At 30.6% G+C, this 120041-nt stretch overlaps 14 protein-coding genes across 42 annotated transcripts; 10 read left to right on the plus strand and 4 right to left on the minus strand.

Annotated features, from left to right (window-relative positions):
* The first annotated feature begins 4141 nt into the window (after positions 1-4141).
* LOC114179354 (auxin-responsive protein IAA27-like) lies at positions 4142-6555 on the plus strand. Its single transcript, XM_028065677.2, has 5 exons — positions 4142-4744; positions 5311-5537; positions 5669-5813; positions 5892-5953; positions 6109-6555. Exons 1-5 carry the CDS (start codon positions 4341-4343, stop codon positions 6144-6146), a joined length of 876 nt encoding a protein of 291 aa, XP_027921478.2. The 5' UTR covers positions 4142-4340; the 3' UTR covers positions 6147-6555.
* Positions 6556-21260: 14705 nt separating this feature from the next.
* Positions 21261-23325, plus strand: LOC114177309 (protein SPEAR1-like). Its single transcript, XM_028062595.2, has 5 exons — positions 21261-21659; positions 21754-21837; positions 22504-22571; positions 22694-22775; positions 22876-23325. Exons 1-5 carry the CDS (start codon positions 21441-21443, stop codon positions 22990-22992), a joined length of 570 nt encoding a protein of 189 aa, XP_027918396.1. The 5' UTR covers positions 21261-21440; the 3' UTR covers positions 22993-23325.
* A 2648-nt stretch (positions 23326-25973) lies between these two features.
* LOC114177425 (aldehyde oxidase GLOX1-like) lies at positions 25974-28381 on the plus strand. Its single transcript, XM_028062758.2, has 4 exons — positions 25974-26642; positions 26724-26890; positions 26965-27408; positions 27509-28381. The coding sequence occupies exons 1-4, from the start codon at positions 26106-26108 to the stop codon at positions 28227-28229; spliced, it is 1869 nt and encodes a 622-aa protein (XP_027918559.1). The 5' UTR covers positions 25974-26105; the 3' UTR covers positions 28230-28381.
* A 1255-nt stretch (positions 28382-29636) lies between these two features.
* On the plus strand, positions 29637-31383 carry LOC114178675 (putative xyloglucan endotransglucosylase/hydrolase protein 26). Its single transcript, XM_028064718.2, has 4 exons — positions 29637-29817; positions 30174-30274; positions 30393-30586; positions 30680-31383. The coding sequence occupies exons 1-4, from the start codon at positions 29670-29672 to the stop codon at positions 31086-31088; spliced, it is 852 nt and encodes a 283-aa protein (XP_027920519.1). The 5' UTR covers positions 29637-29669; the 3' UTR covers positions 31089-31383.
* On the minus strand, positions 29976-31949 carry LOC114178673 (uncharacterized). 8 transcript variants are annotated; one of them, XR_014993858.1, is made up of 4 exons: positions 31532-31949; positions 30675-31337; positions 30522-30565; positions 29976-30399 (listed from the first exon to the last, which is right to left on the minus strand). XR_014993858.1 is itself a non-coding variant. In XM_028064717.2 (3 exons), the coding sequence occupies exons 1-2, from the start codon at positions 31938-31940 to the stop codon at positions 31072-31074; spliced, it is 444 nt and encodes a 147-aa protein (XP_027920518.1). In that variant the 5' UTR covers positions 31941-31948; the 3' UTR covers positions 29976-30962; positions 31060-31071. The 8 variants fall into 8 exon arrangements, 4 of the variants coding, with proteins under 4 accessions (XP_027920518.1, XP_027920515.1, XP_027920517.1 ...); XR_003603361.2 differs by having other exon boundaries at positions 29976-30962; positions 31060-31337; XR_003603362.2 differs by having other exon boundaries at positions 29976-30565.
* A 3032-nt stretch (positions 31950-34981) lies between these two features.
* LOC114178514 (casein kinase 1-like protein 3) lies at positions 34982-41548 on the plus strand. 18 transcript variants are annotated; one of them, XR_014993793.1, is made up of 20 exons: positions 34982-35218; positions 35324-35364; positions 35607-35676; positions 35792-35940; positions 36262-36357; positions 36473-36543; positions 36805-36866; positions 36954-37017; positions 37130-37214; positions 37304-37430; positions 37741-37823; positions 37946-38003; positions 38140-38252; positions 38377-38568; positions 38655-38805; positions 39355-39442; positions 40004-40271; positions 40419-40649; positions 41193-41234; positions 41318-41548. XR_014993793.1 is itself a non-coding variant. In XM_028064468.2 (15 exons), the coding sequence occupies exons 1-14, from the start codon at positions 35143-35145 to the stop codon at positions 38554-38556; spliced, it is 1275 nt and encodes a 424-aa protein (XP_027920269.1). In that variant the 5' UTR covers positions 34982-35142; the 3' UTR covers positions 38557-38568; positions 38655-39070. The 18 variants fall into 18 exon arrangements, 1 of the variants encoding a protein (XP_027920269.1); XR_014993801.1 differs by having other exon boundaries at positions 40004-40110; positions 40194-40271; positions 40419-41234; XR_014993798.1 differs by having other exon boundaries at positions 40004-40110; positions 40194-40271; positions 40422-41234.
* Positions 41549-43115: 1567 nt separating this feature from the next.
* Positions 43116-44597, minus strand: LOC114175697 (putative F-box protein At1g49610). The gene is made up of 2 exons (XM_028060483.2): positions 43555-44597; positions 43116-43461 (listed from the first exon to the last, which is right to left on the minus strand). Exons 1-2 carry the CDS (start codon positions 44551-44553, stop codon positions 43243-43245), a joined length of 1218 nt encoding a protein of 405 aa, XP_027916284.1. The 5' UTR covers positions 44554-44597; the 3' UTR covers positions 43116-43242.
* A 4782-nt stretch (positions 44598-49379) lies between these two features.
* Positions 49380-54069, plus strand: LOC114176161 (S-adenosyl-L-methionine-dependent methyltransferases superfamily protein). Its single transcript, XM_028061103.2, has 8 exons — positions 49380-49564; positions 49652-49766; positions 49912-49959; positions 50582-50855; positions 52455-52542; positions 52925-52990; positions 53389-53457; positions 53587-54069. Exons 1-8 carry the CDS (start codon positions 49466-49468, stop codon positions 53674-53676), a joined length of 849 nt encoding a protein of 282 aa, XP_027916904.1. The 5' UTR covers positions 49380-49465; the 3' UTR covers positions 53677-54069.
* Positions 54070-57599: 3530 nt separating this feature from the next.
* Positions 57600-62715, minus strand: LOC114179549 (putative lactoylglutathione lyase, chloroplastic). 2 transcript variants are annotated; one of them, XM_028065922.2, is made up of 9 exons: positions 62463-62715; positions 62133-62334; positions 61755-61879; positions 61535-61599; positions 61181-61393; positions 61037-61084; positions 60409-60516; positions 58848-58988; positions 57600-57956 (listed from the first exon to the last, which is right to left on the minus strand). In XM_028065922.2, exons 1-9 carry the CDS (start codon positions 62575-62577, stop codon positions 57915-57917), a joined length of 1059 nt encoding a protein of 352 aa, XP_027921723.2. In that variant the 5' UTR covers positions 62578-62715; the 3' UTR covers positions 57600-57914. The 2 variants fall into 2 exon arrangements, with proteins under 2 accessions (XP_027921723.2, XP_027921722.2); XM_028065921.2 differs by having other exon boundaries at positions 62133-62340.
* Positions 62716-72103: 9388 nt separating this feature from the next.
* On the plus strand, positions 72104-75686 carry LOC146887414 (sugar transport protein 14-like). Of its 2 annotated transcripts, none has more exons than XM_028065568.2 (4): positions 72104-72322; positions 73863-74185; positions 74365-74994; positions 75099-75686. In XM_028065568.2, the coding sequence occupies exons 1-4, from the start codon at positions 72181-72183 to the stop codon at positions 75555-75557; spliced, it is 1554 nt and encodes a 517-aa protein (XP_027921369.1). In that variant the 5' UTR covers positions 72104-72180; the 3' UTR covers positions 75558-75686. The 2 variants fall into 2 exon arrangements, with proteins under 2 accessions (XP_027921369.1, XP_085526758.1); XM_085670632.1 differs by lacking the exon at positions 72104-72322 and adding an exon at positions 73734-73757.
* Positions 75687-79359: 3673 nt separating this feature from the next.
* Positions 79360-82038, plus strand: LOC114179290 (sugar transport protein 14). The gene is made up of 4 exons (XM_028065570.2): positions 79360-79550; positions 80168-80490; positions 80668-81297; positions 81379-82038. The coding sequence occupies exons 1-4, from the start codon at positions 79409-79411 to the stop codon at positions 81826-81828; spliced, it is 1545 nt and encodes a 514-aa protein (XP_027921371.1). The 5' UTR covers positions 79360-79408; the 3' UTR covers positions 81829-82038.
* Positions 82039-82642: 604 nt separating this feature from the next.
* On the minus strand, positions 82643-85755 carry LOC114179448 (CRS2-associated factor 1, chloroplastic-like). Its single transcript, XM_028065792.2, has 5 exons — positions 85035-85755; positions 84816-84943; positions 84184-84409; positions 83921-84048; positions 82643-83746 (listed from the first exon to the last, which is right to left on the minus strand). Exons 1-5 carry the CDS (start codon positions 85711-85713, stop codon positions 82721-82723), a joined length of 2187 nt encoding a protein of 728 aa, XP_027921593.1. The 5' UTR covers positions 85714-85755; the 3' UTR covers positions 82643-82720.
* Positions 85756-86941: 1186 nt separating this feature from the next.
* Positions 86942-90198, plus strand: LOC114179449 (putative glycosyltransferase At3g07620). Of its 3 annotated transcripts, XM_028065795.2 has the most exons (6): positions 86942-87148; positions 87372-87821; positions 87912-88333; positions 88429-88559; positions 88864-89212; positions 89309-90198. In XM_028065795.2, exons 2-6 carry the CDS (start codon positions 87542-87544, stop codon positions 89975-89977), a joined length of 1851 nt encoding a protein of 616 aa, XP_027921596.1. In that variant the 5' UTR covers positions 86942-87148; positions 87372-87541; the 3' UTR covers positions 89978-90198. The 3 variants fall into 3 exon arrangements, with proteins under 3 accessions (XP_027921596.1, XP_027921595.1, XP_027921594.1); XM_028065794.2 differs by having other exon boundaries at positions 87372-88333; XM_028065793.2 differs by having other exon boundaries at positions 87375-88333.
* Positions 90199-99244: 9046 nt separating this feature from the next.
* LOC114177032 (uncharacterized) lies at positions 99245-100718 on the plus strand. The gene has a single exon (XM_028062259.2). It carries the CDS (start codon positions 99433-99435, stop codon positions 100306-100308), a length of 876 nt encoding a protein of 291 aa, XP_027918060.1. The 5' UTR covers positions 99245-99432; the 3' UTR covers positions 100309-100718.
* The last annotated feature ends 19323 nt before the right edge of the window (positions 100719-120041 follow it).

Here is a 120041-nt window from a genome sequence, read left to right on the forward strand (position 1 = left end):
TTTAAAACACTTAGTAAAGTCAATGTATTTCTATTACAAGTTTCACTACTTATATAAATACAAATAATAATTTACATCTCATCTCAAATTTGTGACTTTAATATATTTCATTAATATATATCACAAATATATAGATTTCAACTCAAAACATATTTCATCTTTCATTATACAAAATTTAGGTAGAACATTTCAAAATTTTCATTTCATCATGTTTATCATCAATGACATAAAATTATAATCTCTTTTTATCAACATATATATTACAATTCATTGAGAGTTACACACACAGTGTACAAATTATGGTATTCATTCCTTTCAACGATTCAACATTTTGTTCATACAATACACTGTTAACTAGTAATGTTTGTAAAACGATATATTAACTATATTTTAAATATAGAATCACAATCGAAAATCTCTAACAAAAATATCATCGCATATACTCTCCATTCCAAAACTCAACACTTTGCATATTCTCCAACAATACATATTTCTTGAACAAAAGTTAAAATGTCATGACAAAATTACATCTATCTAGATCATTTATTCTAAAGTAAACTATAACCAATTTTCCTTACTTAAAAAATTTAATAATTTAATATCAAATTTCAAAAAGTTCTGACTTTAATACAAAAAGCTAAAACTACTTTAATATAAAAAATTCCAAACCAACGGTTTGTTATGTCAATAGACTAACAAATATTCATCTTCTCACCCCTGCATGCAAATGTTAACGAAAAAAACAGTAAAAAATTACAATAAACACAAATTTGACTAAGATGATATTTTTTACTTTTTATTTTCATCATCAAAAAAACATAAATTTGGTATAATGTTAGATGAAAGAGAAATGAGAGAAAGGTTGTAGGATCGATAAAAAAAAACGCATCATCTTAAGAAAAAATAGAAAAAATGTGGTTTTAAAAAATAATATTTTTTTATGAAAAAGGTTTGGCCAGTTTAATTATTTTATTATAATTTTTTAATTAAATTAATATTAAATATTATTAAGAGATTCGAACTATATGCTATTAAGACTAATAATTTTGTGATTTCAAATTAATTTTGAATCAACAAAAAATTCTGAACATTAACCTTTTGGTGTCAAAGATATACACTATTTATTTAAAAAGTTGTCAGTGTAAGATTATTTGATTTACCAAGGATCCAGTGGCTGAACTTTGACTTTTAATTGTGTAACCGTTAAAATATTATTTTTAATGCTAAGTGCTTCATAAAAAAAAAAAATCACAAATGCATAATTCAAATAGATTAGATTTTGTTTGCTTTTTGTCTAACTATGATTTGTGAGAAAAATAGTACTTAAGTGGAAACTCAATGTCAGAGAGTTAGGAGACAGCATACAAGTTCCTCCATTATCTTGTGGCTAACTATGGTCTTCCATTAAAAATTTTCAGGAATATTTATATATATGTGAACAATGTTCAATTAAAAAATAAAAAATATTTTAATCATTCTACACCTTAAAAAAAAAAAAAAAAAACCTACGTTATGATGCGTAAAGAGAAAGATAACATGTGTATGAAGTCAAAATAGACAACTTTTTGTACATGATATTTAATATCTGAGATCATTAATATATGAAAACACAATAACTACTTTTGAAATCAACATTCTTATTTCATTTTATTAAAAACAGAAGAAATTGGTTACCGACTAATTAACAGTATGTAGCAATAGAACATAACTTTCTTTATATATTTCTCATTTTTATGCATTAGAAAACCTGTTTCAATGTTATTGATTGTTTATGACTCTTCTCACTTGCTTGTTTAAATTTAATTGAAATACATAAGTATTTAAGCAATCATATATTTATATTATTAATGAATAATTATATGTCAAAGGTTATAAGTTTTTCATTTGTTAAAATCATAATTATTATAAAGAAAAAGAGACACCGTTCCCTTCTCAAAGTAACGGCGTTTTGTCTCCCACCAACCCGTATTTCTCGTGAGGACTTCTTTTGGTGAGTATGTTATTCCATTCATTGGATATATTTTTCTATGTAAGTTTTTTATTTCAAAATTTTTGTTTTGTTTTTTTTTTTTAAATGGATAAAATGTTTGAAGATATATAAAAGAATGACATTGTTGTTGTTCAAAAATAATTTAAATACAACTTCTTTTAAAATTCAAGAACGTCCCTAATGTTCTTTATAGCTTCCATAACTTATTGTGCACTTGTGAACAAATAGATATAAATATATTACTTTATAAATCCTGCGATAATATGTCAGGTAAAATTATTTTAGATTTATTTCAATAATATGTTTAGCCTTTTTAAAAAACTTTGTTATGTAAATTTTGTTTTGGACTTTCTTTCTTTTAATTACTGCTATCGTCCTATATTTTGGCTTGTTTAATTATTTCAAAGAAAATTTTCTATGTATTTTTTATAGTATTATTTTGTATTAAAATATATGTTCAAAAAAGAGAAGGAAATTGGTTCTTGATATACAGATAAATATTATTGTATATTACACTTTTTTCTCTGGTATTTCAAATTAAAAATGCTTGTTCTCAGGAAGGATTTTAAGAGAAGCTGATACTTTATGTTATATATTTTTTATAACTTTAAATTAAATTATCAATGGTTAATCTATCCCAAATTTTGTACATATAAGTTTTCGTACCTTTTTATTTTTTGAACTCAAATAATGTCAATAAAAATATCCTATACATTTTGAAAAATTCTTTAATTAATATATCTGTCCTAAAAAAATGGTATGATAATTATTTAAACCTTACAAGATAGATTATAAAGTAAATTCTTAAAAATTAAGGCCATATTATTATAATCTTTTGTTGAAATTGATTATTTTTTCCTTGCATAAAAATAATATATATATATATATATATTTTAATTTTATTTGACTTTATTCAAGTTTTTTTATTCTTCTATAATTATATTTGCAACTTTTTTATAAAGTACAATCATTTAACCCTTTTTATGTATTGGGGTTTTTGTCCTTCCCATGTCTCTACGGGCTATGATTGTCTTTGAGCAATGCTTCAAGACAAAGTAGTAAAAATAATGTCACAACACCCACAATAGAAATTAGTTACGAGTGGATTTTATCTTTATCAATATTAATATTATTACTTTCTCTATTATTGTTTTTTCTTTATGAACATATGAATTTCTTCCTTTTTCATTAGTTGTCACTTTTGTTGTATATGGTATTGGTTTATTTTCTCTTTATCGTCCTCTCCGACTCCAATGCATGTTAAACAAACTTTTGTTTTTCTTTTGTTCACGAGAATCTAAGAAGCATAAGAGCCAAAAAAAACTCTGAAGGTGGCTACAGTGAGAGATTAATTTATCTTTGAGAGGCATGAAAATTTGGCTTTTCGAGAGAGACACTGTTCGTTCCATCATTTTCTTTGATTCCTCACTCCACCTTTCCACCCTCACTGTCTCACCTTTCTTCCATGCAAACCAACCTACCCAAACAGCATCTTAGCTTTTTCGTGCAAATTAGCACATTCTACAAAGCATAATAACAACACCTATAAACTATATACACAAACAAAATTTCAAATTTATATTACTTTTAGTTTTTTCTATTATCTCTCTATATCACCTTTATTTATCTTGAGATCCCCAATATATTTTCATAGACACTGTAGAACTTGTCAAAGGGAGTAACTATGGTTAACAAAATCTTATCTTCTGAATATTAAGTATATCTCTTACAGTGTTAATATATTCAAATTAAATTGAGTTTTAATTCTATTATTTAATTTAGCACTCTTATTGTTTTCCTTTTTAAGTTTGATTTATCAAGGATGATTGTGTGGGAAACTAGAATAAGTGTGAACATTATTGAACTGGTATGGTTAGATATCATTTTGTATGTAACACACATTCTTCTTTATTTTTAGAGAAGATATGTATAAAATAAGCAAAGTATGGCGGATACTTTGTGTGGATTGTCGGAGTAGTTGGTCACAAAAAGGTTCACACAAATTTATAAAAAAACTAAAAAGGAAACACAGCCTTCAAAGAATTTTTTTTAAAATTTGTAGAATAAAGCGGAAACAGTTCCGCGTTTTCTTTTGCAAACCGCATCCTCGTTTCTTTGTTTAATGTTGCCACTTCCCTGTCATTTTTTTTTTGACTCCCTTGAATGCAATTGGTTAACACTACTTAACAGAGCAGAGAGAAAAGCTTCCATCACTCCTTCACTCACATAACATCACAGCACAAATATATCTTTCTTTCTACTGTGGTGTTGTGATTATTTAATTCCATATATTCTCTCTTTCTCTCTCTCTTTCTTGATTTGTGTTGTGAAACAGTTAAAAGTGGAGTTGATGTGTGAGGCATTGGAAGAGGTTCCTTCAATGAAAGGAGGTTGCGAAGAAGGGTTGAACCTGAAGGCCACTGAGCTAAGGCTTGGGTTGCCAGGGCGTGAGTCGCAGGAGAGGGAGGGCGTGTTTAAGAGTGCGGTGGTGTCTGGGGCCAAGAGGGGCTTCTCCGATGCCATTCACGGAGGTTCTGGAAACTGGAATGGTGGATCTGAAGTGGGTTTGGGAAAAGATGCTGTCTTGTTCTCTGCAAGGGGAACTGTTAGTGCTGCTAAGTCTCTCACACTCACTGCAACAGACTGCACCAACCAGCCAACTGCTTTGGGTGCTTCTGCTCTCAAAGAAACTGTTCCACTCTCTCCAAAACCATTGCATGAGAACAAACCTCAGATTTCTGCTCCAGCTGCCAAGTATATATTTTTCTTTACCCTTGGTTCTTGCTATTAACTATTAGATAACTGTCTATGCTGCTTAATATTTTTTGTTGCATTGTTTCTTTTTCTGTTTTATTTTATCTTAATCTGTTGATGTTGGCTCGGACTTTATTAAATTGTTTTATGTGTTTGTCTTGTCTCTGTTCAGTGTTTATAGTTTTTCTTTGTGTTTTCAAGAGGTTGGATGCAAGATGTTTTTTTTTCTGGTGGTACAGTAAGTGGATAAGCTAATCTTTTTCTTTCTTTCTTAGTTTTATGTTGTAGTCAGTTGGAATTTATCCTCAAGCTTTGGTTTCTAAATCGTTTTTTGCCATGTTGGTTGGCGTTGCGTGATCCATGTAGTTTGAATTTATTCCTTCTACTAGGATTAAGAATCATGTTATAGCTATTTTGGTTGTTCCACAACTTTTCTTGGATGTCTTGGTTGGTTGTCTGTGATCTTTGGTTTTGGTATATGATTGAGATTTCAGTTGTCCAAATATCATCTACTTTTTGAAGAAAATTGACCCTATCATTGTGTAATTTGTTGTTGTTTGAATCAGAGCGCAAGTTGTGGGATGGCCACCAATCCGTTCCTTCAGGAAGAACTCAATGGCTTCTCAGCCTCAGAAGAATGAAGATGCTGAGGCAGAAGCCAAGTCTGAATGTCTTTATGTTAAAGTGAGCATGGAAGGTGCCCCATACTTGAGGAAAGTGGATCTTAATAGTTTTGGCACTTACAAGGAACTCTCTTTGGCACTCGAAAAGATGTTTAGTTGTTTTACAATCAGTGAGTTCCTTTCTACTTGAAGAAAATGGTTTTCATATAACTAATTTCAATTCAAAAAGATAATATGATGAAATCGAATTTTATGAAGTTTGTGTAACATATTCTGATGATGTTTTTACTGACAAGATCAGGTCAATGTGGCTCTTATGGGGTTTCTTCCAGTCGAGAAAAATTAAGTGAAAGTAGATTGATGGATCTTCTCCATGGTTCAGAATATGTTCTTACTTATGAAGACAAGGATGGAGATTGGATGCTAGTTGGTGATGTCCCCTGGGAGTAAGTGCAATTTCATTCCTTAATTTTTTTGTTCTGTTTAAGGAAGCAAATCTAAAGTGATTTGAACTGTTGTTTTAGGATGTTCACTGAATCTTGCAAGAGGCTGAGGATAATGAAGAGTTCTGAAGCAATTGGGCTAGGTACCTCCAAAATTAATCTCTTATACTCTGTTTTCCTTCATTTATATAGTTGTAGAATTGGGAAAAACTCGTCCATTCACCCAGAATTATGTATTATTATTTATGGTGTGTATGTTTATTGTTTTACCTATTGATCTGAGTTGTGATCACTGCAGCACCTAGGGCCGTGGAAAAGTGCAAAAGTCGTAACTAATACAATGGTGTATGGTTTCGAGGTGTGACCCTGAAGGATGAAAGATGAGATTTAAGCATATAATACCTTATTTCTTATGTATAATTCTATATAGGAGATTGGGGTGTCCTAAACTTTTTAGGGGACAAGTTATATTGATGACAACATGTTATTAGTTTTTGTTTTAGACGTCTATATCATTTTGATGTAGAGGTTTAAGGTTTTAGGTTGTTGTTCTCCCACACTTCAATTACAGTCATTAAGCCTTAGTATGTAAATTTTGTAGTAACCTCTTCCCCTTTCTCTGTAAGAGAGCTTTTGTTTGTCTTGCCAAACTAAGAAAAGAAAGTCACACTTTCTATATATGCATTTCACCACTCCTATATTGTAAAGTTAAATACTTATTTTTAATCGATAGTGTTTTTCAAAATTATTTCCATTCTCATCGACTTATATGTAATTTTTTTTATTCCCTTAAACGTTTTTTGATTTTTTTTTTAAGTTAAAATCTTTACATGCTATATCCAATTAAACATTTTTTCTTTCTCAAATGAGTTGAACATTAATACTATTCTAATCTTTATCGAAATTTAAGTTTAACTTCCAGAAATAAAATAAATCAAACCTCCACTTATTTCGTTTTATTTTTTGAGCTTTTGAAGTTGCTATACTATATTAATTTTATAGATTTTTCATGTCATACATTGTCGTATCAAAGTATACTATTTTTTCATTAGATTTCTAATTTTTTTTATTAATATTTTATCATTGTTTGGGATTAAAAAGAATATTAGGAACCTCACTTTACTGAACATCCCCTCTTCACTTTGTTATCGGTTGAGATTAAAACTATTAGTGTTTCCAACATCATCAATATGTGATTATTCAGTCATTTTTCATTAATGAAATTTGTTTCTGCATTCCTTTTATAAACATAAACATATGTAAATATACCTAACTTGTTATTATTAAGTTCAAAGAACTCAAATATATTAGTTTTATGAACCAAGGTAAAGTATACATATAATACGAATTTTTTCAAATCTAGAATTTTTTTTTTCTAAATTTTTAGTATTGGCTCTATGTTTGTCTTTAAAAAAATTTATTGTAATATATTGACAAAGTTTATAATATATTTTAAAATCTAAAAAAAGTATAAATCAATTTATTTTGAAAATGAAGCAAAGAAATAACATAAAAAAACTCCACATAAAATCCAAATTCAAATGTTTAAAATAATCAATATCATATATATTACAAGAAAATGTTTCATTAAAAATCAATTTTAGTGACTAAATATTATTACTCACCATAATGACCAATTTAAAATAAAAAATTATTGGTTATTAAAATAGTCACAAGAATAAAAAATTATAATTGTTCTCTAAATTGGTTTCTAAAATTTAGTTATCAAGTTTTTAGTTACAAAACAAAATTGGTCACTAAACATTAGTTACCTATCTTTTTGCTACCAAAGAGATTGATTTCTAAATTAATTTCTAATTAATTAGTAATAAATTTATCAATTATTTATTTATAATAACAACTATTTTATTAATCAATAATTTTTTATTTTATAAATTGGTATCTAAATTAATCCGTATAATACTAACAACTTTTAATCTCTAAAAATGTTGTTAATGAGACATTATAAAATTTAACATGTAACATTCAAACATAAATATAAATTCACGTTCTTACATAAATAGCTGATAACACTTTTTTTTCCCACAGAATCAGTTCTTAATGTTAGTTTTTGTTAATAAAAAATTCCAACCTACAATTTCTCCCTTTTCGTTCATTATTTTTACCACAATCAATTTAATATACTTTAATATGACAACATTTTACATAATGTAATCATAGGAACATATATTTAGAAAAGTTTCTATAAATATTTTAGAAAAGAAAAACTGTATAATTTTATTTTATTTTATAATAAAAAAATATTTTATTTTATTTATGAAGCATTTATTGAGAAGTTTCTTTAAGTATATTCAAATAATATTTATCATCCCAACTGACAAAACCAAAATCACAGCAAAATAGCTCGTCATGCGTGCTTTACAGCCCAATAATTTAATGAGTTGGGCTTTTCAATTAAAAGCCCAAAGTATAACCGAGCCGTATAATGAATTGTGTTCAAGTTTGAGCTTAACAAAAATTAAGAGGCCAATTTAACATTACTGAAAACTTATTTTACATCACAATAAAACACCAAAAAAGAAATTAAAGTTAATTTCTGAGCACCTTATTGTAGGTGTAATTTATTTTATATTATCAACTAATTATAAATCAAGTTACGTATGACTTTCAAACTAATTATCATATGAAATTAATTTGTTGTGTCTAGTTGAATTTCACAGAATACGTGATGTTATAAACATTTTTTTTTTCAAACCGGAAATACTTTGGTGATTCGAGGGCTATAATAAGTACAACCTAAGTTTCACAAAATTGGTCCGTGGAATGATTGATATTTTGAAACCTAACAAATATTTATACATATTTTACATCAATTATTTTCCTCTTTTTTTAACAAATACAAAAATTAACTTTTTTAATGACAAAAGTACTCTTAAAAATGGACTGTGAAGTGATACATACAATGTAAAAAAAAAAACATTTTCCTTGATTAAAATGCTTTAATAAGACATAGATACTCCATCAATCATGATCATTAATTTTGTACAATTGGATTATCAAATTATTTGGTAATTGGTGAAATTTTCATAGGCGAACAATTGGGAGCAGAGAGTTGAAAATAACGTAGAAGATTAAGAATAAAGTTCTTTAGTTTAAAGGAATTATTAAGGAGAAGAGTTAAGGAAAACTGGTGGGTCTTAGATTTAAAAAAATCCCATACTAAAATATACAGAAATTGAAGAAAAATGTTCATAGGACTAATTGGTTGTTTGTTAATTATGGTGTAGACAGATTTTTTTGGTGAAAGAATTCATCTTTGTTAATTATGGTAATTTAATTAAGATTTGTTAATTATAAATTTGATGTTTATATTCATGTGTATCATCTCACGTAAAGAGTATATTTTTGTGAATGGTTTAGAAATGCTTATTGTAATATTGTTGGTTTGTAGAAAAGGTTTCATATTAAAATAATTATTTGAGGAATGAAATTTGAAATTATTCTTTCGTTGAGTTACTAAATTTGAAGATGATTTTAATTTTAATTTGAGGAATTTCTTATATTAGATTGTGCTGAAATTCAATGAATTATTTGCATTATTAGTTGATGGACCTTTTACATATTGGAATTGAATTCAAGTGAATGGATTGAGAATAGTATAAAACTATGAAAGGTATTAAAGTGTAGACGAATTCTATATCATAGCGATGATGTAGATGCTACCCATTGAGCCAATCATCAAGATCTTCCTACATTATTGGTTTCGTTTTTCGTAGATTTTACCAAATCCACTTAACTAGATTTAAGAAGCAATTAACAGTTTACGATTGTATAGGATATGTCGCTAAGTACTTTTCTGTCATGTTCTTCATATTTTAGAGAAAAAAAAAGTTGTATTATTATTATTATTATTATTATTATTATTATTATTTTTAACTCGCACAAACACAATTGGAATGCAATAAAAGGACATAAAAAACTGCAAAACCAAGATATGGGAAGCTATAAAATTGAATAGTGTGATCACATGCATGCATGGAGGGAAATCTTTATGGGAAAGTATGCATTGGTTATGTTGGGTAAGGTAAAATCTAAGGATTAATTCAACAACCTCATAATCAATAAAATAATGGATGAGCATGTGTGGAATGACATCATGGATCGCTGTGCTAGAGATCATTGCGTTAAATTAATACTCTCTTCTTCAAACACAACTTTAAAAGCAGATACTTTCTTTTATTCAAAATCAGAACAAGTCTCAATGACACGTGAAAAGCAGAGGAATTATATGTCATCCATGACTCATTTTGGTTGACTCTTCATGCCTCAACAAATTCTAACTACTATTTTAAACCTCTTCTCTTTGTTTTTGATTAAAAAAGAAAACTACCAAATTAATACTATAGTCTAAAACACAGGTATGTTTTATTTTTGCTCAACACGTGTTTGATGAAATGCTGAAGCTAGAGATTTCTTATGATAAATCGATCATATGGTGCCATAAACTCTGAAAAGCTCGTGTGATGGATAACAGCAAAAGGAATACTATAATTCCCCTGAAAGATTATGCCAGTAACCAATATATACTCGTGCCATTGAATCTTCCCAGTATTTAGCAAACCAAAACTAAATTAAAGTAAAAAAAATGAAGAAAAAGAATCTTATTCTGATGCCCTCCACTACCTTAAAACGCTCCTTTATGGTGTGATTGATCCTTAGGAAGATAAAAGAAGACAGTAGTGTAATGAACATACAGTGCACATAGCAAAGAAATTAAGATCTCAGATACAATCATGTCTGATATGATCATACTCAACTGTATCAAACAATATCTAAGATAGATCATGTGAGCACTTGGGATGTTGGTTTTCTGAATCAATAAATTCTGCATTTATATGCGGTTAGGAGAAAAGGAGGACCACTCACATTAATATTGCCACATTTCCAAGTAATAAGTGGGACCTTACCAAACCAAAAATTTTATATAATCCAAGTCTTGAATTTCTGCAGTTTCTCTCACCATGTGACCCTTTCCTTGTAGTTTCCAAGGACGTGTTCCAGTTGTGCCAATACTTTTAGTTTATTCAAATTTTGAGACTTTTTCTGGTTTTTATATACATTGTGTGAAAATCTTACACCTAAGCAAAACATGTATTCCGTGGACATCGAACTATTGCTTAAGAATCTCAAGAAATAGAGATCTATAGCAGCAAGGTTTTAAGTGGAAGGTAGTTTTTTATTTGGAAATCCAAAACACTTGTTGTGACAGCAAACTCATCAGTTTTAGGTTTATAAAATATGTGCATTTGCCACTTGCTGAAGATGGACTATAGTTTATACCAAGATGCGTAAATTATTTAAGTTACTTTCCTTGTCAACAAAAAGAAAAGCATATTTGATGAATTGTAAAACATGCTTCACTTCAAAGTTTTTATATCTAAAAGCAACTGTTTGATTTATAATCATACAGCATTAAAGCAGAAGCATTTGAGATTTTCAAAAGAAAATCCTATAAGAGTGGAAAGATAGAGCTAGGATTGAAGGGTTAACTCAAGAAATGAAAAGGAGTCAACGTTGATTATGTAATTAGTGATGAGTGGATGATGTTAATAAAATAGATTAAAAAGTTAGTGACAGAAGGGAGATGCATGCATTAATTGTGTGTGTTAACTTAACCATGAGGAGAGGTAGGCTCAAGTTCCCGTGTGTGTGTTAATGAAATCAATAATAATAATACTAATAAAAAAAAAAAAAAAAGAAGATAAAGCAAGAATCTAATATAATATGGGATTGTGAGGGATTGTGTGTGGATATGGGACCCGTTGGTTGAGTTAGGAAGTTAGCGTTTTGGGTGTGGGAATGGAGTGGAATAATGGAAGGGAAGTTAAGTTTGCATGTGTCCACAAAATCACTAATAGATACCCAAACGTCCTTTTCCACTTTCCTTTGTCTTCCATACATAAGTCGGTTTACGTTATCATTACATATATAACATATGTTTTATCCAATTATTTTCACTTTATATCAAAATTTAACTATATTTATATATTTATATTATTATTAATAGTTTATAACACGTCTTAATATATATATATATATATATATATATATATATATATATATATATATATATATATAAGTCTAACATAAGACAATTTAAATATTTTTATCTCTTTTCACTTTTTATATATTTTTTAACGATAAAATAATGACGAACACAACACTACTAAAAAATAAATAATTTCTATCAATTTTGTTTTGAAATTTTTTTTATAAAAAATACTTACAAATTTTGTATGAAAAATAATTTACAAAAATTTGTTATCAATTTTTTTTACAAAATATTTTTTATAAAATACTTCACATAAAATTTTGTAAAACATAATTATTCACGAAGGTTATCTGTCAATTAAAATTTTTCTAAAAATGACAAAAATAAGTTTTTTCTTGTAAATTCTTTTAATAAATTTACAAGAAAAGTTCCATAAAATATAAAAAATTTTAGTAATGGAAACACTCACTCTAAAAGAGACAATACTTAGTATATATGATGATCGATAATAATTTTATATTAGACTTGGAATCAAAAATTGATGTACACAGTAAAACTGATAGCCCGATCCTCAGTACTTTAAACCCTCACTTGGTTATTCTCCATGAAGCTCAACTATGAACTTATGTTCTATCACTATTTAATGCAATTTAGTTTGGAGGATGAAAATATGGAATAGAGTTGGCTGTATGTTATCCATTAAAGAAAATTTTAAACAGATAAATAATAAGACAGTGTAGTGGCAGGAAAACAATAGAAAGTAGGCAAAGCGGAAAAGCAGTAGTAGGAGATAAAAGGCAAGAATCTACGGAATACACTATAGAGTAATACTTATAAAAGAATATAAATTGCATTTAGTTTGGAGGATGAAAATATGGAATAGAGTAATAACAAGCAATTAAACAAATCTGTTTCTAATTTAAAACCACTAATTTTTAATTATTTAGTTTTTATCACAGTTAATTTATTAACGATAATTGAAGACTGACTTACTTCAATCGCTCTAAACAGACCAACCCAAAAAATTATCAAAAGAGTTAAATATTTTTCGTAATAAAATGTTATACTAAAATAATTAAGTACAGCATATTATTGTTGATGTTGTTATTTTACATCTTCATCATCAATATAATATAATATTTACATCTTCATCTTCATATTGATTTTATGCATTTTTTTACTACTTTAATAGTGCAAACATATCTCAATTAAAATATACATTAGTAACAGTCAGTCGCAAACAAATAAAATTATCAACTAAAGAATATTTATATAAGACTAATTTGTTATCATGAATCCTCAGTTTAATATTTCTAGATTATCATTTAATTACAATTTTTACACGCGTGGACTCCCTATCGTTTTTTTTTTTACTTGTCTCGTGTTTTTCCTATTACAACACATATTAATCTCTTTCAATTTAGAAATAGTTAAATGGTGAGCTTACAATTTTATACTTCTGAAAGAAATAAAGGTACGTGTAAATTCAACAGAAATTAGTAGTTTTTGTTAGCTTTTGATACACGTTATCTAAGCAGCTGATTATTCAATGCCTTGCATCACAAGGAAGTAGGAGAACTAATTCACACAAGTAATTTCCTTCTACAACATTTTAGACCACACATTATTTTATTAAGAATTTATAAAAACGTCACGACCTTCTTCTCAATATATTTTTAAAGCTTCTAAGGTCAAACATTTGATGTTATAAAGGATTTTAAATAATTAATTAAACCCACTCTTTGCAATGATTTTTTTTATCATAATTTTATTATGAAATTATTAAAATTGTGTAAGTTTTTAAAAAATTGAGGTTAGATAAGTCGTACCATATAATAGCACGACTTCATAACGAAAAAGTTATGATATAAAACAATTTTTTTCCAATGTCAACTTTTGGATAATTTTTAAAAAAATAATAAAAATTGTTGTAGTTTAAAACAACTTTAATTAAAGATAATTATTTTCTTTATCAATCAAAAACAAAGCTGTGTTATATTAGTATGATTTCGGTTAAAATATGTCTTGTGTTCTTTTATTTTATGAATGGTTATCTCTATTTACTCTTGTAAATGAAAATATCATTTTTTTTTCTCTTTTCTCTTTCCTTCTTTAATTTATATTTATTATTGCTGATAAAAAAAAAACCCTACTTACAATCCCACACAACTAATCTAATTATAAACTAGTTATAGTTCTTTACAACTAATCTAATTATAAACTAGTTATAGTTATAGTTAAAACTAATCAACAACTCCAAAATCTACTAAACCTTGAAAATTTTCAATTCATCTTAATATTCAATTTCAACACAAGTTCAAATTAATCTAAAGTAATGCAAATTTATCAAAACTCCCCTTATTTATCATGTATTCCTTAGAAAATGATAAAAAAACATTACATAACATTAATGAATTTTTAACTTATTTTCATATATCTCCATCTCAATTTATACAGAAAGCATATTACTGTAATCCTACCTTATCACTTCTGCTATGCAAGTGATATATAAGAAAAGAAAAAAAAAAGGTAAGTAAAAGTATCCGAATATATTGAAATTAATATGTTTTACAAATAAAGTTTTGCTGTTGTAATTAACCACATGTATATGGTAACCAGAAATATAATGTTTAAAATTAAAGATGAAAAAACTGGTAAAATAGATAAAAGGAAGATGAAGAAAATAGTTCCAAAGTAAAGAAAATGTCTAAGACAAAAAAACATTAATTAATAATCTTTCGCATCAGTGACATGGTGACAGAAACAAAGATGATCGATGAGATGCTATGTTTTTTTTTTTTTTAATTATTTAATTATAAGTCACATCAATGTATCATTTGATCAACAGCAACAGTTCGTTACATGTTTTAATGTCTTAGCAATTATTAAAGTGATATGAAGTGTAATTAGGTATTTTAAAATAATATTATTACATATGAAAAATTTTACAACATACAACATTTTTACTCCAATATAACAAAATCGAATTATCATGTTGAACAAAGAGTGTATTAAATTCATCTAATTTTCTGGATTTTGTATAAAATTAAATTCATTTTTAATTATTTTTTAGTTATGTATTATTATATTTAAATTATAATAAAAATAAATAAAATAAAATTAGTTTAAATATATTTATAAAAAATATACTTTAATAAAATTTTTTTTGAGAAACAACTATTTTTAATAAAAAAAATTCTATAACTTTATTATTATATTTTTTAACTTCCATAAACAAATAAAAAATTACAAACGACCGATTCCTTGTTATACCATTGCAATGCAAACTTGCTAAGGATAATACCAATCATATTTAACTGTTATAAATTACGGAGATATTAAAAAAATATATTTTAAATTAATCAGAAACAAATTTTATAAGGGCACTAGAAAAACAAAAATTCTAAACCATTTAATTAAGTGGCGCGATTCTATTAGTGGTTTAATAAATTTATTTAACTTATGTACCATAAGGAAAGTAATTAAGGCCAAGTTTATGTACACGAGATTTTGGTTTGCTGAAACCATATTATCTGTGGCCACACATTTGAATTAATTTGGTTGTCAATCATTTTACTAATTGAGTTTAATTGTTATCGGTGTAATTCTTTTACATTGTTATAATAATAATAATAATAATAATAATAATATTTGGTTTTTAAAATATTTTTGAAACATTAGAAAAAATAATTTTCTATGTTATAATTAGTTATTAAGGAGCAACATAAAAAAACAATACCACACTCTTAATGCATTTTAATTAAAGACATACTTATTAAGCCAACATTCACTATATTGAGAATGAAAGACCACCTTTTTTAATTTACAATACTCGAATTTAAACTTACCACAGCGTCAATATAAATATTGCAGATCCAAATCGCGTACTAAATTTTGTACATAGGTCATTTGTAAAATACAATATTAGAAAGTACTACGACCTAAACTTATGGCGCACTCTAGCATTATAATTAATGTGGTGGGTTTTTAATTATCATCCTTAGTTTGATTCCAGGGGAAAAAAGTGGCCAATAATCTGTTTCAAGACTGGGTTTATTAATTAAGTATATGTTTTCATTAAAGTAATGATGAGTTAGTAGACTTAATTATCTTATCGCACTGCTTCGTGGACAATATAATTAATATTACTAGTAATTATCCCAATGAACAAGTCTTAGGGGACCAACATATCTTGAAGTAAATTTTCATATTAGGGAAATCAAATCACCGTTGTAATTTATTCTTTTCTTATTTTCTGAATTAAAAATCACATAGAGTTAATTATTTAATCTATAATTCATTAATTGCTTTCTCATTACATCAAAATAAATCATGCAAAGAGTATACAAGAAATAAACCTTTGTTTTAATAAGTGTAAATAAATAAATGATATAGACAATATTAGATAATGATATGTTTTTCTTTTATCAATATGAAATTTTATCATTTTTTTAATACTAACATTTAAGTGAGGCGTATTCAAATTTTGTGAAGATAAAAAATATAGTAAAAAAAGAGATTTTACTAAAACTAGTAGGTTAGATTCTTTAATAAAAATTGATCGCTAACTAATAATGTAAAATCTTTTTTTCTTTCTTCTGTGTCATGCAGTTCCTTTTTCTCTCAGTTGTTTTCTCTCATATAGTTATAAGATTCTCGTACCATTTTTAAGATTTTGTCATATTATTCAATATTAGTAAATCAAAAGATATTCCTATTCGATCATATTTCATTTTTGCTGCTATAAGAAGTATTTCAACTTTTAATTATTAATAAAAATGTAGTAAATCAAGATCTAAATGGTTTGATATGCATATATTTGTATATACCTAATGATAACTTACAGTTATATTTGTGACTAATTTAACGATCTGTTATAATTATACCGAATATATTAACAAATAGTGTACATATTCATAAACTAAGTCTAAAATTAAATTGCTCGAGTAATGTATATTAAGATTTCAATTGTTTATATATATATATATATATATGTATTTGTATGCTTATGTGAAATTTATTTATTTAAAAAAAACTATAAGAGTTGTAAATGATTATACCGAGTAGTGAATATTTATACATTTAGTTTCTCTTTATATAAGATGCTGCAAATTGTACATAAAATTAAAAACATAATTATTTGGTAATTTGTTAAAAAAAATAATAGCTTTTTATTCATAAATTTATATTTTCAATAGAGGAAATGTGCAGAACAGTGTCATACACTAATGTATGCTTGAATTTTGTTTTTTTTTTTATCGGTGAAGAAATATAAATGAAAGATTGAATCATAATTCTCGAGAGATGGTAAATAAGTTTTAGAGAAACTGTTTTAGAGAGATAGAGGTTTCTTTAATAATAAAATATTCAAGCATTTATTTTATAATTTTTTTTTTTGTAGTCTAAAATATTCTCTAATTCTCATTATAAGAGAATTTAAAATAATATAGAAAATATATATTTAACTCCTATTTAGAAACTTTCTCATACTTATTTATTTAAAATTTATTTAAATATAAAAACTCATCTCTTACACAGTTTAAAGAAATATGAAGTTACATGAAGTGTAAATTTTAAGCATTAAAAAAATGAGTTAAAATCTAAAGTTATGATATAAAATATTATTGTTTGAATTAGAATATTAATTTTGTTTAAGTGTAGTAGTTTTGGATGGTAGAGTGTGATTTATGGTGCTTAAGGAAGTAATGACATATTTGGTGGGGTTTGTTGTGATTTGAAGGGGTTCACATGTCTGGCTAACAAATTAGGGATTCTCACTTTCCACCACACAAACAACTCAATATGACCCCACAAATCATGCGTCAAACAGCTCACTTAGATTTGCTATTTCAACTCTTAACTATAACCACATTAATACATTCTTAATATTATTATCATTAATATTACTATTACTATTACTATAATACTATAATATATATCAATACTGTTTAAAAAGGGAACATTAGTTTTACACAACAAATTATATATCCTCTTATGTTTTCATAATATTTCTAAGTACAAAATTAGTTTAATATTTTTATATTTATATTCGTTGTTTCTGTTTAAATTGTATTTGTCATTAAATTTATTTTACTTTTCCTTTGTTAATTAGATGGTTATGGAATTTACAGCTGTGGCTTTTGAGTTTAGTGTGTTATCGATCAGCAGAGACAAATATTGACAGTGAACTAGGAAACCACATGCAAAGTAGAACCCACTTAAAGCTATGTCACATACACAATTAGGTGTAATTAAAATAGTCATATATAAAATTAGTATCTTAAAAAATACAATAGCCGATAAATAAGATACGATTAAAAGATAAATTCAAAATATTTTTTTTACCTTTGAAAAGGGTGTGAAACCAGATTGCAAAATAGAGACAAGAATACAATATAAATAAAATCTTAAATTACTCTTTTATTTTTTTATTTTTTTTTTCAACAGCATTCCTTAATTATTAAAATGTTGAATGCGATTCTTTAATTGTGAAAGTATATCTCATGTGGCCTTTTTCGTCTGTTTTCTCACTGATAACATTATGCCCATTTTTCAACGAATGATGTTAGTGAGAAAGTTAAAGAGAAAATGTCACAATGTATAATTACATAATAAGATTAAATATTTGCATGCATTATATACAATTACACTATTAACCTTTTTTTCTTATAAGAATCAAGAAAGAGACATTAGGTTCCTGTTTATTTCTATTGATAATATGTCTGAAAAATACAATAACTAAAAAAAATGTTACATTTTTTCACACAGAAATGAAAAAAAGTATGTATTAAAAATGATATAATAAACTATATATTTTATCATAAATATTTTAATATATATATATATATATATATATATATATATATAATACATTATTGATTATTATTCATATGTTATTAATATTTATGATTTTAACTATAATAATAGTGACGATGGACTGTTTTAGAAAAAAAAAAGTATATCACTTTCTCCTCAATTTTTTTTATTTAATCTAAATTTCATTCTCGATACTTTTTTTTTCATTTTCCCATTTTTTTTCACTTTTAATTGTCTAATCCAAATAAACAACTAAAGTTTTACCAATTTATTTCGAATCTCTTCATCATTAATTAATTACAATACATTAACATATTTTATATAATACACAATTTTTTAATTATTTAAAAATATCACATTGCGTATTGAGTATCCCCTGTAAAGATATATAAATGTTAAAAAAATAAAATAATCAATGTAATTTATTCTAAATATTTTAATAATAAACAAATTTTTAACAAATTAAATAATAAAATAAGTTTTTAAGTTTGGGCAATAACCATGTTATACTCCTTTTTGCACTATTAAATTAAGTTTTGTTGGACTATTTTATTCTAAAACCTATTATTAGAGTAAACGTTCTTATACATGGATCGTGTCTATAAATCTTTAACATTAATCTAAAATTGTTTAATATTCCATTTATGTGTATTAAAATTAAACTTAATGTATACTTCGATACGAAAGTAAAAACCACTTAATTATCTTTTTGGTCAATTTTCACAAAATTTGAAATGAAAGTTACATTACAGTGATATTATGTAAGTTATAGTAATTACACCAAAATCAATCATTTAAATTGCAAGTTTAATTATAAATCCAGCATGGTCTCTTGAGAATCCCATGTAATCTTTAATTTGAAAAAAAAAATGAAATGAGACGTATTCATCAATATAAATTTAAATTCTCCATTCCAACATAACGATATTTTAACTAAATAATCCCATTTTTTAAAGAAGGAAAAAATATGTTTTTAATCTCTCAAGTTTGACTTCAATTTAAAAATGGTCGAAACTTTGTTACTATTTGGTCCATGTACTTTCAAAAGCATTATTTTTAGTCCCTATTTTTGGACGGTATTAAAAATAAAAAACGGCGTGCTACGTATTATTTAATTTTTTATATATAAAAAAAAACTAGGATCGGCCAGGTCGGCCTGGCCGACGCTTTTCGCAAAAACTGAAAAAAAATAGGTTTTTGATACCTGAAGTTTGAACTTAATTTGAAAATAGTCCCTAGTTCAAATTTGGTCACAGTTTGATCCCTGCACATGCAAAATCATTGTTAAAACATAATAATACTACTACTATTAATAATAATAACATTTTATAATAATAATATTATTATTATATAATTGTTAATATTAACATTATCATATATATATATATATTAATAATATTAATATATCAATAATAATATTAATACTATTAATAATTATATATCAATACTATAATTATATTTTTAATAATATTAATATTATTAATTATTATTTATATTATTACTGATATATTATTATGATGTAATTATTATTAATATTAATAATAGTTATAATATTATTATTTATTTTAATATTATTAATAATTATATATAATAATAATTATTATTATTGTTATTATATATAATAATAATCCTATTAATAATTATATATTATTATTATTATTATAGTATTATTATTATATAATTATTATTCAATGTGCAGGGACTAAATAGTCATCAAGTTTCAACCAGGGACCATTTTCAAATTAAGTTCAAACTTCGGATAAAAACATATTTTTTTCTAGTTTTTGTGAAAAATACTAGTTTTTTTAAAATAAATAAATAAATAACACGTGGCACGCTATTTGTTATTTTTAACGCCGTCCAAAAATAGGGACTAAAAACCATGATTTTCAAAGTACAAGGACCAAACAGTAACCATATTTCGACCAAGGACCATTTCTAAAATTGTGTCAAACTTGAGGGACAAAAACATATTTTTTCCTTTAAAGAATAACAATTATTTTGTCTGACTAATATATTTTTAGCTAACTTTTCTATGTATATTTTTTTCTAATAGTTCCGAAGTTTATTTGACCATCAATATTAAATAAGTGTTTTTCAATATTAGCACTTTTTATTTACTTTAATTTAACTAAGATTTCAGCTCTTAATTTTTACCTTCTAATAACGTAAAATACAACACATTCGTTGACAGATACACATAATTGTTTTTATATTTGTTAAACAATAATGTGTAGGTGTATCTTGCTATTAACTTAATGATCACACATACACATAATTGTTACAAGGCTATTATGATATATATATTTTTAAAAATATTTAACAGCACTCTCTATCCATATATAATTGTATAATGAAGATTAATTTGTGTGGGTTGTTATTGTATCATATGTGGAGCGCGTGGGTGCACATTATGATACAATAGGGGTTATCTATTTGAGATATTAAATGGGAGACAATCGCTTTCAGAAACAGTGTCGAAAGTGTATATAATAGATGGTAGAAGAATTAATAATTAAATGGTTATGTAATGATTATTATAAATATATAAATGATAAAAAATATAAAGAAGATCTGGAGCGAAGAGAAAAGATTTAGGCGTATATATAACATTGAAATCTATACACAATCTCATCCAGCGATGCAATACGCATACTTCCTCCGCTGCAAGCAGTTTAAAAGCACCATTTCAGATCTCTCCTTTCCCATCATCACAACCCACAAAAACTTTTCTTCGACTCAGACCAAACCCACTTCATCATTCGACCACAACATCGTATACATCAAAACAAAAACCAGAGATGGATAGCAGCAGCTATTTCGGAGAACCAAACCTTGGAAATGAAAGATCAAGTGCCTCTTCTTCAAGAAAAGGGAAGAAGAACAACTCAGACAAGCCTAAGCAACCACAGAGAGGACTTGGTGTTGCTCAATTGGAGAAAATCAGATTACACAGTCAAATGGCCTCTGGCTATCATCACTCTTCTCTCCATGGCCCTTATCCTTCCACCTTCACCAACGTAAACCTCCATTTTCTTCTTCTTCTTCTTCTTCTCAAATAATACTCTTTTTTTAATTCCTTTAATTCAATAACGGAGTTTCATTATTTCTCAGGAAGATCCAAGAGTGCAAATACCATATTCATCGGTGGTGCCATCATCATATGCAGCTTCCTATGGATTCCAACCAAACATCATGGTAGGTGTAATTTTGGCTTTTCTTAAATACCAATTGGTTTTAAACTTTTACTTTAAAGGTTATAGTTTTACCTATTTTAACTCTCATTCTTTCGTTATGTGGGTGACATGTTCCGCACATATTTTTCACCTAGCATTTACTAAAAAGTCAATCTATGCAACTGCACAGTATATAAATGCATAGCACGCGAAGCAACAAGATGGTTGATTATATATATATATATATATATATATATATATATACCTTTTAAATTTTTTTTATATGATACACAAACTTGGCATTATAATAGTTTAATTCTGAACTGCTGTCCTCTTTATTTAGTTGAGTTTGAATTAAAGTACTACTTTATAAAGGGTATGTAGTACAACTTACAACAAGTACTAACCCTAGGCGACGAGGGACGAATCTTTGAGTTCTGGTACCTGAATCAGAACCAAAACCATTATATATATAACGAGTGGAGGAGAGTTACTCACTGTTACCTAATCTCACATCTATTTTTTTTTTTCAAGTTGCAATATATAAAGTACAAGTAGTTTCTTGTATTTTCTTTTTTTTTTCTTCATAAAATGTGCAAGTATGTGATAAATTTACCAATACATGAAAAAGAGTGAGTTGGATTGGAAGAAATCCTGCAATTTTGACAGAAATGGTTTGGTTGTGCAGATGGGCATATCCGAATATCAAAAAACAAATATCAGATATGGAGATTCTGAGCAAACTAATACAGCAAGGTACTTAATTCTTCTTCGGCTATGCATCGAGCGATTCTTGCCATTGATGAGAGCAAAAAGAGTGTGTTTATATAAAAGATGAATTGTTGCTGATATGTAATTTTTTGTTTTCTGAAACAAAGATGGGAAACCGCCAACGACATCTTTGAGAGCCAGTATTCTGCTCCATCCAACAACGTTACTCGACCCTTTATAAACCTAAATGTAAGGAAATTTTTAGAAGTGCCTCCATGCAGAAATTTGAATTTGATCAGTAAATTAATTTCTAAATGATCTTACGATGTTTCTTTCCCTCTATTACTAGGACCCGCTAGAGGTAGATAGAAGGAAGCTCAGGAATGGTTCTGTGGGGTCAAGCAGTCAGAACTCGGAATGTAGTGATTCTCAAAAACTAGATTTAGAGCTCAGATTATCTCTTTGAACTGCCATTGATGAAAGCAGTGATGTATTCTTATATGATCAATTGTAATGCTTTTGTTTGTTGACAAAATTAGAATGGAAAACCACAATATAGGTGAACAAGCCAATATATATATGTGTTACTCCACTTAACCTAAAAAGAAATATGAGTGAGTTGTATCAACCCATCAACCAAAACCCGTACAACCTAGTAGCCACGGAACGGGTAGAGACAGGTTCATCTTTTTTCTTTGAAAAGCTATAATGCTGGTAATTACTTATAGTTTGTTAGAAGTTAATTATAGTGTACTATTTTTTACCAGTATTATGTGGTGTTTAACATTTTTCTTGCTTTTTTATTTCCCAATTTCATTCTATAATTTGTTTTCATTTTATTTTATATTTTAAGTCTCTTGTTAACTTTTTCTTAAACGCGATCAATCCAATTCTGTTTAAGAATCACCTCTTCCCATCTGATTCAAGACAAGTTGAAAGTGGAAAGAGATGAATTGTTAAAGAATCACCTCTTACCATCTCATTTAAGACACGTTGAAAGTGGGAAGAGATGAATTGATGGCTTTGTAATTCATACTAAAGAAATATGAAAATGAAACAAATATTTTGTAGTACAGTGGACAATGAAAGGAAAGTTCCAAGAAATATCAAACAAACTTAAATAGATAATGATATTTTGATTAATTATTTTTAATTCACTTTTAATTTATTATTTCAATTATTTTTAAATTATCACATTACACCACTAAAAATTATTAAAATAAATAATTAAAAAATGATTGAAATAATTAATTAAAAATAAGTCAAAATATCATTAAATTAAATAAAAGGAAATAAGTTTGTATTTCTTCTGTCAACTCTAAATATAATTTTAATATTAGTTAGAAAATGCATTTTAAACTTAAATTCGTATTTACAAAATCAGTTTAGAAGATCATATTCACTTATTATAAATTAATTTTATTTTTAGTGGGATCGATTAATCCTCAGTTGAGAAGCTTGATCTGACTACAAATAGTTGCAGTATCGAACAGACACGATTTCAATCAGATTAGGGAATGTAAAGCAGAAAAGATTCAAGGGAGAGAAGAGAAGTCTTCACATGCCCCTTTGAAACTGAAATCACTTAGTGCAATGATTAGTCATTAACAAGGTTTGAGGTATACCTAGTGTCTCAGCTAAATATATTTGCTGATAAAGAAAAACTCTGAAACTGAAACGTGATTCAATGTCGAATTAAGGTTAGTGATTCTACTTATAGACATGGAAAATTTGGTCGGTTACTTTCTTTTATAGGAAGGAAGTGTTAGGTATATGTTTGTTAACGTGGTTCTGCAGAGTGTGGATGACTTTAATAAGTGCAGTTTTAGGTATGGAAAAGATGGATATAATTATTGAAGCTAAAAATTAAGACATAATTAATATAGATGTCTGAATGGTTAGGGGACAATTGTGATGTGAGTTGCAGAAATGCAACAGTGTTAATGCCTGGCTGTTTATGCAGATGGAGATTAGCATAAAGTTTTGCCACTTTTGCAAATTTTCCGTACTATATATGTTTATGTACGGTGTGAATGAATGAATGAAGATCCAGTGGTAAATGCTGGAAAAACAGCTGTATTTAGTGTGAAGCAAGTGAAAAGATAAGTGACAGTAATAGAAAGCACTACTAGTGGATGATGCTATTGTGTAGATAAAACAAAGTAATCATAATGGCTTGCTTCTTCCTATCTCCATGATTTGTTGGGTCATGCAAAAAATATTGCTCCTTTTAATCACATTACCACTCACTGCCTCCATCAATATATGTACGTTTAAATTTTGCTATTTAAAAAAATATATATATATTTGATTGTGTCGAGTGAGTATTATCATGGTGCATCATAATCCAGCGTATATACCTAATAAATTCTGTGGGACATGCATGACTTCAATCCAAAAAGTTGACTGTGACCATTTTAATTTTAGAAAGATTCTCAACTGTGTTTCGAATCATTTTTGTTTTTAATTCAAATGAAAATATCTGAAAAAGGAAAGAAAGTGAAAGGAAATATGGTAAAAATATTAAATTTTACTGTTTAACTGAGAGGAGACAAAGAAAAAAAAATATTTTTAAGGAGTCACGGAGAAAAATCACCAGCGTCAATATATATTCAATAAATTTTGAAACATAAATAAATAAATAAATTTGGATTAAGAACCGGTAAGCTTATCATTTTTTTTTAATATACATATTTTTTGGCAATTTATTACACGGATAAAGTCGTGTATGTAATTTATGTGCATATTTTATCCGGAGAATAAAAAGAAAAGTAAAACAACAATTGAAATCGTACGAGGAAAATTAAGAATTAGTATAATTTTTTGTTTTTAATACAAACTAAAGTAAATGTTGCTTTAATTTAGATTACTCTGTAGAGAAATAGCTAAAAGAAGAATATCTGATTAATTAGATAATTAGCTCTGCATTATGCTCTAATTAATCGGGCTCTTCTTATTTTAATAGCAAAACTTGACAATTTTATTCACAAATAATAATTATTTTACAAAACTTATCACATGTTCCCGGCAATGAAAAGTACCAATTATAGTAAATCTTTATAGCGGAAAGAAATAATAATTAATTATTTTTCATCATATATTATTTCTCCAATATGTTTGATATTCTTACTCAATTATTCATTTTTCCTATTTAATTTCGATAATTAATACTGTAAAACTGGAATCTATATACTAAATGGTTCAAATTATTTACTGTTTCATTATCTTTATGCCTTTATCATTGAGTAATGTATAATTGTATTTAGTTATTTTTGTTTGTTTCTCTTTATGTCATCTATAATAACTATCATGAAGTTTATGGTTATAAGTGCAAAACTTAAAAAAAAAAAAAAAAAAAAGGCAACTATATTTAAGGTGACTCCTTCAAATCATTTTCTATTTTGGAAAATGCGTTTTTTCCCAACAATATAAAAAGGCCATGGATGCAAAGGAAAAATTAGGAAGGATTTAACAAAGGAATCATCGGAAACCAGAAACCCACACACACCGGCTTTAACACGCCGTGTGCGGAGGTGTTTCTGGTGCTTCCTTTGTTAAACTTCCTCACGTATACCAATCATGATTAACCATCTCAAGGTTCTTTTTATTTTCTCTATCTTGTTCCTTGTTGTGGCTGAAGCCAAACACAAAAGAAAGCACAAACACAAAATTCGTGTTCACCATCTTCGCCATGAACCCCACCTTTCCGAGTACCAAGACCAAAAGTCATTATTTCCTCAAAATCCCTTGTATTCTGAATCACCACCTGCTCCAGATTTTCCATCTTTTTCTGAGCCCCCACCCATTCCCTTCTTCCCACCCTTTCCTTTCCCTCAACCTGCTCAAGAAATTAAGCCTCCTTTCCAGATAAATTCCATTGGAAATTGGGAGTTGATTTCGGAAAATGCAGGTGTTTCAGCCATGCACATCAACTTGTTACCCACAAACAAGATCATCGTCTATGATGCCAAAGTTTATCGCACCTCTAGGATTAGATTACCTGAAGGAACCCCATGCGTTCCATACAGAGATAGGGGCTCCACAGAAGACAAATACGATTGTTTTGCTCATGCAGTCGAATACGACATCGAGACAAACCAAGTTAGGCCAATACAGGTGTGTTTCTTCGGATAAGTTTGTTGTTGTTCTGTTATCATGATCAGAGTTTTCTTTCACAAATGGAGAACTTGGACGCAGGTAACACAGGGAGATCCATGGTGCTCCAGTGGAGGGGTTAGATCTGATGGTACCTTCATTAGTACCGGTGGTTTTTCCACCGGAGGGAAAAGCATTAGATACATGGGTCCTTACTGTGATGGTTGTGAATGGAGGGAATACGACAACGTTCTAGCAACAGATAGATGGTACCAACCTACCTTGTTCATATACATCACCATTTTCACAAAACAGAAATCATTTATCTGAAATTTATGACTAGGTATTCAACTCAACAAATGCTTCCAAACGGAGACTTCATTTTGATAGGAGGGCGCAAATCATATAGCTATGAGTTTGTTCCGGCAGAAGGCCAAAGGAGTGAGAAAACCTTCTACTTCCCCTTCTTATCCGAAACCGCAGACATTGACGAAAACAATCTCTACCCTTTCGTCCATCTTTCCACCGACGGTAACCTCTTCATCTTCTCCAACAACCGCTCCGTTCTTCTCAACCCCAACTCCCACAAAATCGTTCGCACCTTCCCCGTCTTACCCGGTGGCAGCCGCAACTACCCCGCCTCCGGCATGTCCGCCCTCCTCCCCATTAACCTCGACGACCCAAACCCCAAGGCTGAGGTCATGGTTTGTGGCGGCAATATTCCCGACGCCTTCCACATTGTCGAGACAACCAAAGTTTTCCTTCCAGCTCTTCATGACTGTAATAGGTAGTAATTACACATTAATTAAACATCACTTCTACATACATATATAATAATGTTTGATCCAAAAGTGACATAAAAAGTTGTTGATTACTATATACTATAGGTTGGTGATTACGGAGGAATTTCCTGAGTGGGAGAACGAGTTGATGCCTTCAGGGAGAACCATGGGAGACTTGCTGGTGCTCCCCAATGGGGAACTGTTGCTGATCAATGGTGCAACCAGAGGTACGTCTGCGTGGTGGGATGCTGACATGCCTAACTACACACCCGTGTTGTACAAACCGGAGGAGCCTAAAGGGTCAAGGTTTACGGTGCTTACGCCAAGCAGCATTGCGAGAATGTACCACTCTACTTCCACGGTGCTTCCCAGTGGCAAGATCTGGGTTTCTGGAAGCAACACCCACAATACGTACAAGGATGTGGACAAGTTCCCAACTGAGACTAGAGTCGAGGCTTTCTCTCCTCCTTACTTGGATCCCAATTTTGACATGTTTAGGCCACACATTTTCGAGGATGCTTCTCAGAAAGGGCTGATATATGGTGCTTCCTTTGAGGTTAGTTTCTCAATGGAAGATGGAGCTGGGTTGACTCAGAACGATCTTAAGGTGTCCATGTATTCCCCACCCTTCACCACTCATGGATTCTCCATGGGACAAAGGCTCTTGTTTCTTAAGATTTACGAGTTGATCACAGAATTTGAAGGCTCTTACAGGCTCAGAGTGGAGGCTCCTCCTTCCAATGTGGTTGCTCCTCCTGGCTACTACTTGTTATTTGTTGTTCACCGTGGCTTGCCTGGCAAGGGAATGTGGGTCAACATACAATAGACCAAAACAATATCTTTTGGATTATTACGACGAAATTTTCCTTTCCATAAATGTATGGAAAGGAAACAAACATTAGGTGCTTTTTCTTGTCTTTGGCTGTATTCCTTTTCATGATCTTAATATTCAAATTCTTCATTGATTGGTATACTCAAGTTGGAAGTGTGTTTTTATTCTATCTCAACTTTCTAGTTACCATACATTATTATTGCGTAGTCGTAACAATGCTTATTAAGTATTTTTTTTTTAATTTCGTTATTTATAGTCTGTAAATATATTAACACATTAACGGGAGAAATCACGTTTCTATGTTAGTAGAAAGACACCCAAGTAATTATTTTAATTTTAATACAATAATTTTTTATTTTTTTTACATTAAATTACACGTACGTACATCTTTCGCGATATCAATTTCCAACATGTATATATCTTTCTTTATTTCAAATGTTGAAAGTAAATCAATTAACAATACTCTCTACATCTAAATATAAGTAAAAGTAGAAATGTTTGTTCTCCCTAAATTCGTGTGTGTGTGTGTATATATATATATATATATATATAACTAAAAAATTATATATATTTAGAATAACTATAAATAAATTTCAATTCGTGTGTGTGTGTACATCTTGATACTGGAGTTATAACCAAACTATAAGCTTAAGAACTATGGTATGAGTTTCCATAGCTGATGTCCTAAGGAGGCATAGACAAGTAAATCCGAATTCATAGATACCTGTCCAACCCTGTTTCAACTTTGAAAGAAAAACTTCACTTTGTTTAGATTTTGATTTTCTGTGACTTATGAAATTGGGTTTGGAGATTTGCGGCTTTGTTCAGGTGAAAGAACTACATTGCCCCCACAGGGGTCTATGTGTGTCATAGACCCCGAAAACAATTCTCTCAATTTATATGCAAATTGTTAGGAAAATAAGTATTAAAAATTATTAAAGAGGATAGAAGAGTTATTGGAAGTCACTCAATCTTACAATTCAACTAAAAAAATACCTCACAGCATATATGATGTGTCCTTTCTACATAAATTTACCAATATTATTACAATGGATAAATTTTAAATCTACAGATTTTACTTTTTTTCTGAGAAATAAAATCTTAGACAAGCCTGTAGTGGCTGGAAAATATTTGAAATATAACAGCAAGATTGCAGCGGGTTTTAAAGTTCAAACATCGTACGCCATCAGGAGCCATCTTATTTATGAATCCTGGCATAAATTCAGTAGGCTCCCAGTTCGAAAAGTAATAATATCAAAATGACAAATCCTATGAAAGGGTACACATATACGCTCACAGCAATTAAATGAACAGAGTTCATTTTTAGAACGTTATCTGCTTTGGAACTTATATAACGACCACACCAACCAATCATCAGTTCTCAGTTTCATAGAACGACAATTTTTCGCAGGAGTTATTGTCCAATTTGAAAATATGCTGGTAGCTTTGTTAAGCTTAGCATTCCTTCCCAACATTATCCAAGTGGATGCCAACTTTTCCAAGAGCATGCACCTCACTTGGGGAGTCCAACATGCATCAATTCTGGGTGAAGACCTTCATCTTGTGTTGGATAAAACTTCAGGTGAAACTTTATGCTTAAAATGCACCAATTTTGATTTCAATTGACTGGTATCACATGGTGTGAAAACTTTGCATCCACGAGAAAGGAACAATTAGAAAAATTACGAAGTTAATTGCATTTTCAATGCGTTGCAATTGAATACTGGTGGAAAAGAATGATAAGATGAATCCGATAACATTTAATTCTAAATATAGGAGCATAACAAAGATATGTTCCTATAGAACTTTACCCAAGACTTCTAATGAAAATAAACATTGTCGAATATTGTGCAAACTAAAGTAATATATATGATAAAAATACATTTATCTACTTCTAGCTTAGTGGAACAATGTGTTGTTTTTGCCTTCGGATTTCAGGGTCAGCTGCTCAATCGAAGAGATCATTCTTATTTGGAAGCATTGAAATGCAAATCAAGCTTGTACCTGGTAATTCTGCCGGAACAGTTACAGCATACTATGTAAGTTCACTGGATCCAACAGATATCGATAACACCAAAATATGCACTTTCGAAAAACCAAATCCATCAAGCTTCCATTACTATAAGAAATGCTAATTGATGTCTCTTGCTCAAACAGTTATCTTCTGCAGGAAGCCAGCAAGATGAGATAGACTTTGAGTTCTTGGGCAACAGTACAGGACAACCATACACTGTCCATACTAACTTGTACACACAAGGAAAAGGAAGCAGAGAGCAACAATTTTACCTCTGGTTTGACCCAACTGCTAATTTTCACAATTACACCATTCACTGGAATCCCACAGAAATTGTGTAAGTTGATAAATTTGACCAGAGCACAGACTTATTCAATTTTCCAAAATTGTTTATGATTCATTAACTAGAATCATGTGACTGGTACCTCAGCTGGTATGTTGATGATGTGCCAATTCGTGTTTTCCGCAACCATGAACAAGAGGGCATCACTTACCCAAACAAACAAGGAATGAGGGTTTACACCAGCCTATGGAATGCAGACAACTGGGCAACCAGAGGAGGCCTAGTAAAGACGGACTGGAATCACGCACCATTCACGGCCAGATTCCACCATTTCAGAGCAAGGGCTTGCAAGTGGGGTGGAGCAAAGAGCATCCATCAATGTGCCTCTAATACCCCTGCAAATTGGTGGACTTCCGCTAGATACAAGAAGCTGACCCACACCCAGTTGGAACAGCTGAATTGGATCAGAAACAATTACATGATCTATGACTACTGCACAGACACCAAAAGATTCAACGGACAGATACCTCCAGAATGCTTTAAACCACAATTCTAAACATCTGATTTGTATTCCCTGCAGCCAATTTTCCACCATTCACACAGTCAGCGATTAAAAACTGTTACACAAAAAAAAAAAAAAAAAAAAAACATTGACTGTGTGAAGTTGTGGAAATGCAGCTGCAACAAAAGTCACGCATCACGGCAGCTGAAGTGTTTTCATCTCCTTTCTTCTTTCGTGTCACATTTGTTTGTTATTTGTCCCGGTCTTGGTGATTCCATTCTTGTTCACCGTGTACTAAATAATCTTTTATCCATGGATAAATAAATTATGAGATATAGGAATTTGCAAAGTGAACCCTAGGCAATGTCTCTTAAGTCGTAACAAAAATCATAATAACAAAGATTGAAAAGTTTAAAAAATGATTTTACAAAGATGGTGGAAAAGCTACAACTAGGAGCTGATACAGAAGCAGAGACCGAGGACGATGAGAGCGGTACCGAAGAGAGCGCGGAGGAGGTGTGTGCGTTCCCCGAGAAAGATACCGAAGATGGCAGTGGCGGCGAAGGTGGTGGCGTTGGTGACAGGGACGGCGAGGGAAAGCGGGGCGTCGGAGAGGATGGCGAAGAAAGTGGCGGAGGCGGAGAGGTTGATGAGGAAGGGAATGGAGTATTGCCAGATTGAGAGAAGCTTGAACCAGTTCCCAAAGGAGATGCGCATTTTTTGGACCATAGATGACTGCGGATCTGGCTTTGCAGAGGATTTCAGAGCCTCGTCCCAGAGAAGCGCACCGCGGCGCATGATAGCGTTGGTGGCGCCCCACACCATACCCACTGCGATCATCTTCTCCATCTTCGCTCCCTCACACACTCTCTCTCTCCCTCCATGTTTTTCACATGCGTTCCTCATGGGCTACGATAGCCCGAATTAAGCTGGGCCTTTAACCCTTTTTTTTTTTGCAAAACCTCCATGATTTTAACTTCATCCACCTCCTTCATTCTGAAATGAATTATTGGAAATATTAACTATATAAATTTGTTTTGAAAAATATATTCATCACAACATGTATGATTTTCAGAAAAAAAAATATTAATTTAGTTATATTTACAAAAATTTATTACATATTATTGAAAAGGATCAGTATACATGTACCCACCCAACTCTAGTAAATTTGGTTTAATTAGATAAAATAGATAAATTTAGTACCATATATTTAGGATATTTATAAGAAGTTGTAAGGTAGTTACTTACATATATAATACCATACTACTATGTATTTGTCTCCAGGTTAACCTCAACAGAAAATAATAATGTGTTGAATTTGATTGGATGAATTTTCTTATAAGTTAGTCAATGGGTGTTTTTTTTTTAATGGGATTATGATGGTGATGTTGATAACGGTGCAATAGAAAGAAACAAATATGGACTCTTAATTATTGTCAAGAATTAAGATTGGCCCTTCAATTATGCATAAATTGTTTTTTCAATATCTGTACATTAGTATTGACATATTGTACCGAGGTATGAATATAATATTAATATGTTAAGAATATATCATGAATATAAAAAAGTTTAATTAAAAATTTTGTTATTTTTCGTTCAATTGAGTTTTATATTTAATTTATTCAATTGAATTTTTTTTTCAAATTCAATTCGAATTCTTTTATAAAATCGAGATTAATATTATTTAAAAGATATTATATTATCAAAATAGGAATAATTTCTTAACATATTCTTCAATGACTCATTAAAACATATCAATTAGAGTTTAACAACATTCACAAATTACAATTACATACATGCTTAAGTCTTTAGTAAAGTCAGGTTTGAGGTTAAAAATATTTAAGAGGAAAATCAATATTGTAAAACTATGATGAAATGACATTGATAATACTAAATTTATTGAAATTTCTTATGGTGTCTTTATTTACCATTAAGTATAGTGTATGATCGTATAAATATATATTTTAGGGCTTAATAGGGTTTTGTAGGATATAAGAATATTTTTTTAAGGATACTTTACATGCTTATTATTTTATAAAGTTGTTTGTTTAAGTATTTATCTGTTTATAAATCCTGTTTTTTTTTTATAATTCTAAGTTTTTAGTTTAAGACAATGGGATTTTCCTTAAAAACTTTCATTCCATTTTCTACCTTATTCTCAGACAACCAATATTATATATAAACAATAGATTCGCAATTATATCATTTAACAGTATTTTGAATTAAAACATGTTTACTTTTTTTAATATATTTAGAGACATGTTACATGAGCATTTTTTTTTTACGATAATTTCACAAGATATGCAGAGAAAGACGAACCTTATATTAGATGACTACATACATCAAAACACGTTTTAATTCTCACATAATTGGACCTAAAAATTACAATATGCAAATTTATAGCCATCTCAGATGATTTAGTATTGAATAAAAGAATTGTAAGTTTTATTAATGAAATTTTTGTAATAAATTCTGCACGTAAATTTACACCACACTAAAATTAATCTAAGCCAAACAAAAATTACAAATGATCCAAAAAAAAAAGTTAAAAAATTATCTATTTACGTAAATATAGATTAAATCATTCCATTAATCATCGTTTTTGTTAAAAAAAAATATTAAATCGATTCCAATTTTTTTTATTTGTTTCAATTTGATTCATATTTTGAAAAATTTGTTACAATCAAATCATTTCTGTTAGTAATATACTAATCAGTGAAGTGATGTGTCACGTGTCAATTTTTTTTTTTGATTTTTTTAATTGTTTATATATATATATATATATATATATATGTGTATATTTTTTTTTCTTTAAATATAAATATTGTCACGTGTCAAGTTAACGTTGTACCATGTAACATGATTAAATATGAAAAATCTAAAATTAATTTATATATTTATTATTTGGTTTCGATTAGTCTTAATTTTTATTGTAAATTGAAGCAATTTCACTTTTATATGAATGTTACAATAAAAAATTAAATTTATTTTAGTTTATATTTTATATTAAATTTTATTTAAATTTTGTTTCAAATATTTATATATTAATTATTTTTAGACAAATGTTTGAGTTGGTTTAAAAATAATAACTTCATAAATTGTAGTGTAAAATTTTAAAATAGTTTTGTAACAATTTGAAATGTTATAAATTGTTAATTGTTAAATAAATTTATTTTAAAACAGTTTTATAATATTTTTAAAACAAATTTAAATGTTACAAATGGTTAAATAAAATTTAAAATAAATATATTAATTTTAAATTGCTATAAAAATGTTTTAAAATTTTATATTTAAATTTATAAAATAGTTATTTTGAAACTAACTCTAATATTTATATACAAATTATAAAAATATAAATATTTAAAATAAAATTTAATACAAAATATAAATTTAAATAATCTTAATCGATGTTATAATAATATTTATATAAAAAATAAATTTCGTGGGTGTGAAATTGTTCCAGAAATTGAAACTAAATTTAAATAAAATAAAAGATATAAAAACTAAATTTAGATTTTTACACAACATAATCGCATGACAAAATTTATATTAAAAAAAACATATATGTTACACATTAATTAATGTTATTAATGTTGTTAGTATATTATGAACAAATAAAACTTGATTGTAAAACTTTTTTAAAATATGAACTAAATTAAAACAAATAAAAAAAGCAACTGATTTGAGATTTTATAGAAAAAATAATAATAAAATGATTTAACCTTTAAATACATTACACATGAGTATATAAATTATCCAAATTAGAATAAAACAAATTGAGGGGGTAAGGTAGAGGTTAGTGTGACCCCACGGAATGGTAGTATTGGCGCAGCAGCAACACGTCCACGTATGACACAGTACTCAGCAGTCAAAAGGAGATAAAAGAAAGCCACCACAACACCTAGGCAATCCTCGTGAACATGCTAATAACTCAATCAAAGGACACAAATACCCTCGCCTCTTCTGTTCTTTTTTTTGGTCTACAAATACCCTTCCGCCCTCTTGCTTTCTATCGGCTGTGTGGCTTCGGTTTCTCTTCTGAAGGGACAAGCAGCGACCACTTCGATTCCCGAATCGTACTCTCAATCGCTTCTTGAATCTTCTTAACATGGAACGCATCGTTGGCGGCAAGTACAAGCTCGGCCGCAAGATCGGAAGTGGATCCTTCGGCGAAATCTACCTCGGTTAGTCCTCTCTCTTTCTCTCTTGTCCTATTGATTTCATAATTACCGTTGAGTACAAATTTCTCTGTTCTCATCGCTCGCTTTCGATTTTTCTTTTTGCTGCAGCGACGCATATTGACACCTTCGAGATCGTCGCCGTCAAGATCGTAAGACTCTGCGTATTGCTATTTTTTGGGCATTTTCTGTTTGTTTCTGGTGGTTCTATGCTATTTCGCAAGAGCGCTGTTGTCTGATTGAAGTTGCATGTGCGAATTTATGTGTCTGATTACCATGCATGAATTGACATGTGTTGTTTTGATTGGCGGCGGCTACCACTTAGGTTTTCAATCCGCTGAAATTGAATTTTACTGTGTGTTGGGATACATAATTGTTCTCTCGTGTGTCGCAGGAGAATAGTAAAACGAAGCATCCGCAACTTCTGTACGAGGCAAAGCTGTACAATATTCTTCAAGGAGGAAGTATGCATTTTGCTATTTTAACCTCTTTTTTTCGGTGTTATTTGGAGGTGGAGTGAATCAGGAGGTTGGTGTATTTTGATTAATATTTTGGATGTTGTCACGCTTTTGCATGCAGGTGGAATTCCCAACATAAAATGGTCTGGCATAGACGGGGAGGAAAATGTGCTTGTTCTTGACTTGCTTGGGCCGAGTCTTGAAGATCTTTTTGTGTATTGTGGAAGGAAGTTTTCATTGAAGACAGTGTTAATGTTGGCTGATCAAATGGTAAGTTAGTCTGAAATCTTTTGACGATAAATTTGGGCCTACACATATTCACCAAAGTGGATATTTAACTCAAAAGTATCTGAACATTATTCTGCCTCAAATGGACTCGATGAATATCCTCTGTTTAGCTGAATTGAACTTTCGCCCTCCCTTCCTAACCCTTCTGTCATACTTTCTTTATTTTCCTGTTAGTCTAGCAGTTTACTTTCGTGCAGAATAAAAAATCTGCCACGAAGTTACTTTCTTGCATCTTCTTATATGATTGACTCTAACTACATTTGATATTAACTATTGACTAGTTTGTTTTCTTCTGTTGGACAGATCACTAGGATAGAATATGTGCATTCTAAAGGATTTTTGCATAGGGATATTAAACCCGATAACTTTCTCATGGGACTTGGTCGGAAGGCCAACCAGGTAACTATTCATATTATTGCTCTTTTCTTGTTTAGCTCGTCGAACTTGCCCTTAAAATATTTGTTAGTATTTATTTAGGTTCCATATATGTGTGTAACTGTACTGTCTTTTTCAGGTATACATTATTGATTTTGGGCTTGCAAAACGATACCGGGATTCCACTACCAATCGCCACATCCCTTACAGGTGCTTCTATACGAATCTCTGTTACGCAGCTCATTCGTTTTTTTTATCTATTTTTTATTCAACATTTATATCATGTAATTTTCCTTTGTCTGGTTTTGAATTATTTTTGATATTCCAACCAATCTATTAGTTTGTTTACATGGATGTATTTTTATATTTTTCTTTTGGAAATTTCTGTTATTTTTCTCTGTATCTTATTTGTTCTGATCCACGGGAAATACTCTGGAGTTATACTAACAATACAAACACACAAACACGCAGGGAGAACAAAAACTTAACAGGCACAGCCCGGTATGCAAGTTGTAATACTCATCTTGGGATTGGTAAGTTTGAAGTTTGAACAATTTATCAAACCTTTTGTCTAAATAGTTTTGTTTTGTTTTTCATTTGCTATATTTTTTATTTTGCAGAGCAAAGTCGGCGGGATGATTTGGAATCTCTAGGATACGTACTACTGTATTTCCTCAGAGGAAGGTACAGTATTCTGCTCTCCATTTCTTCTACAAGTATTTTTTTTGTATAATCTTTAATAATTGGGATGATATGATGAAAATCCTGACCATTAAATGGCTATATTTTTCTCTAGCCTTCCTTGGCAAGGTCTAAAGGCTGCTACGAAGAAACAAAAGTATGATAAAATATGTCAGAAGAAAGTTTCAACTCCTATTGAGGTAAGTTTGGACTATCAGTCTTGTGAAGAACACCCCGCCTCCCCTCCCCACAGATAATGGTATGCTTATTTGTTTGTTATCTTCCTAAGGTACTTTGCAGAAATCAACCCGTAGAGTTTGCTTCGTACTTCCATTACTGCCACTCTTTGACATTTGATCAGCGACCTGATTATGGATTCTTAAAGCGCCTATTTCGGGACCTATTTGCTCGAGAAGGTGAGTATTATTTTAATATTTTGCGTAATATAAAATTGAATATATTGCGCAACTGTGTTGATATGCTTTTGAAAAGTATTCTTGGTCTTGGACATACTGTTACAATTTAATTGGGATTCAACAAGATATCTTTCTAGGAGACCAAGGGGAAGGGTTTTAGATGTAGAGAGAAGGATAGGAAATAAGAAAACTAAAAAGGTTGAGATTGATATCGATTTTATGTTACTTTGTGATACAAAACGTAAGCACTAATTATAAAATACTAACTTAATATGGCTACGTTATGATTTGACTTTTCTTTGTTTGACAGATTACGAATTTGATTACGTTTTTGATTGGACCATTTTAAAGTACCAGCAATCTCAAAAGAGTGCAGTGCTCCCTCCGCTATCTGTAAGCATTTGATTTTTGGGCCATGTTCTTCATGTATTTAGGAAGAGGAAGAGGGTCAATGATTGTTTTGCAACTAGAATCTTCCTGTGCTTCTAACTAATTTATATTATGTCATATCACAGCCAGTCCCAGGAGCAAGTAACAGTCGAGCAATTCCAATGGATACTGACAATCATCAAGGTTGGATGAATCCTTTTATGCATGTCAATGAGAACTTTAATTTATTAAGTCTAGGATTATGGACCAATTAGCTTTCAGATTTCTACTTTTGTTTTTGTTATTATTACCTGATTGGCATGTCTTAATATATATTCAGGGCATGTTAAGGAGCGTAATAGAGCAGGCGATGCTACTGGTTCCGGTGTTAAAATCCAGTTTAAATCACCAGGGGGTAAAAATGTGAGCTATGAGAATCCACATGACAAAAATGTAAGCCTTCTTATATAGATTTTCACTTTTATGGCTGTGGTAACAATTCTGTGATTGCACACTGTTATATCTAAAATTGAACCAATCACTGTTTAGCAATTATTATTCAATTATTTTTTTGTAGATTTATGGAGAAGCAAATATACCCGCTGCTTCATCCTCTCCTGCTGGTACTTCTAAAAGGAACTCCTTGAAGCAATCTTTGTCTGCTGAAGCATCCAACCCTGGACACGGGCAAGGCAGTAAAATTGGCCCTTCAAGTAGCTGGATGTCATCTCTGCAGCACATGTCTTCTGCTAAATGAATGCCAAATATGGTGATTATATATCTTTTTTCTTTCTATGCCGTAAGATTTATTGTGTATACTTATCCTTGACCATTTGTATTTTTCTGTATTTCCAGATATGCAGCTTTAAAGAAGATTCTATGCATCTTTTCTCAAGTGCTTGGTCAAGAATATTGAAGTGCATTCCTGGAGACTGCAGATGTGCTAGAAAGTTGACAGATTGCATAGCTCCTATTTTGAGGCCATTTAGTTTGCTTCTTTCCTGAGGTGACTACAAATGATTGTGCGGTATTAAACAGACTTCCCAGGCTTGGCCCCTGTGCTGTACATAGATGTCAAATTTGGCACACAGCAATATTGTGTATTAATGTTTTCATGTAAAATTAATGTGTGAAGTAGCCGAGTTACTCCATTATGTTACTTGATGATAATTATCCTTGCGCCATATAACATGTGGCAACAGAGTTTGTTTTAAAACTTGAAAATTGTTTGTCAATATTATAAATTCCAAATGTATTTTCTGTTTCTTTTATTTGGATATCTTTGATAACAGTATTTTAGCCTTTGCTTTTCATTTATTTTTTTCCTGGTTATATTTGGTGTATAATCGAAATGTTACATTACAATTATAAATGCTCACATATAACATTAGGAATCATCAATAGGTAAAATTTCTTAGCATGAGAAAGAGTTATATAATCTGAAAGAGTTTCATCTTTATCAATCGTTTTCATGTCAAGTATTTTAACTTCCTTCCTCGTGATCACATGATTTGCCTTTCATGATTGTTAGTTGCACTTTCTTGTTATTCACCAGGTTATCGAAAGTTTATGTTATTCTGATACTGAAGCAAACATTATGGCTGAAGGTCACTGAAATAATGATCTCTTTTGGGTTATCAAAGGTAGTTATTGGTGCCTTGGCATCTATTTTTAACTTATATGAATAAGAGGATGTCGTACCTAAACATCAATCAAGATTTGTGCTTCATCATCATTTGGAACTTCTCATTTTCTCTCGAACTCTTAAAGTTATTGAAAAAACAAAGGAGAAACACTGCAATATCCTGCCACTGTAAAAAAATGTAGTTTTATAGAATTGGCAGTAGTAGTTTTATAGAATTGCCACTGGAATGGCATAGTTGGAATAATTGGACATAGTTAATAGTAGTTGGAATAAAGATATTTCCTGCTTCAGATTATCTTTTATTTTTGTCGACATTTATAAAATATATGGCGTCAAATTCATTTTTTTAATACATTTATAATGCTCATGAAACACTGCTATGCTTGTAGGTAGCACAAATTTGTCACTTTCCTAGGTTAATTTATACTGGCATTCCTGGGATGAAGTGAACAATAGTCTTATTTAAACTGATGTATATTTCATGTTTCTGTGGTAGCTGTTAAATTTAACTGTGCAATTGGATTGCTCAATTACCGGTTCATGATTTTTACTTTTGCAGGACTTCTTTTTCCAATCAATATTATTGTCTGAAGGATGAAATTTGGCAGACTCCATGATGCTGCTACTTCTGATAAATAATTCAGCATAACCACACGCAGAGACTAGGTGAGAGAATGCATAATGTAATACATACCAGTATCACTGAGCTGATGTGTCAATGTGATTCATATGTTAATGGAAGTAGTCAGTGACCTCAACAGGAGACAAGACTACCTAGTATTGGTGCTTCAATCTAAGAATCTTGAATCGTCTTGCTGGCCCAAATGGTAATAATCAAATTTTCGAATTACAGCTACAACTGACAAGATGAAGGATAAATTTATTTGTTTCTATTTATTGTTGAACCCATGAAAAATGTCATCTACCTGTAAAGTTTGCATAGCTTGTGGTGCTGATATGGGTTTTTTGTCTAGCAGTTTGTTAACTTCGATTCAAAGCTCCCAAGACACCATATTCTTGTATATATGATACAAGTTATTATATGATCCTCTGGTGTTCTGAAACTTGTACAAAGGTTTGTTTGGTCGGCTTTGGTTGTGGCCATTTTTTGGGAAAAAAGGGAAGATTTGCATTGAATTTCCACCGCTTTAGGACTACGAGAGCTTGGTAACTTGCTTCAAACTAGAGTTGCTTGTAATTTGAATGTAAGTTGGTAAAGGTCTATTGAGGAACATATATATCCGTTTTCTTTGATCCAATCAATCATTTCTGTAAGGTTCCAAATTAATATTTTAATCAATGGATATGGCCTATTTTCATTATTTTTGGTACTTGTGTGCACGAATCTCCCAACAAATATTCTACAAAGAGGCCATGTATCTGAAGGAACAGCTAATTTTCATAGCCTAAACAAGAGTTGGTTTCAATTGAACTGAATCCCATTCTTAACTAGATGACATTTGGGGTTTCCATTGATAAGGAAAGACTTCCTGTGAATTCTATGACCTTTCTACCCCTTTGTTCTAGTTCAGTCTAAATGCTTCCTTTGTTCCTGAGTAATTTGTGTTTCCTGATTTAGACGTAGACCAACTGTGTCAGATAAAGTGCAATCATGTGGTGAATGGAAACTATGAATTTGCAGATTTCATATGCAAGCTTATTCTCTATATTAAATCTTAATTCAAGATCTCCATGTTTTGGTACAAACAACGAACAAAATTGTGTTGAAATATAAAATAATATTGCAGGGATTGTGAAGATTATTCCCAGGCACGATGCATTTCCGTGAGGTTGGTGTTTCAGACATATGTAGCCAAATTAATATTGTTTGATATGTTCTTGTAAAATTCTGATGTTATCAAGTACTTCCCAGGTGAGTAAATGGAAATTGTGCTTGAAACACTGGAAGCAGCACCCGTGACGTGCCTTCAGAATTTGATTAGTAGATTGCATTGCTAGAATGCTATCGAAGTACCAGTAGCATTTACCTTAAACAAGGTTGCCTATGTATGCGACTGGTGTAGGCAAATGTATTGAAATGATTATAATGTAATTTATAATCCGAAATGTATGGCTAAAGATCTGTGCTCTGTATGTTAAATCATTTTTCGGCCCCTCTTAATATTTCATTCTTACCAATGAATATGATCTTAAAAGTACGAAATTATGGAGTTGAGATGTGGTACAATTATATAGGGGTTTTTTATTTGAAATCTTTTACGGCATAAATATCCCTTACGCTATTACGCATAGTATGTGAAATCATCGTAATTACTTTATACTTAGTAGCTTGATAAACGCTTTTTTGGCCTATATATGTGGTGACTCGCATTTGTATAACTCATTTAAACTAGTTAGTGTAAATACTGGCACTGATGCATGTCTCTACATATTTCTTTTAATGATTATAATCTTTTAGTATTTTATGTTAACTAATCTGAAATGAGTTAAAAAAAATTAGGAGGCGGTTTAGAGAGCAGTTAAATTGTAGAATTTTAGAAAGAATATCCTTTACTAGGATAGGAGATAATATTTTGAAATTAAATTAAAATTATTAGTATTTAAAAAATTAATTTTTTAATCTACATAATTAGTTGTGAATAATTATAATATATAATTTATGAAAAAATAAAAAATCAGTTGTGAATAATTATTATACAAAATTTATGAAAAAAGTTAAAAAAATTAATAAAGACTTGTTGGTGTTACGGGTCAATTCATATTTAATATTATGTTCAAATATTCATATTCAATATTATGTCCAAATCTTTTTAATCTGCGCCTTAAGTTAATCAAGTCCAATTTAACTCATATTTTAAAATGTTATTTTTTAGATATTAGATATATATAAATACAAACAGATTAAATATATAATATTTAAGTGTAATAAAAGATAATAAATCCGTTAATAAAAACAAGTCTCTTAAAAAATCAGCTAAAGCCGTAAAAAGGAAGTTTTTTAGTCAACCAGTCAACCTTTTAAACATATTTGTTTTGCTAATTCATCATGATTAGTTTCATCCGATTAGAATAAAATCCGATTCTTATAAAATTTTGGACTGAATTTGAATCTATTAATTCCGTTGGAACAGCTCAGCTATGGCTGCTATATTATAGTAGGAATGACAATAGTTACGAAAATAATAGAGATAATTATGGTAAGAACAATAATAATAACAATACTTAGTGTATTATTAGTTCTTATACTAATAATTAATTCTGCATTATGAACCAAATTTCCAATACGATGTTGTGTGTATTATATGAAACCAAAAAACATTAAATTTTGAGATAACATCGTATATATTTCACCCGAAAATCAATCTCAGTTATTCATTTGAAGGATAAAGCAAGAAGCAATTTTTTCTTTTACCATTAAGAGAAAAATAAAATACACAACCAACGGGTCGATATGCGGGTTCGTCTATTATACAATAACAGTAATAATAATAATAACAAACAATTTTTTTTCATAATTTAAGATTATATATATATATAATATGTAATTATTATTTATTTATATTAGCATTATAAAAGATTTGTTTTTATTATCATGAGGAAGATAATTAATAAAACGAAGTAAAAAATGCAATCATTTGTAAAAACACCCCACCTACGTTAAAAGAACAAAAACACTGAATGATTTAGATGCATTCCCGCACAAACGATGGTTTCTTAAACTTTTCATCTATTAAAGTCAAATAAGAATGAGACGGTAACAATAGAATAACATTGTAATTGGAAAATTATCCGAATGGGAAAAAATAAGGTGGTAAAAACTAAATATTTGTAGAATAATCATCTGAGCAGTGCAGCATGGTATAACGATCTAACTTCCTGGATTTCATGACTGACGGTAACTGTGGCGGTGATTGTCGAGTTCTGAAGCAACTGTCGTAAAATTTCGTTCGCTTCTTCGTCGGATACTTTGTGCGGATTCGGTATTACCATCTTCAACGACTCCAATCGAACAAAGCATGGAGATTGAATTCCCATCGTAAGAAGAGTTGGTACATCCTACACAATCAAACTCAATAGTTACACCAATAGCTCATAAATCTCACTGATTTACGAAAATAGAAAGGTGATAAACGCACGAAAGAAAATTACTTTAAGGACCCGAAAGGAGAGTGTCAATCTTTTTACATGGGAGAGCACCTGCAACCACCCTGCTACAACTAAAGAATCCATGGGAAAATTAAGAATCTTAATGTTAACTTCTTCAAGAAAGGGAAGATCACACGTGGACGTGAGTTGATCATGACTAAAGATGATGTTATCCCCAATTGTGATCGAAGCAAGATTCGGAGTAGAAAGTATAATATTGTGTTTAAAGTTGCGCGGGTAGATGTTGTACACGAACGAATTGCTAATCTTCAAAATGGAAAGGTTAGAATTAGTTACGCAGAGGGTGTCTGCATAATTGCAAAAGGAATAACCATCCATGTCCAGAGTATTCAACACGCTACAGGCCGAAAAGGGTTCAACGCAGTGATCATCAATGGCGGCGAATTTAACATTAGAGAGATGCAAGGTTTTTAGGGTTGGCAAAAGCAGGGATTTTGGAAGTTCCATGGGAGGGTCACCGGAACAGGTGGCAAGCACAAGGGACGTTAAGGAGCGACAGGAAAAAATCGAAGGAACAAAAGAATTGGGTGTGCCTCTGAAATTGTACTCTGTGGTGATTTTCAAGTTCTGGGCATGGTGCTGTGCAGCATATTTCACGATCCCAGTGAGGAGTTTTGGCGCATTGAAACCGTAGGCCCCAATGTTAAGATCGATGAGGGAGGTGGAAGCATCTCGCTTAGACAGAAATTGAGGTACAAACTTGTTGTAAAAGAGAATCTTTCCCGAGGAAGAGAAAGATAGAGTGGTGACATGTTTCCAGAGATTCTTCCATCGTTTCGACAACACACATGTTCTAACGACATCTCTTGTGTTCATGAAGTTCATGATGTGCAGTAGAACAGCATCAGGCAAATCACTCAGACCGTCTTTCTCCTCTTCTCTGCCTCCTATGCTTGTCCTCTGAATCTTCTTCTTCGCCATTGATTCAAACTCCTCTTCTCTGCCTCTTTTGCTTGTCCTCTGAATCTTCTTCTTCGCCATTGATTCAAATAATTTGGTTCTGCTTTTGAAACAATGGAACCAATTTCCTCTCAATGACTCTGCAACGTATGACTGACAATGGGGATTCCTTCTTATAGTAGACCTGTTTTATTATTTAATTCGGGAGATCATTATTACTTTATTTATCTCTTATGCATAATAATTACAATATATATTATTTTAACTAAGTAAATATATAATTCTCAAATTTAAATTTACAAAAATAATTATAATTATAATATATTATCATCATAGTTTTTTTAATACCATAATTATAAGATCTTATAATTATCTTAATAACAATAAAAAAATATTATTCTATGTTAAAACTTTCTATAAAAAAATTTTAAATCTATATAAAATCATGATTTTTAACTTTGCGCTAAAATTCTTTTCAAATAATTTCACCGATATGTTATCATTTAAATTTATTTTTCTAACATATTATATCATAAATTTTATTAAATCAATTATTTTAACTAAATAAATTTAATTTCATAAAAATAATCATAACTATAATATATTTTTATCAATTCTTTTCAATAACCTCAATGATAATATATTATTTTTTATTTTTTATTTTTTGACTAATTATACCAAAACTTTTATTAAATAAATTATTTTAACTAAATAAATATATATCTCAAATTTAATTTTACAAAAATCAACCATAATTACACTACGCTGTTGTCATAGTTGCCCTATTACCATAATTATATTATATTAAAGTTATCTTAATAACAATAACAAATATTTTTTCTACGTTAAAATTTCCTTTATAAACTATTCTTTTTTTTTTAATTTATGAAATTTTTACATTTATATTTTTTTTCAAAAATAAAAAACATATATACCTACTTGGAATTCAGTTAATCGGAAGTCAAATCCATAAATTTAATATAAACACAATTAAATTTGGATATCTGACAGCAGAAATTTCATTGTGATAGTATTGAGGTCTATTGAGATAAATAAAATAATAAATAATATACTCAAAACACTGAATGCCAAAACAGGTCTACCGAAGGAAAAAAAAAAGACAACGGGAAAAGTAAAGAAAATTTGTTTCATGCAAGAATTAAAATATAGATTATGTATAGGAGAAGGAAATAATTAAGATTATTTTGAAATGTAAATATTAAACTTTAGCCAAAATCATTTTGAAAATTTTAATCCTCTTTCTATTCTTTCCAACTGTACTGATCTTAAAGAACAAGAAATATTAAATATGATTTAAAGAAAAAAAATCGATTAACTTCTCTCTTAAAAAGAAATTGAATTAAACTAATCAGATTTAAAAAAATTCCCTTCACGGCACCCTTCATTTAAACATCACAACTGTAAACAGATATAATTTATCTTATTCTATAATTTATTATTTATATCTTTAAACTGCGGTGAATATTTAGGATGCGGTTTACAAAATAAAAATAAAAATAAAAAGATTAAAATATGAATCAAAATAATAGACTTTCGTGTTTATTTGACATAAGATAATTTCGAGTCATATATTGATAACATGTCAGATATATTAGGTTCAAATGGTGAAATTGTCTTCTTTTTTTATTAAAATTAAAAAAAAATGTATGTTAAAAGGTAATATTTTATTTTTGATTTTTTAAATTTTTATATATAGAAGACTATATAAGTTTTATATCATCAAACTAAATATATTTTTAATAAAAAATCGATTGTTTATTTATTAAAAATACACTTAATAATTAAGATTTGATAATTTGAAAATAATATAATATAAACATTCTCCAACCGACTTAATTAAATCGTTATCCCTATATCAATCAACTATAAACTATAGTGAAGAAAAATAAATGATTACCAAACCCTTCTATCTGTACATTAAAATAAAATAATTTTGTTTTAATTAAGATATAATTGATAAAAAAACAGTTACAATTAGGGAAAGATAGACTAACTTTTGCTAGTCAAACTAATATTACTGCAAAGAATACGACAATTATTCAATTTTACATCACATACGTACTATGTTTTTCTATTGGGCATATTGTATTATATCTATAGATAACATTTTCTCAACATAAATTTAAGTTATAATATTAATTAACATTTAAGAATTTTTTTTACTTAAAATATTTTTATTTAATAAACACTATTTTAAAACACCTGCTTAATTTGTTTATAATTTTAAGAAAATTATTTACATAAAATATAATTTAGGTAAACTTATAGATTGTTTTGTAGTTTCATGGTTTGTAAAATAATTAGATTAGATTAAACGTTATTTTTAAGTATTAGTGCAAATAAACAATCCCACGGAATAATTCCGTCAAAGAATTTATTTGTTAAGAGACAGATTATGTTTTTCGACACAAAAAAAAAAGTTTTTTGAGGTATGTTTGGTAGAAGATTTTTTACTTAAATAAAAAATCAGTATTAATATTATAAAATACTATCTATATTTACTTAAATAAATCTTTCTATCGGATCTAAATGATTTTTAAAAGCCAAATTGTAACATCCCAATTAATAGTTCATTAAAACTACTAAACGAAATGTCATATGATGATAAAGTAAGCAAATAGTTAGGAAACCCATCCAGAATATAATACAGTTATCCCAAAAGAACCTATTTTAACTATGGTACTGTTCTCTTAAACAAACTTTAAGGAAAATAAACTTTATACATCCCAAAATGCTTCTCTAACAACTCAGATTTAAAACAAGAGAACACCCAAAGCCACAGCTCAAGTCCTGTCCGAAGGAGGAGTCTCGTCACCTAAATTCTTCTCTGCTCACACCAAGTGACAGATGATCATAGCAAAAGAAGAAGTTCAAGAGAAAACAATGACAGGCAGGAAGGGTAAGCTAACAACTCATATAGTAAGAGGTGTATTTTCTAAATAAAATACAAACAATTTTATGCACATCATAAAATAAAAGCAAATCACTAGATCAAGACGCACAAGTACCCGACTCCGACTCAATATCCGGATTATGCAAACAAATTGGAGCTCTTGGTAGCTTGCACTTGTGAAGGTTCCTAAACTCTGCAGAGTTTAGGCTCAAGGGGTTATCACCCAACCACTCCCAAGGTAAGTCCCCTTCGCGTCTATGACTGATCGGGTCCATAGACTAGGACCTCCTGCTACTCCTCACGACATGACCCATCACACTCTACATGAGTCTCAATGGATTATTGGAGCGTCAGGATGCTAACCAAAACTGAGTCCTTAAATGTTTACACACACTAAGTACTTTCCCTAGGAATTCCCATGAAATCCTAGTTCGTTTCATCTCTTCACAATCCTCATTTTATCAATTTTCCTCATACAATTAAATACAGATACTACACCTCATCATCATTCAACATACTGCAAGCAAACATCATTTCTTTTCAATCAATACAACTATCATTCATTCAAAACAGAGAAGGAGGTATGACTCTGCAGTGTAACTCGCCTAAGCTAGCGAATCTCGCCTAGGCTAGGAAGTAGTCTCGCTTAGGCGAGCTACCCTCGCCTGTGCGAGACCCGTTACAGTGGACAACTCAAATGCCAGAGCGAACTCTCGCTCAGGCCAGGCTGTCTCGCCTAGGCGAGAAGGTGTCTCGCTCAGGCGACCTCAGCTCGCCCAAGCGAGATCTCGCGCAACATCCAGAGGCATCTTCCTGATACTTTCGCTTAGGCGAGAGTCACTCGCCTAGGCGAAATTATCAGGTTTTCTGCACGGTTCTTCACATGCAAAGACGCGAAATTCACACCACAACTCAATTACACATCACAAACAGCTTAGAAAGGAACTATAACCAAGGATCATCTCATTCAAACATACAGGGGGTCTAATTACTCGAAATTGACCGAAGGTTAGCTTCCCTTACCTCTTTTTGCTAAAAAAATGAGCTTGATAGAAATTGGAATGGACACCAAGGTGGCAGGGATCTCAAATTGACCTAGAATTTCATTACCAAAACACAGAGAGGAGGAAATTTCGTAATCAACTTAGAATCCAGGGATGAACGAGTAAGTTCTAGCTGAAATTGTACAAAAATAGAGGAACAGAACCTACCGAGGGGGAAGTGAACTGATAGATGAAGTACCAAAGGGTCTAGCTGAGTCCAATCTTGCAAGGTCTGGTCACAGAACACAGAAACTGGTGAGGGGGTTAATGGATTGGTGGAATTCAGGAGAAGAAAACTGAGAGTAGAGAGGGAGAGTGGGAGTTGTGTTTTTCTGAAAATTTTAAAGAGTGAGAGAAGAGGGTTTATATATTTTAAGGGGTTCTACACAAATAACCTCAAAATTTCTTTTGTAAAGCACTCAAACGTCCAAAAACCATATTTTATAAATATAATACTAAATTTGATTTTTTATATAATTAAATTAATGGTACATTTTAAAATCTCTTATAACAAGAAATGTGAGTTTGGAGTCCCAAAATTTTAGAGATACCAATTTTGTGTTTTGTACATTTAAATTTTAAAAGGATTCTAAGAAAATCTTTTTATGGCAGAGTTATATATATTTTTATCGCTAATGTTTGATTAATTTAGTTATTTATTTTTAAAAATATATAGATTTAGTTATTTTAACTAAATTTAATGATTAAATTAACGTTTCAAACGCATTTTATAATAATATTTGAATTATTTACGTATCCGTTGACTCAATGTTAGTGTTAATTTTTTTTTTCTTTTAATTTTTGTACATAAAAGAAAAGTGTCTTTTGTTTATATTTATTTAAATGTTAATTTTTATTATACTTTTACTTTACTTTTTTTTCTCTATCTGGCATGATTCTATGAGTAAATTACGAAGAAAGAAATATCAATTTTGAATGTTTATTATAGATTATAGAATTCTAACCCTCTAAACCCCAATTCAAAGAGGAGGGTTTTATTGTAGGCGTGGGGGAAAAGCATAGAGAAGAGAAGAGAATGGAAGGAGGCGATTCAATGGAAACCCGAAAGCAGAACAGTAAAAAGCGGAAGCAAGTTTTCCCGTACGGAAACTACAGGAGTTACTATGGATATCGAGTATTCTTCTTCACGTTCATTCGTTAGCGCTTTATTGAATTTAAGGTTGTCCATGTTCGATGTTTTGTTAATTTGATGTTGTTCCAGATTGATCAAGGCACGGATGAAGATCCTCGATTGAAAGTATTAAGGAAGGAATGGTTTGAAGGGAAGGAGTGTCTTGATATTGGCTGCAACAACGGGATAATCACTATACAGATAGGTAATTTTCTCATTGTTTCCTCCACTTTTTTTGTTGCAATGATTTATGCCTTCAAGTAAGCTATCATTCAAATGGCTATATGTCTGAATATTGCTGTAAAGTAAATAACTATTTGCATTTCATGCTCATTGCTTTCCCCCCACAGCAAAGAAGTTTTGCTGCCGGAGCATTCTTGGAATTGACATTGATTCTGGTAAGATTCTTATATATTTTATTTCTATTGCCTAATGGTATTTTTGTAAGTTAGAAATCAGCTTTGTTCTGTATATGTTTCTTTCTTACCCTAAACGTATGCCGAACATAACATAATTCTATTGTGTAATTCTTGAAATTATAATTGATGTTGTTCTGCCATGAATAGTAAAAATAATGTTTCGTTTCCTATAGTTATTAGTGAAAACAGTCTATGGAAGCACAAAATATTTCCTTAGGGCCTCAATTTATGAATTGAATAGGTAGGGTTTAACAATTATGTCACTTAAACCAACTCAAGCTACATTCTCCTTGTAGTATTGTGTATGCAACTTGACAAGTGGCTAATATGCAGTTAGTTTAAAAAAGTTATATTTAAAAATTGATTTAGCGCTATCTCAAGGGAAAAAGAGGGTGTAAACATGCTCTGAATTTTGTTTCTGGTGTCACTATTGGATACTTATCCGGAAGTTAGATAAGTTGTTTTCAATCATGTCAATATCTTATTCATAATTTAGCAACAGGCAGTATTAAGTTTAAACTCCTTATTTTACTTTTGAACTTGCCAATTGGGTAGTACCAATAATTTTCTTAATTGATTTTTTTTATGCTCAATGTGCTAGATCGAGTTCAGGATGCATATTGGAATCTCAGAAAATCTGCTAGATTGAACTCTTCTGGGAATAAACCTATGAAAGCCTCCAAACTTCAGGACAAGGATCTTGCTGATGATTCAGGCAACAGAGTTACTGCCTTATCAAGTGTTGAGACGAAGGAGATTTTAAAGAAACATTCTTCTTCAGAGCAAATTGATCTGTTTACTATAGTTTCATTTAAAAGAGAAAATTTTGTTCAGAGTCGACATCCACCAGGAAAGAACTATGATACAATTCTTTGGTAAGTTGCTGAGTTGGTTGTTTTTTCCCCCTGTTTCACTTCCCGAAACATATATTTTGGGCTAAAACTCTTAAGGTCCTGTGGGAGGTAGAAATTTGCCATGCCTTATCCCCTATTGGAAATGTCCTGTTCAAATTTGTTTGAATTTGAATTTCTGTCCTTTCTAGTTATTTTTTTGGATTGACTTCCACAGGATAGTTGCTATTTATCGGAAATAGTTTGGGCATATCTAAACCCAAAAGTTATCTCGCTAGCTAGAAGTGCTTTGGCTATATTCCTAGTTAATGTGAGACATCCTAACACCCTCCACTCACATCCACCAATGGATAACTAAAGGGTAATTTTGCACGATTGGACATGTGTGGATTGCCCAATATCAAGACTAGATACGTGATCCATTGTTATCAGTATCTTTTGATTCACGATTCAATATAGTTTGACTCAAGTAACTATCAATATGAATCATTGAAAAAATCACTCAAGTAGCTAGCAATGTAATTTCTTTTTGATATAGTAGCAACTACTTAAAGATGGTGATTCTTTTTTCACTTGCGTGACCTGGAATTGTAAATTTCATAGGATGGTCGTTTTTTCTTTTTAAACATGAATTTCGTTAGCAACCATGTCATTAAATTTTATCGTTATAGTTTAAAATCTTTAAGTTATTCGTCCCTCCTAAATTTCAACTATACTAAAGGACCCTGCTGTGGGAAAGCTTCTTACTGTGGAAGCTATGAGCAACGGTCATTGTACTCGGTCTTACCCTTACTTATGAAAAGAGTCTGTTTCTGAATTCGAACTCATGCCAACCAGTAACCTTGGTGCAAGTTTACCGCAATTCCAGGTTTTGGCTCCTTCCTCCTAAATATAGGCACCATATTCAAAATAATTTGACTGACATTCGGGTCCATCAAATACTACCACAGTTTTGGTTCTTTTTGTAGATGCTAGAATCCGTCGAGTTTGTCATGCCAATATCATACATGATTTATCAAACAATATATTAATTTGTATATTGTGTGTGGCAATAATTTTAATTTGGGTTCAATATGTTTTAGATTTATTTTTTTTAGTTATTGATTATGAATTTGTACTTCTATGTCTTTGTTAGTTTATGAAATACCACATTTTATTATTAATCATGAACCTTGCTATTCATGATACGGTTAAAATAGACATTCCGATTCACCATCTGAATCTTGATTCAACTTCCATGTCTGGCACTATACTGATAGTAATATAATTCAGCCTCCAGCTAACTTGAAGGAAAAGATTGCCAAGTCTTGTAATAAATACTTTGTGGCCATATTCCTATTCTATGTGTGACATCTTAACACTATCCTAATTGATGTTTCCATATCGTACTTTTTTATTCTTACTGATTGGATATTTCTGATATTGGATTTTTAAGCATGATTACTCATTACTTTTATCGACCAAGCACTTGCGTTTTGAATTATTAATTTGCATGAAGAAAGACATTCTCAAGTTGGTTTTGACTTAACCCTGTTCTATAACGTCATTATCTGAATACGCTTGTTATGAATTGTCTTCAATGTGCTGCTTATGTTGTTATGTAAGTTATCTTTTCCTTTGTAGTTTGAGTGTAACAAAGTGGATACATCTAAACTGGGGGGATGACGGCTTAATTACTTTGTTTTCAGAGATTTGGAAACTGCTCCGACCTGTAAGTATTATCTCCTTTCATCATCCTATTGTTTTTCTTTCTACTAAATGTCTTGACCATTGAAACTGAAAAAAGGCATATGATATATTGGGACCTATTTGGTCAGATAAGGTTTTTATGGTGAGATGAACATCAGATTTAAGGTATATGGCTGCACATGATCTCTTCTGCAAATCTACTCCCACCCCTTCCTTTCTCTTTATCCTTGTAGTCATGGATGTTTTCTTCTACTCTCTTTCTCAAGTTCCATCTCCTCCCTCTACTCCATAGACTTTTTACTTTTCTTTTTGTTCCAGCTTAGATTAATCTTTACTGTTTTTTTTTAATAATGGACATGTAATTATATTTTGTTGTATGTGTAAAAATATATTCTTTTGTGCAGGGTGGCATTTTTGTGGTGGAACCTCAACCATGGAAGTCATACGAAAGCAATCGTAATGTCTCAGAGGTGATAATTTGGTAGCCTTTATTTTTGTGATTATCATTTTAATATTATTGATGGGGTGCTGGGAAAGTATAAACTATAAACCTTTGCATGCATACTTTGGCAAGCTTACAAAGTTTACACTAGTTATCTTTGATCTATTCATTTTGCAAAATCTTTGCCTGGTCTGGAATTATTTCTGAAAGTGGAAAATGTTTTCTTGAAATAAAAAAAATCCTTAGCTTCAATGGATGTATATCATTGTATTTTCTTCTGTAATTCTATTTTATGTCAATCGAACAACTAATGCGTTATGAATCTGCTGATATTTTACTAATGTTCTTAAATTTCTTTAATCCTAGCTGGATAATGCTAAAAATAAGAAGGGCTATTGAATTATTTCCTTTTTTCCCATTATGCAGACCACTGCCGCCAACTACCGTAATATTACAATTCGTCCAGAACAATTTCAGGAAATATTACTAGATAAGGTTTGCGTTGAATATTTCTTTTGGAATACTACCGTCCTCTTTTGGTAACAAGCATTGTTGTTGTTGCATTGCCAATTTATCATGATTTTGTTCAGATTCTAATGGCTGCTGGTGTTTAAATTTACCCAGATTGGATTTCGAACAGTAGAAGACATCACTTCTGGTTTGACACTTAGCAAGACTGGTTTCAATAGACCAATTTTGGTTTTTCGCAAATGATGTGTGCAGAGTCAGTGTCATTTAACATGGAGTAATGTTACTTTTGCTGCACAGAGATGCAGCTGTTATGTGTTGAGATCAATGCTGGCTCTTGCAGACCGCAATCTTGCATGCAGTGCACATACTGTTCACGACGAAAACTTGATATACATACATGGAGCATCCTTTGTGAGAATAGCTTTAGTAAAACAAATGTTGATTTGAGGGGGCTTGGAATGTAGAGGAGGAAAATGCATATTAAAATATTTATATCTTTTTGTGTAAATGCGAATGGCTTAAAACATTTACTCCACTTAATTTAAGTTTTAAGCTAAGAAATGTGAAGTAATTTATGTTTACAATTTTGTGAAATATCTGAATTAATTTTTAGAAATGATGGTCGTGTTTCTATTATTTTTCCGATGCCCGCTTGGACTATCTATTCTAAATATGAATAAGGTCTACTTTAGCACTATTTCTATTTTTTAATTTAAATATTTTGTATCTATTTAGTTGTAATGTGTTAAGTTCAAGGGAATATCAATAATTCTTCATGAATTATACTTTAACTTTTTTACTAATTTAATTTATGTGTGTGTGTGTGTTTGTCAACACTTTTCTAAAAGAATTTTTCTAGACCTAAAAGGAAACGATGAAGAAATATATACACACAAACACCTGAATCGTTGCAATTATTCATTGGGTCTCTGCGTGGTGCGCGCGCATTTCCATGCTCGTAAGAACTCACGTGAACGTGCACGTGCACAGATAAGGGAGAGAACGACCTATGGTGCCTATTTGGATTTTCAATTTAACCCTCAAATAAATAATAAGAAAGAAGAACTAATAAATTTCATAAAAATGCAATACTGAATAAGTAGTGAGAAAAAAAAAATGCAATTAAAGGTGATAAGAAAGAAGTGTATATATTTGTTAAACGAGAAGAAAAGTCAAATATTGTAGTATAAGAGAATCCAAATTCGAAAAAGAGGCTTTACTGAAATTTCTAAGAGCAGGGTCCAAGTGAATTATGGTCATAATTGGGTGATTACTTTTACTTTCAACGTTTTCTTCATTTGACCTGACTTGATAACGCTCGTCATTATGGCACTTCATGAGGACTGCACTAATTCCTCTTATATCAACACACCTTTCTCTCTTCTCTTCCAAATTCTTCATCCTCCATGGAAACCACAAAAAACTCAAACACCAATAACAATAAATCTATTTCCTTTTTACCATTTGATGTCCCTTCTGCTCCTAAGGAACAACATTCTTTTGAGATGTCAGACTCAAACTCTTGCAGTGATGCATCTGATGAAGAAGAAGAAGTGAGTTTGGAGGAGTTACTGAATGATGGGAATGCAAAGAAGAAAATCGAGTTGCTGGCTGCAATGGTTGGAGTTAACACTACGGAGCCAGCGATTGTGCTGACTGAAGTAGTGAGAGCTCTCAAACTCTTCAACCATTACTATAAACAATTTTAGTTCTTTTCCATTAATAATGCGCTTTTTGTTTCTTTTGTTCATATGATAAGATATGCGACTTGTGTATTTTCTGTGATCCTTCTTCCAAATAATAGTTTCAGAATCTTTCTTTGGATCGTTCTTTCTTTTCTTTAACTCTTCTCTTCCCACTTAGATTTATAACATCAAATCCTTCATCCTTTTAAGAATGTCACCAAACAAAACGAGAAAAACAAGTACAATTGTCCAACACTGTCTAAAAATTAGACTGATTCTGTGCAACAGATAAATAAAAGGCTGGTCGACTGAAAATTGCGCTAAACAACGTTTGTTTGTTTGTTTGAAAGCGTCTTCAAAATGCAAAGCTAAAAATTGCTATAAAAGGTGGCTTCCAGCGTTTTCTTTCTGCGTTTTTTATATGTTTTTTGAGTTCTGGTAAGATTAGGTTTTGTTGATTTTTGGATGGAAAATCTTCGATAGTTAGCATGAAGGTTAGTTCCTGCCATGAAGCCCTGGGATCAAACCTTCAATGTCATATTTTCAACTACAGAAAACACAAGAAAGTGTATATATATATATATATGATGAAAGTGATTAAGTTTATTTTCTATATTCGAATCCATGAATCTTTTTCCTGGGCATGAAAACTATATCTTTTACTCTCTTTTTTCTCCAACTATAAGCATTATGCTGAATTTCTTCGTCCCCCTTTATAAAATCTTTTTTCAATAGCTTTTTTATGAATTATTGTATACTGTGAACTAATTTTAGTTTATGAATAATAAATATTATTGATTGTATTATTCCCTCTTTTATGAAGATTGGATGATTGAAAAATTATTTTTTAAAATTAAAAGTTTAACATTCTGTTCATGCATATCACTTAATAATACTTTAGAAAATATTAACTTTATAAATAAATTTGATGTTACTAAATAAAATAATTGGTTTTTTAATAAAGTTAATGTTATTTTTTATATATTCAATGTCTTATATCTAGGGAGGGATACTTTGGGATCATAATGATTTCGGCTCAACCAATAATTTCTTGTTCCTTTTTAGGAAAAATTATTAGGCAATTTTAGGGTACAAGATCACTCAAGTAATTTTTAATATGAAGCTTAAGAACTGTCATTTTCATTATCATTCGTAATTTCGTTTTTTTTTTAGTTCTGTAAGGGATTAAAAAATTACGATCACACTTAAAATTTCAAAATATATTTTGGTGGTGATATTAGCTTGAACGTCCATCTATTTACCGTAAGAATATTTTTAATATTTGATATTTTGGGATTAATTATCTATGTTTCCACTTCAGCAATTTATGAACACGTTGAATGGACTATTATTTGATCTTAACAACACACTTGAGTAAATTATTTTTCTTATTATGTTATTTAAACATAAACTTTATGATTTTTTATGTATCTATAATATTGTGCTATGATTTTTTTTTTTTAATATCTAACTGGGTTTTGTTGTTGTTGCATTATACAATTAAACTTATTTTTGATAAATTTGTAATGACACGCATATTATTAATTTATTAAATCATTCTTTCATTAATTGTTCATGAGATAAAAAATCAATAATAAAACAATAAAAATATCCCTTTCAAAATAAGTGGAAAAGTATTCAAAAATTAAATAACATCTAAATCCTTTTTTTAATGCTTATTACAAAAAACAACATTTTTTTTTTCATATAAAAGTCAATAAATTAGTCTTGATTGTATAAATTTATATTATTATACGATAACTTACATTATTATAAGTAAATTTAATTAATTGTGAAACTTAGTAGATGTATAATTTGAAAAGCCCTCCTTAAAAATAATATCGGGGGTTGTCTTTCTATATTGGTATTAAATCATAAAAGTTACTCGCTAAAGAAGTATAGTGCATTTTACGTTGGATACAATATACTACAAGTTGTTGGTTTAAGAACCATAACTGTTAAGGCCGGTTCAATTCATACATTTAGACCCAAAGGAATTGTTTTCTGTTTTTATTCACTGTTTTCACCATTAACTCCAGAAAATGAAACATTATTTTACTGTTCATGGCATAGCAACATCAATTATGTAGATAAGATCTTGTAAAAAAACATTACATCATTGTTTTTGTTCAGTTTATTAATGAATACACAGAATTGATGTAACTAAATTGGTAAACCTTTTGAATTAAATATAAAAAATTTATTCTAATGTAATATTAACTGTTCTACTGTATACTGTGCGAAGCGTTTTGATGTTTTATTACACTATGTGCATGGATTAAACTATGAATGTGATTTTAACAGTACTTTTTATACTATCACCAGTTTTCCCATATCACTAGAATAAAGATTACTCTAAAGGTTAATGTCAACTCTGTCGTGAATTCATCTACCCACGAGACTAATTCCCTGTTGTTCATCGGACAACTTTTCAGAGAACTCGACTATGGGAAAATAAATAAATAAATAAATAACAAGAGATTAAATCGAATAATTTTATAAAATTATCTAATTCAATTGGCAAACACCCGTGTCCAAAATTTATACTGAAATATCCTGAGTGAACAACGGCAAAGTTTGTCGAACAGCCAAAATCACGAAGGTCAAAGGGCCAAAGAAATAAATAAAATGGAGATAAAAGACGTGTTTGTTTCTAAAGCTTGCTTCATTGTATTTAGAGAAAGACATCTGCCACAGCTTACAGGGGTCGGTGCTATCGTGTCATTGTTACATTATCTACAAAATCTGATTTGAATATGATACATCTGATGCAAACATTTTCCTTCAAAGAATACTCTATTCCAACTCCTTTAGGAAATCAACATTATCTACAAAAACCTGCACATTTAGAAGTGGGTAAACTAGTTAGTCAAAAATGCTGATTAATACGAATGAATAAACAGAACGAGACTAGATCTCCGAACATAGTGTTGTGCCATGATCAATAGTGCGACATTTTTTTATCATTTCTAACTATTACTACTTTGATACTGTGAATACCATGTTGTATTATGATGAGATTTCCATTTTAAAGCAAGAAAACAACTTTTGGGTATCAGATATAACAATCATTAAAGAGCGTCTGAGATAATTGCTCATTTTACATGGTATTCGACAAGAACCAAATTAGAGTTTTGGATGAAGGTCATGAATGATTTTATATCTAACCCACCACCCTCACACGAGTGCTTTCGGACATCAAAAATGAATGGTGAACCTGCCCACCCTAACTTCAATTGAAATATAGCTTTTATAAAGTACTGGGTAACAAGTATTGAATTTCAAACCACATGGTCATAAAAACTTTGATATCGTGTCATGAAAAAACTGGTAAGGACATATGAATATTTTAAATTTAACAGTGTCGAACATTCAAATACATAATGATCAAGTAGTTCAAACTTTCATCTCTATTGCCCTTACTTCTAAATGAAGATAAATTTCAATATACTGTAAAAATGGGCCTATTGTGTGAAGGGTGAGAGTGCATGATAGTGATATAATGTAATCCTTTAAAGAGAGTTTGCCTTTGATAAGATATTAGAGCAATTATCGATTAACAGTCGAGTTCAATACTTGTCTTTCATAAATAAGCTTTTTTATCCAAGCTTCAAGCCTACGAAGCTGTTGCATGTGAGGACATATTAGACATAAAACCATTCATGAGTTTTCATTTTCTAGCTTAAGCCTTGGGGAGACATTAAATAACAAAAGATCAATTAGACGTACCGACTTCCAACCATCAGGATCCAAGCATGCAGTAATTTTGGTGTTGATACCAGGTAATGGTCCAGGTTCACGAGTAACCTTCCCTCCAGCTAGTTTAATCGCTTCTGCAGTTTTGTACACATCATCGGTGCCTACTGCAATCTGCAAATAGGTATAAAGAGTTACGGATTTGATAGAAAGTGAGAAAAGTTTAGAGAGAAAACAAAGTAGAGTGTGTCACTTTTAGAGCAATATAATGTTGTCATTTCTCAAAAGTTGAATACAACAGGTGGAGCTTAGCAATCGAATCTGAATACTTCTACACAAGTTGTTGTTCAACTGATTCCTGAGTCATGACTACCTTACACATTCTAACAGAATCAGACAAGTGTGCAGCTACGCTGACTAACTAGAATATTCCAGAATCTAGAGACTCGAGAATATTCAACATGAAATTGAGCCTAGAGGTATACACTGACAGGGGAGAGAAGGAAAGTAAGAAAATTAACAAAAGAACTGTCTTTAGGTAGATATGGAATAAGCCACTAAGAAACTACAATTGGTCAAGTACAGAGAGCTTGGGTAGTTAGTATGAGGTCATACGTATTGTGTTGAAAAACTAAAGGAGAAGAAAACACAAGGTAACAATCATTTCAATTGGGAAAAAAACCAGCCATTTCTGTTAGTCTCTGTTTACTTGAACTTATTTACTGTTAACAAGGATAGAGAAGAGATGATATGCGATTATGTTGCACTTTTAGAACAGCTGGTTGTGCAGGGTTTGCGCTGATACTCTTGCGTGCCCCACAGGTTTCAACTTCTGCTTTATATTGGTGAGAAATGAGAAGAAAGTTACATTGACTTCTGGCTTGTAAGCTTCATATGGCAGAATCAGTTAGGTTGCACCCATAATCAATTGAGTTTTATTTTTCTATTATAATCATAAATAATTAATAAATAAAAATAATACTAAAAGTAATGCATAATAATTATAATGAACTTGAGGGGTTAATACAATTTTGAGTTTTCTTTATAGTTTTTATCATATTTTTAATTAAGTAGTTGAATGGTGACAGGGGAAGTTAAAAAAAATAAAACGCTGAATCATTCATGTTTTCATTGTGGTAAATAGTGTGTGAATTAAATGTAGCACTAGTGAAAATTAATTACTAGTGGAAACTAAAAGTTAAGGAATGGGAGATAGGGTCAGTATGAAAGAACCTTATGGAGTTTTTGGTTAGAAGAACCAAAATTTGATGTTTTCATATCAATCCTATGACTTATCACTCCCCTTCTTATCATTCTTAAATGTAACATCAATATCCTTCTTCAAATTGAATATTATAACGGTCCACTTGTTTTTTCATCAACTTTTCACCCATTTTCACTCTTAACTCATCCACACAACCTCACTTTCCACTCAAATTCTCTTCCCTTCTTTCAGTTTTTATTTTCTCCCTTACTTTCACACTATCCAATCAACGCATTAATAAAGAGACTAAAAGCTGATATATATTGTAGCAATGAAACCCCTCCACATATTCCATAAGAAGAATTTGGGGAGGGAGAAAAATCTGCTTACCTGAGCATAAGCATTTCCTTTATCATATTCAGTGACTCCATAATTGTAAGTCAACTCCAGAACAGTGCTTTTATCTTCTGGACCATAACCCACCATTGCTACGGTATACTGCCCAAAAGAAGGCCATCAAATAAACAGGTGAAATGAAGGACATGCCCGAAGTATCAAATAAGGTGTTGTGAAAAAGATTTGAGGCCGATAAATCAAGCAAGATGAAAACCTAAAATTTATAAAGGTAACCATCATAAAAATATTTCAAAAACAAGCACAAAAATAAAATAAAAAATTATAAAAAATTATGAGAAAGTTGCATTTGCAGAAGATATCCACAGAATTATCCATGGATAAGAAAATTAAAAGGACTTTGACAGGGATACATTGTCATAATTATATAACACAGCACAAAATTCTCTATTAAAACGCTTATTCTTTTAGTTATTCGGTAAACTTATGCCTGTTGCCTTGTAGACAATCCTGAACTGAAAGGAAAACTTTGCAGATCATCAAGTATACTTGCAAAACATTCACAAACTCGTAAACCTAAATTTAAACCTCTTAACCGTTAAATAAAAGTTATATAATTTGCATATATCTCACAGAAAAAAACATAAAGGAGAAGTCATCATACCTTGTATTCTGGATTGTCTCGAGTACGAAGCAGCTCCATACCAAATGCCTAAATGTTAAAAATCACAGAAATGTCTTAATGTTATGCAAAGGAAATAAGAAAACTTTAAAGTCTAATCCAACATAAAATAGAACTGACCCTAACCTTCTCATAAAATTCTATGGAACGATTAAGATCACCCACTCGGAGCATTACTTGGCACAAGGGTTCAGGAGTTGGACCTCTTTCTATAAGTTCAAATTTGTAACCATCAGGGTCTTCAACAAATGCAATTACTGAACGGCCTCCCTTTACAGGACCAGGCTCTCTTGTTATTTTACCACCCTTAGCTCTTATTAGCTCCACTACTTTCACAACCTAACAAAGAATCATACAAAGAAATTATATCATATATGTTAGCCAAAAGGCCAATAGAGATAAAATCCTCAACTCAACAGGAAAGAGCACACAAAGATGTTAAAAAGGACAGTAGAGTATGTTAAAGCTTGGAATACTTACATCATCAACAGCAATACCAAAATGGCCAAATCCAGTTCCAATATCATACTTGTCAACTCCATAATCTGAAATGTTAAAACCAAAATTAATCAAAAGCTCTCTTTGCATAAGCAGACATAACTGACTCCAACAAAGAGCCAATGTCCTATAATTATTACTAAAGGTCATTGAGTAGACTAGATTTTGCACATTTCGATACATGCCATTATCAGACACTTACTGTATGTCAGTTCAATAACAAAGTGTGAGTCTTCAGGCCCATATCCAAGAAAGGCATTAGTATATCTCTCCTCCGGTATGTCCCTCTTTCTGAGGAGCTTCATTCCTAGACACTCCGTATAAAACCTAAAACCACCAAGAGTAAACGCTCATCCATGAACTTTAATACATCACAGATAAGCAGCTTTCATTTAATGAAGCAGAAGTTGTCTCATCTAGCTTCTCCTAAACTTACCTTAACTCATGTCTATGCTAATTTTAACTTAAGAAAGAGACTTGATTCATTTTTATCTTTCCTTCTCTCCCATAATTGTATAAGCGCTTATTGAAAAGTTTTATCCACAAACAAGACCCAATTGGGATATAATACAGTGCATACTTTATGGTCCTGTCCAAGTCCCCAACTCGATACACAACGTGAAGCATTCTTCGCTTGTCCTGCTTGACCCACTCAAGCACATTTTCTGGTGAAGCAGCCGCTACAGATTGTGACACGTCCCCTGATGCCATGGCTCTCACGGGATAACCATCTTGTCTCAACAATCTGGAAGCTTTCAGACCAAAATTATGGAACTGAGACACTGCACCTAAATCCAAAATTCAATTTCAAACTATTCATCAGCACAACTGCCAATATATATTGGTAATTGAGATAAAAAAAAACCCAGAAATAGTCATAAATTGAAGAAACAGAAGAATATGAAGTTACCGGATAAGGAGAGACGGGGAGAAGGATTGAAGAGAGGAAGTGAGGAAGGTGGAGAGAACGTGAGGGAGAAGAGAGTGGGTCGAACCGAAGAAGCCATGGGAACCACTCTCACCATTGGGGTGAGGCAATTGGTGTTTGTTGTGCTTGTGTTGTGTTGTGTGTGGTGTGGATGGATGAGGGAGAAGAGAAGAGAAGAGAAGTGAAGCGGAGAATAATAGGTATTGTTATTGTACTTGTTGGGTAACTTAGCTTCTCAAATTTTGCATCCTTTGCTTCATTTAATTTACTTTATATTATTCCATTTCTCTGGATTATTGATAGTTGATTCCACTTTTACGGTGCTTGTTCAATTCCTTTTCCCTATCATTTGGGAGTTCGATGGAACGTTTCAAACACAAAATAACATGCCAAATTTATAGTTTTAATTTGGTCAATAATGAATCGTGTTGTATGAATTAAGATTTTATACAAATTTCCATTTCTTTCTTAAATGATTACCTTGTCATTCTTATTAATATTTTATGTTCATTAAATTTTAAAAACATTACATCCAAATATCATGCTTAAATACCTTTTTTTATTTTTTTATTTTTATTTTTATTTTTTCTTTTAAAAAACAAAAATATGATGTGTCAAGTCATGTGTGTCATATGTCACGTATTACGAATCTATCGTGATAATATTTATTTTCAATTTAATTTTAATATTTGTAATTTTAATTTAATTTAATCCTATTTTATTTTAGAATGAAATAATTTGGATCAAATTAATTACTAAATTTAATTATAATTTATATATACATATTAAAATATTTAAAAAATATATATATTTCAAATCATACCACCAAATTATTTAAATTAAGTTTTTTTCTTTTATAATTTTACTTAAAAAAATTATATTTTCACTTATAATTTTTTAAACATATTAAAAATGTAAATATAACTTATAATTTTATATGTTTAATGTCACAAATAGGTTTAATATCACCTATATTTACCTTTTTAATGTTTTTTAAAAACTATAAGTTTAAATAAAGATTTCTTTTTATGTAAAAATGTAAAAACAATAATTTAAATATTTATGTGAAGTGTTTTTATTTATAAACTAAAAAAATATTTTAAAATATATATATATATATATATATATATATAAATTAATTATCAATTTGATCTTAAATTAGAGAGACAATTGTTTTACTTAAAAAAATAAAAGACTAATTTGAGTTAAAATTATAAATACGGAAATTAAATTAAACAAAAAAAAATTGTCACATGATACTGATATAATCCGACATGTAACAATCTTTTTAATTTTAAAAATTAAAAAGAAAATTAAAATTAAAATTAAAATTTCAGCAACTGGCTTGTAACATATATGAATATATGGAGATGACATTAAATTTAATAAAATAAATATCAAATTAAACATTTTTAAAAAGTTGTGAAACTAAATTAAAAAAATTAAAAATTAAAAGTATTTTTTTAAATTCAAATAAATTTACAAGACAAAATTATGTATTAAGTCTTTAAATTATGTGCAACTTAAAAAATTTGTCCAAAAGTATAGTAACTTGTTTCCCAAAATTATGACAAATTAAAATTTTCAAAATATCACTTCTATAGCCTTTAATTTATAAAGATAAATTAGGTTTAAGTTTTTTTTAATATTTTATTTCCAAAATTAAAGATTTAAGTTACATTTTATAAACTAGAACTGGAACAAATTATGTTTATAAATTTTTACCCACAGCTACTGTCCCTTCAATCATCATCCATAGGCGCATGAGCTCAACGTTGAATAGCCGCTAAAAAAGCTGAAAGATATCTCTCATCCTACATGCACCGTAAAAAAACAAATTCATTTATATTGTTGTAATTTACTCATTTAAAGAGAAAATAAGATAAAAATGATGGAGTTTTATCTGTTCAAAAATAATAAATAAATTAAAGTATGTCCTTGTAGAATTTTGTAAAGCTTAAATATTTCTTATCTCTATTTTCATTGTATTTGTTTAATTTGATTTTTTTTTACTTTCAATTAAATTATAATTTTCGTTAATTTCGTCCTGTTAAATTTTTGCTAACGGTAGTTAGATAGTTAATGTCTCTAAACAATACATATAATGTGTTAGATCTGAATTTTTAATATTTTTGAACATTTTTTAATTTATTTTATTTTTAATGTTAAAAAGATTCTTCATGTGTCATGCATCAATATCAATATCACGTGTCAATTTGGGATTGTGTTATTCACTTTTGTTTAATTTAGTTATTGTATTTGTTATTTTTGTTCAGTTTAGTTTCTATATATTATTTTAGTTTCAAATTTAGTTAAAATGAAAATATTTTGTCACTTTCAAATCATGAGCAAATTTAATTTTTTATAAATATTATACTAATTTTTTTTTAAATTGACATTTTTATTAATTTTTAAAATTTAATTATAATTATTAAATTTAATTATAAATCGAATATAATTATTAAATTCAATTCTTAAGTGGAAGAAAATTATTTAAAATATTATTAAAATATGATTACTAAATATTTTTCTTCTAATAATTATATTTTAAAATATTAATACTTTTAAAATTAACATTTAAAGATATTATGAATATTAAAAATATTTTAGAAAAATATACTAATATTTTTAAAATTAACATTTAAATATACAACATTTTAGAGTTTAATATCTAAAACATAATAAAAATATTAAATATTTTAGATTTAAATGTGAATTTTAGAAAAAAAAAACAATTCGTTTAATAATTATATTCTAGAATATTAATACATTTAAAATGATTACTAATATTATAGAGAAATATTCTAATATTTCTAAAATTTACATTTAAATATTAAAGATTTTAGATTTTAATATCTAAAACATAATAAAAATATAATGTTTTAGATATAAATGTGAATTTTAGAAGTATCGGTATATTTTTCTAAAATAGTTAATAATTATATTTAATTTATAATTCAATGTAATAATTTATAATTGAATTTCAAAAATAATTAATAAAAATATTAATATAATATTTATAAAAAATCAAATTTTGTCTTAATTTAGAATGGACATTATTGCTCGATTTTAACTAAAAAAGATATTAAATTGAATAAAAATAACAAATATATGAACTATCTTGACAAATGGACAAAAAATAATGAATATAGGAACTAAATTGAACACAATAAAATAACACAACTACAAACTAACATATGAAATTAACAATGACATGTGACACAATGTTAACTTGACACGTGAAAAAAAGAACAAAAAAAAAAACTAAAACATGTGATATGTCTTGTTCAATAACATTAACTACACAATTAGTAAAAAAGATGAAATTGACGAAAATTATGACATAATTGAAAGTAAAACAAAAATAATGAACAAATTGAACAAATACAACAAAAATGAAAACAAATATTTTTCAGTTTAAAAATAATAAATAAATTAAAATATGTCATTATAGAATTTTGTAATTATTTATAGCAATCTTCTAGAACTGATGAATCATATTATTAGTTAAATTCATCTCGACTTTGACTATTTTTATTTTATGAATTAATAGTAGAATGACATTCAAATTTTTAAAATGTGATAATATATATATATATATATATATATATATAATTTTTATACCGGTTATTCAACTTAAACTGGTGAAAGAAATATGAAAAGTGTATATTAAATTCTTTTTGTTCTTATCCTCTTAACTTACTATTTTAAGGCACGTGTTTTGATTTTTTTATCATTATTTAATATTTATTCAATTTTATTTAATAGTTTTAATTCATATTTATAATAATTATTATTTATTTATTAGTATTTGAAATAAATGTATATATTTTATATTAAATATTTATAATATCATATTTTCTCTTTTGTATTTCTTTATTAAAGAATTATTTAATTAATATTTAAAATAATAACAAAGAATAAAAACATTTGTGTGATTTGTGTGTTTGTATGAGGTAATTTAAGAGAATAATTTATTTATTTTATAAAATTTAAAATTCTTCTAAAGAAAATAATATGTTTGGATGAAGAAATTAAAAAATGATATTGAGATTGAATAATTTTAAGAATGTATTTCAAATAACTAAAATAATAGAATTTGAAATTCACTACAAACAATAATGAGATTGAAATTTCCAAAGTTGTGAAATTTTACACTATTTAGGACCAAAAAATTCCACAGGTCCAAAAGGTTGAGTTGGTCCTAGTTGAGTCCACCTGAGTTGAAGGACGAGTCAAGTTGGTTGGAGCCAAATGTCGTACCAAGTTGGCTCGAGCCAAAGGTCGTACCAAGTTGCCTCGGGCCAAAGGTCGACATGAGTCGGCATTGACCAAAAGACGAGATGAGATGGCTCTAAGCCGAGTCGACTTAAGACGAAGATCGAGTTGGGTTTTCCTGGGGCAAATCTTGAGCCAAGTTGACCCTGGCCGAAGGTTGAAACGAGATGGCTCTGAACCGAGACGGTTCAAATCGAAGGTCGAGTCGAGTCTACCCATGCTAAAGGTTGAGTTGAGTCAGTCAAGACAAAAGTTTGAGTCGAGTCAGCCTGGGATGAAGGTCTATACAAGATGGTTTTGATCTGAGTCAACTCTGGCCGAAGTTCATGGCAGGTCGGTCCAAACTAAAGGTCAAGTTGAGTTGGCCTATACATAAGGTTCAAACCAATCTATCTTTGTCGAAAGTTAAATCGAGTCAATTTGAGTCGAACTAACTGAGATCGAATCAATTCAAATTGTGTCGAGGTCAAATCGACCTAGGTCGAACCGGTTGAATTGAGTGAAATTAAGTTATAATCGAAAAAGTAGAGTTGAGTTTGTCATAAAATAAATATTAAATTTTTTATCCAAACAAAAACATTGAAATATAAATATTTATAATTACTTAATCTAAAACTAATTATTTAAAAAATGAAAAGATTTCAATTACTAATTACTTTAATTTTTTTTTTAAATTTTAAATCCCTCCAGGTTAATAAGGATATATGAATTTTTCGATGAAGTACCATCAACTATGAAAATAGGATAAAGATGAATTTGTTGTATTTAGAAAATGGAAATGAGATACTTAAACTTGCCCCTTTTTTATTACTTCTCATGATAATTTTAGGGAATAATAATTTTGTTTAGATATTCCATTCTTTTCTTATGTGTAGGTAAAATAAGGGATTAAATAGAAAGTTGTATTGTTTTTCTCACGTTCTTTTACGTGCATTTGCACCTATTACTTTACGTTCTGAAATTCTTCGAAGTAATTCATTATAGGAATAAACCATTAGTTTCATGTATGATGTATTGGCATAGGCAATTAACCTTTGGAAGACAAAAAGTAGTACTTAAATTGTATTTTAGTTTCTAAGCGAGTTTTAAACTACTTTAATTTTTTTTCTATAAAAAGTTTGTTTTATTTTTAGTATTACGTATTACTCTTTAGTTATTTATCGGTTGAATAAAATGTCAAATGACAATTTTAAGCCACGCGCAGGAATATCTTTGATATAACTAATAAAATAAATATTATTTAAGTGTCTTAAAATGAATAAAAAAATGGTGAATTTTAAATCTGAAGAGATAAAAATAAAAAAATAATAAAAAGTATTATATATAGAATGAAATAATGTAATAACCCACCCCTAGCATACTATTAACTAAGACGTTATAAATAATGTATTAAATAACAAACAAATCACATAATATATATATATATATATATATATATATATATATATATTATTTACAGTTTTCCATCCACCTACCTAAAGAAAATTTGTTTTTAAAAAAAATGTCTTGACCAAAAAGAGTAGGAGTAATATATAAAATATAACATATATGTATTCGTGTTAAGGGCATCAAGAGAATAATCAAACGAAGGAATTTCAGGAGTACATTATCATTCGAAAGGTGAAAAAGGATGTATCAAAATATGTAGAACCGAAAAGAGAAATTAATATGAAAACGTTGTTGTCATATCGAAATGCGCTTGACCAAGATGAAAGATATTGAGAAAAGAAACTTTGTGGAAACATAAGTTAAATATCGTTTTAATTTCCGATTTAAGTAAAAATTGAAATTAGTCTATTTTACAAATTTTGAATTAATTTAGTTTCTTATATTTAAAAATATATGAATTTAGTTATTTAAACCATTTTTTTAAAGTTTATTTGACGTTTCAAACGTGTTTCTTGATTAACATTGAAGTGAATATGTGTCAAACAATGTAAACAAACTAAAATATTATAATGAAATGTATTTGAAACCAAATAAACTTAATAAAATTTGGTTAAAAGGTCTAAATCTACATATATAAAGATTTAATGGACTAAATTGGTTTGAAATTTTCAAGAGAGACTAATCTCAATTTTCACTAAAAATTGAAGAACAAAAAACATATTTAATTCCATAAAAAAAAAATACTGACCAAAAGGTAATCAGAACAAAGCTTTAAGGTAAATTCAAGAAAGAGGTTATATGTAATAACTATTGCAAAATCAGGTTTAGTTCGTATGACACAATTGGACAATTACTCTGATTTATATATTTTTCTTTTTTTTTTATTATATAAGTAACTATCAAAATAGAGAAAAAAAAAGATAAATAAGTGAGTTAAATGTAAAATAGAAGTAACAAATTATGGATACAATTTCAAATATACTAACAAACACAAAAAATAACAAAATCAATATTAATTATAACAATTTATATCACCTTATCAATGTTGATTCTTCTTTGAATCATCTTATTTAAAAGAGAAAAACATTTTGAGGATATTAAAAAAATCGTAAATTTAGTACATTAAATGATTTTACTAAATTTTATATTTTTAACATAGGAAATGTACTTCATATCATTGTTTGTTTTAATTTTCTCAAACAATATTATTAAGGTATACGAATTAATAATACTACTTTTTAAAAGTAGACCTTAATGCTTTATTTTTCAGATATGTACTGATATAAATTTAACAAATCATTTAATGTTTTTATTTCTTTAAATGCCTCTTGATTAAACTGGAAAATTATGTTTCTATTTTGGTGGTTTCTAATTGAAGCTCATATCTATTAATTATTTATTGTTAATCTGGTTAACTTTTATTAAATGTTTTGTCTTATGTAAGCCCCAAATATTAATTTCACAGTGGATCATTACGTAAAACTAAAGTAAATCTAATCAAGTATAAAAAGTAAGTAAATTAATACATAATAAATTATATAAATAGTTTTTGTTTAATGGGGTGTCGATCTTAATCGAAATTCTGCCAAATTCAATCGAGTATGTTTTGATGGAAATTTGGATAAGTCAATTTGGTTGAAGTTCGGTCGAATTCAGTCCCAATTGAAATTTGATCGAGCTAGTCTCAGCCAAATTCGACTGAATCGATTCCGTCCGAACGGTCGAAACTAACAAAAATTGACATGAGATCAAAATGGGTTGGATTGGATTGAAGATCGAGATAGACTGACCTAGATTGAAGGGTAAGACAGTCAAGACTAGTTGGACCAAGCAAAGGATTGACATGGGTTGGGTTAAATTTCTTTTATAAAAAATGGATTTGAAATTTTGAACTATCCAAATATTTTGATTTGGATTTAAATCTTGATCCAAATATTTAGATATGAATTTAAAAAAAAATCCAAACTTATTCTATAGCAAAAATGGATTTTGATCATGATATAATTATTTGGATCTAAAATGGATTTGAATTAAATTTTTAAAAATTCAATTAATGTCCACCCCTAGCTAGGGAAAATTTTAATACTAAAGAGGATGATGAGCCGATTTAAACTATGAGAAACCTGGTCGGGTTAGACTAAAAAAAATTAATACTAAATTCTCAAAAGCAAAAAATTATAAAATTAAAGGTTTTTTCTTTTGAAATGTAAGAGAATTGACTGATGATAATTTTTTTAATATGTTGGGTTTTTTTTTATGGTATATAAAAGTATAAAATATTTTTGTAAGAAAAATTGTGATTTTTTTCCATAATAGTTTTTTTTCTTCTATGCATGCAATGTAATTTTATTATAAATTTGGTATGATTCCCAAATTTTTCCTTCCATTTATTTTTTCTTTTTTAATAAAAAATTAATGTAGTGACAACTATGACTCATGAACTTATTTGTAAATAAATTACCAAATTCATCCCAAACTATCCTTATTTTTATTCATACTTGATATTTTTAACTAATTTTTTCCAATTTACATAATTTATTTCTATATCTAACTTGAATTTAATAGCCTACTAAAATATAAATAATTTAAAATATATTCATAACTCCATTTAAGTTAATTATTATAAGTCCAAAATGTTATAGATGTGAAAATATTTATTATAATTTAAATTATATATAATATACATTAATACATTTTTTATTATGAATTTTATTATATAGAAATAAATGTTCATGTAGCGCTATACAAGGACTAAAATGACATATTTTAATTAAAATAAAGTATTAACAAATTATATATGATGAAATCCCATATGTGGATAAAAAATTGAATTAACATTCAAAACAAAAACCAGCTGAAATAAATTAACATTAAAATAAAATCAGCTTAAATTACATCATTAAATAAATTACTTATCTCTAAATTTCTCCTTTATTACGAATTTTATTCTATGAGATAGTTTTCATTGAACTTATGCTCAACTAATTCACCAGAATAAACCAATGTTTAAATGATATGAATTTATTTAAATTATTTTATGTATCACCATTTAAAATGCAATTATAAAAACAGAGATAAACAGTATCTCATTATTAGATAACAGTTGACTATTCTAACATAAAATAAAATAAAAATAAAAATGCATTGACAAAAGCAGCCACCATATTAGACAAATGATGCATTTTGTGATTGGTACATTCACATATTTTATATGACTGGGATAAGATAAGATTGACTATTTAGTAACCAGTTTGATAATTCCACACTCGACTCTGACTCTAATAATTTTTATCTTAATCCATATTTATACCGTATATATTTTAATGTTAATGATTTAAACTTAATTAATTCCTTAATATATTTGATCGTGAAAGAGAAAAAAATAGCCATTCTATTTTGGCACCACTGAATTAAAGTTGTGTTTCCTTTACGTTGTTGCGCATTAATTGTGGTTACGAAATTTGAGGATCCGATGGGATGTGGTTAAGTTTTGCAATCGCTCAGTTTCCAACGCATGAATGCTGTCATTTGAGGTTATCCACTGGAGGCGGATACAAGACTGATTCAGAGAAAATGCATTTTGCATACATATCAATATTTAATGTACTTTTGCTGAAATAATTTTTATAGTTTTAATTCATAAATGTATTATTCATTCTCAAACTTTAATTACAAATGTCTTTTAATGTATTATTCTCTTCTCTCATTACATATATTTTTTATTAATTTACAAATAAATAAACAATGATGTTAAAAAAGAAAACTTTAATCAGTTTATTAATTTGTTAGAACCAAAAGGGACAAATGGGGTAGTAAGAAAAGAAGGAATATTAATTTAGAAAAAATGTTGTATTTTTGTATTTTAGTATTGTAATATTAAGAAATAAAATTAAAAGGTTGATACCTTTGATGAGTTGGGTTGGGGCGTTGACTCGGACATCCTTATAAGAGGCCTACGAAGTGGAAAAATGTTTGTGGGTGTGTGTTTGTGTCTGTTCTCAAACACTGACACAAAAATTCGAGAAATAGAGTAATGGCAGGTGGAGGAGTAGAAAGTGGAGCAACAGGGAAAAGGGCTCACCTTTACGAGCACAAATTCACTCACTATTTCGCCTTTACATGTGTCGTTGGGGCCCTTGGCGGTTCTCTCTTTGGCTATGATCTTGGTGTTTCGGGTTCGTCTTCCTCGCTCTCAGTTCATGTTTCTGTCATTACCTTCACAACCTCTGTTCTGCCAATTTATGTCACTTTTTGGTTTTATTTCTTTCATTTCATCGTTTTTCTCTTTTAGATTCACCACGCCTCTTCGTTGCATTGAAAAAATTTACAACAAAGATCGTATTACATGACCACGATGATGCATTGGTTCTCGAAATATACAATTGTGAAGAATTGAATTTAACGATGGTGAAAAGGGGGGATTTGATTTGATTTTGATTTATGGCTGAAACATATGTGTAGTGTGTATTGATTCTGATTCCAAAACTTTGCCGGGGATGGCGGCTGGAATTTCGTATTTCATTGAATTCATGACACCCTGCAATTATTCAGGGTTTGAAACAAACACTGTTTTTGCATTGGTTCTTTTACTTTATTTTATTATTATTATTATTATTATTATTATTATTATTGGTTGTTTATTATGACTTAATTTTTCTGTATGTTAATTCAGATTTTGACATTTTACTTTTTAGAATTAAATTCTCATGCATAGGGGTGTTTCGGAAAACTAGACTGAAAAGACTGCTGTAAAAATGGTTTGGTGAAATGTTATAAAACTGGATCATCAATTTCCATCTTTTCGATGTTTGATTAAACAAATTATCTACTTTTGTTGCGTACAAGTTAGGGATTAAAAGTTTGTGGGGAAAGTTGTATAGGTTGATTATGCAGTTAATTTAAAAAAGAAAAATCAATGTATTTTAATTGTACCCGTTGGACGCAAGCACGAAAGTTGCACATGTCTGAAAGCTTACGTTGAACTGTGATTTGTCCGCTTACAAAACTGGTGCAGCTTCTGTTCAGATCTATATCTGTCTTATTCAATGAAGATAAGTTATTGAGAAGAATGTTTAAAACATCAGAACTGAAGAACTAAGTCATAATTTTGAAAACAAATTCGAAAATTCATCGAAACTCGAGTCAACACAACAACAATACGAATAAAAAATCAGATTACAGAAAAAAATTAACAGCTACGAACAAGACGGCAACATCTGCAGAACTTTTATGAAATTGATTTTGATACTAAACGCAAAGACCCCCATAATCAGATTTGATTTTCGATTTTATCGCAGAAAATTAAATTCTGTATCAGCTCTGTGTTCAACAAAAGTTGTGAATTTTTAATTCAATTTTCAGTTTTTCATTTTTTTTTTATTTTTTTTATATGGTAGGTGTTAGAATTTATTATTGGGTGTTGAATCCATTATTTCTCTCTCCTTTCTAAACCATCAATTTTATATCTTCAAATTATCAGTGAAAGAGTTAAACCCAGAACCTGCTATCACCTTTCCTTCCAACGTTACTGCTAAATGATCTTTACATCCCCTGATATATAAGTGTTGAACTACAAATTTAATTTTCAGTTGAAGTGGTTTTACATTTAAAGTTTCGTATTAGAAGAAATCAGCGATTGATTTCCCCCTTTGCTTTCTTTTATTACCTCAAAGTAAGTTCAGAACAAAAAGTTTACTTGTGATGTTGTGGTGTCAGGTGGGGTGACTTCAATGGATGATTTTCTGAAGGAGTTCTTCCCAAAAGTGTACAGAAGGAAGAACATGCATCTGAATGAGACCGATTACTGCAAATACGACGACCAAGTGCTCACACTGTTCACATCATCTCTTTATATCTCAGCACTGGTCATGACATTCTTTGCCTCCCCCTTAACAAGAAGCAAGGGAAGAAGGGCCAGCATCATAGTGGGAGCCGTTAGCTTTCTGATCGGGGCAATCCTCAATGCAGCAGCTAAGAACATTGCAATGCTCATCATTGGCAGGGTCTTTCTTGGTGGAGGCATTGGCTTCGGTAACCAAGTAAGTCAAATACTCCTAAACTAATCCTCACCATATTATAGTCATGGAACTTCGTTCACATATACCATGTTTACTAAGATGTTTGTGATTGTTGTTTCAACGTTGCTTCTTGTTTCTGACTGGATTTCTAACATGCATACGTTACTTATAAATTCTTAATGGTGCATTCGATTGTGTAGGCTGTTCCATTGTATCTTTCGGAAATGGCTCCAGCAAAGAACAGAGGAGCAGTGAACCAGCTGTTTCAGTTCACAACCTGTGCAGGAATCTTAGTTGCAAACCTAGTGAATTACATTACCAACAAAATCCATCCCCACGGATGGAGGATTTCACTGGGTTTGGCAGGTGTTCCGGCAGTTCTTATGCTTATCGGAGGTCTTATGTGTGCTGAGACACCTAACAGCCTTGTGGAGCAAGGAAGGTTGGAAGAAGCAAGAAAAGTATTGGAGAAAGTTAGAGGTACCAAGAATGTTGATGCTGAATTTGAAGATCTTAAGGAAGCGAGTGAAGAAGCGAGGGCTGTGAAGAGTCCGTTTAAGACACTCCTCAAGAGGAAGTACAGGCCGCAACTCATCATTGGTGCCTTGGGGATTCCAGCATTCCAGCAGCTAACTGGGAATAACTCAATCCTCTTCTACGCCCCTGTCATTTTCCAGAGTTTGGGGTTTGGTGCTAATGCTGCTCTGTTTTCATCTTTTATCACCAATGGGGCTCTTCTCGTTGCCACCGTCATCTCAATGTTTATGGTTGACAAATTTGGTAGAAGAAAATTCTTTCTGGAAGCTGGATTTGAAATGATATGCTGCATGGTAACTACTTGTTCAAGCTCAAGCTGTTATTCTGCTTTAATTTTGTCGAACAAATGCAACTCTTTTAATGGAATTGCTCATTGCACCTTTTGATTGCTTTGCAGGTTATTACCGCTGTGGTTTTGGCTGTGGAGTTTGGACATGGCAAAGTACTTGGGAAAGGAATCAGTGCCTTTCTGGTTATTGTGATTTTCTTGTTCGTATTGGCATATGGAAGATCTTGGGGTCCCCTTGGATGGTTGGTTCCGAGTGAGCTATTCCCATTAGAGATAAGGTCAGCTGCACAGAGTATGGTGGTGTGTGTCAACATGATCTTCACTGCACTTGTTGCTCAGTTGTTCCTCCTATCACTTTGCCACCTCAAATATGGAATCTTCTTGCTCTTTGGTGGCTTGATTTTCTGTATGAGTTGCTTCGTTTTCTTCCTTTTGCCGGAAACAAAGAAAGTCCCAATTGAGGAAATTTATCTTCTCTTTGAAAACCATTGGTTCTGGAAGAACGTGATATCAGACCAAACCCAAGATCAAAAGGCATCAAACGGGAAACCAGTAGCTACAGTATAAAAGCCAACAAAATAGATCGAACAAAAGTATACATTTATGTATCCTTAGCTATTTGTTTCTTGCTTTCGAAGTCAAAAAGTTAAGTGTAGTATGACATTACTTTTCAATATAATTTGTTGCTTTTATATTTGTTGAATCTCTTTTCCTCCTTCATGTCTGACAGTATATTACGAAGCCAGTAGGATAATACTTAGAGCAATGAAAATATATAAAATGAAATAAAAAAGATTTAGTGGTCATTATAAGAAATAATCCCACATTTCAACAGAAACTTTCGACGTGTCAACAAGAACTGGTGTGTTGGCGAAACCCATGTTGTCAGCACCACAACCTTTTGCGTACTTTCTGATATAAAAAACCTTATACAATGCACATTCATAGCATCTACATGGATATTTGCAAAAAAGTGTTATTATAACTAAAAATATTATTTTATTATAAGTGTTATATATATATATATATTTATAATTAATTATTTAAATTCAAAACGTTATTCATAAATTGAAAAAAAACTATTTATATAACCAACACTATATAATTATCTTATCAATTTTAAACCATTCATATATGAAAATTTATTAAATAATGACTTTTATTTTTAAACTATTTTTGTAAACAATATGTTGGAAATATTCAAACTCAATGACAGAGAAAGAAGACCAAAGGAATGAAGGATGTCTATTTATAGATTTTGAGGAAGGTTTCATGTAGATGCTAAAAGGATCATAATAACCCTTTGTAAACCATATATAGTCTGTCACATAATTATATGTTAATTAACAATGTTCAGCACCACCTAAATTAGGATTAAGAAAAATGATTGATTGAAATGTTTAAAATTGAATGAACTCTAATTTCAAACACATTTTTGTATATTATTATTTTAATGTATATAATAATTTTCTTTCTTTTTTTCAGTAAAGTTCTTATTAATAGTCCTACTCTGAATAAATTTCAATTATGTTTTTAAAAGAAAAATAATTATGTATTATTAGTGATTTATCCATTTCTTTGGTGGAAAACAAAGTATTGCCTAATTTAACTAACTAAGAGCTCAAAAAGATCACCCACAACTTTAGCAAATCCATAACATTCCCACAACTAGAAATATAATAAACAAAAGATTAATCCATAAAATTCACATTACATCCTATCAACATATATACCTTCAAAAGGAACAACAATCTATCTTACGAGAATTCTATAAGCCAAACTCACAGACCGAACTCTGATATCATTGTTATTGGATCTTTCGAGAAAAGATATAATGACTGTTTTACAATAATCATTGTCCAGTAAATATATTGATAGGTAGTAATATTTAACCATTACATTAGTAGTTTATTTTGTTCCAAAAATGATGCCAATCCCTTATATATGTGTCGGACTCATGTTTCATCGATGTAACACAAAGTGTACCACTTACTCTCAATTGTAAAACAAATATAAATATGAGATAATTTCAGTTATATGACTAAATTTCAAATTAACTTTAAAATAATTATACTATATAAGGGAAACAACTATAATATTATAAAGTTAGAATGCCCAGATGAAACCGTAAAACTCTTAACTTGTTTATGGTAGAAATTTTCAAAGAATTTTCATGTGTTGCATTTCTTCTCAAGTGGTGTACGCCCCCTACTAACAAGTTAATACTCATACACTTTCATTATGAAATATCATATGTAATGATTTTCATTATATATTGATTCAAACCATATAAACATAGGAAGTAATCAATTAATTATAATATCTTACAAGAACATGAATCTTATATTTACTTCATAGCATGAAAATTCATAGATTCAGCCATGTAAAAGTATCAAATAAAATCAAGAGCAAGACAAGAACCTAAAATTAAAATAATATAAGAGGAGAATAAAGACAAGAATGAACATAAGACATGTGCATTAGAACCAACATTATGATTCACAGTTGCAAAAGCACCAATGAACAAAAGCCTACCCATGTATAGGAATGAGAATCAAAATCTTGACCAAATCAAAATTTTGAATCAAAATCAACTAGAATGACAAAAATAGTGAGGTGGATATGAGGTTGACTATCTCGTATTTATATGTTAATTAATAATGTTCAGCACCACCTAAATTAGGATTAAAAAAAATGATTGAAATGTTTAAAATTGAATGAACTCTAATTTCAAACATATTTTGTATATTATTATTTTAATGTATGTAATAATTTTATTTTTTTTCAGTTATGTTTTTATTAATGGTTATAAATTTCAATTCTGTTTTTAAAAGAGAAAAAAATATTAGTGTTTTAAAGAAGACAGAATTGTAGAACAAATGTGCAATTTTGTTTTGAAAAGCAAATGATTTTGTGCGTGATTTAAAGAGGATAATATTGTAGAAAAAAGTCTCATGTTTTTAGAAGTAAAAGTGTACCACTCATTCTGATCCATAAAATAAATATAAAGTGTATGAGATATTGAAAAATAAGAGTAGAATGAAGTGGTTACATAAAATATAACAATTATATGAATACTAAGTAAAAGATATAATTACGTTTAAGAATAATCTTAGAAAAAAAAATTGTGTATGGGAATCCCTAATATTGTATATATTGGTACAGATAGATTAATTTAATTTTAATTAACTATCAAAATCTCTAAAACTAAGCGAAGTCAGATCAATTAAATATTATTAATTCAAAATTTTGATTTTATCCTCAGCTCCAATAACCAATCCATTCTACTATTGTTCTTAATATAAAATATATGTTGTTTATAAAAATTAGTCCAAGATAATAAATAATTTAGATGACTATCTAAATTAATATAGAAAAAGGTAAATTTTAGATTTGTAAAGTCCTTGAAAATTAAAATAATATAAATTACCAATAACAAATAGTTTGTTGAGATTAATATACCGTGTGTGTGTATATATATATATATATATATATATATATATATATATATATATATATATATATATATATATATATATATATATATATATATATATATATATATATATCATAAAAATTATTTAACATGTGTCTATTATTACATTAATGCTATTTTTTCACAAATATCACACAATGTTTCATACTATTATTTAGTTTCTAATTATATTTAACTAATTATTTAAGCTCATAAATATGTTACTTTAAAGTATAGAATATTAACGAATAAAAGTTTGTGTGATCAATTCTAAGTTTATGACATATGATTTATTTAATTTATTCGAAAAAAACTGTATTGTTTAAAGTCGTTAAGGAATTATTTAAAGATAAAATTGTTATTGAAACTGCCCAACTAAAATTCAAGTGTCGTACAATCCAAATGTGACCAAGTCAAGTGTCCTCAACCATATTACTTTAATATCAATATCTAATATTAATTTAATTTACATTTTATTTTTTATTTTTTATTTGTCTCTAAAAAAAATGAAGCAGGTTTATTTATAGCTTAAATGGTGAATAAATTTTCTGTTGTTTAAAATTCTTCTCGACATCTTTACCTTATTAAGATATCTTTCGTTTAACTTCTTCTTATAAAAATAAAAAACAAATAGCTTATTTTATATATAAAAAAAAAAAACTGACGACTGAAACAGTTACTGTTTGGTTGAACTTATTCTTTCGTTGTTCCATTAAAAGATAAAAAACAAATTGTTCCTCTATTAAATAAAGATAGCTTATTTTATAAAAATGATAATAACAAAGAAATTACTTACAAGTAGTTAATATATTCGGTATCTGTTACTATTTTTGACCTCTGGAGCTCTATATATAGCACCGTGAAAGCTTTTGTTTGAAAGAGCAGAGACGGTGAAACTTTCTCTTTGAAATAACAGAGACCGAGAGTTGTGACAGAGAGAACAATGGCAGGAGGAATAGTAGAAGGAGGAGAGCGTGGAAAAAGGGCTCATCTTTATGAGCACAAATTCACTCACTATTTTGCCTTTACATGCATTGTTGGGGCACTTGGTGGCTCACTTTTTGGCTATGACCTTGGTGTTTCAGGTCATTCTTCTCTCATCTTTTTCTATTTCATTAATTTCTTCTCAACTATATTCATGAAACATCTAATTGTTGCATTAACTTGATTATTTTTTATTAGCCTTCCTGATCAGGTATTCATCATGATTGTGGGTGAAAATCATTGAAAGAACCTGTTGAATGAATTTTTTATATGGATAAAATGTTTTAGATGATTTTTTTTATCATATTTATTATATAATCCGAATCATTCTCATTTATCATTTTTTATCTCCATAATCAGTATCATGTGTATTTAACGTTTTGATTTCTGAGCCCAAAACTGTGCCGGGAATCAGTATCATGTATATTTAACTAGTTGAGTTCGCTGTTCACAATAAACTCCAATTATTCAGGGAATGAAACAGACGTGGTTGGTTTAAAGAAAAGAAATATACACTACTTTTTCTATTATTATTATTGAGTTCAATTTAAAAAATTTTAACTGGAAATATTTAGATAATTCTAATAATAATTAGTCATTTCCCCATTCCATAGGAAGTACTGTTTGTGATGTTATGTTATAGCTATGTTTTTCTTTTCATGTTGTCTGAAAGTACGTTGAGAATGAGAAATTTAGTGGTGATGTTGTCACGTATCAGGTGGGGTGACTTCAATGGATGATTTTCTGAAGGAATTCTTCCCAGGCGTGTATCGCAGGAAGAACATGCATCTGAATGAGACTGACTACTGCAAATACGACGACCAAGTGCTCACACTGTTCACATCATCTCTCTATATCTCAGCACTGGTGATGACATTCTTTGCCTCCTCCTTAACAAGAAGCAAGGGAAGAAAAGCCAGCATCATAGTGGGAGCCCTTAGCTTCCTGGCTGGGGCAATACTCAATGCAGCAGCTACCAACATTGCAATGCTCATCATTGGCAGGGTCCTTCTTGGTGGAGGCATTGGCTTTGGTAACCAAGTAAGTCAAATACTCCTAAACTAATCCTCACCATATTATAGTCATGAAACTTCATTCACATATACCGTTTACTAAGATGTTTGTGATTGTTGTTTCAACGTTGCTTCTTGTTTCTGACTGGATTTCTAACATGCATACTTTACTTATAAATTCTTAATGGTGCATTCGATTGTGTAGGCTGTTCCATTGTATCTTTCGGAAATGGCTCCAGCAAAGAACAGAGGAGCAGTGAACCAACTGTTTCAGTTCACAACTTGTGCTGGAATCTTAGTTGCAAACCTAGTGAATTACTTTACCAACGAAATCCATCCCTATGGATGGAGGATTTCACTGGGTTTGGCAGGTGTTCCGGCAATTCTCATGCTTATTGGAGGTTTTATGTGTGCTGAGACACCTAACAGCCTTGTGGAGCAAGGAAGGTTGGATGAAGCAAGAAAAGTATTGGAGAAAGTTAGAGGTACTAAGAATGTTGATGCTGAATTTGAAGATCTTAAGGAAGCGAGTGAAGAAGCAAGAGCTGTGAAGAGCCCATTTAAGACACTCCTCAAGAGGAAGTACAGGCCGCAACTCATCATTGGTGCCTTGGGAATTCCAGCATTCCAGCAGCTAACTGGGAATAACTCAATCCTCTTCTACGCCCCTGTCATTTTCCAGAGCTTGGGTTTTGGTGCTAATGCTGCTCTGTTTTCATCTTTTATCACCAATGGGGCTCTTCTCGTTGCCACCATCATCTCAATGTTTTTGGTTGACAAGTTTGGCAGAAGAAAATTCTTTTTGGAAGCTGGATTTGAAATGATATGCTGCATGGTAACTACTTGTTCAAGCTGTTATTGTCCTTTAGTTTTATCCAGCATGTAATTGTACTGTACTTTTTTACTTGCTTTGCAGATTATTACGGCTGTGGTTTTGGCTGTGGACTTTGGACACGGGAAAGAACTTGGGAAAGGACCCAGTGCTGTTCTTGTTGTTGTGATTTTCTTGTTCGTATTGGCATATGGAAGATCTTGGGGTCCCCTTGGATGGTTGGTTCCGAGTGAGCTATTCCCATTAGAGATAAGGTCAGCTGCACAGAGTATGGTGGTGTGTGTCAACATGATCTTCACTGCACTCGTTGCTCAGTTGTTCCTTATGTCACTTTGCCACCTCAGATATGGAATCTTCCTGCTCTTTGCATCCTTAATTGTCTTCATGAGTTGCTTCGTCTTCTTCCTTTTGCCCGAAACCAAGAAAGTCCCAATAGAGGAGATTTATCTTCTTTTCCAAAACCATTGGTTCTGGAAGAGCGTTGTCACTAACGATCAAAATGCATCAGAAGAGACGCCAGTGGCAATAGTTTAAAATCTCACCACCATACTAATATATTTTTTTTCTTCCCTTTTTTACAATACTGTTTGTTTACTTTCACTCTCTAAAAGATAGATCTCCGCATAGTAGTAGATGGAAACCACTCTAAGGTTTCTTTATATATATTTTTTTTCCTTTTTTAGAATATCATTTGTTACTTTCACTGTCAAAAACTATATCTCTTGGTTTATATATATATTTATTTTCTTTTAAAATATTGTTTGTTACTTTCGTTGTCAAAACATAAATCTATTTCGACATTTTCTTTTAAATATGATTTGTTGCTTATATATTTATTTAATCTCCTTTTCTCAGCGATGATCACTTACTCTTTTAAATATAAGTAAATAAAATATATCAAAATGAAACAAGAAGACTTTTATTATCATTTTTTTAATTGAATAAAAAGTGTGTAGAATGAGATGAATAAAAGGTAACTTAATGTGCCACGAAGAAGGCAACTTCATGATAAAAAGCAATTAATCTCTACGCACCTTAAAGCTTTATTTGTTTCCTGTCAAATTTGGGAGATTGTGGGCTCACGATCTTATTTTTCAATAATTTCTTCATCATTTTACCTGAAATCCATACAGTGAAATATAAAACAATGATTTGGTACTTCCCGTCTTTACATTTACATTTGTGTTACATTACATTTTATTTAACACGACATTAGACGTCTAGCCACAGCCTAAGTCATGAGGAGGCTGATAACAAAACAATGACGGTGAGTAAACCATAACGATATAATATTGGGATCATACTACGGAAAGTAACTAAAGTAAAGGCCGAAGCTAAAATGAATACATTGTCAACAAATGCACTACGTATGATTCAAAGAAATCCACTGCAATGGCATCAGAACTTTAGATAAAACCATCCAGCATCATAATAAAAGTTTAGCAAGTTCATCAACTCCTAATGTTCCTTGTGGTACAGCATTCAGTAACTGGCCATCAAAATTAGTTTTTCTAGAAATTTTAGTACTCTTCGCCTTTTCCCGTTTCGTGGAAACAGTGGTAGTTTCTTTAGTCTCTAAAGTTGAACCTTCTTTCTTGGGACTCTTTTGAACCACAGCCACAGCCTTTCTTTGTTTCCCAAAAACTGGTCCAGGTGAAGCAGATTTGGCAAAGGCAACTGTTTTTTGATAAATATTGTCCGCATCCAGAGAATCTTTATCTAAAACAAGCGCACTACCTTTCTCAACAGCTTGTTCGAACAGTAACAAAATTTCTTTCATACAAGGAGCAGCTGACCTTGGTAACTGACTGACATCTACTTCTCCTAAAGCATCAAGCAGCTCATCAGAATGAAGATCTACCATTCCATTCATATGATTGTCAACACCTCCAACAGTTGTATCAGATCCTGAAATTGAAGCAGAAAGATCACCACAGATGGTTTGGCTATCCATTATATTCTCAGCTCTATGGTTATCACTCATAGCTCTCGTCGAGCCTTCAGAACTGCTATTATAGTGTGATAAGGTCAAACTTGAACTGGGACTCGTGCAAGGATCAGGTTCAGCATAGGAGTCTGTGGCAACATTTGCAGTTTCAACTTCATAAACTTTTGTAAGTGAAGCAAGCTCAGTAACCTCAGAAATAGATTGTCTGCTATTTTCATTGGAATATGGCACCTCAACCTTATCCAAAGTCACATCACTTGAACAGGAGGAAATGGTAGCGTCATGTGATAAATTGCTTTCATGCTCTACTGGGTTCTCCTGTAGACTTGGCGCTGAGATTTCTAGGGCCTCTGATGGCCGTGGTTCAAAATTTTTATTGTCAACATTTTTATTGGCTTCCTTGAGGTCATCTCCAAGATCTGGTATAGAGGACTTCCAATTAGGTCCTCTCCAGATAAGTATGTGCTCATATTGAAAGGAAAGCAATGTGCACGGTACAAGATCCTACAGTCAAAAGAATAGATGTAAAAGAAAGATTTTAGTATAGTATCCTCATTAATTAATGTAAAGAAATCCAAAACAACAGGGAAAAAATCCAGAGACAATATATTTTTTTTTTTTGATTTCGGCAACCAGAGACAATATTATCTTCGACACTGGAGCCAAAATTGGTTATACCCTTAGTTTTGCTCCAATCTTTCGATAGTCACTTTTATTTAGTCCTTGACAGTTTATACGCACTAGGTCACACTCTTCAAATGCCTCCCGGACAGTGTTAACTAGGTTATAGTAAACACCATTTTTTCCTGTAGCATGATAAAAGTACCCAATGCATTAGAAAAGTGTGTATCAAGAAAAAAAAAACAGCTAGATGCCAGTTTGCCAAGAGAAATTAACTTTTCTTAATTGCTAAACTGCACTAAACTTCCTTAAAAAGGTACCTAGCCGGCATATTGGAATCAATTTGCGCCCCTTTTGACGCATTTCAGTTGCTTCTTCCAGAGTTAGACCTTCAGGAACTCGCTGAATCAACCTAGGATATACTGGACTCACAGGCTTCCATAACATCAGTGGAAAACGTGGGCGTGTTTTATGATTGTAGTTTCTTCCTCGAAACAGGTAGACCTTACCGCCCCGTCTGAGAATGACTTTACCCCCTGTCTTTTCCTGGAAAATCAGATAACATGAGGCAAGAGAAAACTCAAATGATGCAGCAAAATGTTATTTTGCACATTTCCAATTCCTGAGAAATCTTGAACTTCTCCAATCATTATTTATCTTCCGCCTCCTCCTCAATATTTGACTGATAAGAAAAAGATGCTAATACGAACGTATACATGTTTAATTTGTAGAAAAACTCATTCGAGAGGAAATTAACAACTTACATACATTTCTAACAATCTAAGTACTCAATTTTACATAACTAACACAACTAACATAACTTATTGGCTGCTACATCAAGATGAATAACGATTACGGTAATGATTATAAAATTTGTGGAATGTAGCTTATCATAGATGTCAGTATGTGATTAAATGTTAGAATTTAAAATTTTTTAAGCATTTAAATTAACCTCTAGCTGCTGGCAAACATTATCCATATCGACAGTACACACTCCCAAACATCTGATCTTGCACACTCTCCGCCGCTTCCAATGAGCATGTATATTATCCAACATGTTATGTGTAAAACCATCTCTACCTAAAACAAAACACAAACAAAGACTGTGAATTTTCCACCACAACCACAACAAAAGAGAGCATAAAACAGTAGCAGGTAGCAAAAAACGAACCCATATTGAGTTGGCGTTGGGTTTTCATGCAGGATTTAACCAATTCACGAATCTCCTCCTTCGTCAATGGTTCCCCCAAAATCTCCTCCCTCGACTTCACGTACCTAGGTCCTGTCCCCGGCAAATACGGCCCCGGCGACTGCACCGGCTTAACCCCCTTCTTGTGCGGCGGTGGAAGCTCGAACGAGTCGAACTCCTTCAGCTTCTTCTTGCTTGGCGGTAGCGGCGCGCGACCCGTCCACGGCCGCGGCATGGTGCTCGGACCGAACGGCAGGAAAGGCGGTTCTCGTATTTTGGTTGGCTTCGCTTTGGGGGTTTCCGTGTAGCTGTACTTGAACTCGAACGGGGCACCATCGATGACGTAGGAGAGTCCGTCATCGCTGATTTTCACGTTATCTGGGGCGGAGGTTATCCTTCGCGGCTTCAATTTGGGGATGTTGGAAAACCTGAACGCCGGGTGGGACTGCGGGTCCACGTTGGGCCTTGGCGGGCTTTTGGACCTTTTGGCCGGGCCGGAGGGTCGGCCCGTTCGGCGTGCATTGGGGGATCTATCGGAGCGGGTTTGCGGGTTGGTCCAGCGAGAGAGTCGGGGCTCCGAGGATGGACGCGGGTTGGGGTTGGGGTCGAGGGTTGGGGCGAAGATGGGAAATGTGTGAGTGTGTGCGAGCTTCAGAGCCATGAAGAAGAAGATAAAGTGTTCTGCATTCTTCAACTTAGTTGGGTTCAGGAGTGTGTTTGTGTGGGGTGTGACATGGCATAACATACCAGAGCGACGTCGTTTTGCATGTTTGGCAAGTTAATTCTTCTTAACCCTTCATACAAGTGTTTTTCTGCATTACTTGTGTGTAAATGATAATATGTTCATTATCTCATATAGTTTATCTTCTAATTTATTTAATTTTAAATTTTAAAAACATATTGAACCACTATTCAATATATTTAGTAACATTACTTTTACTATCATTCTCAATCAACATTTCTGAATAACTAAACTCAAAATTGAATAAAATTATGAACAACTAAAAATACAGAATAAATTTAAGAAAGGGTGATTAAAAATAAAACATAATATTGAAAAAAACTTATGAATTTTAAAATATCGAAACTAAAGTTACAATTATAATTTATTAAAAAAATACCATATTATTTCTTGTTAAATAATTTAATGTCAATTCCGTTTAGAAAAATATTCATATTTTTTTCTTAAATTTATCTCTGATGAAATTTGTAAAAAAAAATTACCTCTGAATGTAAAAGTGCCACACAAATGCATTCCAGTGTCTTCTAAAAAAAACATAAAATTTAGGTCGTAATCGTTTTCCTCAATTATCAATGAAACCCAGAAACGAATCAGTAAAACATGCTATTAAAGGCCCTGCAGCTTGCTAGAATTTCAAAAGTGTTAATAAAAAATATTTTAAAAATATAATAAAAACTATTTAAAATGTTATACTTTTATGTTTTTATTTTTTAATTCTTTGATTTTTTTTAAGATACAGACAAACGTATCAAAAAAATAACCTTATTTAGTGATGATATTTTTTTTAAAAACATTTACAACAATAATTTATAATAAATAAAATTTAGAAGATAAAATAAATGAAGCGATACAAGTCAATTAAAAGAGGTATTTTAAAGGTATAGTTTTTTATAAAGAAAATTCACAAAAAAAAAAAGTTTTGTTGCTTTTTATTATTTTTTTTTCTTTTTTTGTTACAATTTCCTTCATCCAAAAATATATAACGCATAAAAGATAATTGAAAAATAAAGAAATACAAAATATGAAGGAATTTAAATTGTAATTTATAATTATTTTTCAATTTTTTTCTAACGTTAAATGTATCTGCGAAAATATTGTGTTAGAGGAATAAATATCTTCGATTAGAGTAAATTAGATTGTCTGTGTGGCTGTTAGAGAAAATTGGTATATGTGCGCTTGATGAACATATTTCTATTATTAGATAGATACTTTTAAAGATTTTGCTTAGATCTCTTCTGCTTCTGGTCCCGAAGTGTTTCTTTGTTTGGTCACAATAAAGTCAAAAAATAGCGAAAAGGAGAGAGAAAGAGAGCTTGAAGTTTGTCTCCTCAGTTTTGGTCTTCACTGTACTAAGGTTAGTCCTGCACTTCCTCACGATGTCTTGTTCCTCTTAGTCAAAAGACGAAACAAATGTCCATTTTGAACTCTTTGCTTTTGCTTTCTCCATGTTCCTCAAGTTATATGCATCTTAGGAAACAGTGAAAATTGAGACACAGTCGTTATTTACTTGATCCGACTCAACATTTTTCTGGATTTTCTGTAGTCTCTCTAACTGTAAAATATTCCAATTTTCTTAGTAGGATCCTTTGATTTTTTTTCTCTTCAAGTTGTTCTTCAATGATTTGTGACGTCACAGTAGCAGAGCGTTTGGGAGATTGAAGCTAATTTGTCCAAAAACGAAGTGATCTGGTGTTATCTCAGTTCTTAACTGGTTTACCTGTTTCCATATTTTTATGAGTTATGTCAAATGGGGAACCGGAGATTGCTTTTTCTATTGGGGGTGCTTGCTGTTAATTATTTACTGTTTCAGTCAATATTGGTTCCATATGGAAGTGGAAATGCCCCATGGTCTTCTGTGCCTCAGAAGTATGATAAAGTTAGATTTCCATCATTGCATTCAACACCAAAGTACTTCACTGTTTGGACCCCTCCAATGGGCTCTGTTTCAGGGTTTTCTAATTCATCTGCTTTCATTGCCGCGGTGGAAAAAATGCCCAATCTTATTGTTCAATTTGAAGTTGGGGACGGTGAGAAAATGGGAAAACACAATGATGAAAACGCTGACTTAGTCTCTGAAAGAAACATGTCTAATGATGATGTTTTTGAACATGGGACAGATAGAAATGATGCTCGCAGTTTATCTGAGAAGAAAGATGTTGGAAGAAAAGGTGACAGATTGGACTTGGAGAATGTTGGATCCAAAAACTTCAATGCAATTTTGGCCAAGGGAAGTAATGTTAACTTCTCAGGGAAGCAATTTTCGAAAACCGAAGGGGGAGCCTTGGTAAATGATAATAATATGGATTCAAGGGAATATGATGGTGTTCGTGTTCATACCTCGCACAGCTCAACTTCCTCTACTAATGTGACTAGTCTTGAAAATTTTGCCCAGAAAGTTGTCTTTTCTGCCTCAAACAACAGTGCTGCAATGATAACTCCTAGGAGAAAGATGAGGTGTATGATGCCACCTAAAACAAGAACATTAATTCAGGAGATGAACCACATTCTAGTACGTCGCCGTGCTTCTGCTCGTGCAATGGTATTTTAGCTTATATCTCTGTCAATTATGAGTTAGCTACCTGGACAAGACATTGCTATGGTTATTTCAATCTGAAGATCTTCTCTTTGTTGCAGAGACCCAGGTGGTCATCCAAACGTGACATGGAAATTCTTGCTGCCAGGTTAGAGATTGAGCATGCTCCTATAGTAACACAGGACAAAGAACTTTATGCTCCTCTCTTTCGCAATCTTTCTATGTTCAAAAGGTACGCTTGATGAACTTGTTAAAGGAAATATGAACTCAACTAAAGGTAGTCCTTGGATTATAAAAAAAAGTTAAAGTTTTTCCTTGATACACATGATTCTTCTAATTGATCATTAAAATGTTTGACTCTGGTCACTCCTCTTGAGGGTATGACAATATGCAATGTACCTTAGTCACAAGGCCATCTTAGTTTTTTCCTCTAAATATGATATTTATCTTCCTTTTCATTGTCTGATTTGGGTCGGAGCTACTATGATATGACCAAAGTTCAAGATCCTCTAACTTTTTTCTTGTTGGATTTGCAGGAGTTATGAACTGATGGAACGCACGCTCAAGGTTTATATATACAAGGATGGAGATAAACCCATTTTTCATCAACCCATACTTAAGGGACTATATGCCTCAGAGGGTTGGTTTATGAAATTGATGGAGGAAAATAAATATTTTGTTGTGAAGGATCCGTCAAAAGCACACCTGTTTTATATGCCATTCAGTGCGCGAATGTTAGAACACTCCCTTTATGTACGTAACTCTCATAATCGAACAAATCTCCGTCAGTTTCTGAAGGACTATACAGACAAAATTTCCGCAAAATATCGTTACTTCAACAGAACCGGTGGTGCTGACCATTTCCTTGTTGCTTGCCATGATTGGGTATGCTGCATGTTCTTTATTTCTTCCTTCTTAATTCTACTTGCACGTGAACTATGAGTGCGTAGTGGTACAAAATTTATGAGTGGATTGTTGCAGGCCCCATATGAAACAAGACACCACATGGAATACTGCATAAAAGCTCTCTGCAATGCTGATGTGACTCAAGGCTTTAAAATAGGAAGGGATGTTTCTTTTCCAGAAACTTATGTCCGATCAGTTAGAGATCCTCAGAGAGATCAAGGAGGAAAGCCTCCTCACCAAAGATCCTTTCTTGCCTTCTATGCTGGAAATATGCATGGTTATTTGCGTCCAATATTGCTGAAGCACTGGAAGGACAAAGACCCTGATATGAAGATATATGGTCCAATGCCTCATGGTGTTGCAAACAAAATGAATTACATCCATCACATGAAGAACAGCAAGTATTGCATATGCCCTAAAGGGTACGAGGTCAACAGTCCAAGGGTCGTTGAAGCCATATTTTATGAGTGTGTACCAGTGATTATATCCGACAATTTTGTTCCACCTTTTTTTGAGGTTTTAAATTGGGATGCATTCTCAATAATCCTTGCCGAGAAAGATATTCCCAACTTAAAACAGATACTTCTCTCAGTATCACAAGAGAAGTATCTCAAGTTGCAACTTGGGGTCCGAAAGGCTCAGAAACATTTTTTTTGGCATGTAAAGCCCTTGAAGTATGACCTCTTCCACATGACCCTTCATTCAATTTGGTATAATAGAGTGTTTCAGATAAAGTTGAGATGATGATACACACGAGTCCTCTGAACTAGAAAGCAGAAGCAAACCTGACATGAGATGAGGGTTCTGAAAAAGAAGAGGAAATTTCTGAGTGTGAGTAACTCATGATTATGAGATAATATAATAGGAACTTGAACTTGTATTCAGTGTTTTAGACTGTACTATGTGTATAAATTCTGTACCATATTTCTCTTGAATGCATACAAAGGAAAGCTGGAATTATTACATTTTTGTTTTTGGCCAATGTTGAATACATATATTTTGTTGTCTGAGATCTCAAAATGATTTGACAGACTTATGAATGCAAGTAATTCAGAACTTGCTAGTATCCTAGGTGTCAGGCTAGTTTACTCTTCATATTTTGAAAATGATTTTTTGACAATCATAGTTTTCCAAACAACTATATCATAATTTCCTTTCAGTGATAAAATATTATACTCAAATAAGTTACAAGGACACTGACCAAATTAGGAATCAAATATTATTAAGTAGAGTTGTATGCTGACCGTAGGTGTAAAAAATATGGGAACTTTGCATGAATTTGGTTTTTCCTTCTGAGGGTATCTTCTTTGTAAGTGGCTTGCATGCGTAGCAACCTTTTCCATTTCTTTTGTTGTTATCTCAAACCATGAACAGATTACAGAGACACATTACATTCACCCTTTCCATCTCTGCATGCTTGCTTTGTGTCATTCTCCTCTTCACTGTGGTGTATTTCTTAAATATAGAAAGTGGGGAATGTGGTGATTTTCCAACCACCCATTTGAACTTTTTCTCCATTATTGACTTTACTTGTAGAGCTTGGTAACACAAAAGGGGAAATGGATCAAAAGTTTTGTAGTGAGATATGATATGTTTCAAAATTTTGCCACATAGTTGTAGCGTTTGTTAAGTTTGAGATTATTTATAGCGAGATATGCATCAACTAATCATGGTTGTTATTTTATTCAAGTCAGTGTTCATTATCTCATGTCTGAGCTAGGTATAAATGTAGAGTCTAATTTAGTACCTTTGTGAAACATTGTAGTTCCTGATTACGACTCACTTGAATCGAAAGCACCCAGAATTAGTCGTACTAATAAAAAAACATGAAATCAACGTATTGAAAAGCGGAATATCAACGTTTGGCGACACAATAAAACAGCATGTTAAAGGTGGTAAAACCGTATTCATAAAGTTCTAGCTCTAGATACAACAATGAGCATTGTTAAAGTCTTTGCTGAAATTTTTTCTTTCATTTTATCGACTTTATAAAAGTTGAAAAGTGTAATTTGGGATTAAGATTTCAGTTTTCTTCTCTCTCTGAGTACAAAAAATTCGCATGGGATTGGTTGGGCCGTATTTTGTAATTGGTGATTGATCTGTTCGGATTGATCTCTCTTTTTTTTTTAATTTTTTTTAATTCTTTTGTAGTTTTTTTTTTTATTTTTTAAAAATTTATTTATATAATATAAAAAAAAATATTATTTTTTAATTATTTTTAATTTTAAACATAAAAAAATTAAAAAACGAATTGGCAGGTCAGGACAGGCTGGCACATTTTGGCCCGCTAAACTGACAGGTTAAGCGGATCAAGTTACAACAGGTTGATGAATGGAAAATTTCAACCGGACCTACTCTTTTCTTGGTGGGCTGGCGGGCCGGTCCAACAAGCCTGATCGACTTTAATATTCCTAGTTAAAACCCAACTTACCAATGAAAAAGTGGACGAAGGTATAGAAAATAAAATTACTAATTCGGCTAGTGATAATAATTTTAAATGGCATGGCACATCGTTTAAAATTATTATATATGACATGTTTTGGTTAGTTCCATATGTGAAACCCACATCATAATACCCTTATCCCTATAACTAACTAAAAAGCTTAGTGGCCAAATTTTGTGTTCAGACTTTCGTATTGTTTGATAGCCAATGTAAAGGAATAAATTGCACTCCATTTTAGTACAAGAATAACATAAAAAAAATATCATATAAATAATAATTACGAATTCCATATTTCATAAAATATCAAAACCTATTAATGGTTAATTAAACAGTGGATGTAAAAGAAATTATCATCTATGTATCAATATCAAATATTGGTTACAGATTTTAATATCAATATCAATATCAGTATCAAATATCAATATCAATTCTATAACTAATTACAAATATAAAAAGTCAAACATTTATAATACTAATTAAATTTGCTAACAAGATATTCTATTCTTTTCTTTTTTTTTCAAATTCGTTTTCATCTACGCTAATGGCGTCCATTGATGTACATAAATAGGAAAAAATGGAATTGAATCTCTCCATATGCAAGAATACGAAAAAAAAAAAATTGTGTGAGTGATATAAATATTTTATTTTATTTTTTTATAAATATGATATTCTAAAAGTAGTATATTTATTATTCGGCATCTTCTGTCCTAGGTTTTATCAATAGCGTGATATTTTATAATTCACTATTGATCTATTATACAATATGTTGACATTCCATTTTATTTGAAATCTTCTTGAAAAGAAATAAATATCGTAGTTACATGTCCTTGTTATTTTGTGGAAGTCGATGTTTTCTTATACAAAATCAAATAAATATGTCAATGCAATGCTTATAAATTATAGTGAAAACAACATTTTATTAATCACTTTAATTTTTTTTTAAAACTTAGATTTTCATATTTTTGTTATGAAACATGCATCTCAATTCCTAATGAAACTTAACATTTAATGTAAGCATACTATGTTGGTGGATGGTGGCATAGTTAGTAGGATGGACAAATCAAAAGGAAATAGAAGAAGTACCTCACCACACCAACTCAGGGATTAAAACACTTCTGCACTCTACTAACCCTAATAAATACACCACGCATATAATATACAGATATTTGAGATTGCATGTGCACAATTTATGTGAATTGAATTTTTTTTTTCTTGTCTTCGATTTTGAATTTGAGGTCAATAATAGTATTAGTATTGTGCATGTACTTTGGAGAAGCTATAGATTTTTTTTTGTTTCGATTGAAAGTAATTTGGACTTTATAACTAAAAAAGCAAGAAAGAACTAAAAAAGTTGGATAAAAGCAATGGAATTTGCAGTTATATAGAGTGGACACCAGCAGCAGTAGATCAGAGGAGCAATAAATGGCATTGTGAATAACAGATAACACCATTAAAGTGTCCATCTTTTAACTACTGAAATGTTCCAAATTTATGGCAGAAATTGCAGAAAGGGTTCTAGTTCTATTTGAATCAGACTAACTATATCACAAGTTTGAGTCTTTCTGCACCATTTTTTTCTAGTTAGTTATGGTGTGCTGTAGTATCTATAATTAGATAAATTCAACAAAAATGATTTCATTTTGTGATCTTGTAACCTTAAATATAGCATGGATATAAATTTAGTAAGTGAGAACCGATTTGCAATAAGAAAATAACGTGTTTCTTATAGGTTGTAAAATTAAAAGAATAATTATGATTCGTATACTAAATCTATAAATAATTTGATAAATTAAGAGTATGAAAGTGAAGGAATTGGATTTAAAGTGTATGAGTAAAATTGAAAAGATTTCCCAAAGTGAAAAATGAAAGAAGAAGTTGAGAATCCCAAAGTGTGAAGTATGGGTGACACCTGAATTGCATGTGAATAAGATGAGATAGTGAGTGAGTGAGTGTTTATTTGATCGAAAAGAAATTACAAGATAAAAGAATAACAGCAGCAACAACATGTGGTGGCTCCATTCATTTAATACCATTTGTTTTCAGCTCTGCACTCTGTAACTACCACCCATTATTCGATGCTATTTCCGATGTTAAATTTTTCTCAATTCAACCACATTTTGCAATAAAGACCCATAAAACAAAAATCCGTATACTCAGAAATCATACACGGAAGAAGAAGAAGAAAAAGAAGAAGATTCTATTTATTAATCGCACTCAAATGAATGAATTTCTTTTCTTTCTGGTTTGGAGAATATTTAGGTTTAACATTTTCACCATTTAATCATTGAAATTGGGTAGCATGTGGTACTAAGATTTGAAGCTATGGTTTTAGGAAAAAATGGATGGCTCCACCCATTTAATAGATAAAATGGGTGGGCCCTGCTATTTAGGACTAACTGACAGCACCACATTCCAACTTCTTTAACTCTCTCCAATTTAACAATTCCTCTTTAAATAATCTCATAGCTAACCTATTTTCGGACATGGCCCATTTTCAATATACACTTTGTCAAATTCATCGTTCAAACCCTCACGAACCTCTCTCTTAGCCTATTACTTACACCATTTTAGTTGTTCTCCCTTTAATTGCTTCTAGCTACTAGAACATGTGTCCTCTAGTTTTTTTGTTCTTTCGATTAAAACAAACTTTCACGCTTTATGCACGGTTAAGAATTCAAATGTGAATTTAAGTCTCACATTAATTAGAAATAAGAAAATGAAGAACAAATTCATTATCTTAAGATTTTAAGTTGAAAATGTTATCAATATCTTATTGATCGTACTCAAATCTTATTAATATTTGTTCTTCTCAATAAAACTCATATATATATATATATATATATATATATATATATATATATATATATAAGGATTGAAAATCAATAACTAGATTAAAGACTAAATCGAAATTAATATTTTTTTTTCTTCTTAATTTGTTATTTACAGGAACTCAGACTATAATCTGCAACTATTGAAGATGAACATACTCCACGACAAAATCTTCTCAATTTTAGCTTCCACACTCATTTGCATCACTATAATAAGTTTTATATTCATGGCATTTTTAAACAAAATATTTACAATTTGTATCTTTGTAAAATATTCAAAATATCACGCATAATCAATACAATTTTAATGAACCCCACAGAGAATGATAAGAAAAGCAGAAGAAAAATAACGGTGATTAGATAAATAAACAACTAAAATGACAACAAAAAATAAAATATAAGGATAAAGATGAAAAGGACTAGGGAAGAAGAGGAATACAACTAAAAGAGGAAATTAAAAAAAAATGTTGTGCCTTTTAATAAACTTTAAGAAAAATAAATAAAAAGAAAGAAGAACATGGTGTATTTTATTGAAATAAAAAAATGAAGAGGAAAAATAAATATACTTTACTGTTGAATTTTGAAAAAGAAAATAACACTGAAAAGATAAAAAGAAAGAAAGAAATGCGAAGGAAAATGAAAAGATAGAGAGGAATAGTAAAGTTGTTTGTAAAGAAATTTTGAACCTTAATTATAAATCGTAGGTAAATATGAATTTGTTTTCTGAACACGTGACAAGGAAGACAAGTGTGACATGTTTTATAATGTCCCATGTGAAAAAATTAACTGTGGCAGTTAATTTTGTTAAAAAATAAAATAAAATAACTAATAGATCAAAATTTTCATAATAATTCTGTATTAAAAAGAGTTAATTAGGAATTTGGTTTTTATTTAATTTGTGATTTATTTTGATTTTTATATTTGTTCTTTATTTAATTCAATCGTAATATTCATTAAATATAATAAATGTATTTCTTTGACATTGTTTGAAAAATAACTATATGTAAGTTTAATAAAAAAAAACTTTAAGCAGTAATTTGGTCTCTACATCCTTTTACGACTCAATTAATTTTTTTGTGGGTGTTGTCCATTACAATCTTATAAACGAACACAAAAGTAAATTTCCTATAATTTGGTAGATATAAAAGAAGAAATAGGATATGTGATCTTTGAGTTTGAAAAATATAATATTGGATATAAAAGAGGAGATCTCAGTAGAAATGTGTAATCAAAAAATAAGAAGTTAATATCTTCTAACTATATTATGGTGTATTTGGTTATGCATTAGAGAATTGATTAATTCCAGCTGAATCAATTATCCAAATCAGAAACAAGAATTAGTTATTTTTCATTACAATGTGATTTTTTTATTCTTTAATTGATTTTGGAACCCAAACACATTCTGATTTTGCATTAAAAAAATCAATTATAATCAATTCTACATCAATTTGATGTAAAATCAAACACGTACTTAAGGATGATCTCATGAAAGAAAAATAAAATGTAAAAAAAAGATTATAAACCTAAATATAAAAATCAAATTAATAATTAAAACATTCATATTATAGGTCACCTTCAAAGTTAATATTAATTTATCAGAAAAAATAACATTAATTTTATTTAATTTGATAATAAATTGTGTCAAAAACAAATATAAAAACAAACAAAAAAAAACTTCAATACAAAAACTAAATTACTAATTAATCTTATTTAAAATTAAAAAAAAAACGTGGTTGAAAACTTTGAGACACGGATGTCGTTGTCAAGAGTGAGCCAAGAAGTAGCGTTCATTTATATGATTGGGGAGTACCTATCATAGTTTCACAAATAAATATGATTGGTGAGTTAGTGTAGCAATTTCGTAACATTTTATTTTTTTACTATTTCGTATTTGATATAGCTTAGCATGGAAATCTTAATTTGTTTTGCAAAAGAAAACGGTTAAACAGTGAAACAGGAACGGAAAGAAATTCCGTTCGGACACGAATAATAGAAACAGGGTATGTGTCGTTCTCCTGTGTGAGAGGTAGTGATGACTACTGGTGTGAGTTCCGAAGTACATACATTAATAGCTTCCCGACATAAAAGTAGTTTAATAGCCATTTCAATCTTTAAAGTCCAACCTTTTCATGCTGGATCCACTGTTCCTTCAACCTTTTTTCTTAACTTCTTCACTCTTTCAGGAAACAAACAAGTTTATTCTTACAATTACTTACCAAATTATTTCTCTCATTCCTTTCTCTAAAATTTTAGTAACAATAAGTCTACACTTTAAAACTTTTCTTATTATGTATTATAGGTAATCCAAATTCCATTTATGTCCACCGGTTCGGATCCAATAATAGACCACATATTTCTCACAACAAATTTAAGTTGTGTTTTGAATTGTTCTATCTTTATTTAATCTCATTTTTTTTAAAGCATTTTATTATTTTAAACTAGTTTATATGCTGAGAATTTTGAACCTGATAATAAACTATATAGAAATTTAGTTTAAAAAATGATTATTCGTTGATGTAGTTTCATAAACAATTTTATTAAATAAGTTAATTTAACTTCCAATTTCTATATAAATGTTTTAAATTAGGGTTGATTGATATATAGATGCACTGAAATGACGAAATGTGTGAATTGGTTGAGGAAATATATAAATTTGGTGTGTTGTGATTTATTTGAATTATCATACTCAATTGGTTTTGTATAAATGGAATGAATTGAACTAGAAGCTTGTATTTTAGTATAAAAAGTTGAGGTATGGCCATGAGGATGGCGAGGAAGGGCTCTATACAGTTGAGGTTGAGTATAACAAATTGTCAGGTGAGTTTTTCGAAGATAGATGCAGGGTTTTAGAGTCTAATCGGTACACCGAACCTTTGGGGGGTCTTATTTATTACATGTTGTTATTGCTTGTTAAATGAAATCAAATATGAATACAATTATATGATACATCTCTTATTACGGTCATAATATGTATCTATATATTTATAAAAATATACGTGTGATTCTTTATTATGGCCATAAGAATTGTTAGTATAATTTTAATAAATCTAGCTTATCTTTATTTGTTGGTTATTTGTGTTTCTTTTGTAATAATTGTTTTTATGGCGTGAACGAATGAGCCTATAGGTGATAGTGATAATAAACGATAGGAGAAGAGAGAGATGAAGTATATGGGTGTTTGGAGGGATATATAATGACATTTTCTATTGTGTAGTCTTGTCCATTTATAACATTACTAAATTATGTAATGAATTTCTTTCGTTTTGTTTTAAATCTTAATCGTGGACTATTGCTGCACATTTTGAATTTGTTATGTATGTTTTTGGTACTTATATGACAAGGTTTGATCCAATAATATATGATGAATAAGCTAATGAATTTAGAATGGAAAAGTGATGAGGAATTTGGTTAGAGTAGATGTTTGTGCTGAGTAAAATAAAATAAAATAAGCGCCTCAATTGTGAGATTCTCCATTAATATCTTGGTCAAACCCATGAATTAATTTATAGATCTGGTATTTATGAGCCCAAATCCACATTACGGTTTTAAAAAAATTCACAGGAAAACTGATGAGGAGAAACAAGGTGAACACATATTTGCTCACAGGTATCCAATCATCATCTATACCGAATTTAACATCTTTGAAAAAAAATCTTAGTTATGGTCATTAATGATATCACCTCACCGATACCTGAATCAGAAAGTTCCTCCCCAATGTTTCTTAATTCAATGCTAGAAAATCCTGTTTAACCGAATTCGTGTCCATTCCTAATAGGTTAGGGAAACACTTTTTCGTTATTTATTGGAAAAAGTAGAATCACCATTGTATATAATCACAAAGTGGATGCCAAATATCCAAAAATGGATTTTATGCCCATGAAAGACGTAGTTGAGCTACGTTGGATTTTAGCAATGCCGGGACCAAATACTTTAATGCCGCTGTGAGAAATTAGTAAAACGATGAAAACAAACTGTAGATTTTGTTCTGTTTTGTCATGCGTTGTTTTCCCGAGAAGAAAAAAAGATAAATAAAGCACAGGGTAAGCTGAGTAGAGACATGAAGAGAGTGAATAGAACAAATGAAAACGCCAACGTTTTGTTCTGAGCTCTGGCTCAAAAGTGAAAACTAGTCCCTTATCTCTTCCCGTGTCAGCTGGGTGACAATGTGAATATAGTGGCAGTGCCCCTGATACCTTTCATTCGCTACAAGACAACACCATGCTCTTTTTTTTTTTCCTTTGGGTAACTCGTAGTAATAAAACGCAGCAGCATAATCAATGAGTAAAAGGGGAAAGATTAACTAACAGGCTACGAGTCTGAGTCAAGTGTCACGGCCAAACAGGGATTCCAGTAATGAAATCAAATTCTGTACTTTCCTATCAAATATGTGTATTTTAACATTTTAATCGCATTTATAACTCACGTCTTAATCGTATTTAATAATTGAAATTAGTGTGATTAAAGTGTAAACGAAGGAGAGAGAGAGAATCGAAGTGGAAAAAGACATTACCATAAAGTCTGCCACGTCATGAGGAAGAAAATTCCCATGGAGTCGAAGAAGCCCTCCACTCCTGTGCCAGGCTGTGTTTGTTAGGGCAATGGTCAAGCTATTAAGGGCGACTGGCCCCTTGTTACGTTCCTTCACTCGCTTACTCGCTCATCACTTTCACAACCAATAAATAAATAATTTTTAGATCTTTGTAGATGTGCATGCACCACCATAATGTGTGACACACATATATATTATGTATGCATGTTGATTATGGGATGATGAGGGGTTTGAAAGCAGAGCCATTCGTGTGGGGGTCACTTACAAATAAGACCCACGTTTCTCTTTCATATCTTTAGTCCCTCTTTTTCTCTTCTCTTCTTCCCTTACTAAAACCCAACCCTTCACTCCTCTCATTTTCACTCCGCTCCTACTATATATGCACACACACACCCCTCCCTCCAAGTTACTTCTCCTTACATTACATCACTCAACACCCAATCAAACCTTCACCAAACATACTCATTCATTCACTCACTCACTCACACACACACACACACACAACCACTGTCCTTTCAACCACGCAATGGCTGAGCTACCTAGCTCAGAAGCATCGTCATCTGCTTTCACCCGCAAGCACTCGTCTCCGGAGGCCCATTTGCCAGGACCCAATCGCAAAAGGCCCAAGCAGGCCCGCGATAGCAGCAGCAAGCACCCCGTCTACAGAGGGGTCCGAATGCGGGCATGGGGGAAGTGGGTATCCGAAATCCGCGAGCCAAGGAAGAAGAACCGGATCTGGCTCGGCACCTTCGCCACCGCTGAGATGGCTGCGCGTGCGCACGACGTTGCTGCGCTCGCCATCAAAGGCAACTCCGCCATTCTCAACTTCCCCGAGCTCGCCGGCTCCCTGCCACGGCCCGACTCCAACTCGCCGCGGGACGTGCAAGCGGCGGCAGCGAAGGCCGCCGCCATGGAGGTAATGGATCCCCCGACGACCCCGTCGTGGACGCTGTCGCAGTCATCATCGTCGTCTTCGTTGGCGGTTAGTTCGTCCTCGGGCGAGACGTCGACGGCGGATGAACTCGGGGAGATAGTGGAACTGCCGAGTCTGCGGAGGAGTTTGGAAATACCGGAGCGGAGTGAAGAGGTGGTGTTCGTGGAGCCGGTGGACGGGTGGCTGTATTCTGAGGCGTGGTGTGACGGCATTTATGATGAGAGGGGGTGTGGGGGTTATTTTATTGGAGATGAGATTTCAATGCAGGAGTCAGAGAGCATGATTCTTTGTGGCTTTGAGGGTTCCTTGTGGCAGCATTAATGTGTGTGCACTGCTTTCCTTTTTTTGTCCCATTCATTTCATTTGACTTTGAATGTGTGAGCCCTTTCCCAATTTTTCACTTTAAGGGCTACACACATTTCTTGTCTCTCAACAAGAATGATGATGGACCTACTATTTCTACTGCCACCACTCCTTTCACTCTCTTCCACAGCTCCCACCTACCTCTCCAATTTCATCAATCTTCTTCAACTTCTTCTGTTCTGTCCATCATGTAATACTGCTACTACTCATAATAATAATAATAATAATATTATTATTATTATTAATAATGCAAATGAAATCCGATATACCTGTAGAAATGGTGCCAGATCTTGTATCATATAATTATTGTTGTATTTTTGTTCTACTTTTCATTGACAGGACCAATAAAAGTAAAAGCAGATTCTCTTTTTGCAGTTTGCATTTTTTTATTTTTTTTTCCGGCTATCTTCTCCTTTTCTCTTAATCAATCCCTTCGTATCTTTAGTTCAGCGGTGAAAATGAAAATGGATAGCTTGGAAACGGGACTTGAAGACCAAAAAATGAAATATAACAAGTTACTATTACAGGTGTGTTATTTGACTATAGTTGTGAGTATACAGATTTTTACGGCTTATGAAAATAGAATCGGTGATAGTAAGTACAGGTAGCAATGGCTTGTTGACACGTGGTGCGGATGTTCTTAGTTTCTCACCTCTTTGTGTAGCGATATTGCATTTTGGGAAACTGGAAAGAGTACCAGCTCCGCTAGTTTTGCAAAATGCGGCAAAGTCCAAAATAATGATGGCGTTTTTACTGACTACCACCAAAACCGTCTAAGGTTAAGCTGTCTTGTTGTTTCGACACCAACGAGGAATTAAGAATTTTCAAATATTACTGTCGTAGAAAAATAATAACGAGGACATGAGATGGACACGCGTTCAAGAGTTCAAGCAACCAGTACTAGGTTCTGCGTTTTTAAGTAATTTACCAAAGAGATCCAAGTTCAAACCCTACGTTGACGCGTTTATTTATTTTACTACTAATAAATTCACTCAAATTAAACTTTTACTTGTCGTAAATCCTCAACCTCCCTCCAAATTTAAGACAAAACTTTTATTGGAAGAATAAGATTTAATCGTACCGTTTTGATTTTTTATATGGTTCGATCGCGGTTACGTCTCTGTTTGTGGGGTTCAGATGGCTCTCGCTCGTGGTGACAGGTTGCGTTCAGCAATTGGTGCGCTGTTACGACGTGTTGTGTACGTGTGTGCGCAGCGTGGTGTGCAGTGAGCTTGGTAATGTGGACAAAGACCCAAAATCTTAAACCTTCATAATAATAAAATGGTCAGAAAGTGTGTGATAATTGAATCCACTTTTAAATTTTGAGTGGATTATCACTTGGGTCTCATATAAGTCTCTTTCGGTCGTTTAAATTTCCATGGTCATGTTAAGTGTCCTACTGTCCCATTGTTTTCAATTATATAGTGAAACATTAATTAAAATCGTTAAATATAATTGACTCCTGTCTAAGTAACTTTAATTTCAAGTTATGTGTGTGAATGTAGAACAGTGGTATATAAAACTGATTATAAAATACTATAGCTAAAAGATCCTTAATATTTGCAATGAATGGCACAGAAATTGGGGATCCCAAAATAAAATACACAAATGGATGAGGGTGGAAAAAAACAATGATGCAGCCTACACCAGTTACCACCCAAGCAGTGGATTTGATGAAATGGGGCAAAACAAGGACTGTGGATAATAAATTTACCATGCATGAAACAGAGAAACTATAATCATTCTCCTATTTATAAGCCATAAATCTCCTCTTTACTTTCTATAAGCTGGATCTTACCACTGTTCAACACCCTAATTTGGAGGGAAGGGTACAGTGCCTTATGTCTAAGTTTTTTTCTTTACAAAATCAATCATTAAGTTAGGATATTATTTTCTCATTTAAAGTATTGAAGAAATTTGACATCAGGCATAAAATATTACTAAAATTATTTTTCAGAATTTAATTGAAACGTAACCGAAAAAAATAGCCGCAAAAAGAAAAGGGCAAAGCCAAAAATTTCCCATGTTCACACTTGCCAAAATTTATATTTAATAATGGCCCCACCTCACAGTACTGTTTGATTCATTTTCATCTACCATTCATCACATTAATAGTGTTGTGGTCCATTTGGTACGCAATTTTTGTGACAAAACAAGGAGATTTCGATTCTCAGTGGTGCAATTCATCATGCATCTAACTAAATCACACTCACAAATCCCCCATTTTTCTTCTTACATAAATAATGAAAATGAACCGAATTTGTGTTATTAATTTCGAAGACTATAATTTCCTAGTATTTCTAAAATTACTTTTTTTCTGACAGCTTTTAAAATTAATTGAATAATAGTACTTTTAACTATCTTTTTCTTTTATAAAATACCGGTATGTTTAATAGTGACTTATTAGTTAGGATTGGGAGTGGAGGTCAAAAAGAATTTAAATACGCATTTTTTTTTTCTTAACTCTTCAAAGAGTCTATTAAAAACAAAGTGATAGAAATACCGAACTGGGCATGTGCATTTTGGTGTGTATTTTTCTTATTTAGTTTAAAAAAATTGGCATTAGTGTAAAAATGATCAATTAAAATCTATTCCCTACACTTAATTATTTGTAATGCATCTTACATGCAAAACGATACATTTTTATCATTAAAACTATTAACGAATTACTGCAGTTTCAACTGTTTGTCGAAGTCGTGGTAGCATTATTGATGCAGGACAAAATGACAGTTAATTTAGCAAAAACCAAGTCCCGTCGTCAGTTATAAAGCGGATGAATCATAAAATATGTTTGGTAAACATTTTTTAATGCAAGTAAGGATTAAAATAAAGAAATAATATTAAATAGAAAAGATAAATAAATGTTAACTCAACATTATTGGGAAGAATGAGAAACCCAATGGTAGGTCGAAACCAGTCACACCATTACAAAGAGTGACTTTTGTTCCAATAATTGAACAAAAGCTTTTACATGTTTCTTAACCCATCAAATTCACAATTGCTTTCCACATGAATTCATGTTATTTCAAAAACTTTTCTTAGATATTACAAGTTACACGTGTTATAGTACATTTAAAATTGATAGTGAAAAAAATAATTGTTTAACAACAAGAATATACCCAAAACTTCGTGGTATTAATGCAATATTTACATCACTGTGAATTCAGCGTTTCAGTGTGCATCGGTTATAATGGAAGTGAAAACTCGGTGACCCCATTACATAGCTGTAAGATGTGAGGCAAAGGACCCATATTGTTTTGCTTACCTTTTTTTGTATTTTAGTACATATTTGGTTCTATTATTGTTGTGAGGTTGGAATTGGCAGGATCTTAGAAACCAGAAACCAGATTCATTTTTTTATAAATATTTTCTCTCCTATGAAATCTTGTGATGATGTTTTTGTTTAATGTTCATTGCTGTTTTATGCGTGTTTGTGTCTAATATCACAATTATATTTATTTAAAGTATTTTTGAAGATAAAAAGCTGGATCCTTTAATAACAGAGAAATTATTTAATGCTATGCTATGCTAGATTGTTGGTATAGATCGAACAATAACTGCATTGTTAATGTAATTTGACCCAGGGAGAGATATATAAATGTTTATGATGTTATCGAGTTTAGTGTAATTCCTTGTGGAGTTACACGTGCTCCTTGATTCCAAAGTTGACTTCTGATTAATAGAGGAAACATTTGGGAACTACAAGATACTCATGGTTACCTAAATGCTAGTAAAATACATAAGCATTTATCTCACTCATCTTCACTCTTCAGTGTATACATGTAAAGGGTCTTTTCAGTGCATTAAATCGTTCGATTAATCATTATTCACAGTGTTAAATCATGTGAGGGTTAAGACCAATGTTTTCTTTCTTCCGAAGAAGAGACCAATTAATTAATGTGATTACTGTGGAAGATTATTAGGATTCCATGATGCTCACATGCTTCTGCATGTCGTTGCAGGCGCTTCAAAATACAAAGTGTCTATGTCAGCGATTTGCTTAACTTAGCAACAAAACAACTATAAATCATTAATGGATTCAGATGCAACAGAGAACAGACTGGCTCAAGATACTGATTACTAAGATCTTAGATTGTAAACTAATTAAACATAAATCTTAGAGTGTCCCAAACCAGAACATAAAACAAGTGCCAAAAAAAGTATTCCCCCAGATTACGATTTCTCTTCTGGGATTTGATTCTATTACCAATTGTATTAGTTGGTGTCACTAGCTATAGCAGCATGAAAGAAGCTTCTGAGTAGAAGAAAAGGACATGGAAAAAGATATTTTTTTATGTAAAATATGGGAAATGAAGCATGTGTAAATGGTGTGTAGTTGCAGTGCAGGGTCTAAGGGTAGTTGAGGTGAGAGGTGGTAATGAGAGTCCCCAGCGACCTGAGCACCATGTCTGAAAAAGTTTCTGTCTGTTAAGGAGGCCTATGCAGTCTCTTTCCATAAGGACAATGTTGTAGTGCAATGCATGAATCAAGATTTGGGCCCTATTGTGGGGGATAACATAAGACAAAACTGCTACAGTGATCAATCTCGGTCATAATGCCACTCCTTTTTCATTTTTCTTCCAGTGTGTGTGTGTGTTTCAAGCAGTGATGCAAGAGAGAGTGATCATAAATAATGGTCTGAATCTCAAGATTCTCTGCTCCAGCTTTATGCTCGTGTTGAACTGTGACTGAAATTTAAACAAACTACTTGTTGGGCTGTTTTTTGATGTGTAAAATGATCAAATTTCGTACTAGATCAATGAAACAATGCATTAGACTTAGGTCAATGGACACTGCTGATATGAACTTGATCAATGAAACACGATGGTTAGGTTCACGTTAACTCCTCCGCACCCTCCTTTCTTTTTCAGCGGAGATATTTTGGTTACAGCTATTGAAAGAAGCTTCTGTGTGTTTGTTTTGTTCTTGTCTATAATTGAGATGGTTGGATGGAAGAGTTTGGAAGAAACCAGACTTTTGAATTTTTAAATGTCAGAAGTGAAATAAAATAAAATAAAGAAATTTGTCGCGAGATTTATTTATGTTTTTAAATGTCAGAAAAGAAACAATTTATGCGCACCGTTTGACTCGGAGAAAGAAGAGAGATTTGCTTTGAGAGAAAAGAGAGATAAGTGAGGGAAAATATAGGGTATACAATTCTGAAATGTTAAGGAAATCTACCATGTATGAAAATAACAAAGACTATATGTTCTATGCCTCTCTAACACAGTTATCAATGTTACAGTACTTTTTCTTTTCTTTTATATAATTAAGTAATATAAATAAATAATCAGATACTTCAAATTAAGCAAAGTCAACGGTTTAGCAAATTAAAAAAAGTATTGAATTGATGATGATGCACGTAGTTTATAGGTAGGTACGTCCCCTAAACATGATCATCGATTATGATATTATTGAAAGATTTTTATGAGAAAAAAATTTAAGAGATTCCGTATTAATAAGTTGTGAACATGTTTATATAAAAAATTAAGATATTAATTTTAATTAAAAACTTTAAAACAATAAACTTATGAATCATTGTAGTTATCTAACTTGAATTTTTAATTTAAATAAATGTAAATCAGTGAAAAATGCACCAAAAGACATGCAACGTGATTGTATGCTATGGCTTCATGAAACACAGCTAACACATTATAGGGGTCACATTTTCCTCAAAGTAGTTCAAGAACAACTTTGGTTTAATCAGAAACAGTAACCTTTGAGGAACAGAAAGCTTTAAACACAAAGCCATGATAAAATTGTGATGGTTATATCTGTGTAACACGTTTCACAAGTTCAACTCGTACTGGTTCAGATGGCCAATTCGATGAATCGCAATAATGTATTTTGTTCGTATGTATATAGCATGTCACATTAGTAAGTACCACGGACAGAGACTTTATTTATCTTCTTTGAGAAATAAATCAGTGGAACTTTGAATTTGGTGGACTAGGAAAGTGAAACAACAACTACATTTGTCAAATTAATCAACAAATCGTCATAAAAATTCTTTATCCAAATACACACTAAACAAAAACTATGTTACAGCTGCGAGTAATACATGCTCTATGTTATATCTGAGTGTGATACATGATTTATTTATTATTAGTCAACTTGAAGTGATTTTCCTGTAAACCATTCGATGTACCAAAGACTTAAAAGACAGCACATACAGTAGTAATAATAATAAGCAACGTATCTTAGGCCCACAATTCCTACGGACCATCACTAATTACTATGTTTTTTTTATAAGGTATCTGAAAAAAACCACGATCTTCGTACCAATCTATAATAAATATATTACTCTAATTTTAACTATTTTTACATAAAACCGAAACAATTGAATGTCCGATAAATATAATATTTGTGAAAGTGTAACTAGTATATATAGTAATCCCGAACTAGAGTAAATACTTGCGGAGAGATGATTTATTTTACAAATCAATTATTTTTAATATAACCTAATGATTGCTTTTATTGTGTATTATTCTTTTTAGTAAACATGTTGATATTAATGCCTTTTAAATGAAAATATTGAGTTGAGTTTCAACAATTTGTTTTTTTTCAATGCATATATATTGTTTCTTAAATATTGTCTATATATGGTACCTATAAAAAAATTATCAATTTTTCATAAAAACTAAAATTACACAAATCTTGTTTTAGATCTATGATATTTATCTGTTAAGTGAATTAACTACACAGTTTAATTTGAATGAAATGATAGAATTACTTGTCCATAAACTTTTGATAAATAATTTTGCAGTTTAAGAAATAAAAAAAGTTATAAATACTTATAATTTACAATGCCGATAAAAGGAACACTTATAATTTACAAATATTGTAAATAATAATAATTTTTAAATTTTTCTTTTTTTTTCTGAATTGAATGATTTGGCTCGGATCAGAAATAGAAACAAACTAAATTATTTATTACATTTAAACTTAATATCATATATATGTGTAATTAATTAGAAACTAAAAAACTAGAACAAATGTATATTTTAAAATTGTTTTAAAATTAAATGTATTTTAATCATGGTATATTTACATTTATAAAAATATATAACAAATTTGCGTTTGATTTTTAAGGCTTTTATGAATATAAGATAAATTAAAAGTATGAATATAACAATAATTACATAAAAAGTATCATATTATTCGATTTTGTAGTAACACATTATGCACAAAGAGTTTTGTTTTTATCTTCTTTTGTAAGGGATGGACTCCTTTACACATGGTGGAGGATGAAAGTAAAACAAGTACCTATGTTTGAGTCGAATCATGAATGAAACACGTGTCAAACTTCTACGAGGATAACGTCATTGTCCATTAATAATAATTTATCTAGTAGTGCAACTTTATGAAAGTAAAACGATATTTTAGCGTCAGAAAAAGACAACCATTTTGAATTCCTGAATAATCATTGCCAATTGATTTATAACACTTGAATAAAACTTTACCTAATACTTTTTTTTTCTTCATATTATTTATTATTAAATAAATAATTAATATTTTATATATTTTATATATTTTATATTTAATACAGAAAGTAATTACATTTTATTATACTAATTTATTTTTCTTTAAATTCTATTAATAATTTATAATTATTACGTAAAGTTAAAAATTAATATTAATATCATTTAAACTTTAAAAAAATATTGAAATTTTAAACTTATAAAGTAAGAAAATAAAAGATTAAAAATTTAATGATATATTAATGTTAATTTATTTTAGGAAACAAATATTTTTTTTCTTTAATAAATATGTGACAAATTGATTATCTAAATTCTTATTGAAATTCAACTAAAATGAAACAAATTGAAATTTTTGAATTAAAATGGAAATTATTTTTATTTTATTAAAAGCAAAATGTATCATTGAGAGAACGACAATTAAATATTTAATTATGTATTTGATAACAATAAAAATAATGTGAAAATGTTTACTTATATTTGATAATAATAAAAACAATGTGAGAGTGTTTACTTTCTAATAAGGACATAAATTGGATAACATGTTTAATGAAAAAGCAAATTTTAGTACATCAAATGAAAGTAGAAACCTATGATCTATTTAACAAGCACTACAGACTAAACTCATCACCCAAAGTTTTCAGTAACTAACTAAGTGTTATGATTGAATAATGAAACAAAATTATTTATTTAACTTTATTAATTATTTATATAGAACTATGTTATTTTACATTAACTCATTAGGGTAATCCAAAACAAAACTTTCCAGTAACTGTCTAACTTTGTTATTTTATGTTTGTTGCTATCATAAATTTTCAAACAAGTTTTTACATAAAGCAAACAGTATGTAATGTAGACGTTGATATACTATAAAAGGTTTTAGAATTTTATTAACATACGTATCTTAAAAAAAGAATATCTATTATGATTTGTGATTAGCTTATAATGTAAGGAAATATAATACATAAAAATTAGTAATGTTGAAAAATAAATACAATGTTATATGAAAGTGGTGTTATATATATATATATATATATATATATATATATATATATATATATATATATATATATATATATATATATATATATATATATATATATATATATATATATTCTATGACTCCATAAACTTGAAATTATGTCATTCACGTACACCTCTCACATTATGTTTTTTGTTATTTAGAATGTTGAAATTCATAAACTTTAGTTTATGAAATATTGTGAAACATTATGAAAACCCGTGACTGAGTTACACATCATTTATAATATATCTTCAGCAATCTTATATGACTAAAATACGTCTATGTTATCTCAGTTAAGTTTATAGACAAAATTTTACTGAAAAAATTATAACACCAATAAAATTTGAGTCTAATCACATAAGATATTAATAATACTTTCAATCCAAAATATTAAGACAATGAATTTATGTGTCTTTATCTTTATATAATACTCTATTTTTCTCATTTTTAACCAATGTGAGATTTAAATTTATACTTAAATTTCTAACCATTTTAATAAATTAATGAAAAAAGATATTAAAAGATATGTTGTACATTATTAGTTATTTACAATAACCTTGTTTTTTGTCCGCTCTTAAAGTGGATGATGGAGTAAAGCGTATTATTCCCTGTTAATGGGAGTAAAAGTGAAGAAAAAGTTGTGAAAAATGTGGTTCTAAGTGGATATCTTATATTTACTTTTTTTCTTTCCCTTTTTGCATCTCTGGGGACAATGTTTTTGACGTTGTTTTTTAGAACTTCGGAATGCAATGCAACCACTGAATGTGCTTCGCACACCTTCAGCTTTTGAATCGCACTCCTTTTCCGTACCTTTCCTTTTCGAATGATAAAATAGTCATAAAAAAGTACACACAACCAGTGGCAGAACTCGAAAAAATTACTTAGGGGTGTGAAATTAGATGTTTTATATATAATTATTTTAATTAAAAAAATTATTTTCTTTATTTAAATCATGCAATTCAAATTTTTTAATTTTAATTTTTTTAATTTGTTGAATTCACATAAATGAGTATTCTAATTTTTATTTCAATTCAAAAGTATTCAACTAATTCATTGTATGCAGTTGAAAATACAAAATATCAACATTTTATAATATTGGGTTATACTAATTTGAGAAAATATAATTAGGGTTCATGGCATTTCCATACAGAAAATTCCTAAAATCATAGTTAGGGTTCATATTAATTTGGAAAAACTTAATTTGGGAGAAATATCATAATGGAAGAATCATAAATCTAATATACATATATCATATTAGGATACTTATTCATGAGATCGTGTGAGTATGCATATGTGTTATCTTTGTTCTCCAATTCCTTTTTTCTAATCTGTCTTTCTTTTGTTTCATACTTTTTTATGACTTGTTGTAGATAAACCTTATAATCATATATAAAACCTTAATCTCTTTATTCCAGTTATTAATCCATCAAATTAATTTTTATTTTACTTTTTAAACAATAAAAAATATATATATATATAATATATATTTTATATATATATATATATATATATATATATAAAATTAAAAGCTTGGGGAGCCATGGCTCCCCTTTGTCCCAACCAACGACCGGCATTGCACACAACTATTACTTTTCGGATGTTTCATTCAGTGGGAGAACAATCTTCGTCAAGACTTCATATTAGAAAAATAAAATAAAATATATGATAGGTTGAAAAGAAAAATATAAATTAATATTCAACAGATATATATATTATGGAGGTGTATTTTTGTTATTGTACTTTTATTGTGTATATCATTGGGATATGGTCAAATATAAAGATGATACATGGAAAAAACTAACTTTTTGTGAAAATGTTAGCGTGTCTTTTTCATATTACAACACTTCTACAATAATTGAAGTACAATAAGAAACACAATGAATACGCACAAAATTATCTCGTAATAAACGACGTATCGAAGGCAAACCAAATTGTAAAACTATTTTTCACACCTGTTTCCGTAACTCTTATGAACCGGTAAAAGATCATTCAAAATTTGATTTTATGTTAAGTATAAGATTATGGCAAATGGATTCTTGAAAGATTACAAATATAAAAGTTTATAAAACTAAATTTCTTCACAGAGATTAGTTTTATTGGTTAGTAATACTGAAAAAAATCTACATTCAATATTATCATATTTAAGTGTGTAAATCTCATGATATTAAAATTATATACGATAATTATATATTCGATATGAAAAAGTATATACCAAATTAAATTTTCTAAGAAGTTAAGTGATACATCAAAACATTCTATACAAAGAGATTTTAAAACTTATATATTTTTTTCTTTCCTCTAAGTTTAGAGGATCAAAATAAATATAACATTATTTTGTGTCTGCTTTATCATATAAAATTACGAGTATGTATAGAAAACAGTCACCGAAATAATAAATACACAAATTGAAAAAAAAAAAGGTACATTTTCAATAAACAAATATAATTTTACTTTTTACATTAGTGTTTGAAATATTTATAATAATTATTACTCATAATTATAAAATATCTTACGATATAAGATTAGAGAGAAAAAATTAATGTATTATTGTTTAACTTATTATAGGAAAAATATATCAAAATATACTCATAATTATAAAATAACCTATAATAAGAAATTAGGAAGACCAAATTTATCTATGGTTTTCTAGCATATTCTTAAGAAAATTATAACTAAATATTTAAGAAGATAAATTAATTATTAATTGACACCTCTCTTCAAATTGAGGGGTTTTGTCAAGTAACATCAATTTGCTAATAAAAAATTGATGACGACAATGAACAACCTTTGTAAAAATATTCACAATTTAAAATGGAGTAGTGACATGAGGGAATAATAATATAATTATCATAAGCTTCACTAATAGAGTGACAGTCTACTTAAATATGATCGATGCGATCATGAAACACTGAATTTACAATAATTTTAATGGCACCTATATTATCAGCTTATAGAGACGCTGAATCGTGTTGAAGAAACATGAATTCAGTCAAAATACCACGAAGCCAAATTATTACAAAACAAATCATAAATATGATAACATACTCAGTTTAAATAAAAGATTTAGATATGCGTGATTGTTTCTTATTTTTCTATGAGATGAATGTGAAACCTAAAAACATACATCAACCAGTAAATCAACCAGTAAATGATCCATAAGAATCGAAACAACCACACAATTGATATCAATATAAACAATTAATTAAAATATGTGTCGATGCAATAAAAGAAACTAAAAAATAACTTTCAAATACTTGATTATACAATAAACTGTGACCAAATAAAGATAACAAAGACATGGATAAATTAACTTAGTTGTTAAACATAAAAATGTTATACAAAAAAAAGAAAACCTAACAACATAATAGTTACATCAATTTAAAGAATTAAAAATTATAAATATTTCAAATATATTATGAAAACAAAATTAATTAAAATAATGAGATTGAAGAGTTTATTAAAATATAATTAAACCTAAAAAGTTTCAATTTGAGTTGTTGACTTGTTTCTGAACGATCTCAAGCAGCGTAAAAATGAAACAAAGATTGAGACGTGATTCCAAGAATTTTCTTGAAGGCTGTGTTTTGAGAAAAAAGAGGTGGCGGTGAAGAAAGGGGTGAAGGGTGGTGGGACTGCATTTGGCGGTGGTCGGTCAAAACCGCCCGTCACAGTCTGTCTGTCACTAGTCAACAGTGGCTGTCGGCACTGTTTCGGTCACAGCACGTGTTCCTCTACTCCTCTCAAAAACATGCCTTCACTCAACCCTTCTTCTTCCTCCTCCTCCTCTACTCTCTGTACCTGTCTGCTACTATACACACCTGTGGGCCCACTTTTTTTTTATTATTCATTTGGGTTTTTATTTCTTGGCCACCTTTCAATGTACACGCTCCTACCAAAAACAAAGGCCACTTTTGGAAGGCCCAAAGAAATATCGCTTTCACTTTTATTCATGGTCCCCTCATCGCTGGTTCAATTTGTGCGGCTGTTGTGCAGAACATGCACGTCGATGAGAAAGAAAGTGGACCTAATGGGCCCCCTCAAATACCACACCACTCTGGACTTCCTCTGCTTCTTGGGCTTAATCTCATTCTTCGAATTCAAACTTTTATTATTCTTTTTTCTTCAAATGGCAATGGAGGGTGTTGACGGTGGAACCTAACGTTGCATAATTGTGAAAACTCAGTTTTAAGAAAAAAATTGGTGTGTGCCCTAAAGTCCGATCTAAAGCACATAGCGCATGGAAATTGATTGAAAGAACGAGGTGAAGTGGGGTACCATAATAATAACAATAATCTCTATATATATTATATGGTTATGAAATAATTGCATGATAAGAAAATATGAGAATGTCAACTTCGACACAATCTATCCTCTCAAGATATCAAATACCCTACTTTGCCGACGAAGAAAAATAAAAGGTGTGCACGCCATCTCAAATTTTGAGTTCTCAACAATGTACTGGCAAATTTCATCACCACTGTACACACTTTGTATAATATGTGTAATGTTCGACAAGGTTTGATATAATGGATAAATCAAATATTGCGAATGAGTTTTCATCAATTTGGTTCCCGACAAAAATCATCGAAATAGTTGTTATTAATTAGTATAATAGTCCTTTAATTATTCGATTCGATTCAATTTAATTAATTTAATTATTTGAAAAGTTCAATCTGGTTCTCTATGTTAAATTAGAGTAACATAGGTGATCATCGTGCTACGTAATAGTTTACAGTTATGAAACATGACAGTGATAATATTTGTTTTCAATTTAATTCTCTATTTTAAAAAATTAAAAAATTTCACGGTTTGACATGTGTACTGTACGACACCGTGTTAATTTTAATTCAACAAAAATAATTAAATTGAACTTTTTTAAATAATTAAATGACTAAATTAACTAATAAATAATAAGAGGATAAATTGAATTAAACCGAAAAATTAAGAGATTAAATAGTAATTATACCTTATTAATTTAATGAAATTTATGTGTGACTTAATTTCAGTAAATTGGTTATAAATTGTAATAGTTACATACTTCGTTATTTATTTATTCTGTACATAATTTTTTATACCCTAAAAGTTATGAATGAAATTCGTATCAATTGTTTTAGAAATCCTTTCTTTTGTTGCAAATAGTAAAACAGATAACATAAAATCTCCATACATTTTCGGGAATCAAAGGCCGTACCTCTTATTCACAATGGACCCACTTAAAAAAATATATTATACGCATTTATATTTCAATCTTGACCATTGAAATCAGATGGAATAATTTATGTTTTGTATGTATTGTGTCTCAGTCAACATGCTGATGTATAATTTTTTAGAAGTAATTATTCAAAAAGAAAACTGATTTTATTTATTTTGTAATTTTTTGCTTTCGAATTTTAATAACTAAACTTTAAGTTCAATTTGTACAAACCACTTATTGTAATGAGTGGCGGTGGCAAACTAGTTAATCATTATGATAACAACAGGTTGTATATAGCAACATAAATAATGTTAATTTTTTTATTTAAAATAAAGAAAAGATGTAATGATTTTTCTTTTGATAAAAAGGTTTCGTGGAATCTCTTAAACTTATTATTAGCTTTCATGAACTGACTGACATAAGCATTCAATTATATTCATTGCACTTTTCCTAATTTAAATCAAGCAAGTTGCAAATAATGCAATCCTTTCAACCCACAATTGCATCTTTATCTTCTTTTTAGAAGTTATACTTTTGGTATCTTTTAACCTTTCTCCATATATGTATATGCGCAATTTTATTGGATGACAAAAGTTTTTTTTCATGAATAATAATATTTTAATTTACTTTTTTTATTCACTTTTAATATATCAATCATCATTAAATCATTTGTTTTAATTTTTTGTAATAATATAATATAATAATCTAATAATAATTAAAATACTAAATTAAAAATAGGTAAAAAAAAGTTAAAATATTATTATTGTTTTCGATATACGCTCTCCATCCAACAAAATGCCAATTTACATCAATCAAACTCATCTCAGAGGTAGCAATCTATTATCAACAACGACCACATCAGAGGTTTTAAATACACATGTGATCATATGTTATCCCATGAAAAGAAGGGAAATAAATGTTTATACTCGTAATCTGATGGACCATTACTTGAAGGAAAATTGTTCCACTTTGATAAGTCATATTGTTAAGTTCAAAAATATTAAATACATAGCTACTTGAGAACTTTAGAGTTCAATGTAATCCCCAGCTTAATTATATAATCCGAAAAAGGTTACAAAATATGTCTTGGAACAACTGAAATGTTACAAGAAAAAGACAAAAAAAGGTGGGGATTTTGGAGCACCAATTGAAACGTGCCGACTGATAGTAGGACACAGTGTCTGCAGAGTTGAGTGTTGACGTTGGGAAAGACAAGGACCACGTAAAGATTTCATGCACGTGTATCATTTTTCTTCACCATTTTTCCCTCGTATTTTCTACACCAAACCACTTACTAAATTCCTTCTCACCTTATTCACATTCAAATCATGTTTCTTTTTCATCTATGAATACCCTTATAAGATGAGTACACATCACCTAAACATAACTAGTCTTAAAAGTGCTTAATTAGATTTTTATTAAGTAATTAAGAAACTTATTATGTTACCACTCAAAAACTAATTCTGAATTTGTTTTATGTTAAATGACTATCCATTAAGTATTTTGGTGAAACAGTTTTTAATTTATTATCTTGCATAAAGAGAAATATTAATTATGAAAGGGAACAAGGCAAGTAGTGTCGAGAGAGATAGAGAGAAGATGGGCTCAAGTATGTTTTTGGACTGAATGTTATGCACAAAAAACGAAACAAATAAACACAAAAATACAAGGGCAATTGCTTCTTGCACCTTATCAAGGAAAATACTTAAATACCTTTCACTATTGCATCACACCCCACTTCCATTGTTGCCGATGCTGCAAAACTTCTACAAGAAAAGAGAAAATGATAAAAGAATCCATTCCGAAAATATTTTTCCAAAAAATATATCATATGTATCGAAAAACTCTTCTCGAAACTCATTTCATTTAAAGATGATTAGGAAAGTTAATTTAAGAAAGGTATTAAATGCATCCTGAAAACTGTATTTTTGAAATCTGTTCCAAAAATGTTTTAACATGTATTTGACATGTTCAGAAAATTTTATTTCAAAAATATCGTTTAAAAAATTTTCATTCTGAAATCTTATTCCGGAATTTATAATCCGAAAGTCACTTTTATAAAGATAAAATGGTCATTTTGGAGAATTGATGGGGGTGCAAGAAGCATTTCTCAAACACAAGTGATCATATAGGAAACTTGCTTGGTGTTCATTTAATTTAAAGCCCTTTTAACAACTACGACATCGAATTTCGTAACGTGTTGTAGCCATTAATAAACTATTACATTCAAGTTCTAAAATATCCTTATAAAATTGGCTTCAATCCTCTCAAAAAAGTATGAACACAGTTAAAATCAGTGCTCCTCCCTAAGGATCTTCTTTGGGAGCAACAATCAGTATATAGCAATCACTGATCAATTATTAAATATAACAAAAAATGAGAACAAACATTTTAGGTTTTATAGAGAGGGTTTCACCGAAAAAAACAAACACAAAATAAGATCTGAGTTCAATCACATAAGTTATTGACATTACTCTCAACCAAAAACCTTAAGAAAATGAGTTTATGGATCTTTATCCTTATATAATGTTCTACTTTTTTATTTTTAATCAATGTGAGACTCAAAATCACACTTAAATTTTTAATAAATACAAGTTAAAACTGAGCGACTAACAAACAAAAGAACGACTAGAAACTGGGAGAATTTCTCTTAAAATACAAGATGTTGTTATATAAAGCTTCTGAAATATTTATAACCATAAATCAAATTTAACTTAAGAAGGTCGAAATTGCCTCTGCCAAAATGCTGGGTTACTTGCTTCATCAAAGATAATTCCTCTGGATTTGACCTTAGTATTGACTGACCAATAGAATTGAACGGAAATGAAGAAAATATGCATATCTCAGGCAAACCATGCGGGCTAGAGAAAAAATCAGAACACCAACAAGTTTCAAGCATTTGGTTGCACCAGAATGTTGAAGAAAAATAGTACAACACAAAGTCTTACTTCAGAGGAACAATCTTTCTAAAGGAAAGAATGGAGGCCATCAACTAAAAAGGATGTTCTAATAAATTATTGTAAGCATTCACTTTTATCTTGAGCAATTAATATAATATTTTCAGAGAGAATGTTTCCTTATATATCTTCATGAATAACTTTTTTCCGACTTAAAACACCTTTTTAAAGTATCTTTATAAAACCCTCTCAAATGAGATAAAGAATTGGAAATTGTTCTTGCCGACGTCCATCCGATTTCAAACCGATTAAGTGTCTAGCAAGAGCAAAATTCTATGTGTCTTTTTCAGTGTTTTTTGTACCCTCTTATACTAGAAAGAATGCCAGTTCCCAGGACTATCAGCCTAAAAATCCGGTTAGGTGGCGAGATGGTTTCGCTTTATGGGGGTCGCTTACCATTGTGGTATCTCACCCGTTGCATCCGCTTTGTGGGGGATAACTTACCGTTGTGGTGTCCTTCCTGTTTACTAATACTAATGGGCCACTGACCGTGCTTAGGCCATCCTTAATGGTCTTCGTGATCGGGTACAGCTCAGGCGCCTGGACACTACACTAACCCTCTGCCCTCGCGGAAATTTAACTGGGCGAGGAGGTCGTCTTATAGCCCTGGCGTGCATGAGCTTCGATTGGCCAAGCGTAAGTGTTACCAATAACAAAACGCCACGTGGGCCATGTTTCCAGAATGTTTCAACTGCCCAAAAACCTCAGGCTTTCCCTCTTAAATCTGTCTTTTCATTACCATTCTTTCTTTTCATCTGCCATTACGCAACGCTTGCATCTTCGCTCTCCTATCTTCACTGGTTTTGTGGCTATCTCACTTCCATTTTCATCATTCTTCTTGTCTTCAACCTTTCTCGAAGGTACTTCACTCGACCCTTTCTTTTTCTTCTTTGTTCACTTATCTTTATGCTGCATTCATGGTGCCATAACCTGCCGGTTTTCTGGGAGGAGGATTTTAGTTGAACCTAGGTTGTTCTTTCGTGCTTGTGTTTGATGAGCTAGATAGTGGTTTTCTGGGTGGTTTTGAATGGGAGTAGTGGTTTGCGATCTAGAAAGGAAACATGTTTGCTTGAAGGAGGGCTTTGGTGGTTTTTCTAGTTGTTTTCTGGTTTTGTCTATCTGAGTGGTTTTCTGGTTTTATCTATCTGAGTGGTTTTTCAGTTGTTTGAGGTTTTTCCTTTCTGAGTGGTTTTTCGGTTGTTTTTGGTTCTCTTGTTTGTGCGAGGAAGTCTTTAGGCTGCTGTGCTCGGTTTGTGTCTGGGTGATGTGATGGCGACCTCTTATGATGAGTTATATCCCTGGGCGCCTATGGGTCTCTACAGGGAAATATCGAGCTTCACCTCCGACCAAGTGATAAATCGGTTTCGTCGGGGACAAAGGATATGTTAGAGTGATGAAGCTAACGCCATGGTAGTTCACTGTGCTTTAGACGAGCCAATTTGTGTTGATATCAATGATGATTCTACCTCAGGGCACTTATACTTTTTCTAATCAACCCTTTTTTCTAAAATCGGACTAAGATTACCCTTGAGTTCGTTTGAGAAAACCTTGTTAACCAAGTTGAACGTGGCCCCAACACAGCTACATCCGAATAGCTGGGCCTTTGTCTAAGCTTTCCACATTTTATGCACCCACTTTAGGTTAGTTCCGGGCACAAACGTATTCTTGTATTTCTTTGAGATGAAGAAGTAAACCAAAGAGATATGGTCTTCTCTGAGTGGCGTAGGAGGTCGGGGACTTCTGACGCTATTCCAGTCGTCTTATAAGGGTTTTAAAGGTTCCTTCCTGAAAATCTGAGCTCCCCCTCAAAAACTTGATCTTCTGGAGGGCTTTCCATTATAATGGACTCAGAATCTGAGCTTTGCTGGGGCAAGACAATTAAGAGATCTTGAACAGAAAGAGCAAGAACATTGTCTCTTATTGGATTAACTCAAGACTCTCTTTGAGACTAAACAAGTGTTAAGTTATGAGTTTCAACCTGCCAACCTCAAGTTCTATATTGGTCGGTCCTCGGGTGGTTGTTTTGCTTCTTACTTTGGGAATTTCTTTCACTATATTGGGAGTAACGATTTTTGTGTTTTGCAGAGTCAAGAATGGGCATGTCCAAACAGGATCTTGCTAGAATTTTGAAGAGCATCCGAGCTCTTATGCTTCAACCTGTTGTGACGGAGGCTCTAGTCCAAGTAGTGGACGCCATGTTGATACCTTCAGATGACGAGGAGACCATGTCGGAGTCCGGACTAAAGTTTCAGAGTCCAGACTAAAGTGTCGGAGTCTGGACTGAAGCGTCAGAGGAGGGGATCCACGATCTGAATTGAAACCGAGGTAGCGACGACATCTTCCCACTCTCGTTCTGAGCATGCCCTTTCCTCCATAGGACCGCTACTGTTAGAAGGTTCGAACAGTGTCTGCCAAAGCTTTTGGGATTCATCTTATCGTCATACAACTTATTCCTTGGCTCACAACATTTTTGAGGGAGATCTCCAATGTTTGCTGAACCAGGACATGTCGTCGGTTCAAGAAGACATTTGTGCTTTCCTGCACAAGGCTGAGGTATCCACGATAGCTTTATGTGAAAAGCTAAACCGTTTAGGTCTCGTCGAGAAGAGAAAGGATAAGGAGATCGCCGCTGCCAAATAGAAGATATCCAGACTTACTTCCGAGCTTGCTGAGATGGAGAAACTGAGAAGAAGCCTCAAAGAGGAAGAGGTGAGAGCTGTCGATCTCCAGATTGCCCTAAAGGATCCTACAAGGAAGGCGACCGAGCTTGAGGATCGCCTATGCTGACTTGAAACCAAGGTAGAAGAGAAAGAGAAAGCATGGAAAGAACATGAGGAAAGGTATGCGAATGAGGTTGCTACCACAAATGGTGTAGGATTTGAGGTGACTTTGGAGCAGATCCGCCTCTTATGTCATTCAGCCGATCTCTCGGGCATGGACACAAGGAAAGTTGTCATTGATGGCAACTTGGTTGATGGATGATGATGCCTTTAGGACAAGTAGGCTTTATTGATTTATATATTTATACGTTGAAAATA

Source organism: Vigna unguiculata, chromosome 3 (assembly GCF_037176805.1).
Source record: "Vigna unguiculata cultivar grain cowpea cultivar isolate G323 ecotype 2 chromosome 3, ASM3717680v1, whole genome shotgun sequence".
NCBI lineage: Eukaryota > Viridiplantae > Streptophyta > Magnoliopsida > Fabales > Fabaceae > Vigna > Vigna unguiculata.

What these genes read in the sequence shown, in the direction of transcription:
- LOC114179354 (XM_028065677.2), top strand. Translation starts at nt 4,341, where the DNA reads ATGTGTGAGGCATTGGAAGAGGTTCCTTCAATGAAAGGAGGTTGCGAA. An exon ending in ATTTCTGCTCCAGCTGCCAA is followed by an intron (nt 4,745 to 5,310) that starts GTATATATTTTT and finishes TGTTTGAATCAG; the next exon opens with AGCGCAAGTTGTGGGATGGC. An exon ending in GTTTAGTTGTTTTACAATCA is followed by an intron (nt 5,538 to 5,668) that starts GTGAGTTCCTTT and finishes TGACAAGATCAG; the next exon opens with GTCAATGTGGCTCTTATGGG.
- LOC114177309 (XM_028062595.2), top strand. Translation starts at nt 21,441, where the DNA reads ATGGATAGCAGCAGCTATTTCGGAGAACCAAACCTTGGAAATGAAAGA. An exon ending in GAGCAAACTAATACAGCAAG is followed by an intron (nt 22,572 to 22,693) that starts GTACTTAATTCT and finishes TCTGAAACAAAG; the next exon opens with ATGGGAAACCGCCAACGACA. An exon ending in GACCCTTTATAAACCTAAAT is followed by an intron (nt 22,776 to 22,875) that starts GTAAGGAAATTT and finishes CTCTATTACTAG; the next exon opens with GACCCGCTAGAGGTAGATAG.
- LOC114177425 (XM_028062758.2), top strand. Translation starts at nt 26,106, where the DNA reads ATGATTAACCATCTCAAGGTTCTTTTTATTTTCTCTATCTTGTTCCTT. An exon ending in ACCAAGTTAGGCCAATACAG is followed by an intron (nt 26,643 to 26,723) that starts GTGTGTTTCTTC and finishes ACTTGGACGCAG; the next exon opens with GTAACACAGGGAGATCCATG. An exon ending in GTTCTAGCAACAGATAGATG is followed by an intron (nt 26,891 to 26,964) that starts GTACCAACCTAC and finishes ATTTATGACTAG; the next exon opens with GTATTCAACTCAACAAATGC.
- LOC114178675 (XM_028064718.2), top strand. Translation starts at nt 29,670, where the DNA reads ATGCTGGTAGCTTTGTTAAGCTTAGCATTCCTTCCCAACATTATCCAA. An exon ending in TGTGTTGGATAAAACTTCAG is followed by an intron (nt 29,818 to 30,173) that starts GTGAAACTTTAT and finishes TTCGGATTTCAG; the next exon opens with GGTCAGCTGCTCAATCGAAG. An exon ending in GAACAGTTACAGCATACTAT is followed by an intron (nt 30,275 to 30,392) that starts GTAAGTTCACTG and finishes TTGCTCAAACAG; the next exon opens with TTATCTTCTGCAGGAAGCCA.
- LOC114178673 (XM_028064714.2), bottom strand. Translation starts at nt 31,940, where the DNA reads ATGAGGAACGCATGTGAAAAACATGGAGGGAGAGAGAGAGTGTGTGAG. An exon ending in CCTCCTCCGCGCTCTCTTCG is followed by an intron (nt 31,338 to 31,531) that starts GTACCGCTCTCA and finishes CATGGATAAAAG; the next exon opens with ATTATTTAGTACACGGTGAA.
- LOC114178514 (XM_028064468.2), top strand. Translation starts at nt 35,143, where the DNA reads ATGGAACGCATCGTTGGCGGCAAGTACAAGCTCGGCCGCAAGATCGGA. An exon ending in AAGTTTCAACTCCTATTGAG is followed by an intron (nt 37,215 to 37,303) that starts GTAAGTTTGGAC and finishes TATCTTCCTAAG; the next exon opens with GTACTTTGCAGAAATCAACC. An exon ending in CAGTGCTCCCTCCGCTATCT is followed by an intron (nt 37,824 to 37,945) that starts GTAAGCATTTGA and finishes GTCATATCACAG; the next exon opens with CCAGTCCCAGGAGCAAGTAA.
- LOC114175697 (XM_028060483.2), bottom strand. Translation starts at nt 44,553, where the DNA reads ATGGCGAAGAAGAAGATTCAGAGGACAAGCAAAAGAGGCAGAGAAGAG. An exon ending in TCTCCTTTCGGGTCCTTAAA is followed by an intron (nt 43,462 to 43,554) that starts GTAATTTTCTTT and finishes TTGATTGTGTAG; the next exon opens with GATGTACCAACTCTTCTTAC.
- LOC114176161 (XM_028061103.2), top strand. Translation starts at nt 49,466, where the DNA reads ATGGAAGGAGGCGATTCAATGGAAACCCGAAAGCAGAACAGTAAAAAG. An exon ending in TGGAATTGACATTGATTCTG is followed by an intron (nt 49,960 to 50,581) that starts GTAAGATTCTTA and finishes TCAATGTGCTAG; the next exon opens with ATCGAGTTCAGGATGCATAT. An exon ending in GCAATCGTAATGTCTCAGAG is followed by an intron (nt 52,991 to 53,388) that starts GTGATAATTTGG and finishes CCCATTATGCAG; the next exon opens with ACCACTGCCGCCAACTACCG.
- LOC114179549 (XM_028065921.2), bottom strand. Translation starts at nt 62,577, where the DNA reads ATGGTGAGAGTGGTTCCCATGGCTTCTTCGGTTCGACCCACTCTCTTC. An exon ending in TCCCCGTCTCTCCTTATCCG is followed by an intron (nt 62,341 to 62,462) that starts GTAACTTCATAT and finishes TTTTGGATTTAG; the next exon opens with GTGCAGTGTCTCAGTTCCAT. An exon ending in ATCCTGATGGTTGGAAGTCG is followed by an intron (nt 57,957 to 58,847) that starts GTACGTCTAATT and finishes CTAAATGTGCAG; the next exon opens with GTTTTTGTAGATAATGTTGA.
- LOC146887414 (XM_028065568.2), top strand. Translation starts at nt 72,181, where the DNA reads ATGGCAGGTGGAGGAGTAGAAAGTGGAGCAACAGGGAAAAGGGCTCAC. An exon ending in CTATGATCTTGGTGTTTCGG is followed by an intron (nt 72,323 to 73,862) that starts GTTCGTCTTCCT and finishes TTGTGGTGTCAG; the next exon opens with GTGGGGTGACTTCAATGGAT. An exon ending in TTGAAATGATATGCTGCATG is followed by an intron (nt 74,995 to 75,098) that starts GTAACTACTTGT and finishes ATTGCTTTGCAG; the next exon opens with GTTATTACCGCTGTGGTTTT.
- LOC114179290 (XM_028065570.2), top strand. Translation starts at nt 79,409, where the DNA reads ATGGCAGGAGGAATAGTAGAAGGAGGAGAGCGTGGAAAAAGGGCTCAT. An exon ending in GCATTGGCTTTGGTAACCAA is followed by an intron (nt 80,491 to 80,667) that starts GTAAGTCAAATA and finishes TCGATTGTGTAG; the next exon opens with GCTGTTCCATTGTATCTTTC. An exon ending in TTGAAATGATATGCTGCATG is followed by an intron (nt 81,298 to 81,378) that starts GTAACTACTTGT and finishes CTTGCTTTGCAG; the next exon opens with ATTATTACGGCTGTGGTTTT.
- LOC114179448 (XM_028065792.2), bottom strand. Translation starts at nt 85,713, where the DNA reads ATGGCTCTGAAGCTCGCACACACTCACACATTTCCCATCTTCGCCCCA. An exon ending in GATTCCAATATGCCGGCTAG is followed by an intron (nt 84,049 to 84,183) that starts GTACCTTTTTAA and finishes ATCATGCTACAG; the next exon opens with GAAAAAATGGTGTTTACTAT. An exon ending in AGATTGGAGCAAAACTAAGG is followed by an intron (nt 83,747 to 83,920) that starts GTATAACCAATT and finishes TTTTGACTGTAG; the next exon opens with GATCTTGTACCGTGCACATT.
- LOC114179449 (XM_028065794.2), top strand. Translation starts at nt 87,542, where the DNA reads ATGGGGAACCGGAGATTGCTTTTTCTATTGGGGGTGCTTGCTGTTAAT. An exon ending in GTGCTTCTGCTCGTGCAATG is followed by an intron (nt 88,334 to 88,428) that starts GTATTTTAGCTT and finishes TCTTTGTTGCAG; the next exon opens with AGACCCAGGTGGTCATCCAA. An exon ending in AATCTTTCTATGTTCAAAAG is followed by an intron (nt 88,560 to 88,863) that starts GTACGCTTGATG and finishes TTGGATTTGCAG; the next exon opens with GAGTTATGAACTGATGGAAC.
- LOC114177032 (XM_028062259.2), top strand. Translation starts at nt 99,433, where the DNA reads ATGCACACACACACCCCTCCCTCCAAGTTACTTCTCCTTACATTACAT.